The 140857-nt window shown below is 37.5% G+C and overlaps 1 protein-coding gene across 4 annotated transcripts; it reads right to left on the reverse strand.

The window, feature by feature from the left end:
• Window positions 1-9769: 9769 nt before the first annotated feature.
• LOC150078394 (4-hydroxyphenylpyruvate dioxygenase-like protein) lies at window positions 9770-120753 on the reverse strand. Of its 4 annotated transcripts, none has more exons than XM_090384806.1 (6): window positions 120616-120753; window positions 58954-59620; window positions 51180-51355; window positions 32578-32729; window positions 29659-29780; window positions 9770-9992 (listed from the first exon to the last, which is right to left on the reverse strand). In XM_090384806.1, the coding sequence occupies exons 2-6, from the start codon at window positions 59571-59573 to the stop codon at window positions 9830-9832; spliced, it is 1233 nt and encodes a 410-aa protein (XP_090240932.1). In that variant the 5' UTR covers window positions 59574-59620; window positions 120616-120753; the 3' UTR covers window positions 9770-9829. The 4 variants fall into 4 exon arrangements, with proteins under 4 accessions (XP_090240932.1, XP_090240934.1, XP_090240935.1 ...); XM_090384808.1 differs by lacking the exon at window positions 120616-120753 and adding an exon at window positions 109614-109685; XM_090384809.1 differs by lacking the exon at window positions 120616-120753 and adding an exon at window positions 81296-81368.
• Between the last annotated feature and the right edge of the window lie 20104 nt (window positions 120754-140857).

Genomic DNA, 140857 nt, shown 5'->3' on the forward strand with positions numbered 1-140857 from the left:
AGATTCTTGGAGGGGATGGATGGAAGAAGTGTATAGTTTTTTTGGGGTTTTTTGGCTGATGCTATATAAGCTGTCTTTCTTGCATCGTTTGCCATTACTACTAATACCACCAGTTTTTACCTCTCATTTATTACAAAATCATTTAGCTCCATGCTACAGTTTGAAAAACTTCTGGCATCTACTTCCCAAAGAATTCCTCGTGTGTGAATATAGATGCAAAATTATTCAGCTTCTCAGCAACCTGAGCAGGATCAACAACAGTTTACCTAAGTAAAGAAGAAATCTTTGATATTTTTCTTTCCAACTTTTGCTAAAGATCTCATAATCTGCCTTAGCTTGCCTAAATTCCTTAGTGTTGACTAGTTTACATCTATCATAGGCCAGGGGCATATTCATGGGTGGGCAGAAGGAGCATGTGCCCCTCCTTAAACAAAAATTTGAAATTAAAAAAAAAAAAAAAAAAAGAACGCAGGAGGCATTCTAAAAAAAAATCAAAACCCTGATCGCCATCCTCACCTACGATGATCCTTGGACCTGGTCGCCATGCCCCCCTTATGATGACACCTAGATATGTCACTGCCATAAGCTACTATATCACCTGATAATTTATATGCGTTCCATGCATTTTCCTTCTCTGCAACAAGTCTCAATAGTTCATCTAACATCCATTTAGTTCTAAGTGTTGAACAGTATTTCTTAGTTGGTATGTAAAGCCTAGTAGCTTCTATGATTATTTTCCTGAATGCTTCCCATTTAGAATTTGTTGATAATAAACATCATCAGTTGGTTCTAGTGCACAGAATTTAAAAACTGTCTGAGACCACTGTAGTCACTTTACAAAAGCAAAAACCCTTTACCCTCGATGGTACTTATATCTTTAAGTAAATTCCACATCAATAACTGTGATCAGTGCCACCTAGTGGTTCTTTTGTTTGCAGATTTGTAATGCATGAATAATAGTGGTGATAATCAGATCAGTACTCTCTCTTATTGCCTCTCTAACATGCTGCTTTAGAAAACAGTCATCCAATAAATCACAAAAGCCTTGCTAGTATATGAGTAACCAACCCACAAGTTTCACTCAATCTCTGAAATGTTAAAATCCCACATTAAAATACATTCTAATTTATGTCCCATTCTATTTCTCTTTACAGTTAACTGTTATACTCATCAGAGTCATTAAGCCTATAACACACTCTAAATCTTATTTTTGGTTTCTTAATGCTTATGTCACACCACACTAACTCAACATTGCACTGGCCCCCATGTTAACTGGATGCACTGCCTTAGATTTTATGTGGTTTTTAACTAAGAGCATAATCCCCTTCCCCCTCAACCTGTTTGTCCTTTCTATGTACATTGTACTCCTCATATTTCTCATCTAGCAAGCAGAAAATTGACCTCAGAACACAAGCAATTTACAGACAATATACAAAGAGCAATATGGCCATTACTTCAAATTTATTAACTATGTTCCTAGCACTGGCATACATGTAAGTATACATGAACCATTAACACAGCCCATGTATTTACCTGTTTCGTGATAACTCACAGCAGGCCTTGAACTTCCTAGCTTTCCAGGCTGCTGCATGTTCTAATAGTGCAAGAATCACTTTCCCTTCTGCCTGTGGCTATTGTTACTCCATTAGTCTGTGTATCTCACCCAAACTAGCAATCTTTCGACTGACCTGATGCTGCCTTAATAGCATCAGAAAATATTCTTGCACCCTTTCTATTTTAGTGTATCCGATTACTGTAGAAGTAGAAAGGGTGCAAGAAAATTTTCTGATGTAATAGCATCAGAAAATAGCATTTTCTGATGCTATTACATCATTAATGGTGGATTATTACAGTTGTTCAGGATGTGAACTTCCATATTGCATTAGCATTTCAGCTAGTATTGAGGAGAGGAGATTACCCATGTTGAGGCACCCAGTTTGTTGTAAAAATTCTCTATTAAAAGTGAAATATGGATAACCAGTTACAAGTTCAACTCTGAGTCCAGGATGTCTTTGCAGGAAAGTGGTTTTGGAGAGCTGATATGGACGAGTGGATCAAAAGTCCTGCCGAGGATAGGACTCTAGATCTACCTTAAAATTTCTTCCAGGGGAACACTAATAAATACTGACTCAACAAAACGCATCAGAAAATACTCTAAAGAAATGTCAATAGCTTGGATACTAGAGGAGCTGTTGCATATTATGAAGCAATCCTACTTTCCTGAAAAATTCGTATTTTAGTATTAGTAGTAGCAAATGATGCAAAAAAGACAAGCTTATACAATAGGCCCAAAAATAAAAAAAAATCCATCCCCTCTCTGATAGTCAATATTTTGTCTAGTTCTTCCTTGAATTTATTCAAACTATCCACTTCCACAAAACATGTTCCAGAAATCACCTCCTTATCTCTGCTAGCAAAATTCCTGTATATCATTGACAATACTCAATGACCTGCTCTGGCAGCCTGTTTGCACTGCTCAGAAAACTTCATATCTGACTGCACGATTACTCCCAGGTCTTTTTCATTTTCTACCACCCTAAGTGTAGTAGCATACAGTTTGTACATTTCTTTGGGGTTATTTCTACCCATATGCAGTACTTTGCATTTGTCAATGTTAAATTTCATTTGCCATTTCTCAGCCCATCTACCTAATTTTTCTAGATCTTGTTGCAGCAGCATACTTTCATTACTGTCATTAACCACCCTGCCAACCCTTGCATCATATGCAAACTTAGATATTAAGCCTGATATACCTTCATCAGTAGATGATGGAAAAACAGCCACAAGTTCAACTGAGGTCCAGGTGGCTTTGCAGGAAAGTGGTCGTGGAGGGCTGATGTGGATTAGTGGATCTAAAGTCCTACCGGGGATTTGAAGTTTCTTCCAGGGGAATACTAATAAGTATTGACTCATCAGACAATACTCTGAAGAAATGGCAACAGCTTGGATCTACTAGATGAGCTGTTGAGTATTAAGAAACACTCCCACTTTTCTGAACAAGAAAGGTGATGATCAAAAGGTGATGATAATTCCTTTTTCGGGCCCAGAGGCAAAGAACATGTTTGGGCCCCTACTTAATTAATGAAAATTGCAAAAACAGGAGACAGCCAAAGACGTCGGGCCCGGAGGCAATTGCCTTGCCTGCCTACATGGTAGCTACACCACTGGTGATGATACATCTATTAATCATCTGGCCAGCTTCCAACCAGAATGAACTTTGCTGCTAATGACGGGACAGACCGAGAAATCCTCCTTGAGTGCCTTGATATTCCAAAAAAAAAAAAAATAATGGGAATTAGTAGGATTTAAAACTTGTGACAATCTTGAGAAAAGTTGTCCTCTAAGAAGAACATAAATTTATCCTTGATCCATTCCTCAATGTAGGTGGTTGGGTCATTTGTGTATGAATCATCCTTTTCAGGGAGTTGGTTGACCTTAGCAATATAATCTGAACAAGTTGCGAGAGTTGTGGATCCTTTTTTCACTTCAGACATAGCACCATCTCTCTTCAAAGATAAAACACCTATCAACTCATCTTGAGTTGAGCTATGTGTCAACGTATAGTTTATATCAGCATTTCCCAAACTCTTTTAGTCACGGAACACTTTTCATCTCACAATATATTATGGAATACTTACAAAACACAAGTTTACAAGAACTCTTTGCTAATATTTTATTACATAATCCATGGAACAAATAGCATTAAGGGATCGCTGGTATCTGTAGGACTCCTTTTATAATCAGAATTGTGGCAGTCTCAGGATTTTCTAAAGGGTGGCTAAAGTAGTTAAAGCAGTGTTCAGAGAAAAAAAAAAAATCCACATTATTTTGATCATAAGGGGGACTACAGCCCCTGCTTGGGACTGCCACTGATCTCACAGATTTATACTACTAAAAACATCTAGAAAATTTTATATACTTTGTTTATATTGAATTGGCAGTGTTCTGTGTTGCACGTTTCTCAGCTGGAATTATGATGTCACTCTTAGTACAATAACTACATAAAAACAGACCAACCTTGAATATCCTCCAGTCACTCTGAGGATAAAAATATGCAACTATTTCTGAAACTGTTGGCGATAATTAAATTATTGGAATAGTTATGTCAGAACAGTCTATGAAATCTGTAGCTACAACCAACTTTCCTACTACATGCCCATTACTCTAAATCACTATGAAAATCTCAGAGTTCATTAGCTATGTTAGTGACTGCTCCCATAACCACTTTGGAAAATTGCAAAAAAAAATACATTGATTATATATTGGTAGTCTGTTCCATTAGCAATTTCATTGTGCATACATTTCTTCACTGCAGACTTCTTGTTAGCATATTTTTATTACTAATTCCAAGGTTTTTCAAATATCCCTAAGATAAGTTAGAGGAGAGAAGTTTCTGAATTTATTGAATGACTGTTTCTTACACCAGCATGTTAGACAGGTAATGAAAGAAAGAAAGCAACACTCTTGATCTATTATCAGCAGCAACCCTTTCTTGCTTTAAGAATCTGCAGAGAAAAGATCCACTAGGAGGCAGTGATCGCAGTGTACTGATGGAGGATTTAGTGGCAAAGGGAAAGGCTTTTTCTTTCTTCAATGGAACAGTTAATGGCAAAGGGAAAGGCTTTTTCTTTCTTAAAGGAGACTAGAGTGATCTTAGACAATTTTTAAATTCTATGCAGCAGGACAAACTGATGAAGTTACTGCAGTAAATTCTAAATGAGAAGTATTCGGGGATGTAAACGTAGAAACTACTAAGCTTTTTATACAGATTAAGAGACTGTTCAAGGCTTAGGCCTAAATGAAAGTCAGATGTACTGATGAGACTCGTGACAGAGAAAAAGAATGTATGGGATGCATATAAATTACCAAGTGATACAGAAGCCTATAGTAAATATAAATTGGTTGTTGTTGTTATTTGGTTTTTTAGGAGAATTAGCAACTAAGGCCATATTGCTCCGGGGATATGCAGGTCATTCCCTGATCTTTCCGCATCCTCCGTATTTGGTGGTCGCCGGGCTCGAACCCCTGTCTAATCAAGAAGCATGTGATATGCACTGCTGCTCCTGCCCATCTGGCTATGGGGGCACCATATAAATTGGTCTGCAATCAAGTAGCAAGGGAGGTTAGACAAGCTAAAGCAGATTATGCAGTCTCTGGCAAAGAATACAAAGACAAACAGCAAAGACTTCTTTACTTACATAAACACTACAATGAGGGGATGAATCAAATTAGTCCACTAGATATGAATGATTTAACTGTTGATGAATCTGCTCAGGTTGATGACAAATTAAATAGGTATTTTGCATCTACATTCACATATCAGGAATTTTTTAGAGAAGGGGATGCCAAATGCATATCAAATTCTAACACGGAGCTGAATGACTTTGTGATAACTGAGATGAAAGTTGTTGTGAGTGGAGCTTAATGACATAAGGGTTAAGGACTAAATACATCAAGCCTTGATTAGTATGAATAATGAATCCTGCGACACCATCATATTAAATGAATTCCTACTAATTGAAGCTATAATAACACAAAGTATGATAATTGGTTCCACCCCAATGAAAATATGCAATAAAAAATTTTTAAGCACATTTTTTTATCTGTTTATTAACTTATATATATTACCAAAGGATAATAAAAATGTATTTCTGATTCAAGTTTATTATAAACTAAGCAAAGAAAACATTATTACATTCTATTAAAATATTTTAGCAGGCTACATTGAACTGTCTTCTCTTTCTTTAAATCTTCAGACATGAGCTTGTAGTTGTTGAAAACTTTATCCATATCTCGGTGGACTTGCATGCTTCGATCAGCGTTGGAGTCAGCATCTATAACTTGTTGTTTTAAAGCTGCCAGAGCTTGAAATATTTTTTCTTATTCCTTGATGGTGAACTCCTTCATTTGCATATTGTCTACTTCTTCATTTGCATATTGTCTACTTCTTCATTAGCATTGTCAGCTTCTTCAAACGCACACTGTTGATCTAAATTAAGAAGGTCTCCATTAGTCATTTCTTTCGAGTGTGATTCAAGCAAGTCAAGGACATTTGTAGTGTCCAGTTCATCTACACCAAGCCATCTTCCAACTGTTATTTCTTCAACAACAGTTTGCACTTGAAAATTATTTGCACAATGAGAAAAATGTGTTTCCACGCTGCACACATATTGCTTGCAGTTAATTCTTCCCAAGAATAGGAAATATTTTCAATTGCATCTTTGATGCTATATTTTTTACAGAAGTCAATTAAAGAAATTGCATTGTCGCCTGTTGTTTGAGCAATTCCCTGTGCAAAAACTCTTCTTAGGTAGTAAGCTTTAAATGTTGCTTTTATTCCTTGGCCCATGGGCTGCAATAAGGATGTTGTGTTTGCCGTTAAAAAAATGACTTTTACATTCTCACACAATGTACCAAGTGTAGTTGGATGACTAGGTTGATCTAAAAATAATGCTTTAAAAGCAATATTGTTATTCTTGTAAAAATTTTCAACAGCTGAGAAAAAATATGTTGAAAACTAGTCTTCAAAAAGAGCTTTGGTCACCCATGCTTTCTTATTTGAACGCCAAAAAACTGGAAGCGATCACTGATTGTAGCCTCTAAGACTGCAAGGATTCATTGAACAATAAATGAGCATTAGTTTCAATTTGAAATCTCCTTCTGCATTGCCTCCCAATAAAAGTGCTAAATGACCCTTACCCACTTTATATCCAGGTTGACTTTTTTTCTTTTTTGGAAATATAAGTTCTAGAAGGCATTCTTTTCCAAAATAATCCAGTTTCATCAACGTTAAAAATTTGTTGGCCTGTGTACCCACCTCCTTCCACTGTTTTCTTCAAAATATCAGGATATTTAGCTGCAGCTTCTTTATTTGCACTGGCAGAGACTCACCAGTAATTTTAACATTATGCAATTGAATTAGATTTCTAAAACGGTCAAACCAATCACTGCTTGCAATAAAAGTTTCTGCATGAACTCCGTTTTCTTTCACTGCCATAAAGAGACTCAAAGCTTTTGTTTGAATTGCTGCTTTGCTAAGAGGAATACGTTTTTGGTTGCAGTCTTCCACCCACACAGATAAGAGATGCTCCATTTCTATCATTGTAATGCTTCTATTCCTAGTACATGTAGTTGTTTGCAAGCCACAAAAAGCTGATGCAACTTTACACATTTTTCTTTTATTTCATCTGCATGTTTTATATTACTTACTGTAGATTCATGCATTCCAACGTCTTGGCGTATTTTAGAATTGCTATTGCCACGTGCATGTTGTTTTATTACATAAAATTTTTATTCTAATGTAATTAACAAGCCTCCTAATTTTTGCGCTTTCATTATTTGCACTACAATTTCTTCCATTTGTCCTATATTTGATACGGGCAGTTTATCAAAATTTAAAATATAATACAGTACTGTACACATATATAAGATAACAAGCTGCAGCAGGTCTTTACATGACAATACATGTATCTATATGTGGACTGACCAGTGAGTGTTTGGTTGGTACAATGCGGTGCGAGTCATTGATAACTCACATGTAATTTTTGGTGCAATTTGGAATAAAAACTCGTACTAACCAAATTTTGACTCATATTAAATAAGGTCTGGTATCATTTTATAATTCGTACTAAATTGAATTCCATACTATTCAAATTCATACTAATCAAGGCTGTATGTCTCTCTTCGATTCATTTGAAAATTGGATTATGAGCAGCACTTCATGGTTAATTAAATGCAAGAAGAAAGTGTAAGAGAAATTGTTGAAGCTAAATATAAAAAGAGCATCTGGTGTGGATGGAATTTATCCTCTTGATATAATTTATAATAAATTAAATGTATTTATAATTAGGCAGCAAAAGAGGTCAGCAAAACTTTAGCCATAATTATGAGAGCATTCTTGGATTCAGAGGAGGTCCCTACAGACTGGAGATGTGTGAATTTATCCCCATTTCACAAAGGGAGATCAAAGTTTGACATGAGTAATTACAAACCTGTTAGCTTGCATACTACTCCAGAAAAAATAATGGAGTCACTGGTTAAAGAAGTGATGCAGGACCATTTAGAGATGAACACATACTGCAGTCACAGTATGGATTTGTGAAAAGGCAGTCTTAATCTGACAGGACTATGTTATTTTTATATTATAAAACAAATATTATTAACAAATTATTTTATGTTATTTTTGCATTGTTTTCTTAATGCCACAGTGGAGCAGTGTGGCATTAAGAGCAAGTTACTGCTAGAGATAAAGGGATGGAACTTTGCCAGTCTGTAAGAATATTTTTATATGTTTAGATAAATTTCACTTTTAAATAATATTAATACAGTAAACTCCTGATTACACTGTTGCTTAACTGAATATTGTCTGATGCACATTCAACTCAAGGCTACATCTGCAATTGGTCTTTTGTAGACTTTTCTGAAAGTTTCTCTTACAGGTTGCACTGTTTCAGCTGTAATGTGAGGGAAGGAGTGTCACGGACTCTTTTCCTTGCAGATGTAGCCTTAACTTTAAAATTGCTTGCAATAATTGTAAATTGACTTATATTGTGGTTGGTCATTGTAGCACACTAGTAACTGAAGCATGCTGCACACTGGTAACTGAAGTTGTCTTTGTACTAGATGATACAAAATGCTTTTTCCTATGGAGAAGCCATTTTACCAATGTATTCTCTCTGGCTAGCTGGGCGGGTAAAGTGCCTGCCTGGCAACCCAAAGGTCGCAGGTTCGAATCCCGCCTCAGGCTTGGATCAGAGTAGAAAATGCAAAAACCTTCGGAGGTGCAATATGGCCACAGAAGCCGATATGGCAACAACTAACAAAAAAAAAAAAAAAAAAATCTCTCTGGTGGTTTTAAATTGTTTCTGGCAGGAATAAAAAAAAAATTTCAGTTATCATTCAATTCAGTATTTGAAACTTTAATCATATTTTAATGAACATGGGACAAGAACCATCCTAAGACACATGTTTTTAAGTATCTATAAATTCCAAAAACCACAGCTTTTGTAGTTTTTTAACTTGTGGGAGGGTACACTGAACCTAAGGCAGAGCAGGATAGTCAATACAACTGCAATGCACAACATGTGGTACCTTTTAATATAGTCATTCCCAACCTTTTGTCACTTGAGTTAAAAGATGCCATATTTGCAACACACCTAAAGAATGGTTGTCATTGAACTCAGTAGAATTTTTCCTAATCTCACATCGTGCTTGAAGAAGGTTATGACACACAAGTTGGGAATTACTGTTTTAATACAATGGGCACTTAAGAAAGTTTTGAAAAGTACACAGGTCACAGAAAATAAAACATTAAATATGCTAAATAAAAAAAATACAAAATTCTTCCCAAAATAGTGGCAATATTTTATTGCCCAACCTATACTTAATCTACTCAAATTGATTAATCTTTTATTCCAGTATGATAATTTATTAATCTGCTCATTATAATTTATTTACAGTTTATTAAAAGTACTTAAATGTTCAAGCCCAGTTTGATAACTGAAATGTAGTTCCGTTTGCAAAGATCTTTTTTTTTTTTTTATCAAATATATATTTTTGTATATTTTAATTATTATTGTAGCATATTTTATGCAAAGATATCTGATAATACATACAAAGCATCATATAACTTGAAATTAGTCAACAAATCTGAAAGGATTTCTCATAATTTATATTCCACAATAAAATTAAAATTAAGGAACTTTAATATGTGTCTAGAGTTCTTAATACATTATGTATTTCTAAATTTTAGTAAGTGAGTACTGATATTTACTGACATGGATTTAACAATAGGCAAAACATTTTACAAGTACCATCAATAAGACATAGTTCAAGGATGAAGGTGATTATTACTTTCTTCTTCTTCTCTAACAGATCGCACTAGGGCAATAATGTTACCAGCACCTAATCCTTTTGCTCCACATCGCTGAATTACTTCTAGGAAGAATGACTTCTGGTCAAATATAGGATGAGTGAAAATCTGCATCAAGAATCTACAAATAAATAGCATATATTAGAAGTTAGTAAAATTAGTTATAACTGTAGTTTAATACCAGTCAGTTGCCAGCATATGCTGCAATATTATGACAGTTGAAAAGAAATGTTCAAGCTAAAGGGAAAGGAAACCATCAGTTAATGAAACACAGTAATGACACAAATGAAAATAATAGTAAAAGACAATACAAAAATGCCAAAAAAAATTCAATTACCTCTGCATGCTGACAGTCAGCAAACATCTTACTGCTGCCAGCTCTATTTTTTTAGGACAAGCACCCATCAATATGCAAACAAGAGTATTAGTATCAGCTAAGTGGTGCAAGGAAGCCACAGACTTTTGCTGCACCAGCCAAAAAAATAATAATAATAATTAATTAATTAAAAATACAAATAATAATAGATAAATAATAAAATAAATTGCCTATTTGACTCTGTATGCAGTTCATCATTGTATTTTCTCAAGCTCTTTGCCTCATCTGCCACTCATGGAGTTAATTTTTTTTTAACCAGTGATGTAACAAACCAGTCATTAACAACTTGCTGGCAAAAAGAAAATTTCCTGCGATCCAGTCTAACCCACCAGTAATTTGAATTTATGGCCTTTGGTTCTAGAATCATTTATAACAGTAAAAATTCTTATCTCATTCATTTTACTTTCACCTCTCAGAGCCTCAATCAAATCTTCTCCAAGGTAAGGGAAGAGGTACAAAAGTAATGCCTCCTATTTTTTTCCCTCAGAAAATTTAATTCCTACAACTATGCCTTTTACATCAATTAATCTTCAATCATTAATAAACACATTGTTATTTTTCCACCAGGTCATCATCATTTTCTATAAACTTCTGCCATCTCTGAGTCAGATACTATATTCCAATCCTGTAAAAGTCTTTACTCTTGTTCCAGAGGGCTTTGCAAACACTGTGCTTGAGCTGGTCATTGACCACAAAATGAGTTCCACACAGTGCACCCTTCAGTGTGCCGAACAGGTGATAGCTGGAAGGTGCAAGATCTGGCTATTAGAGGGGTGAGGAAGCACAGTGCACCTCAGTTTTGCAATGGCCATCATTGTGCACAGACTGATGTGGGGTTGTGCATTATCATGGAGAAGAACCTCATTAAGATTTTTGTCCAGTTGAACTCTATAGATGCAGGCTTTAAACTTTTTCAACATTTTCACATATCAATCTGAGTTGATTGCGGTGCCACATCCCAAGAAGTCCGAGCAAGACTCCATCTTTGTCCCAAAACACTGTCACCATGACTTTACTGAAGGCCGTCTTTTGAACTACTACTTGCGCAGTGAATTTTTAGTGCCACTCCATCGACTGTCTCTTTGTTTCAGGGTCATAATGGTAGACCCAGGTTTCATCACCTGTGACTATGTGTGAAAGAAAAACCTCTCCTTCACTCTCATAGCACTGGAGAAGTTCCATACAGATGACTTTCCGGGTTTCTCCATGGTCGTGTATCAGCATTTTCAGGACCCACCAGGTGCATACTTTGTTGTAGCTCAGTTTCTTTATGATGGTTATCACAGCAGTTTTCCCTATACCTGCTGCATTGCACAATTAATAAATTAATGTTTTTATGTGGCAGTCCTCTTTGATCAGTGCATTGATCCAGCTCTTGCTGTCTATTGTCATTGACATTACTGGCCAGCTGCTTCAGTGCTTGTCAACAATGTCATTTTCCCCACTCTTAAAGCGTCTTACCCGATGTCTGACTGTACTCACATCTACAGTATTGTCATTTTTGAGATACATATGGATTTTGATAGGCTTCACTTCTTCCTTGGTAAGAAATTCAGTCGGCACTCTTTGCTTGTTACATATATTTGTAATGTCCACCATTCTGAACTATGCATGTGCTGCATTCACGAGACCAATCACAGCACCATTCAGTGTAGTGAAACTAGAGACCTCTAATAACCACTCAGTGACATGCAAAATGATCTACGGCTCCACATTTGAAAGCAAAAAATTAGAAGGCATTACTTTCATACCAGTTCTCATATTTCCAAGCTCTGTATCCCACATATTCAATCTTTCCTCGTATGGACATCCTTTTGCACATTTTTCCAAGCGCATTGCCTACCTGTGGACCCTTTCATAACCTTAACTTCCTTTTGCAGGTACAGTTTCTATACCTGAAGTTTTACAGTTGCCTTATACAGTGGGATTATGACCTCCCTGTCTCTACAAGAAAATGTACAAAAAATCATTGATAGGCCACCATGAGCTTTCCTTGCTGCATGTCTATGCTTCTCAAAGAACTTCATATCCAACTATATCATATAACTCCCAAATCCCTTTCTTCCTGTACTGTTTCTAGTTTAACTCCAACAAGTGTGTAAGTTATTTTGGAGTTATTAATCCTTAAGTTAACTTGATAACTGCAGCTGAGAATTCACAGGCTACCAAATATAAGAAGGAAAAAGTAATCCCCAGCTTATTAAATTTATTTCTAAGACCATATAGCTTCTGCTATATTAAATATTTGACAAAATTCCATTAAGTACATATTTTTCTTACTACCTTAGATTTTATGGTTGGAACACATCTTTTGGACATCAATGTGTAATATGTTTATAGAATTCACAAGAGGTTTAGGCTAAGGTAAAGAAAGCCAACACGAGAACCACTGGAAATGTCGGCTAACTTACCCGAAAAATTAGTTTCCCAATACAGCACTCTAGCGCTGCTCGCTGGGTAAACAGACGGTAGATGTTATCGGTCTGGAGTAGAAGTCGAGAACGATATATTGATTGACAAGTAGGCGTGGCAGACAAGCTACTGTGTAGTCATCAGTTGGCATTATGATGTGTATTTATGAGTAAAGAACGGTGCATAATTAGTTTTGTAATGAACGGTAAACAGGTAATAATAGCGATGAATCTTTTAAAGATAGAAGAAATTTGTAAGGAAAATAAAATGTTGCTTGATTTTTTGATGAAAACTAAATTAATAAGACCAAAATTGTACTGTTTTAAGTGCAATGATTATTTAAATTAATTGAATCACGAACAGTCATGTGGAAAGTTCTGGTATTGTAAAAAATGTTCTGCGCGAGTTTCTTTATTAAAATGTAGTTTTATGAAAAATACAAAACTTCCATTAAAAAAGATAATGTATATCATACACCTTTGGTCAACGTGCACACCAGTAACTATAACAGCATTCTATCTGGAGATTTTGAAAGTAACAGCAATTAAGTTTTATAAGAAACTAAGAGATATTTGCAAATTTCAGTTGTTAAAAAAACCCATTAAGTTGGGTGGATCGGGAAAAACTGTAGAAGCAGATGAAACTGTATTGGTAAAACCAAAACATTACAGAGGACAAAATTTAACTGCTAAGAAGAAATGGGTGTTTGGAGTATTTGAAAGAGAATCAAAATTTGTCTTCAAGAAATTCATAAAAAAATCAGAAAGCAAAAACTCTTTTACGCATTAATAGTAAAGTAATGAAGAAAAATACTACCATCATAACTGATGGCTATAAGCGTATTACAGCCTTAGAAAAAAAGAATTACAAACATTTAATGGTGAAATACAAGGAACATTTTGTAGGAACATATATGAATAACATCGAAGCCCGTGGAAGAGACTAAAAAGTGTAACTAAATAGCAGCTGTAAAGATATGTTGATGGGTCACACGAATGAATATATGTTGCATCAAATTTATGGGAAAAATCATGAAGATGCTTTTCAGAATATTATTACTCAAATTGCGAATAGCTATTGAGCTCCAACTATATGATTTGTATTCGTGATTTTTTTTTTTTTTTTTTTTCTGAAAAAGTTCAGAATTAGGGCAAGTTACCATTGAGGCAAGTGACCATTAGTGCTTCCGAGATTAGGGCAAGTGATACTAAACCGATGTTATCATCTGTTGTGTTCACACACCAATCAGCACATTGTTTGCCACGCCTACCTGTCAATTAATATATCATTCTCGACTTCTGCTCCACACTGACAACACCTACCGTCTGTTTACTGAGTGAGCAACGCTATAATGCGGTATCGGGAAACTAATTTTCTGTTTAAGTTAGCCGACATTTCCTGTTGTTCTCATGTTGGCTTTCTTTACCTTCACTGAGTTTTATTTACAAATGGATATGTGTAGTTTAAATACTTTTTTGTTAGATCATTTACGTTAGTGCTTGTCCCATTCTTAACCTGGAAGTGGCACCCATGTTTAGTGCAGTGGTATCATGCTACTCTTAACAGGTGACCAACATTGTTTTTTATTTATGGAAAAATTTTTTGGATTATTTTGATTCTGCTTGCAGATACCAATATATCATCTTTTCTTAATTTATTTCTGTACTTTAACATATCAATTTTTTTTTAATAAGAAAATTAAATATTTAAAAATTGTGTTTTTTACACATTTTTAAAAAACGAAAAAAAAAATATTAATTCTACCGAAGGTTAAAAAAAATACAGCCACAAAACATAAACATGACATTAATTGTCTCTTCCATTTTTCAGTACAGACAATGGTTAAGAACATGCAATTTCAATTTTATACACACATGCACATATTTCTGTCTTGTAATTATGTTTGCGGGTTTTTTTACCTCTTAGTATTCTGTTTGGACCCCAAAGAATTAGAGGAAAATCTTAATCAGTTATGCAGAGTTAGTAAGGATTTTGGACTAAAGATGAATATGGCTAAAACAAAAGTAATGATGAACAAGTATGCCACAGAAAGGGATATAATCATCGAAGGAGCAGTAATTGAAATGATGGATTCATATACTTATCTGGGGCAAGTCATTAGCTGTAATAATGATAAATGGCTGGAAGTCAAGAGAAGAATAAATTTTGGAAGGGTAACTATATTCAGGAAATATAGTTACATACTGAGGAGCAATATTCCAATTTGTCCGAAATGTAAAATAATGAACCAATGTATACTCCCCACCATGACTTATGGAAGTGAAACTTGGGCACTCACCAAAAGAATGGAAGAGAAGTCGAGAACTACACGGCGAAGTATGAAATGAATTATATTAGGAATCAGACTGTTAGATAAGAAGAGAACCACATGGATTAGGCAGCAAACTCAAGTAAAGGACATTCTTATCAGAACTAAAGAACTAAAATGGTCTTGGGCAGGACACATAGCTTGAAGACATGATAACAGAATGGTACCTGAGGGGAGCTAGAAGAAAACCTGGAAGACAATGACGGAGATGGACAGATGAAGTTCACAATTTAGTGGGTAGTAAATGGATGGCCATTGCACAAAACAGAAGGAAATGGAAAGTTGCTGGAGATGTCTTCATCCTGCAGTGGATTGAAAATGGCTGATGATGATTCTGTTTGGAAGATATTATCCATAATATGTCTCATAAAATAAATAAATGATGAATGAAAACCACTTTATGTAATATTCTATACAGTAAGACCAACTAATAATGTTACCAAAAACAAATTCTAAATGGGAAGATAATATGGTTATCTTCCCATTTAGAATTAACCATAGGGAAATAACCATAGAAGCTACTAGGCTTTTCATACCAACTAAGAAATACTGTTCAAGGCTTAGCACAAAATGGAAGTCAGATGAATTAATGAGATGCATGGCTGAGAAGAAAAATGCAGGGGATCAATATATATTATCAGGTGCTACAGAAGCATATGGTAGATATAAATTAGTCTACAATCAAGTCACAAAGGAAGTTAGATAAGCCAAGGCAGATTACAAGAAGTCTCTGGAAAAGAATGCCAAGAAAACCAGCAAAGATCTCTTTACTTTACTTAACAGTAAAAGGAAGGGGTTGAATCACATTCGTCCACTTGATATCAATGGTTTAGCTGTTGATGATCCTGCTCAGGCTGTTGACAGGCTAAATAGGTATTTGCATCTCTTTTCCCACAAGAGTAATTCTTTAGGGTGGCAGATGCCAGATGTTTATCAAACTCTAACATGGAATTGAATGATTTTGTGATACCTGAGAGGAAAGAGGAAGAGAAATTGTTCAAGTTAAACATAAAAAGGCACCTGGAGTGGATGGGATCTATCCAATTACATTAAGGGATGGAGCAAAGAAGGTAAGAAAACCTTTAGCAATAATTATGAGTGCATCTTTGGATACAGGGGAGGACTCTATGGACTGGAGATGCACTAAAAAAAAAAAAGTAAAGTGCAGCCATTATCAACCCACTGCAGGATGGAAGCCTCCTCAACAATTCATGCTGAGGGAAATGGACCATAATCTGCCACGCTGGTCCAGTGCGGGTTGGCAGATCGACCGTATTCAGCAGTCAGGGGCTTGAACCCCGGTCTACTCAAAGAGCGTATGCTACTGCACTCCCGCTCCTGCCCACTCGGCTACGGAGGAGATGCACTAATATGTCCAATATATAAAGAGGATCAAAGGATGACATAAGTAATTACAGCCCTGTTAGCTTAATTTTTGTTACAGAGGAAATAATGGAATCACTGGTTAAAGAAGTAATGCAGTACTATCTACACAGGAAGGCAGTTATAATTCAATCACATCATGGTTAAGGAGCTGGGCCTAACTTGAAGATATGTGGGCCCCAGGCAAAAGTATTTTTGCCTGGGGCCCCTGTAAAAATGCTTATTATGAAATGACATTTTAATGTTTTTGGATTAACAATAATAATGATAAATGGATAGGTTTTGGTGCCATTTTGAGAAGTCATGGTGCATTCAAGGCAAATACAGTCAGTCCTCATATAACATGATAGTTGTGTTCCTAGAAACCCTCGTGCAATGCAAACTCATGCAATATAAATAACAGGCATTACGGGAAAAATAGGGTTAGGTGCTGACCACCCAAGATTGAACACACACACACATTTGTAACAAAACACAATAAATAATCGTAATAAAACACTTAGTTTAAAAATGTAAAATTAATAATTTAACCATTTAAATTTAGGTTCCTATCTTTTATCTAAATAAATGAAGATAGCTTGAGGGAAAGGGCATGAGAAAGGAATAATGGGGAAAGCAACAGAATAATGGGGAAAGTGGCAACAGGTTGTCATCATTATTGGAACTGGGAGGTGGAAGAGATGCAGATGAGGACACTTTGGACAAAATGCACCAGAACTACAGGCTGTGGCTTATTTTCTGTCTCTTTCTTGGTGTTTTCATAAAAAATACATCTAGTTTCTGTTGTTTTGCTATCATCCTTCTTTCACAAAGCAGCTGTTCATATGGTTCCAAAGCAGATCGAATTGTATGACGCATCTTTCTGCATTGTAATCGTAATCTTATAGCCATTGCATACTTTTCTCAAACAAATTTCTCTGCCATTCCCCTCGCTGAATAACACATGAGGAGTTATTCAGCGAGGGGAATGCCAGAGGTGTATTCAACTCTAGCAGTAAGCTACAGAATCTTGAAATAACTGGGAGTAAAGTAGAGGAGAAACTGTTGAAGATAAACACAAGAAAGGCACCCGGGGTGGATGGGATCTATCCAGTTATATTAAAGGAGGCAGCAAAGGAAGTAAGCAAACCCTTAGCCATAATTATGAGAGCTTCCTTGGACTCAGGGGAGGTACTCGCAGAAAATTTTCAGCAACGGTTGGAGGGTGACTTGATGCACTGTCCAAAACAATTAAAATCGTTAATTCCAAATTTTTGTTTTTGCAGTAGCTTCAAAACACATCCTCAAGCACATCTAGTAGAAGATCAGTGAAGATCTGCCCTGTCATCCACCCTCTTCTGCTGTTCCTAAATTAAACACCCAGGGTAGACCTTATGATCCCTTTTAATGTTTGTGGATTTGCTGCATGATAAACAAAACAGGCTTCAGTTTCACATCTCCAGTTGCATTTGCTCCTAACATAACAGTCAATCTATCCTTAGCACGAGCTCCAGGCTTCAAGGCCTGGAGCTCGTGCTTCCTCTTTCAGTATCGGCAGAAATACCTTTGCTGCTTCTTCATCTGCACTCACAGCTTCACCTGATAATTTCACATTATGGTAAGCAGGACGTTTCCCGAAATTATTAAAACAGCCACTACTGGTAGTAGAGGGAGGCACCTCTTGAGGATTTTCAGCTTTATATCTGAGGTCTTCAAATATTGCTAAAGCTTTTGCTTTTATTGTAAGCAAACTTGTTCCTGATCTCTTCTTTGTTTGATCTTCTATCCAAACAGATAACAGACATGCCATCTCTTCCAATTCTTTGTATCTTGATCTAATGGATATTGTTACACTTTGAGTTGGTCCTGCTATGAAAGTTGTTTTTATTTTCTCTGCATTCTTTCTAATTGTTCTCAGCATTGCCTCATCTACGCCTGTAGTAAGCACAATATAATGTTCTTTCATTCTGCTTAAAGCATTTTACAATTTCGTATTTTTCCTCTATCAATATTGCTTTTCTTTTTCTCTCTCTCTCTGAACCTGTAGTATCTTCACAAGGATGCTTCCTTTTCACACTTTTTTCCAAGTATTTTATTCATTTTAGCATTAGTAAAGGCATATGATGCAAGAAAGCAAGCTTATTCAGCATCAGCCAAAAAAAAAAAAAAAAAACACACACCACTCCCATTTCACCCCTCCGTTCGTTCGAAATACCTGTCCAGTTGAGCTTTAAATTTGTTTAGGCTATCAACTTCAACAACAAGTGATGGAAGTCGGTTCCACCAACCAACCACCCGCTGGCCAAAGGCAAATTTCCGCACATCTATCCGACATCCGTCCTTCCTCAATTTGAATTTATGCCCTCTGAGGTGATTATTATGAGCAAGATGAAGAATCCCATTGGCATTGAGCATGCTCAAACCATTCAAAGCCTTATACACCTCTATCAGATCACCTCGCCAGTGCCCAGTCTCCAGACTCTGTAATTTGCAAAACTTAAGCCTTTCTTCGTAAGAGCAACCCTTTGTTCCATTCACTAATCTTGTTGCCCTTCTCTGTACCCGTTCCAGCAGCTCTACATCCTTCTTGAAATGAGGCCTCCAGACCTGTATACAGTACTCAAGATGTGGCCTAACCATTGCCTTATACAAGGGAATAATCACCTCCTTATCCCTGCTAGAAAAATTCCTGTATATCATTGACAAGACACCATGAGCTACTCTTACAGCTCGTCTGCACTGCTCAGAGAACTTCATATCTGCCTGCACAATTACCCCCGGGTCCTTTTCATTCTCTACCACTGTCAGTGTAGTACCGCAGAGTTGATACGTTGCTCTGGGGGTTACTGTTTCCCATATGTAGTACTTTACATTTGTCAATGTTAAACTTCATTTGCCACCTCTCAGCCCATCTGTTCAACCTTTCCAGATCCTGTTGCAGCAGCATAGCGTCAGTAGTGTCCTTAACAACCCTGCCAACCTTTGTATCATCTGCAAACTTGGACATTAAACTTGATATACCATCATCAATATCATTCATAAACACCGAAAACAACAACGGACCCAACACTGAACCCCGAGGAACTCCACTAATAACATTAGTCCACGTTGAGCAGTGTCCATTGATTACCACTCTCTGTCTTCTGCCACTCAACCATCCCCTTATCCATAGCAGCAATTTGCCTCCAATGCCACACTGCTCCAATTTATGCAGCAGTCTTCCATTTTTAGGGAATAGAGAACAAGGGTCCTTGAGGTTGTCACAGATATTCTCTCAGATAGGCCAGACAAGCCGTACTTGCAACCTGGGAGTCTAAAATGCTGATGGAACTGATATTCGGGTGACACTCAAGTCAAGTGGACCCAATTTCGGCGAAGTCTGGATGGTCTGTGACAACCAAGTCCTCTGCTTGCACCTTCACGATGGTGGGACTGTTAGTAATCCTGGGTATAACCTCCATGCACAAGTACATGGTGGGTGACCACCCAGGTGTGAACCAACGTAAGCAGGGGTTGCGGTGTGGCACCCACACCACATGAAGGAATGCCGCCCCTCTGTATCACCAGGCAGTACTAGGTGGTAGATGACCCTCATCAACTGGTGCAATACCACCACTTTGCTTATTGGAGGCTTGAAGTGGTGGAACCCATGTTTAGTCTCCAGAGCTAAGTTCCGGTCAACCCTTCCCCATCTCTTCCATCATGCAGTATGATTAATGACTTTTGAGGTTATGATGAACACCGTGGCAAGATTCAATCTTCCTTACATTTCGAGGGTACAGCTCTAAAACGGTGTTCACAGGATGGCCGCTAGTTAGTACACCGGACAGGACTGAACCTATTGGTAACTCTCTAGGAGGCTTCCAGATCAGCTAGTGTATAATCTTGCTACCTCTACTTGTACCTCTACGTGTGCGTAGCACACGCTTCTTGATTAGACTGGGGTTCGAGCCTGTCACCACCAAATACGGAGGATGCGGAAAGGTCGGAATGATCACCGCATATCCCGGAGCAATATGGCCTTAGTTGCTAATGCTCCTAAAAACCAAATAACAAACAAACAAGAATACTGGACAATCCCAACCATACAGCCAACACACTTGATCTTTTTCTCACAAACAACCCTTCTAAGTACACGGTCGAAGTGAGTGGTCCTTTAGGTAACTCAGATCATCACAACTTGGTGATTGTCTCTTCCCCAATGGAGCCTTTATCTCATGGCTATTCCCAACTTCGTATTGTTTGGCATTACAAGAGTGCAAAATGGGATGACTTGCGAGATTTCTTTTCTTCTTTTCCTTGGTCGGATTACTGTTTCAAAACTTCTGATGTCAATGCTTGCTCAGATCGTGTCAGTGGAATTATTCTTTATTCCCACACTCCACTTTAAAATCTCGTCCTTTATCTAAACCTTGGTTTTAAAATAAATGTGCTAAGGCTATTCAAGAGAAGAACGTTGCATATTGTAATTGGCTTGTTTCTCATTCTTCAGTTTCATTTTCTGCCTACACCAAAGCTCGCAACAACTGTAAAGCAGTTATTAATCAGTCCAAACTAGAGTTTGAACAGGCTAAGAGTAGAAAACCTGCTTCTTGCCCTAATGGTAGCCAAGCATTCTGGTCTCTTGCCAAAGTTATGGCCACAACTTTTGTCCATCTCTGCTCCCACCTCTGTCAAAACTAGTTGGTTCTGTTGTCACTTCAGTCAAGGATAAAGCTGACCTGCTAGCATCCCATTTTTCTTCCAACTCATGTATTAATGATCTTGGTAAAACACCTCTCACCATTCCCAACACGCTCCATTCAATGCCTCCTGTGGTCTTCCGTCAAAAGGATTTTGACAAATCTTGATGCTAAGAAAGCTCCAGTTCCCGATATTTCTCCACTTGAACTCAAAACCTGTGCTCCTGAACTTACTCCTGTTCTTTGCCGCCTTTTTTCACTTTCTTATTCCAAAGGTGTCTTTCCTTTTGCTTGGAAATTTGCTCATATCCAGTCAGTTCCTAAAAAGGATGACAAATCCCTCCCATCCGATTATCATCCCATTGCAATTACTTCTATCTTTTTAAAGTAATGGAGAAATCAATTAACTGCCAACTCTTAAACTACCTAGAAGCCTTCCACCTGATCAAAGATTGCCAGTATGGATTCCGTCAGTGGCGACCCACTGGTGATATTCTGGCTTATGTTACCCATTTATGGACTAATTCAATGGAAAAGTTTGGTGAAACATAAGCAGTTGCTCTTGACATCTCAAAGGCTTTTGATCATGTTTGGCTTAAAGGTCTTCTAAACTAGCTTCCATCTTATGGTTTGCCAACTGTTTTTTGTAATTGGTTATCCAGTTTTCTCTCTGATCGCTCACTGAGGGTGATGGTAGATGGCTCTCTGTCTTCTAAGTAGTTCTCCACTTATGCTGGTGTCTCCCAAGATTCAGTTCTTTTCTCCACACTTTTTCCTATTGTATATTAATGACCTTCTTCCATTGACTGGAAATCTTATCCATAGTTTTGCCGATGATAGCACATTGCATTTCACTTTCCATTTTGGGAAACCTTGTCCTGCTGAATCAGCTTCAACTTCTCGAAAATCTGCTACCAATTCCTTAAATGACGATCTCCAGGTAATTCTCCAGTGGGGCAAAGACAACTTAGTTGATTTCAATCCTTCTAAAACTCAGTCTTGTCTTATATCTCGCAAAAAGGATTCTTCTGCTCCTATGCTTATCTTTGGTGACACTCCGATTTTTAGGCAAAATGATATATCTCTTTTGAGGATTACCCTGACTTCTAATCTCTCTCGGCACAAGCACATTACAAATATTGCTTCCTCTGCATCTAAAAAACTTGGTTTTCTCTTTTGCTCTCGGCGTTACTTTCCTTCCAAACAGCTGTTCACTCTTTACAAATCACATATCTGCTCTACCATGGAATATTGTTCCTACATCTGGGGTGGTGCTCCCAAAACCTTTCTCAGGCTTCTTGATTCCGTTCGGTGGAGGGCAGTTAGGTTAATTAATGATTCATCTCCACTCGCTGTCTCATAGACATACTGTGATTTTTTTATTTTATTTTTTATTTTTATTTTTTGGCTGATGCTGCATAAGCTCATACAGTTGCTTTCTTGCATCACATGCCACTACTACTACTCTGTTTCTGCTACTGTTTCTTCTGAATTGGCTTCTATAATTCCCGCTATCTCTTTCAAAACAGTGAGAACACTTGCCTCCACCAGCCAACATCCATTTACTGTCCAACTTGGAACTCACAGAACCAACTTTTCATCTTCCTCTTTTATTCATTCATCTGCCGTTTTCTGGAACAACCTTCCTTCATATGTACTTCCTGATAATTACAGTCTATAGAAGTTCAAATCCAATGTCAACAAATATCTTCTTTCATCTTCTCAACCTCCAACCCAAGCAAAAAACTAAGTACTATTGGTTCTAATACGTCTCGTGTTTAGAGTTTACATAAAAAAAAAATTAAAAAAAGTATAAAAAGGAAAAAAAATGAGGAGGCAAGCTTGATACACATAAACAGCACAGCATGCATGTAACAACTGAATAAACAATGCAATGCACTTGTAGTAACTGAATAAACAACACAATGCCCATGTAGCAACTAAATAAACAATGCAGTAAAGGCGAAAACACACTATCACCTCACATGAGCTCATATGCTCACATTTTACTAAAGTACATTTGTGGAGGTCACTATTATATGCTCACATTTTACTAAAGTACATTTGTGGAGGTCACTATTATAAAACAATAAAAACAATTTGCAGTTTCCGGTTTATTGGGGGTTCCTGCTAGTGGAATCTGTTATAAACTGGTAGTAAACTTGATCTAACTGCATTTGTGATAATACCGATAGCTGGAATTTTGTGGATTTTTATGTTATTATGGTGAAATGTGTTTCCGCTTCAATCATATAAAAAAAACAAATAAATTTTCAGAATCTTCTCTTCAAACCTATTGTGTTGCGTTCAGTTGGGGTGATTGTGCTGCATTCTACTGCCATTTCTTGTAAACACAAAGGCGAATCATGAATAAGCGAATTTGGTTCATGTTATATGCGACATTGTTCCCCTATTTATAAATTGTGTATGATTGAATTGGTGTAGTGTAAACATGTGTTATACGAGGACTGACTGTATATGGGGTTGCGTGAGATTGTCATGGATAATTTTGGGGTTGCGGGTAGGAAAAAGTTGGGACCCCTGGGCTAAAATCCAATAACATCACTGGTTTATACAAGTGTTCACACACAAGTAACAATAACTTGGTTCTTGCACTAATCTAGACTCCAGCAGACTCACCAATGCTAAAACAAAATTGTGCGGAATGAATATGAAGGTAACTCTGAAAGTTTCCTGAGGGAGACATTTTGTGTGGCTGTAATCACAGAGGATGAACAGTTGATGTCTCCTTATCCGTAGTTTTAAGGTACTTGTAGCAACAGAGGGCACCATAATTTGTTATGGTAGAATTTTGTGTTATTTTAATTGTAAATAAAAAATTTTATTTTATTTTATCAAGGGGACCGGGCCCCATGATATTACGTGCCATAGGCAATTGCCTTGTTTGCCTATGGGCAAGATAGACCCTGTTAGGGGGAGATCTTGTCTGACTAATTTCATTGGATACTATGATGCAGTTGCAGAGAAATTGTATGCAAAATATAATTTTGATATCGTATACTTGGATTTCGGCGCCTCCGTAGCCAGGTGGGCAGGAGCAGCCGTGCGTAGCACACACTTCTTGATTAGATCAGGGTTCGAGCCTGTGACTACCAAATATGGAGGATGCAGAAAGGTCAGGGAATGACCACCGCATATCCCCGGAGCAATATGGCCTTAGTTGGTAATGCTGCTAAAAACCAAATAACAAACAAACAACAAAAACTTGGATTTCCGGAAAGTTTTTGATATTGTTGCACATAAAAAAACTGCTGTACAAATTGGAGCAGTATGGCATTAAGGGAAAGTTACAGCTATAAATAAAGGGTAGATGGATAAATTAGGCAGATGGACTAAGAAATGGCAATAGAAGTTTAACATTGACAAAGGCAAGGTACTGCATATGGGTAGCAGTAATCCCAATGTATCGTATCAACTGTGAGGTACTAAACTCAGAATAGTAGAAAATGAAAAGGACCTGGGGGAAACACACACTGATATGAAATTCTCTGAGCAGTGCAGAGAGGCTACCAGGACATTTCATGGGGTTTTGTCAATGATATACAGGAATTTTTCTAGCAGAGATAAAGAGGTGATTATCCCAATTGTATAAGACAATGGTCAGGTCCCATCTTTACAATAAACCATCAATGCAAATGTTAATCGTATTTAGCAGTCACGGGCTTGAACCCCGGTCCACTCAAAGAGCATGAGTGCAGTAGCATGTGCTCTTTCAGTGGACCAGGGTTCAAGCCCATGACTGCTAAATACGATTAACATTTGTATTGATGATTTATTGACCTGGTGGTCATGCCAGGGTATAAACAAGAAAATTTTTGATTAAAGAGGCCTGTGCGCTCAGGATTCATTATTACTATTTGGATTACTGTGGACACAGAGCGAAATGGAGACAGAATAAATATGACAAGTTTAATAATAGGAAAAACATATATTAAATTAGATACATACAAAAGCTTTTGGTTAATTTGTTAACCGTCCTGAGTCAAACTGACAGTTAAGAGTGAAACATGAGGGCGTGTACTGCCAGTCATGTAATGAACTGCGTGATTAATTGTTGGATGTTGAAGCCTGTGACTATCCAGTGGATGTTGTGTCCACCCTATCATTGAAGCAACCATTCTGATGAATGACAAACGTTGGCAACATCCACATGCATCACAGCCACAGGCTTCAACATCCAACAGTTAATCACGCAGTTCATGTACATGACTAGCAGTACATGCCCTCGTGTTCCACTCTTAACTGTCAGTTTGACTGAGGAAGGTTAACAAATTAACCGAAAGCTTTTGTATGTATCTAATTTAATATATGTTTTTCCTATTATTAAATTTGTCATATTTATTGTCTCCATTTTGCTCTGTGTCTGCAGTAATCCAATAGTAATAAGAAAATTTATTTATTTATTTATTGCAATCTCTATTATAATTGTGTTGAAATATATCTTACTGTAACTTCTATTATAATTAATTTATTTTAATAATTGAAATAAAACTGAAAATGTACTGTGAGTTGTAAATTGTGTAAATACTGTGAGTTGTAAATTGTGTAAATTGTGTAAATACTGTGAGTTGAAAATGTGTGAGTTTTTTGAATTACCCTGTATAATGTGGTCTTGGTTAGGCCACAACTTGAGTATTGAGTAGGAGACCGGCAGAATTACTTAACGAGTACAGGTCACCGTTGAAAAAAAGCTGTGAATTAGGGTTGAATTTGAAAATGTCTGCAATTCTGCCTAGACACGATAGGAGGGAGTATACGATGAGAGCCATGTCGATCATTTCGGCCCTGGAAATATTGTGCAAGGCTCAAGGGATAGAATTTTTTTCAGCCTGGACTGTACTTGTTAACAGGAGAGACTGTTTCTACAGGGATGGGATACACTTAAATAGAAAGGGTGCAAGAATATTTGCTGATGCTATCGAGGCAGTGTTAAGTGGGTCGGAAAACTGCTAGCTTGGGGGGGGGGGATACAAAGACTAATAGATTAACAGTAGCCACTGGCAGAGGTGAAAGTGATTCTTGCACTGCTTCTATTGGAATCAGCAGAGCAGAAGCCTGAAAAACAAGATGCAGGATATTTCAGAGACTGCTGGGCGTCATTGCGGTACAAGTAAACAGATGGGTTGTGTTAGGGTAGCTAAGAATAGAAACAGGTGCATGTATACTTGCGTGTACACCAATGCTAGGAGTTTGGTAAATAAATTTGATGAATTTGAGGTATTGCTCAAAGCATCAAAGGCGGATATTGTTGGGATATCAGAGATGTGGTGTCACACAGATATAAGGAATGCAGAACTGGAATTTGGGGAGTACAACATCTACAGAAAGGATAGACAGGATAGGAAGGGAGGAGGGGTTATGCTATTAGTTAAGAAACACATAAAATCCAAGGAAGTGAAGCCAGTCGACATCGCTGGACAGTGCAGTGTCGAGTCAGTTTGGTGTGACATAAGCATTGGGAGATCAAAATTGAGAGTAGGAGTGTGCTATAGGCCTAATGACTCTGATGGGTATAATAAGAAACTGTACAGGGAAATAGAGTGGGCCAGTAAATCCAAGAGTCTTATATAATGAGGGATTTTAATTTCCAGGATATTGACTGGAATTTGTGGGTGGGTCACTCACACACTAACAAGACTTTTGTGGATTTACTGGATGATTGTTTTCTACATCAGCATGTTCATGAGGCAACTAGAGTGAGTAACACTCTTGATTTGATTATCAGTAGTGATTCTTCATGCATTAAGAATCTGCAGATAAAGGAACCACTAAGTGGCAGTGATCACAGTGTGCTGAAGTGGGATTTACTCAAATAGGTAACTACCATCAGGGGTAAAGAGAAGGGTTATTGCTTTCGTAAAGGCGACAACGATGGTCTGAGACAGTATTTAAATTCTATACAGTAGGACCAACTGAAGATGTTACCAACAGCAAATTCAAAATGGTAAGCATTCAAAGAACTTATCTTGGAAGCTACTAGGCTTTACATACCATCTAAGAAATATTGTTCAAGGTTTAGGCCTAAATGGATGTTAGATGAACTAATGAGACATATGACAGAGAAGAAAAATGCATGGGATACATATAAATTAACACATCACACAGAAGCCTATGATAGATACAAGTTGATCTGTAACCAAGTTACAAAGGAGGTTAGGCGGGCAAAGACAGATTACGAGAAATCTTTGGCAAGGGATGCAAAGAAAAACAGCAAAGAGTTCTTTACTTATGTAAACTCTAGAAGGAAGGGGATGAATCAGATTGGTCCACTTGATATCGATGTGTCAACTGTTGATGATCCTGCTCAGGTAGCTAACAAACTAAATGAATATTTTGCATCGACATTCACACATTAGTAGTTATTCAGCGAGGGGAATGCCAGAGGTGTATTCAACTCCGGCAGTAAGCTAGAGAATCTTTTAATAACTGAGAATAAAGTGGAGGAGAAATTGTTGAAGATAAACACAAGAAAGGCACCTGGGGTGGATGGGATCTATCCAGTTATATTAAAGGAGGCAGCAAAGGAAGTATGCAAACCCCTAGCCATAATTATGAGAGCTTCCTTGGACTCAGGGGAGGTACCCACAGACTGGAGATGTGCAAATGTGACCCCAATTCACAAATGAGGATCAAAGGCTGACACAAGTAATTATAGACCTGTGAGTTTAACTTCTGTTCCAAGAAAATTAATGGAGGCACTGGTTAAAGAAGCACTGCAGGATCATCTAGACAAGACTTCAGTTATAGCTCGGACACAGCATGGTTTTGTTAAGGGGAAGTCTTGCCTGACCAATCTGATTGGATACTATGATGCAGTCACAAAAGAACTGGATGCAGGGAATAACTTTGATATTATATACTTGGATCTTAGAAAGGCTTTTGATACTGTTGCACATGGAGACTGCTGCACAAATTGGTGCAGTGTGGCATTGGAGGCAAATTACTGCTATGGATAAAGGGGTGGTTCAGGGTGAGAAGACAGAGAGTGGTAATCAATGGACACTGCTCATTGTGTACTCATGTTATTAGTGGAGTCCCTCAGTGTGTTGGGTCCATTATTGTTTTCTGTATTTATAAATGATATTGATGATGGTATATCAAGCTTAATGTCCAAGTTTGCAGACGATACAAAGGTTGGCAGGGTTGTCAAGGACACTACTGACACTGCGCTGCTGCAACAGGATCTGGAAAGGTTGAGCAGATGGGCTGAGAGGTGGCAAATGAAGTTTAACATTGACAAATGTAAAGTACTACACATGGGAAACAGCAACCCCAGAGCAACGTATCAACTCCGTGGTACCACACTGACAGTGGTAGAGAATGAAAAGGACCCGGGGGTAATTGTGCAGGCAGATATGAAGTTCTCTGAGCAGTGCAGACGGGCTGCAAGAGTGGCTCATGGTGTCTTGTCAATGATATACAGGAATTTTTCTAGCAGGGATAAGGAGGTGATTATTTCCTTGTATAAGGAAATGGTCAGGCCACATCTTGAGAATTATATACAGATCTGGAGGCTTCATTTCAAGAAGGATGTAGAGATGCTGGAACGAGTACAGAGAAGGGAAACAAGATTAGTGAATGGAACAAAGGGGTACTCTTATGAAGAACGGCTTAAATTTTGCAAATTAAGTGTCTGGACACTAGGCACCAGCAAGGTGATCTGATAGAGGTGTATAAAGCCTTGAATGGTTTGAGCAAGCTCAATGCTGATGGGATTCTTCCTCTTGCTCAGAATAATCACCTGAGAGGGCATAAATTCAAATTGAGGAAAGACAGATGTTGGATTGATGTGCGGAAATTTGCCTTTAGCCAGCGGGTAGTTGGTTGGTGGAACAGAATTCCATCCCTTGTCGTGGAAGTTGATAGCCTAAATAAATTTAAGGCTCAGCTGGACAGGTATTTTGAACGAACGGAGGTGTGAAGTGGAAGTGGGTTTTTTTTTTTTTTTTGGCTGATGCTGCATAAGCTTGGTATTTGGTAGATGACTTTCATCAACCAGTGAAATACCACCACTTTGCTTATTGGAGGCTTGAAGTGGTGAAACCCATGTTTAGTCTCTAGAGCAAAGTTTCCGGCATACCCCTCCCCCCATACTTCTCCTTCAACCCATGCACGGTACTAAGTACTATAGGTTTTAATACCTTTCGTGTTTGGGGTTTTCATAAAAAAAAAAATAATAATAATAAAAAATAAGCTTGCTTTCTTGCATCATATGCCTCTACTAATGCTAATTGTATACAGTTTTTAGAGCCCTCACTTCAGGAAGATGTGAATCTGTTAGAAAGGTACAGTAAAGAGCAACAAGATAGTTATTGATATTCAGAAGCATTACTACAGTGAGAGAGAGACTTCAGTTTTTTTTTTTTTTTTGTTGGCATAAATTACCATCTATCCTAAGAACTTATATCAATTTAAGAAAGATTTGGACAGATCTGGATGAAACTAAGTGACTTATGTTTTTAAAGCTGATGCTTGAATAAGACTGGCATGAATTTGTCATTATTAATACTAATTCTTTCCTGTGTGTCTAATAACTGTGATTAGACTGAAATTAAAAAAAAAAATTATAAAAATAAAGGAACTTTAAACTATTAATAGCACATACTTAGGATTTGTTAATTTCTCATTTTCTTCTTCTTTGTCAGTTTCACAATCAAGAAGAATTCCCAGCTGACTCAATATGTTCATATCTATTCCTGTATTTTTAATTTGCTGTACCTTGTTAATCTACAAGAAAACAAACTGTATTATCTTTAAAGTTACTAACTCTCAGAATGATGACCCTATATAGAGTGTATTGTATTTATTAATATTATTTCAAAAATTCACTGGCAGTTAATATTATAATGGCAAAACAAAAATTAATAATCAGCTTAAAACCATGTAATAGCTAAGACCTACAAAAGCAAAAATAAATCAGTATGGAATTAGCACAAAGCATTTGCAGTCTTATCAGTTACTAATCAGATGGTGGTAAGATGCTAACCTTTCGATTATGTATGTAGATGATTGAATAAACATACAATGAGATACAATTCATAGAGGAGCAGGTCTATTGCTTTTGATCTTATCATGTATTGCATATACAATGATTTGGACAGGGTCATGCCAAGCTAATTCAGCATCCCAGGCAAAAAAATTCAGACCCCCTACAACTTAAACTTTTATTTCATTCATTTTATTTTTTCCCTCAGCAGAAATGCACCCATGGTGAGCATCAATGCCTCAACACGGCCCTGGGCTTTGGGTAAAAATTTCTGGAGACACTTTCTCTTCAATTAGCAAAAAGTATCTGATATGTTCAAATACAACCATCTCTTATTTTTAAACAACCAGAATCTGCTGCTGTTTTAGGCCCATTAAACAAACAAATTTTCAAGTAAGTAAAAATAGTACTTATTCATATGATTCCTAAAAAAACTTTTCTCTTCTGTTCAGTTTATACATAATGATTTAAGTCCTAAATGAAAAACTAGTCTGGTCACATTTTGCATTGCTGAAATCTCTTTAACATTACACCCATATATCATGATGTAGTTTAGGTAAATTTGCCAGGTAAATAGAATAAAGTATCAAAGTGCTACATAAGTTGTTCTGTAAAGCATTATTTTAGTGTGCCATATCAATTCTCATGGATAGAAGATTATTGTAATACAGTTAAGGATTGAGAATCATTGCAATATTAATTGAACTGGTGAGTAAAACTGGAATATGTGATGCAATCGAGGGTTACCTCAATTGCATCACATATATAAATTCGAGGATGCTGTATAAGCTTGCTTTCTTGCATCATATGCCTCTACTAATTTTGATACAATTAAATGTAAATGATGCTGTGTAATTGCATCATTGTAAATGATGCAATTACACAGCATCAACCAAAAAAAAAAATCTGTCCAGTTCTTCCTTGAATTCATTCAAACTGCTCACTTCTACAGCAGACAGAAGTTTATTCCATATTCAAATAACTGTTGACTGAAGGAAAATTTCTACACATCTATTCCGGAACCATTGTTCCAGTATATACCTTTAATTTGTGTTGTTGAAAAAAGGGGAAGGAGTCCATTAGCATTGCGCTCAATCTATTCAAAGCCTTAAACACCACAATCAGATCTCCTCATACATACCTAGAGTCTGGATGCTGCAATTTATAGAACTGAAGCCCTCCTTGGTAAGAGCACCCTTTTGTCACCCCCCCACACTAATCTCATTGCTCTTCTCTGCACATATTCCAACAGATCAGCATCCTTCCTAAAATGAGGCTTCCAGACATGTTGCAGTATTCAAGGTGTGATCTAACCATTGCTTTACACAGCAGAATAATTATCTTCTTATTTCTGATGCAATATTCCTATATATTATTAACAAAACTGCATAAGCAATTGATCTGTACTGCTCAGAGAACTTCATATCTGGCTGCATACTTACCCCACGGGTCTTTTTCATTCTCCACTATCCTGAGTGTGGTAGCACACAGTTGGTACATTAATCTGGGATTAGTACTAACCATGTGCAGTAACTTGCATTTGTCAATCTTAAACTTCAAGTGCCTATTCTCAAAAAATCTGCCTAATTTTTCTAGATCTTCTTTCAGTAGCATATCTTGATTACTGTCATTAACCATCCTGCCAACCTTTGTATCATTTTCAAACTTAGACAATAAGCCTGATATTCCTTCATCAATTATCATTAATAAATACAAAAAACAAAAATAGGCCCAGACAGTGAACCCTGAGAAAACTCCACTAATAACATTAGTCTAAGAAGATCAGCATCCATTGATAACCACTCTTTGTGGTCTCTCCTACTCAACTATCCCTTTATCCATAGCAGTAACTTGCCCTTAATACCACACTGCTCTAATTTGTATGCCAATCTTTTATGTGGAACAGTATCAATTAATTGTGATTAACTTACAGCATATATCCAATAAACTGATGGCAAAAGATTCCAGTTTATGCTTAAATCATTAGCTTATTACAATTACTAAACTAATAACGATTAATACAAAACTCTTAATCACTTTAATTGTTAGTAGCTTTTAGGTTGCTCATAATTAATTCAGTAAATATAAAAACCGATTATGAATTTAGAATATGTAAGAAATTTCTTTTTCCTTATAGTTCATTGGATATCAGCTGAAAATCAGTGGTCTTCAAAGTGTAGTCCATTTGGGTTTTTCAGGTGGTCCAAAATTGTGAAAAATGCAAGCTACTGACATGCAGAACTGGTAAAAGTAGGTGGCTTTTGTGGAATAAACCTGCCTCTGAAAGTCCCCCCTCTTAAGCAAATAGTGTTTCGAACTCACTAGGTAAGTAATATTAAATCAATATTATATTATTGATTTTAATATTATCAATTATAAAAAAAAAAACATCCTGTATGGCTTTCAGAACACTTCTAAATTACAACTGAAAAATAAAAATTAAATTATCAAAATTAAAAAAAAGGTACAAAAACTGGCCCCCCTCCCAACTCCATAAGAGACAACTATGTGGTTTTTTGTTTTTCATGGAAATTTTACCTGTTTGTAATAGGCAGATGGTGGTTGCCTGAATCTGATTTTTCTAGCTGACAACTCTGCAACACTGTTCAGAATATCTGATGTATATAATGCAACATGTTCTATGCCAGGACCATTGTGCTCTTGTAAAAACCTTTCTATATTGCAATTTACTGAAAGTAAATAAAGAAAAGCAAAGTTATATATATACTTTTAGCATCAATCTTATTTATCTATTTTGGAGGGAAAATGTAATACTGTCATAAGTTTTAAATATGCGCACAGTGTAAACAATATATGCCTATATAATATTTCCACCTTTTGTTTTTTGAATTTGCTGTTATATCACAGAAAGCTATTGCAATTAAATTATGGTAGGAAATATTACGGCATGCTGAAAAGCAATATCTTTTTTTTCCTACAAAACAATTCAACACAGTTGTATAAATCAAAATGCATTCAGTACATTTGTTTATTCTTCCTATCATTGGGTTTGGTGTTCAATGATTTTCAGGTTTCAGTGCTATGTCAGTCAACATGACAACAGTAAAATGTCACTGTGGTTAATGCACTGTACAATTACCAGTTTCTCACTGCAAAACAAATTTCACCTATCAATATTAAATTACAAATTCAGGGTATGAATGCTGAAGCAAAAGGTGATGACATTGCAGGGCAGCTATCATCTTTTAAGGGCAAAAAAAGGCAATACTGTTGTATATGTTGGTACTTATGATACTAAGAATAGGAAATCTGAGGATTTACTAAGCAGTAAATCCTCAGTTACCTAAGGCTTTGAATAGATTGGGTAAGATCAATGCTGATGGAATCCTTCCTCTTGCTCACACTACACACATGCATGGGCATAAATTGAAATGGAGTAGGATGGTTGTAGGATAGATGTGCAGAAGTTTGTCTTCAACCAGCAGGTGATTGACTGTTGGAACAAACTGCCATCTGGTGTTGCAGAAGTGGGTAGTTTGAATAAATTCAAGGAAGAACTAGGCAAACTATTAGAGTGGATGGACAGGTGATATTGGAAGTGATTTTTTTTTTTTTTTGGGCAATGCTGTATTAGCTTGTTTTCTTGCATCGATTGCCACTACTTATACTAACACTAAAGTATAAGGAAAAATTGCAAAAAAAGTTGTGAATTGAAATCACATTTGAAAATGTCTGCAATTCTGTCCGGACACTAATTAATGAGAGCCCTGGAGAGACTATGCAAGCCTCATGGGATAGCATCTTTGTCTGTGTTTAGTCTGTGCTTCTTAAGACGAGAGACTGTTTTTATAGGGCTGGAATACATGTAAACAAAAGGGGGGCATGAAAGTATCTGCTGATGCTTTCAAGACAGTGTTAGGTGGGTCAGAAATCTTCCAATTTGGGGGAATGAGCAGACATACATTAATAGCAGCTGCAGGTTGATAAGCAAATAATTCTTGCACTTCTATTAGAATATGTAGCACTTGGAAGCAAGGTGTTGGAGATTACAAGGCCTCCCATGGGTCCTCATGGTACAAGAAAATATGTGAGTTGTGTTAGCGTTACTAAGAGTAAAAACAGGTGCATGTATACTTGCATATACACAAATGCTAACAGGAAGGGGAATTTAATCATTGATTAAATGCATCTGATGCATTGCATTGATATTTTGCATCTACATTCACACACAAGGAATTTTTTAGCAATGGCGATGCCAGAAGTGGTCAAATTCTAACAGGGAGCTAAATGGTTTTGTGATAACTGAGAAGAAAGTAGAAGAGAAACTACTGAAGCTTAAAGTAAATAAAGCATCTGGGCCAGAAAGGATTTTTCCAATTTTATTCAGAGCAGCAGCAAAAGATGTAAACAAGCCTTTAACATAATTATGAGAGGATCCTTGGATTCAGGCGAGATCCCTACAGATTGTAAATGTGCAAAAAATTGATACAATGGGTATCAAAGAGGTAAGTGAGTAATGACCTATTAGCTTGCCTCGAGTTCCATGGAAAATAATGGAATCATTAGTTAAAGCAGCAGCCTTGTCTGCCCAACCTAATTGGATAGTATGATGCAGTAATAAAGGAACTAGATGCAAAAAATAATTTTGACATTGTATACTTAGATTACAAAAAAGCTTTTGATACCATACCATATAAAAGACTGCTGTACAAATTGCAGCAGTGCGGCATTAGGGGCAAGTTACTGCTATGGATGAAAGAATGGCTAAGTAAGAGAAAACAAAGAGTAGTTGTCAATGGGCATTGCTTTTCCTGGACTAATGTCATTAGTGGAGTCCCCCACAGTTCACTGATAGGCCAATTGTTGTTTGCAATATTTATTAATGATATTGATGAAGGCATATAAGGTTTAACATCTAAATTTGCATATGATACGAAGGTTGGCAAGGCATTTAATGACAATAATCAAGGAATGCTACTGCAACAAGATCTAGAAAAATTAGGCAGATGGTGTGAAAAGTGGCAATTGAAACTTAACATTGAGAAATGTAAGGTACTGCATATGGGTAGGAGTAATCCCAGACAGACATTCTAACTATTAACAGAATAATATCCCAATAATTCCACTACTAAGTGTGTCACACTTAGGGTAGTGAAGAATGAAAAAAATCTGGTGTGGTAATTATTATTATTATTATTAGCGTATGGTGAAACGAAGCCTAAGGCTTATGATGCACCAGCTAAAAAAAAAAAAAAAAAAAAAAATCTGAATTGCCCTGAGAGAGAGAGAGAGAGAGAGAAGCAGAAGGGCATCACCAAGAAAGAGAAGAATAATGATATCCAGCTCAGGACCCTGGGTGTGCCAAGCCCATACTCACCAGAAGTGAGCCCCTGGGGGTCAATATTGTGCAGTGAGACAAAGTTCTTTGAATAGTGGAAACAGGTTGCTATGACTGCTCATGGGATTTTGTCAATGATATACAGGAATTTTGCCAGCACGGATAAGGAGTTGATTATACCATTGTATAAGGCAATGGTCAAGAAACATTTTGAGTACTGCATACGGGTCTGGAGGCTTAATTTTATAAAGGATGTGAATCTGTTTAAATGAGCAAAGAGAAGAGCAACAAGATTACCAAGAGGAACAAAAGGGTATTTACTAAGTAAAATTCCTCCAGTTCTGCAATTTAGAACTGAATTCTTATTTATTAAACACATTTTCTCTGCCAGGGAAATGTAACTGAGGTGTGAAAGACTTTGAATAGATTGAGTAAGTGAAATGTTGCAGCCCTTTACTCTGGCTCAGATGGCAAATGGGGGGACACTTTAAACTGTGATAGGATGGTTGAAGGACAGATGTGCAGAAATTTTCTTTCATCTAGAGGATAACTGATCATTAAACAAACCTCCATCATGATTTTAAGTAAGCAAAATACTGATGGCTTCTTTATTCTGGTTCAGACAATACATTAGGGGAAGGGGGATTCAGCTTTAAATTAATATAGGCTGGTTGAAGAATACATGTGCAGATATTTGCTCTCAACCAGAGGAGAGTTGATTGTTGAACAAATTTCCATCTAGTGTGGAAGTGGGTAGTTTGAATAATTTTTAGGAAGAACTGGACAAATTCTTGGAGTGGATTATATGTGGGAGTATAGATGTGGGAAGTGGTTGCTTTTTTTCCCCCCCCGGCTGATGCTATATAAGCTTTTTTTTTTGCATTATCAGTTACCGCTTCTAATACTAGATTAAGTTCCTTTAAATGCCAATTATATATGAATATATGAATATACCAGCAAAATCTCAAAAAAAAAAAAAAAAAAAAACCTACCTTTGTAACACAAAAATCTTGATTTGTAGTCTATGTAATTCAACAGATACAATTTCAACCACTGAGAATTTGAATTGAAGGGGAAAAACATTAGAATTTAAATGGTGCACAATTCATGTTGGTTGGGTATTTGGTTCAAGAATTAAAGCATCTTCAAATCAACTAATTCACGAATACTTATATAAGATATTTTTTTTTACTTGTAGCTATGAAATGTGGGTATATTTTGTCTGTAATTGCATTTACTTTTGCTCAGTTTGCTTGTTTGCTCAATGAGTCACATGAGTTTAGTGGAAGCAAAGCCATGCAACTCTCATCTGAAACTGATTGAATCAGACAAAATGCAAAAGGCCATAAAAATTCCTTCCCCATTATGATGGGATTCAAACTCAGACCTTTTTCCACAAAATGTGAAAGGATGTAATAGCAGTGATGGTAGATTTTTTGCTAAAACAAGAAATGTTCTCTTTTTTTAAATTTTATATATATATATATCGTTTGATGAGTCATTTTGTGTTAAAAGCAGAGTCCAATAATAATGGACACAGCCACAGAAGCCCCAAATGCATATATACCATTAAAAAAATAGAGTATAAGGAGGATGTCAAGATGAATGAATAATGAGTTGGCCAGTTAAACAAAGCAGAAAAAGGGAAAGTTACAAGGTAATGAAAAGTAGGGAGAGCTAAAACAGCTATAAGTTGATCTGTAATAGTATCACAGTGCTCTCAAGTGAACCAGGATATCAAGCCCTTTTTAAATTATTTGGAATCTGTTTTGATTAAACTTGATGGTAAAAAGGTATTGATTTTGACTGATGCGAATGCTTCTTCGACACTGGAACAGTCCTATATCTAATTCTGGCACCTCCGTAGCCAGGTGGGAAGGAGCATCAGTGCGTAGTACACGCTTCTTGATTAGACCGGGGTTCGAACCCGTCACCACCAAATACGGAGGATGCGGAAAGGTCAGGGAATGACCACCGCATATCCCGGAGCAATATGGCCTTAGTTGCTAATGCTCCTAAAAACCAAATAACATAACAAACAACATATCTAATTCTAAAGGTGAACTGCTTGAAGGGTTCATATTGTCCAAGAACTTGACTCTAGAATTCTCCTGGACATATTCCAACTTTTGTTTCTAATACTGGACAGTCCTTCATTGACATCACCCTTTCTAACAGCACCTTTGGTCTCTGTATCAGTAACTGGTGTGCACACTCTTTGTGGTCTGGTAGCAATCATAACACTATTTCTTTTGACATCGAGGCTTTCTTGGTCGCTGGAAGTCTTGAATTTATTTATGAGTTTTGGCACTATAAAACACATCAGGTTGACTGGGAATCCTTTTACAGGAAAATTGTTGATACCTTTACAACAGAAAATATCACCGTATTGGAAATTTGGCTCTGACTCCAGAACTGAATGAAATTATGAAACTTATCACCAATTTTGTGATATTATGCTCAAAAAGAAACAAAGGAGGAAAAATTCAGTCCCTGACAGATCTTAGGAAAAAATAGAGTTGTGCTAGATGAGATTTAGGAGTGAGAAGTAACAGACCATCAGATGATATAGAACATTTAAATGAAATTTATAAATTAGCTAGAAAGATGTACTTTAATTGTATATATAGAGATAAGAGATTGGTTTTATATTGCCTGGTCAAACAGACTTTAGACAAAGAACCTCAGAGATTAGCTTATATGCTTGTTGTTGAGAAGATCCATCCAGGTGAGATCTTCTCGTCTGTCTTAAAACCTGAAACACTTTAATGGGAGGATTCCACAAATGCCATTCTGGATGATTTGATTAAACAAGATGTTATCATACCTGAGAGTTCTGAGCAAACCCATCACAGAATTGACCACTTAATGAATGAAGGACTTTTGAGAAGGATTTTTTGCTGGATGAAGTCAGTTCTGCCGTGTGTTCAATGAGAGACAGTAAATGTCCTGGTCTTAATCTAATGGAAGTAACTATTTTGAAATGAGTTTGGACAAAGTGTCCCCTAATTGGGGTGAGGGTCTTTGTGTCCTTACATCATCTTATAACTGATTACTTCCAAAATAGGTCTCTTATTGTCTCACATGGATTTAGTTCTGTTATGAGACTGGTGATCCACAGCTGCCCCCAGGGATCCATTCTCGGACCTGTCTGTTGGAACATGGTTCTTGACAAGTGGCTGGCTAACAAATATGACAGAATTATAAAGGTGGCATATGCTGATGACCTTGTTGTCCTTGTTTTTAGAGATTCTAGACTTGAACTTGAAACTCATGCAAATGATTTGCTAAGGGATTTAAATAATTGGGGTCAGACACACAAGCTTGAAATTTCAATTACGAAAACAAAGCACCTCCGTAGCCAGGTGGGCAGGAACAGCAGTGTGTAGGACATGCTTCTTGATTAGACCGGGGTTTGAGCCCATGACCACCAAATACAGAGGATGCGGAAAGGTCAGGGAATGACCACCGCATATCCCCGGAGCAATATGACCTTAGTTGCTAATGCTCCTAAAAACCAAATAACAAACAAAAACAAAACAAATGTTAGTTAAGGGTAGACTGGACCAAAATACACCCAAATGTGAGATTACTTGATCAGCCCATAAAATTGGTAAATACAGTACTCACAAATATTTAGGTGTCATGTCTGACAGTAAATTCCAGTTTATCTCCCATGCAAAGTTTATAACTCTGACTGGCACGTTGATCAAAATTACAAGGGGTTCATGGGATATAAAATCTTCCATGCTTAAACAATATTATAAGGGTATTTTTCTTCCTATAATATGTTATGCTGCAGGTTCATGGTGCCCCAGCATAAGTAGATCTTTGGTAAATAGGTACTTAACTAGATCTTGCAGGACAATATCCACTTTGGCAATTCATGTTTAGTCAGGTAAATTACCAATTAAGTACGAGGTTATCTTCAACTACTTACAGTATTGCAGAAGGAAAAGGCTGCTTGTGGTACTTAATTAGTATTCTATCAATTTAATCTCTGTCTCTACAAAGGATGACATATCTAGAATAAGGAATCAATTTATGGGAGAATGGCAAAATGAATGGTCAAATACCAATACAGGAAGAGTTACATTTTTGTTTATGCCAAATGTGGCCAAATTTAATAAGCACCAATTGTCGTGGTTCAATCCGGGTTTAAACTTGACTTTTTTGTTGTCTGGACATGGCAATTTAAACTCAAAGTTTTTTCCTTTGATTTTGGCTGTCTCTCCAATGTGCAAATACAGCTTTCCGGAGACTGTCCAACATCTAATTTTTCAATGTAATTATTATGTAGATTTAAGATCTGAGTTATTATTGTTGTTATTGTTGTGGTGTTTTTTTGGTGCAAGGGCAACTTAGGCCATATTGCACCTCCCAAATCAATTGACTTTACATACGGGAACTGCTTGTACAGCAGTTAAAAACGATCATACACTTTAATTTGTTTTAAATAGAGAAATAATTCAGAGAGATTTGCTTCTTTGCCTATGATACTATTGAGAGACAAAGGTTGTTGCAGATCTGAGATGGAACTAAAAGCCATTCGTCGGGCGTTGTTAAACAAGCTACATTCGACAAGTATATGTTTTACTGTAAGTGGCTGTGAACAGTTTGCACATTGAGGAGGATCATTCCCTGTAAGCAGATAGAGATGTGTGAGGTAAGTGTGACCTATTCGGATTCTGGCTAAGATTACTTCTTCTTTTCTATTTTTACGAAGGCTAGAAGTCCATAATTGTGGTTCAGATTTTATTTGAAATAGCTTGTTATTTGTTTGCATTTTCCACAGAAGTGTCCATTGTTCCATGCATGTTTTCTGAATTTTGTGTCTGTAATCAGGATATGGGACTAGATCATTTGTTGAGGCTATATTAGGATGCTTTGCAGCATCATCTGCACATTCATTTCCTGGAATAACACTGTGGCCTGGGACCCAAGAAAAGATAACAGTTTGTTTATGCTCATGAAGCTGCATCAGCTTATGTTTTATGAGTTTTAATAAAGGATTGATAGGTGAGGAAATACCTTTCAAAGCTAAAATAGCACTTTGTGAATCGGTATATATCATACTTTTATTTATTGACAGCAGTGAGATATTTTCCAGAGCAAGCTTAATGGCATGAAGCTCAGCGGTATAACTGCTACATTCGACTAGAAGTGAAAATGAGATAGTTGAATTAGGGAAGACAGCAGCTGCACCCACTTGATTGTCAGACTTTGAACCATCAGTATAGACCTTGGTGAATTCGGGGTACTTTTGTGTATGAGCATAATGTAGTTGTTGGATGTTAATATTTGCTATGGAACTTTTACCCCATTGCTCAAGGTATTCATGAGAAGAAAATGTGAGAGTAGACCATGGGGGATCTGGATCTTTTGATTCTATGAGGATATTATCGAATTGGATGTTCCAGCTTTCTGCTAGAATCTGCAGTCTGATACCAGCAGGCTGAATTGTTCTGGGTTTATTTCTATAGTGAGTTTTCCACAGAGGATCATGCAGGAGTGGCCAAACAGGATGAGTAGGCAGGCTTTTAATTTTAGCTGAATAATTCATCAGTAACATTTTTCTTCTGATGTTAAGTGGAAGTTCGTTCTACTGTTCACGAATACTGTTCACGATTGGTATAGGGTGATTGGCCAAGTGCAACTCAGGTTCAGGATGCATTCTGTGCTTTGTGCAGAAATGTATGGCTGTTGATTTGTGGCTTGACAGTCTGTATCCATTTTGTGCCATCCATAATTCGATGTTGTTTATGGATATTTGTAGATGCCTCTCGATATAGTTCATATTCTGGGAATGGCAGGATATGGTAAGGTCATCCGCATAGAGATATGAGTCAACGGTGTTTGGAATGCAGTTTGTAATATTGTTTATTCGTAGTGAGAACAGAGTGGCACTAAGAACAGAGCCCTGTGGGACTCCTTCTTCTTGTATATATGTTTGAGATAAAACCTGCCGGTACTTAACTTGGAAAGACCTGTGTCGAAGAAAGCTTTGAATAAAATATGGTAAGTGCCCTCTCATATGAATAGAATGGAGATCTCTTAGGATGCCGTATCGCCATGTGGTATTGAAAGCCTTCTCTATATCAAGGCATATCATGACGAGATGTTGATTTCTGATGAATGCATTCCTTATGTTGGATTCGGCTTTAGTCATGAGGTCTAGGGATGATCTATTCTTTCGGAAACCAAACTGATTATTACTGATTATGTTTCGGGATTCAAGATACCATGTGAGACGATGGTGAACCATTTTTTCCAAAGTCTTACTCAAGCAGCTGGTAAGAGAAATTGGTCTATAATTGTGCGGAATCGAGTGATCTTTTCCAGGTTTCGGTATAGCTATTATATAAGAATGTTGCCAGGAGGTCGGGAATATATGTTCTGAGAATATCCGATTGTAAAGTTTAAGCAATAAAGATAGTGATTTCTGATTGAGATGTTGAAGCATTATATAGTAAATTACGTCAGGGCCAGGAGCACTGTTTCTTGAGGTATACATAACTTCTTTCAGTTCAGAAATTGTTAATGGTTGGTTGTAGGGTAAATGGCAGTTAGCTTTGAAGTTCAGTTTCCTTTTCTCTATTCCGGCTTTAATTTTTTGGAAAGACTGTTGATATGCACTTGAGGCAGATAATTCACAGAACACAGTTCCTAAGGCATTGGAAATAGGCGCCTCTGTAGCCAGGTGGGAAGGAGCAGCAGTGCATAGCACATGCTTCTTGATTAGACCGGGGTTCGAGCCTGTCACCACCAAATACGGAGGATGCGGAAAAGTCAGGGAATGACCACCGCATATTCCCGGAGCAATATGGCCTTAGTTGCTAATGCTCCTGAAAACCAAATAACAAACAAACAAACAAGCATTGGCAATCTCTCCAGGAGAGGAGATCTCCTTCCCATTCCAGTTAATAATAGGAGAAGGTGGTACATGATATTTTCCACTTAGCTTCTTTATTTTTTCCCAGATTATTCGGGTATCAGTATCTTTGTTGATTGAGGAGGCGAATTTTACCCATGAATCTTTTTTGGCCTTTCGCCGAATGAAACGAGCTTTGGCTCTCAGTTTCTTGTAGTTAATAAGGTTGGCAGTGGTGGGATATTTGCGGAAGGTATTCCATGCTGCATTTTTTTCCTTTTTCGCTTTATTGCAATCACCATTCCACCAGTGATTGGTATGCCGATGGTTTCTTATTTGAGACTTTGGGATAGCTGGTACATGATATTTTCCACTTAGCTTCTTTATTTTTTCCCAGATTATTCGAATTTTACCCATGAATCTTTTTTGGCCTTTCGCCGAATGAAACGAGCTTTGGCTCTCAGTTTCTTGTAGTTAATAAGGTTGGCAGTGGTGGGATATTTGCGGGAGGTATTCCATGCTGCATTTTTTTCCTTTTTCGCTTTATTGCAATCACCATTCCACCAGTGATTGGTATGCCGATGGTTTCTTATTTGAGACTTTGGGATAGCTGCTGTTGCAGCTGTTAGTATCTGCTTTGTAATATATTCGGTGGCAGCGTCAATAGGAAAAGACGTAATGATATCCTCATCAAAAGATACATGATTGGTAAATTTTGTCCAGTTTGCTTTGGAAAATTTCCATTGAGTTTTTGTTTGTGTTTGTTTGAAATGGGTGGATTGAATGCTACAAATCAGCGGAAAGTGATCACTGTTTAGAGGATTGTCATGTACTGTCCACTCTATGGTTGGGAACAGGATCGGAGAGCAGATTGAGAGATCTGCTCTCCGATCCTGTTTCCCACTGGACCCAGTAGGAAAATGGATGTAGGTGGGTAAGCCAGTGTTCAACAGTGTCAGATTCTCTCTATCAAGTAGCATTTCAATAAGTTCGCCACGTCCATCTGAGACCAGTGAACCCCCACAATGGATGATGTCCATTAAAATCGCCTAATAGACAGATCGGAGATGGTAATTGAGAAATAAGGTTTTCCAGATCTTGAAATGTGCATGGATGGTTTGGCGGAAGATATATTGAGACCACTGTCAATGTGATACCGATAACTATACGCGTTGCAACAGCTTCTAATGGTGTTTTCAAAGGAATGTGCCTGGAAGGGACTCTTGATTCCACAAGTACAGCTACTCCCCCATGAGGACTGTTACAGATCGATCTTTTCTGAAGATGGTATAATTTTTGACTGAAACGGAGATTTTTGGTGTTAAATTTGTTTCTTGTAAGCACATAGCAGCGGGTTTGAAATGGTGAATTAATTCATAAATATCGTCAATACTGCTGCGAAAACCTCTGCAATTCCACTGTAAGATCTGTTCCATTATTTAGTTCTGTGGGAGGAAGTTGAGTCTGTCTGTTTTTTGTGGGTGGCTTGTTTACCTCTTTCGAGTTTTGATTTTTCTTTTCTTAAAAAATTAGGGCGTTCTGAGTCATTGCTTTCTTCCATATCTCTATCTGCATGTATTTCAAGCAGATCTTGATTAGTTATATCATCAGTGTCCATGCTTGATATATGAGAGTGCTTTGCCTCAACAGGATCTGATTTCTGTAAATTATCTACTGCTTGACAACGGGGAGGTCTCTGGGATGGAACTGTTAGTGGTGTATTACTGCATTGGTCTACTACATTTGGTGGGGATGGATGTTCAACAGAGAGGACTAACCGAGCCCAGTTGGAGATCGATGTGTCTGGAGGAATGGTCACTTCAGTCTGACATGCTACTGATTGGTGACTGTGAGTAGCAGTAGCATAGGTGTGTTTTGGCATACTTAATTTTACTTGTTTTCTTGCCTCTTGATAGGAAACCTTATTTTCAATTTTATATTTTTGTATTTTTTTCCCAAACTTCCAGAGGTCACAGTCTTTGGAATAAGTGGGATGGTTGCCTTTGCAATTTGGACACTGTGGAGTTGGTGCCTTACATTCTGTTTGTGTATGAGTTTTACATCCACAGTTTGCACAAGTTGCATCTCCACGGCATGCTATCTGGGAATGGCCAAATTTCTGGCATTTAAAACATCTTAGAGGGTTCGGGATGTAGGGCCGAACGCGACAGTTTAAATACCCTGCCTTGACTGAAGATGGTAGATTTGGAGAACTGAATGTTAAAATTATACTCCGGGTAGGGACTAAATTGCCATCTTTTCGGATCATGATCCTTTTTGCTTGAGTGACGTTTTGTTCTTTAAGTTCCTGAACTATTTCATCTTCGGGGACGTTCAATAAATCCCATTCAGTGATCACTCCCTTTGAAGAATTGAGGGTGGTGTGTGGTGTGATTTGAACTGGGATTCCACTCAAGGATGTCAGATGTAGTAGTAGCTCAGAATGTCTAGAATTGGTGGTCTCTATTAACAAATCTCCGGATTGAAGACGTTTCACCATTTTTGGTGAACCTGCAGCATGTTCGAGGCATCTCTGAATGGTGAAGGGGGAGAGCTTGCCGACAGGTTGTGTTGACAGAGAATGTATAATCAGGAAGGCTGGTAATTCCTGTCTGCCACTGTCTTTCTTCATTCTCTTCGAGATAGAGGAGTCATGGTCAGTGTCGTGTGTGTCATTTAATTGAGAGCTCTTCGGCTCTAAGCATGGAAAATCACTTGTTTCCATCTCTGCTCCTTTTAGCCCCGGGGGTTGTCTTATCCCCCAGGTTACCGGCCCCGCCATGTGGAGGCAGGAGCGGTGCCACCAGTGACCAAGCAGTTGTAGAAGTTAGTTGTTTGTTATTAGTAAAATATATATACTAAATAAAGAAAGGTTGTTTTCCTTTCTGTGTTCTTACTTAATACTTTAAGCACAGAACAACTGGAAATAAATGAAATAGAAAAAGACACTAAAAAACAAATAAAACTTTTTCTTTAATAAGAGCACTCTATAAATCACTGAGAAAATCGCTTATCACTATCGCTTGGCACTCGGGGCCTTAAGATCTGAGCTCCAACTGTTGACTATCATTATGATAAATGTGGCCTTCCAAAATTCCTTGAAAATCAGAACTACCTTGCTTTGGCAAGTTTTTCTGACAGGGCTTTTTGATGCAGGAAGAGACTTGTTGACACAATATCTTGAGTTTCCTTTGAAACTGAAGGTGATTGGGACTGTTTTGCAGTTTAAACTTTTCATGTTGGGACAGTTCATAATAACAGTCATGTTATGTTATTATCTCACAGTGTATATAATGTAGATAACTTGATATTTTGGTGTATATGGTTTATGTTTAGTTATATCCCACAGTATATATTGTGTAATGGGTGCTGAATTGCTGGTGTGTGTTGTTGAATAAAGGTGAGGTTGGTCATAAGATCAACAGGTTGGATTTGTTTCCCACTGTGGACCCAGTTCTAGTGTGGCAAGACATATTTTGACTAGCACTATAGGTGTATATGCAGTTAGTTTTAGAACTTGGACTGCAATTATATTTGTGGTTTGACCTTGGACTGTAATTTAGTTAGTTTTATATAATTAGTTAGTTTTGTCCAAGAATTGTATATAGTAATTGTATTAGTAATGTAATTGCATATAGTAATGTATATAATTAATTATTGATTTTGTATTGTCCACTAGTACTATCTCTATCTCTTTACTTCTATTTTCTTCTTTTGAGGATGCCTTTTCCTTTCATCCCCTTGCTTTCTATCCACTTTCCTACCTTACCATTTCCCATATTATTCCTTATATTTTTCTGTTTTTCCTTTCTTTGAAAATTTGGGGCTCCCAGGCTTGCCTGATAGCCCCAGTAAGTGTCTCAAGTTGATAGTGGATCCCAGTGTGCCTACTCATGGCCAAGGTTGGGATTCAGGGAGCAGGGGACCTGGTGTCCCCTGCTTTCTGGCTGCAAAGTCACCAGGTGCCAGCACTCAACACAACAATACACATTACACACCTACATACAAACACTTGCCGGCCTTGTTTCAGATGCTACAGCGGTATATAGGGGGAACCCTGGGGACCTCAAATTAACATACACACCTTGACCTTGTAATAATAGTATTACAGAAAACGTTAGACTGGCAAAAGATGATTGTAAGAAATCAGGCTAGGAGAGGAGAACTAAGAACAGGGTTAAGGAGGTTTCACATTATGTGAATACAAAGAAGAAAAGAGAAAATCAGATTGAATCTGTTTCTACGACCACAGGTAATGGTCGTAGAAACATTTTGATTAACCAAGAGGATATTGCTAGTGAACTGAACAGATACTCTGTATATTGATCTTTACTGACAAAAGACTTTAACGGCAAGGAGAAACTGTGTGAGTCAAGCCAAGTAGTATGAAATTAGCATTATTGCAACTACAAAAGACTGGTTATTAGAAAAACCTTCAAGCCTAAAGGAAAGTAAGATTCCCTAGAGATGATGCATACACCCAGTAAATTTGAGAGAAGCAGTGAGAGAGTGCACTGAACCATTAGGATTAATTATGAGAGCATTATTAGATTTAGGAGAGATTCCTCTGGATTGCAGAAGTACCAATGTATCACAAGTAGGTAAAGGCAGTTCTAAGAGCAAAATGACTAAAATGGATCAGCCAGTCTGTTTCAGTGGCAGAGAAAATCATGAATTATTAAGAATGCAGTGTAGGGACATATAAATAGGATTATTTATAAATAGGACATAAAAATAGGGTTATTTAAAATTCCTGCAACCCAAAATGAAAGAGCTAATTTCTCACATTTTGATAATCATGCATAATTCTTAAAAAAACTTCATCCATGGCAAGTGTATATCTCCATATGCAAAACAGTGGTTGTTGGATAACAATTACACGAAGTTACCATGAATATTTCCTGAACATGTGTTTATAGTCAAACAATATTCATAACTGTATACAAATGTCAAAGCCAAATGTGAACATCAGAATCAAGAAAAAAATCCCAATTCACCAGCAACAAATAAATCAACAATTTCAAGATTAGTAACCTTTTTCATAAAACAGATAATGTATGTACTTTTTTTTGTATATATATATAATTAATAGCTGATGAGGTGTTGATTGACGTTATGATACGTGTGTATCCGCACGAGTGTCTTTAAAAATAAAAGTATGGTAATAAAAAAATAATATTTTGCTAATAAACAATTTATGCACTAGTCCACATGATTCTAAAGAAAAAAGGTTAGGTTACCCCTTCCATTTTGGGAGGGGTTCAAGCTCTCATGGGAAGGTAACCTGACCTTTTTTCACCATTATGGAAAACATTCATTAGGGCAAGTTACCATTAGTGCTACTAAAATGATACTAACCCGATGTTATCGTGTGTTGTGTTCGCACAACAATCAGCACATCGTTTGCCATGCCTACCTGTCAATCAATATATCATTCTCGACTTTGCTCCAGACCAATAACAACTACCATCTGTTTACTGAGCGAGCAGCGCTAGAGTGCCGTATCAGGAAACTAATTTTCTGCATAAGTTATCCGACGTTTCTCGTTGTTCTTGTGTTGGCTTTCTTTACCTTTCTCGTTGTTCTAGTGTTGGCTTTCTTTACCTTCACCAGTGTAACTTTAAAATATTTCGCCCAAAAACTTCACATTTTATTTTTAAGACAGTGTCTTCAAGAGAATATTATACACAAGTTTGCTAAGATAAATTTTAGCCAGAGGATCCATGGTAAAAATCGAATAGTTTTGTCCACTTCATGTAAAATTATTAAACTCACTCTTGAATCTAGGGTTGTGGATAAAAGGATATTCTTCAGACAAATACAACCTTACCACAACAAGATCAAACAATATTTGCATTCCAATGATTGGAATGTTTTGAAATCTTTTATTGATTTTCGCTGAAAGGCTTTAGAGGTTGAATTAAAGACTAGACATTTTAACAAACTACGAGGATTTAGAAATGTTCATTACAATATGATTGTTGCACATAGAAACAACATGACTACTATATATACCAATAAGTGGAACAGGAATTACAATGATTACAATCTGGTACCCTTACAATATAATGTATCAACTCAGGGACATGAACCAAACACGATTCAGTTCAAATACCACCTTCCCATACTCATTATACAGATGACATAAAGGTTTACAAAAATATTATGAATCTTTCTTCATACACATTAATTGAACACCAGGTTGCTCTGTTAGAAAAGGGTTTAAATTATAATTTACCCCCACATATCTACCAAAGAAACAGTTAGTAGTAGACCTTGAATTTAGTCTTAGGGACATGCCTCAAAAAGATATTTTAATCCAACAAGTTAATCAGATCATTAACAATCCTAGAATATCAGGTTTACCGAGATTAAATAGAAATGAAGCTACTGTTTATGGAAATTAAGGGAAAATAATGATATTATAATTCACAAAGCTGATAAGGGGGACACAGTAGTGATTTTAAATAAAACGGATTATATTAACAAATTACAGGTAATTATATCAGATAGTTCCACATACCAAGAAGTAGACTTTTCCGTGTTTAACAATGTGTTCAATCAATACAACAAAATACTTGCATCATATTGCAAGAGGGATTACATTTCAATGGCACAACTAAAAGCTAGAAGAACAAATAATGCACCTATTCTCTTTGGACAAGTAAAACTACACAAACCCAGACACACAATTCAGCCTATAGTATCATACAAAAACTCTGTTTTTTCGGCCTTGGTGACACATTTATATTGGATTATAAAACCTCTTCAGCAGGTATTGAAATATAGTATAAATAATTATGATACCTTATATACTAATTTGAAAGATCGTAAAATTGGGAGAAAAGTTAAATTATTTTCCCTTGATGTAATTTCATTATACAGTAATGTTAATGTAACATATGCGCTGGATGTAATCCAAGATTTATTAAACAATAACACTATTAGCATTAACAGTACGAAGATGCCTAAAAAAAAGAGATATTTGAGTTTATTAAGTTACTGGTTGAGATAATTATATTTTATTTGAAAGTAAGATTTATAGACAGATTTTTGGTTTGCCCATGGGTTTAAACTTGAGTGGCCTAATTATCAGAGTTGTATTTAGATAGATTAGAAAATATACACTTAACACAGTTTTTACCAAAAATCACATTTTATGGAAGATACCTCGATGACATTCTCATTATAATGGATTATAACACTACAAATGAAATTTTGCAAACTTTTAACAATATTCACATTAGGCTAAAATTTACACTTGAGAAAGAACAAGAAGAAACTAAGCCCATAAATTTTTTAAACTTCACGCTTGAAAATATTAACTTCAGTATCTATCATAAGCCCATGAATATGCGAATGCTACACTATAGCAGTCATCGCCCATACTTATACTGTATAAAAGGTTAATCATGTTAAACCAGTTCTTAAATGCGTTCAAATACTCTACCACACAACTTGCCCTACAGATAGAATTAGAAGAATTGACGAATAAGTTTCTAAATAGAGGATACCCTATTACCTGTATCAATAGTATTAAATTAGAAGCAAAAGACAAAATAATCAACAACAAACATAATGACAGGATTAATAAAAAATATTTTATTACAATACCATATGTTGAACACTGGTATAGACAAAGTAACAACCTTTTTAGAGGTACAGAAATGAAAATAGTAGCAAAACTGGGCCATAAATTATATGCGACACTAAAAAATCACTTGGTACTATCGTCCACTGAACAATCACATGACCTAGTCTACCACATTTCATGTAAGGATTGTGATTCTACTTACATTGGATCTACCAGATGTATTTTAAACTCAAGGGTTAAGCAACATGAAGCATCAGTCCGTGCATCATGTGGAAATGCTTCGGAACTAGCATTTCATGCGATAAATGAAAACCACACATTCCTGTTTAATAAAGCCAAAATTTTAAATATTCAACATAGTTATACTAAGTTATTGATGGCCGAAACTTTAGAAATGAAATTACAAATAAACTCGATTAACATTCGTCGTCCATTTCTTATTTCTGATTCGTGGTCATTCGAATGCATGCGTACCAAAGACTAATCTCCTATTTATAAGATTCTGAACATACACAAATTTTGTTAGTTTCATTCCTACCCTGTGAACATGACACTTATCAAAGTTTTGGTCCATTTAAGGAAGAAAATTTTAGTGGATTTTAATTCATTGTTTTTATAGTATTTTTATTGTATTTTAAATTCGCATTCATGACAAAATATCTTCCATCACTAAAGATTGCATGGGGGTTTGATATTTCTGGGGTCAGGTTGGGGTTCACCACTGCGATCCTGGGGTGTTAGACTACCCATGAGTTGATAGTGAGGAATACATTACGAGTTTTAAATTATTTTAACGTATCATTTTATAATTTATTCGCATAAGGAGAGTTGATTAAGAAGAAATCCTACTGACTGAATAAAGGGTAACTCCTTGTTTATTCCTCAAAAATTAAATATTCTAGAATTCTCACCATTACAGAGTTTAAAAACACACTTTTGCTTTTAAAACACTAAGTCAAAGTTTAAAGTCAAACACTAAGTCAAAATTAAAACTAAAAAAAAAACTAAGTCAAACACTAAGTCAAAAAAAAAAAGTTTAAAAACTTTTTTTTTTGTGTTTGACTTAGTTTAAAAAAAACTAAGTCAAACACTAAGTCAAAATTAATTTAATCTAAAATCCAAAGTTACTTAATTAAGTTTTCAATATCTTCAGTTTTGACAATGTACATTTTAAAATAAGGATTCTCTGTCAACATTCTAACTGTGCTATGATTTTAGAAAAGATGCTTTTAAGGAGGTCTTTTGCGCATCAATAACTACATCAAACAAACTTGAAAATGCAACCAACTATTTTCGTAGTACAGTACTTGATTTTCATTAACATTTGCTATTCTTATAAGCAAGCTTAAATAAGCAGTTTAAAATAGCAATATTACCTTGTCCAGGAAGAGACTCGGCTACCACTAACATTAATCTTTTATGATGTGGTTGCTGCTCTGCCAGATTTACTGGAAATATTAGTCCTGTTTCTGCACAGCGCCAATATTCAAGTGCTTTCAAGCGAAGACCAACTCCAGAGTCTAATATAATACCACCATCACGATCTTCATCACTAAAATATGAAAAGTAATTTTCATAAAACAAACTTAAAATTTCAAAAATGGTTTAGACATTAAACCTTATAGTTCAGGCAGTCAAAAATTTAGAATTCTCAAAAAATCTGCCCTTCCTGAAAATTTTACCTTAAAAAATATTAAATAACCCTTCCCAAAGCAGGCAGTGTCTCTAAATGACAATTGAACTCATGATATGATATGATTGGTGGGTTTGTTGATAATGATTCCATATAGGATGTGATAATGGAAATCATTTTGGCAACTTTGCTTGCATTCATTTCTCAACTGAAAGCAATTATAGCATATCCACTCAGGGAAATTTTTCCATTCATCCAAAGTAATGGTTTCTGTAAAGTTTCTTTGAGCATTACATTCTAGCCTTGTATTGGTCACTTTAAAATTAATATGGCTTACAGTTTGTATGACATGACCTGCATGTGTAATTAGGGATAGCTAGTATGAATCAGAGCTGTAATACTCAATATGTTCTACGTTGATAATAATATTAGTAAATTAATAAGAGGAGTTTACCCCAATATAGTACGTGGAACACTTCCGTATGATACCCTCCAGAAATTAAAACGGAAAAAACGAAAAAATCGACAACTTACCGATACATTAAAGTAAAATATAAATAATTAAAGTAAAATATAAAAAATTAAATAATCAATTTAACACAATTCAAAATCAATTCAAAACAATTAAAATTCAAATTAACGCAATTAAAAGAATCTAACGAAAATATTCAAAACGATTTTCCTTCCTGAAGCTGACAATGCTTTTCGACCGACTGTCGTGATCACAGGAATGAAAATTACCGAATCAGGCTAAACCTGCAACTTAAATAGTGATTGTCTTCGCGCATGCGCGTAAAGGTCCACGCATCGGAGATCAAATATGGCCGCCGAACATTAACAGAATTCTCGTGTAATTTAATTTCAACGGTTTCTGCAATTAATAGTCGCGTATAATTACGTTGAACGTTAAGTATTTTGGCCTCGTTAAATAAAAAAGTATGTTTTTCGTTAATGGCATGAAAGGCTAATTCTGACGCTGCTGAACGAGAAGCACGAACTGAGGCTTCGTGTTGATTTACACGGATATTAAGAGAAAACCGCGTCGAACCCTGATAAGACGAGTCGCAATCACCGCAAGAAATGTTGTATACTAGATCATTAATTTGTGTTGCGAACGCCGAAAGAACCGAGCGATTGTTCAGTATAGTGTGTAACTTCCGTATAGGCCTAGCTATAATTTTAAATTCGGTATCTTTAAAGAATCTGTTAAGCTGTTTGTGCCACTGTTCAACATATGGGACAGAAATAAAGTATTTTTTGATATTACTATTGTTGATTGGTGCAGTATTTTGTATCCTATCCTTAGCTTGTACCCTAATTCGATTTATTGTGTTAATGGGATAACCCCTGTTCAAGAATCTGCTAGTTAATATTTGTATTTCTGAGTCTAAAGCAGAATCCGTCGTTGAATATTTATAGGCATTTAGAAATTGATTAAAGATAATCGATCTTTTGTAGGTGAACGGGTGGTAGCTATTATAATGTAGAAGCATACCGGTGTTTGTGGGTTTTCGATAGATGCTAAATTGTATTTTGTTCGAGTCCCGGGTAAGCGTGAAATTTAGAAAGTTTAATGACTTAGTATCCGTATCTTCCTTTTCCAATGTAAATTTGAGTCTAGAATGAATATTATTAAACGAATGTAAAATGTCTTGGATAGTACTACTATCGGTAATAACTAGAACATCGTCTAAATACCTCCCATAGTATGTGATACGGGGACGAAAAGGTGTCAAATGTATCTGCTCAATCGTTGAGAGATAGATCTCTGACATTAAGCCACTCAGGCTCAAACCCATTGGTAATCCAAAAATTTGTTTGTACACCTTGTCTCGAAAGGTGATGTAGTTAGCCTCAACTAATAGTTTAATTAAGTGAAAAATCTCCTTTATAGGCAGCTTCGTATAATTAATCGGTGTCGAGTTTTTATTTAACATATCCCAAATAATATCTAATGTGTATTCAACGTTTACATTCGTATATAATGAGGTAACATCTAATGAGAATAAATTGTCATTGTCGCCGAGTCTACAGTCTTTAAGATTATTAAATAATGTATCGTAATTCTTAATCCCAAATTGTATAACCTGTCTAAAAGGTTTTATAATGCTATATACATGTGTGGCTAAGGCTGAAAATGCCGAGTTCCTGTAGGAAACAATAGGTCGAATCGGAAATCCAGGCTTGTGTAATTTTACCTGACCAAAAAGTGCAGGAATATTGTATGTTCTGGACTTCAATTCCTTCAACTGAACCATAGTAATGTAGTCGTTTTTACGATATGTGGTTAACGTTTTATTGTATTGATTTACCAAATTGGTAAACAGTGTCGGGTCCACTTCACAATAAGTGGAGGTATCAGATACAACTGAATCTAACTTATTAATATAATCATGTTTATCTAGTATTACCACTGTATCTCCTTTATCTGCCCTCTGTATAATAATGTCCTTATTTTCTCGAAGTTCTCGTAAAGCTGAACTGTCATGTGTATTCAATTTAGGAAGTCGCGTTTCTTTTATGTTATTCACTACTTGATTAACTTGTTGAATAAATACATCTTTTTGTGGAACACTACGAAGTCCAAATTCAATATCAATTACGCATTGTTTTTTTGGCAGCTTTCGAGGTGGTAAATTATAATTTAATCCTTTGGATAAAAGTGAAATCTGGTCCTGCGATAGTGTACACGAGGAAAGATTTGTAACCTGTTGATATGTCGGTTCGTTGGATACTGGGTGAGGGGGTGTTCGTGAACTAGCCGACATATTCTGTGGTAGTGCGTTATGTGTCTGTGGGGGGGGATGTCACCCAACTCGTGTGAACTTGGTCGCAAGCTCGCGACAATGTGTTAGAATTCGCATGAACGTGTCTTGAACTATTCGATAATGTTTGCAACTTATTAACGTGTCTGTTTTTTATTTCTGAGGCTTGTGCTTCCCGTCGCAAATCTACGGAGGTCTTCAATACAGACCAATCGTTCGGATGTAGATAATTTTTTAATTTATCGCGAAGCTTCCTAACCTGGGAAAGGTATTTTTGTTTATCCGAATATCGAGATTTTAAGGCAAGCTTAACAATATTACTTCTTAACAATATAACAATATTAATTTTTTTCGTTTTTTCCGTTTTAATTTCTGGAGGGTATCATACGGAAGTGTTCCACGTACTATATTGAGGTAAACTCCTCTTATTAATTTACTAATAATTAGGGATAGCATAATTCCTCTGTAGCCGAGTGGGCAGGAGCAGGAATGCAGTAGCACACACTCTTTGAGTAAACGGAGGTTCAAGCCCCTGAGTGCTAAATATGGTCGATCTGCCAACCCACACTGGACCAGCGTGGCAGAGTATGGTCCATTTCCCTCACCATGAATTGTTGAGGAGGCTTTCATCCTGCAGTGGGTTGATAATGGCTGCAGTTTACCTTTTTTTTTTTTTTTTTTTTTTTTAAGAGATATACATCACTGAGTCTAACTATAAACAAACTGTTCAATCATATCATAAAATGAATTTATGAAATTTGGGAAATGCTGCTTTGGGAAGCTATGGCAATGTTCTTACAGTCAAAATATAATTTATAATTGCTGCTATTAGTTTTTTTGAAATCCTAATATCCCAGATCCTTATGACAGATAAACAGTAAACATACAGGAAGTCTTATGACCGTTATACATAATAAATACATGCCAAGAGTAGAGCTTTCTGGCTACTATTGGTAAACTAGTGTGCACTTTCTAAAGGTTGAGAAACCTGGCCCACTATTATGAAGCATAGTATGTCTTTCTTTATTGATATTTTTAATAGTTTTGTCCAGTGCTACAGACTAATGAATGTACTAAATACAATGATCAGCTACACATGTAACTGGAGTGGACAAGCAAATCAGAATACTAATTATGGGGGGCTTTAACTATATATAGTAAACTGGGACTTCTGTATATGAAACTTGCCTAGTAGCAGTCAGTTCTTGAACCATCCACGTGAATGTTTTTTACATCAGCTTGTTACAGATATCACTAGGGAAATCAATATTCTTCACTTGGTCATTACTAAATATACATTCAAACCTTGGTATTCAGAAGCCACTACTCCTGAGCACCCTTTGTTAATCTGTATATACCTGAGGTAGGTATCTGCAGATTAACATAGGGCCCTTAATTTAGAACAGGGGCTGGCTGAATGATAGAAGAACATAGATGGGCATCCTTCACAGTCAACCAACACAGTAAGTGTAGCAACATTCTAAAAGGGAGGATTTTATTGTAGTCAATTAGGGATTGGTTCTGCAGCCTCCCCCTGCTTTGTTATCTGCTTAATTACACCAATAAGGGAACACAAGGACAGATGCCCAAGTTTGCTGATGATTTGTTGGTTAAGAGAAATCATACTATGTTGCTTCTGAAAAAAAAAAAAAAAAAAAAAAAAAATGGACAAAAGTTAAACACTAGAAAATGTAAAGTCCTGCACCCAGAGATGAGCAAAATGTAATGCACAGAATGCAATGCAGTAGGGCCCAACACAGAAGGGGACCTCAAAACATTTATTATGGTGCAACAACTATATCAAAAGAAAACAGGAAACCAACCCCAAAAGTAACAACACACACACACACACAGAGGCCCCCCCACTACACAGTCTTCCTACACCTGGGTAACAGAACCCAGGAATAACTTACAGACTGAGAGGGGGAGGGTTAAAGGTGACTTGGAATGAAAGAGATTCAAAGGCTATGATACAATCATACATGGGGATTTATCATGCAGTGAAACGAGCTGCTAGGAAGATGTCCTATCAGTGATTTATTCAATCTTTACTAGTATATTATTATTCCTTTCAATAAGACAATAGCACCTGAATACAATGCAGTCCACTTTTATTCAAGTCTAGATGATATCTGAAAAAAAAAAAAAAAAAAAAATTTCAGAGATGGTTAAGAGAAGGGCAACTAGATTAATGAAGAGCAAACTGTTGGTGCATACTAAGTGCAGACAAACAACTGTGGTGGGTCTACACCTTTTAATCAATATGTATGGCTTAGAAGGTGTGGACTACAAAAGTTTTGTAACTAGTAACCTTAGAAAGAACCTACTGGTATAACAGAATCACTACAATAAACGATAAGGGCGCCTCCGTAGCCAGGTGGGAAGGAGCATCAGTGCGTAGCACAAGCTTCTTGATTAGACCGGGGTTCGAGCCCGTCACCACCAAATACGGAGGATGCAGAAAGGTCAGGGAATGACCACCGCATATCCCCGGAGCAATATGGCCTTAGTTGCTAATGCTCCTAAAAACCAAATAACAAATAAACAAAATAAACAACAAAAAATGATAAGAGTGCAGGTACTACTTGTGAAGATTCCTCCAGACTGTTACTTATGAAACAGTGACCTCTGCCACTAACTTTCTTGTGCTGATTCCTGGTTAGCCACAATGCGATTTTTTTTTTTTTTTAAGTGTTAAAATGAAACAATACACTTTCATGCACCTAACCCCAATTTTCTTAAACAATGATATATAATTTTTTGTTTTTGTGTTGTTTTACTATGGTTATAAGAAATTAAATTTTTTTTTGTGACAGCATCTATATTTTTTGGAGTTTACTGGATTGCCAAATGAGGGATGTGTGCACACATCCCTGATTTGGCAACTAATTCATCTACCTGCCCATAATTCATACCCATCTGTCCAACCTTACCTGAAGTGTGAGCAGGTGGTACCAATTATGGGTAATATATCTGCACCAACAACACACTATAATTTGGCTAATTGTATCTAGTCTACCTGGTCCAAATATATATATATTTTTTTTCAAAGATTTTGTAGACAAATGTAACCAAAAATCAAGAGCAATATCAGTAAATTAAATGAAGGTCTGTGAAGAATTTGTGGTGTTAACAATCTATGATGCTCCATCAGTGGTTCCAATAGGATGGCACAACATAATAACACAGCTGCAAAGCATTTTCAAAATTGAATGGTCTCAAGAGGCAGATTTTGCCTACCCATCTCAATCTCCAGACTTAGACTCCTTTATTTCACTGGGTAATGCTAAAAAAAACTGCTTGCAGAAATCTACCACTACTATGCTTCAAATTAATGAAATTATCATATGCATCATTAATCATATTCCTAAGCAAATATTGAATGCTCTCATTCAAAACCTAGTTACAAGATTACAGGTTGATCTGTTCAGAACACAAGGGTGAATACATTATGCATTAATGAGAGACATTAAAAAAATATACGGCTAAAATAAAGAAAGCCTGCACAAGAATGACGAGAAATGTCAGTTAACTTACGTGGAAAATTAGTTTCCCAACACTGGACTTTAACGCTGATCACTCAGTAAACAGACGGTAGGTGTTATCGGTCTGGAGCAGAAATCGAGAAGGATATATTGATTGACACGTAGGCGTGGCAAACAATGAAATGATTGGTGGTGGGTACGACAGACAACAAGCTACTGTGTAGCCATTGGTTGGCATTATGATGTGTATTTACCAGTAAAGAACAGTGCATAATAGTTTTGTAATGAACGGTGAGCAGGTAATAGTAGCGATGAATCTTTTAAGGTGCTGATTGACATTATGATACACGTGTATCCGCACAAGTGTCTTTAAAAATAAAAGTACAGTAATAAAAAATTAATATTTTGTTAATAAACAATTTATGTGCTAGTCCACCCATGATTCTAAAGAAAAAAGGTTAGGTTACCCCCTTCATTTCGGGAGGGGTTGAAGCTCCCAAAAATACAGTCATAAAAAAATTTATTTTTTTATGACTGTATTTTTATTTCTGTATTTCTGAATATGAAGTATTTCTAAAGAAAAAAGGTTAGGTTACCCCCTCCACTTTGGGAGGGGTTCAAGCTCCCATGGGATTCAAGTCGAGGTAACCTGACCTTTTATCACAATTACGAAATACTGTAATGGCAAAAAAAGGTTAGGGTATGTGCGATTAGGACCAGTTACCATTAGTGCTGCTAAAGTGATACTAAATCGATGTTGTCGTGTTCGTGCACCAATCAGCACATCGTTTGCCACGCCTACCTCAATCAATATATCGTTCTCGACTTTGCTCCAGACTGATAACACCTACCGTCTGTTTACCGAGTGAGCAGCGCTAGAGTGCCATATCGGGAAACAAATTTTCTGCGTAAGTTATCCGACGTTTCTCGTCGTTCTCGTGCAAGCTTTCTTTACCTTCGTCAAATATACTTTTTTTCAAGTAGTAAGCAAAACATGCATTTTTTGCGCAATTAGTGCTATAATACATAAATAAAACATAAATAAAGTCTTTGGTGTACTTCATTAATTCACAGCTCTGTATTTCTATCCAGTGTCCCCTCCCCTTTCCCCTTAATTTCTTGAAATTTAGTGTCTTTCCTAACTGAAATATAGGCATTGTATAGTTTGAGAGAGCAACTTAGATAAAGGAACTTTTTTTTGTGAGAAAATGAATCAGAATATTTAAGGCAAACTACACCCCTGTATATATTGCTACAATAAACTTACCTGCTTAGCATCAAACGTTGCATTCCTAAAGCCTTTTCATACCATTCAATGATGGACTGTGATTGGCCAGAATGGCATACTAAAGTAACGTGATCAATGTGGGTAATACCACTGATGCGGTTAAATGATTTATGTAGCTCACTAAACGAAATTACCGGCACAAAGCCAGGTAAGAACCACCCTCTATAGTCATCTTTATTAATTAGCACGTGCACTACATTCTGGCACTTTGATTGAAGAACAGAATAAGTTACGTAACCATACTCATCTTTTACTTGGGAAGGAGCTCTTATAATTGTACCACCACACTGGGAAATCCTCTGTGTTGCAGCTTCAACGTTTTTAACTTGCAATGCAATATTAAAAACAGAGTCAACTCTGTGAACATTTCCTTCACAGCATAATGTTGTCCATTCTTCATTTCTTGAATTATTAGAAGAGTCAGTATTCACTTTTCGTTCAGTAACAACAAACACTGCTAACCCAATTTTCATGACCCACTGATTACAGGTATTAGTTTCACGATAAGCATACAAACAAAAACCAAACCTTTCAAGTAATGCCAATATTTTATTCCTGCTTCCCACACACATCTCAATATGATGAATAACTGGATACATGATAATATCCTCCAGCAACAATAGCTATACAACAATTAGAAAACCACCTGCAGGAAGAAATAACAATATCAATAAGAATAAGAAGTAATAATGTAATACATTTTTTTTTAAAATTTAATGTAAAATGTTATCATATAGATACTTTATTTTTATTATTTAACTTCTTTATGTTAGTATGAAATTTATAGTTTGCAGAATTCCACGGAGCATTCAAGAGATTCACACAGGCCTTTCTATCCAACAGGTGAAAAAATTGCTCCTTATTCTGAAATTCACAAATCCCAACAATTTTATTCAAACTGCATAAAATACATGTGCAGGGCCTCCACAAGTAGGTAGGCGAGGTAAGCATCACTTAAGGGCGGCGAAATTTTTTTCAATATTGTTTTCTGATTGGTTAACGCTTATCAGTATTCAACATTTAGAGCTGCAGATTTTATTTTGCTTACTGGCGGCACATAGGAATGCAGCGTTACTGAACAAGTGTACAAAATTTTACAGGTTTATTTCCTCATTCAAACAATGAGAACCTGTATCATTTTTGAAGAACTAGTGTACGTCATTGAATTGACCAGTAATGCAAGTTTTTGCCATCATAAAAAATAATCACATCTTCAGATCATAAAAAATAATCTATCACATCTACAAGGAAGTTTGAAGGGGGTGAAGCCATCTACACAAGGAGGACAAGATGCACATCTTGTCCTCCAATCAGAGAATGTTGTATGCACTCAATTTTGTACTATACTGGAAAAATTTGACCACACTCCATCCTGTACTTATATGAATTAAGGCATTTTCCTCAGTTATTGTGGATCAATCCTTTAATTTTTCTGGACAATGACAAATTTGTGATGTTCAAACCTCACCCGAAATGTTGCTCATTTGCAGATCATGACAAGTAATACTTCCATGCAAAATTTTAGCTGACAATACCAATTGCAAATATTAAAAAAGAAAAAATATATATAGCTAAAAATTAATTTCTATCAGTGACTACTGAAGAGGTACAAGTAAGCTTGCACATGTCTCAACAAGAGGAGCAAAAGGAAGCAATATGCAGATATCATACTTTGAACTGATTAAAATAAAATTTTAAATATAATAAGGGATTAGATAACACTACACGCCACATAAATTTTAAGGGCAAAAAATGATATACAGTTTATTGAAAGAAGCTGGAAAGAAAACTTTACAGAAAACATTCCAATAATCCAACCATTTAAGAGGTCAATTTTGAAGACGTTTCAAAATCCTTGTGGATATTGTTTTCAAGTCTGAAGTACAGAACCAACCACCCATTATAAGCATCCACATGTTATCAAATAAAATTTTAAAAAATAAAAGCAAGAGGAGGTACTCTTTTCTGGTAACTCCTTTCAGCTGGCTGTGTTTATATTTCTGTGATCATAAAGTATATATTCCTGAGGCTCTTAACACATGGAATCCTGTAAATGTTCTGCAACTTGCAATGCAAGTGTATGAAGACCACAAGCTAAAGGGCACAGACCATAAAAGTTTGGATAACCATCATGTGTGTGACCTGATCATAACTTTTTGACACTTGTGGTAACAATATTGAATGTTTATTGGAAACCACTGACATACCTTTCAGTCCAAAGTAATAGTCCAAAAGATATGTCTCATTTGAGGGAGGGGGAAGGTTGAGAGAAAGAATGTACAATTATCCCTAAGGATAATTAGAGGACTCTTAGAAGCACTAATATTTAAAAACTATTCTTTTAAAACCACTTCTAATTTCTTATACTTGGAACTCATGGTGTACTTTCTTTTCTTATCCAATATGGCCACTGACATCATGCACTTTTTAGGGTCTGTAGTGTAATGAAGGACCTTTATAATGTCACTCAGTTGTATGTCTGTCCATCTGTCTGTCACAGCATTGTATCTCTGGAACCACTCAGCCTACTGACTTGAAATTTTGCATGGGTTTGTACATCGTGTGGGTCAACATAATGTCATATTGATCATTGTTGACAAAAATTTGTCTGAGAAATGGGGGGATATTGTCGACAACCTATAGCTTATTATACATCATTGGAAAGAGCTCAATGAGTAGGTTTAAAATATAATTTTAAAATATTTTGTAAATTAAAAATGGTGGCACCAGACAGGAAAATGTAATTTTTGTGTCCCCCCCTTTATTTCCATCATTTAAAGAGCTAAAAAATTTAAAAACCACATTAGCTATGCGTTATTCGATGCTTATCAAGGGAAAACTATTCCGATTGAAATCTATCATTTACTTTTTGTGTTAAAAAAAATACTAAGTAACTCTCTTTTTGGTGACAAAAAGGTTGCTAAATAGTTAGTTAATAATTCTATAAAAGTCATTGATAAATTTGGCAACGAGAAGTATTTTTTAACAATTTTGAAAGCTGGAGTTGTCCCGGCAAGGAGATACTCAGAGAGCCAGTGTTGATGTGGCGGTGGTGGGGAGGCACCTGCATGGAGTCTTGCACAGCCCTCACCTGCCAGTCATTTCAGAAGTCAGGGTCGCTTCTCCCACCCTTGTCATTCACAACCACTGGAAAGACTCGAATAGACAACATTTTCGTTAGTTCATCAGTTTTGGCCAGGCCGGGGTACTAGAAACTTTTTTTCAGTTACCATAAAGCTCTCTATTTGAGATACTACACTAACAACCATTCGTGACTACGGAGCCTTCAAAACATTTTACATTTATATTTAACAACAAAATTGGCAAACTAAGTTGTTTTGCCAGATCAAAATCAACAGGTTCTGACATGGAAATCCACTCAATCCAAAGTGTGTATTTTTTGTTCAGTGGAAAACGTCCCCCTTTCCCTTTGCTTTTCTATCTTCTGATGTGAAAAGCTTTATTTATAAGAAGACCACAAGTGTCCCTAGTAATGCACCACACAATGTACTTCCACACAAATGCCATTGCCAAAAAAAGGTTAATCTTCCACAGAGGCACTGCTATATGATAACTTGTTTTAATTTAAGAATTTAAAAAAAAAAAAAAAAAAAGTTCAAAATTTCTAAAAAGCATATGACAGAGAATAAAAAGCAAAAAGAATTCATACAGAAGAGTTATATGTGAGACAAGAGACAGCTGACTGAAATAGTGCTAGTTGTCATGGTACTACATTTCTTTCAAACAAATCTTTTGACTAAATGGAAAATTAACCTTTTGGCAATACAATTTGTTTTAAATTAGTGCAACACCTTTGCCTTCAGAATTATTCATTGTGAAGGCAAAGTCTGTTCTGTTAATCGGTGATAACACTTTTACATTAACTATGCAGTTTAAATCCTGCTGGTAAAAAAACACATGAAAGGACAAGTCAGGCCTCCTAACTTCATATAATTTCAATAAGGCCAAATAGCATTAGCTATTTTATAATTTGTAGTTTTAAAATTTTTGGGATTAAATTTCAACAGTAATACAAAAACAAGGGGGCTCAACTTCCTTACGAAATGATCAACACTTATTACACATAGACTATAGATAATGTATTCAATATGGTGAAATAAACATTAGCATAATTAAAAATGCCTAGATTGCCAAATTCAGTTAACATATTCAAAGATTCACATTTATTTTCCTATAAGGAATTACAGGAAAATAAATGTAACCTACATAAAAAGTTATAAATAGCAGGGATGTAAATACTAATAACTTAAATATAGGATTGCACTGTGCTATAAATTTGTCTTGTACAACAAAAATGCAACTCATTACATCTCTGTTGTATGAGAGCAAGATATTAATAGCATTTAATCAATTCAAAAACAAAGCAAAAGAATCTAAAGGCATTTGTTTGAGACTAGATGAGAGCAATGATTCAGGCTATACTACTCAATTATTAATCGTCATTTCAGGTATAACAGATTCTTTTGAAGCAATAGCTATCACAAAGGTTAACATGGCACAACAATAGCTGAAGATTTTTTTTTCAATATATGTAAAACCACAAAGAAACTTGGGTTGCCCTGGATGAAACTAAAGAGAATGAAAAAAAATTGGGCTCCAAGCAGAATGTAAAAAAAAAAAAGCAATTTTGATAGATAGAATGAGGTGGAAAATGGACAAACAAAATTCAAAATTTTACATAAATTTCATTGCATCACCCACCAACAACCACTCTATGGAAAAACTTGAATATGTCAATACTAGTATTAGTAGTGGCAAATGATGCAAGAAAGCAGTTTATACAGCAGCAGCAAAAAAAAAAAAAAAAAACACTTTCCACTTATCCATCCCCCCCCTTATAATTTTCCTAATTTTTCATTAAATTTATTCAAGCCACCTACTTCCACAACACCAGAGAAGGAAGTCTGTTCCAGCAATCAACTACATAGATGGGCAAATATTTGCACATCTATTCTGTAACCACTTTATCTTAATTTAAATTTTACTCCTATGTGTGTTGTGTGAGCAAAAGTAAGAATGCCATCTTTATCACTACCCAGACCCAGGTTTCATTTCCTTTTGAGATCTCATCAGTTGGCAGGTAGGCACAGAAGCATAATTAGGGTATGAATAATGTGGTTCCAGCCATGGGTGTCAATTCATTGAGAGAGAATGAAGTTAGAATAACTTTAATAACTGAATTTTTCATTTATTTTAAAATATGATAATTGTATAAATATAGTGCAAGCGCATCAGAAATACATAGCTATATCTAAATAAATCAGAATATTAGTAAAACGGCATCGTTTTAAGTTATATCTCATATTGTGAATACCTTCACAACGAGTTGCCATAATATTGCATTACTTCAAATACGTAACGCTTCACTTAAGGAGAAAACTAATGTTACTTATTTTCAGATGGATACCACCACCCAGATGACACCGTTTCAGGGCTCTTTGGCCCTTCTTTGGTGGGTGGGTAGGTACCCGAGTGATTCAATATCCATCTGATAATAAGTAACATTAGTCTTCTCCTTAGGTGAAGTGTTACTTATTCTAAGTAGTGCAATATCATGGCAACTCGTTGTGAAGGTATTCACAATATGAGATATAACTTAAAACAATGCTGTTTTACTAATATTCTGATTTATTCAGATATAGCTATGTATTTCTGATGTGCTTGCACTATATTTATACATAGTCTAGCCTCCTTCATAGCTTGAGGCTTATGCCCTAAACACTTTAGAATATGATAATTGTTATTATCGAAATCAATTATTATGAAAGTCTCTTTTTTTTGTAAAGTATCATCTTATGTATACAAATTTAACAGTAATTATGTTTTATAATTTAATTAAAATTATAATTAATTCAAAAATATTCATTAATATTTTATTATTAATTTAATAATTTCATTTAATTATTTTTATGAAAACAAAGGTGCATTTCTGATATTTGACCATGGGCATCAAACTTCCTAGTTATGCACAGTGAAGACCTGAACCACAGAGTAGTAAGATACAGAGTGGACACTTGCTCAATTATTCCCAGCACCACGAGTATCAGGTCCTTGAATTAATGTGGTGATCAAAATCCACAGAGTACTAACACGCATGCCCACTGCTAAAAAAAGCTGTTACTGTATTTGAAAAGATTTAGTGTTTGTTGAGTGCAGCAAGTTCATTTTTCATAGCATTTTTGGTTACTATTATAATTATTTGTGTGTTTTTTTTTTTTTAGTGTGTAATTGTTTGTGATATTATGAACAATAAGAAGTGTTACTTATGTAAGAAATCTGGAGAAAATGTGCAATTGCATAATTGATAGAACCAGGAAATAACCTGTTATATACATTAGAACCTGTATATATATAACCTTTATATATAGCATTTCCTATATATATTTTTTTTTTTTCGTTAATATACTTCTTCTGTTTTCTTAATACTTCTTTTAATATTAACACCTCTTGTATTTGCATTAACACATCATTTCATTCATATAAGTTCCTTCTGACATAATAGGAACCCCCCCCCCCACTAACTTAAATAAACATCCTAAAACCCTCTCAAGGCTATCAGAACATTTGCATTGATAAAAGGGCATACTGCCTACAGCAATTCACCATCACACCATAGTCAATGAAAATCACGGCTGCACACTATCATTTAGTCAGCACACATAAAACAACCAAGAGGCGGGAATTTGATCTCTTTTTCAGTCTGACCACCACAGTACAAGAAGTAAGGACCTATTTTCATTTAATCTGATACGTACCCCATTGGGCTTTGTGTGACCCATCCCAGTTTGCTGATTCTGACACTATTTTTACAAAATTTAAATTTAAATATTACCTATTCTCATTTATTATCACTTTTATACACAATCACCTAAAATTAAACTCGGGCAAAACTGGACTGGTGATAACCGAAACAAGTATGTATGAGACATTCTTTTAGTCTGGCTATCGGTCTGCTCAAAGTCCCTGAAGAAGTAGCAGACGGATGACCAAGTGGAAGAATGTTAGTTTCATTTTTTATTTTTATTTTTTCATTATTCACTATTCTAATTTTATTTTCCTTTACATTCTATTATTAGCCCTTGCCTTTAGTATATAGGCCTTCCAGACTAAAGCTAATTTTCTTTTACTAACTTGTTAGTTTGGTCCATATATAGATAATTCCCTACAGATAGATACCATATAATAAAATTGACTAATATAATTTCATGCACGTATAATGCCTAATTGCCCCTTGTACAATAGCATTAATGTTGCACACCTGACCTTGACTTATTACGGTAAACTTTACTATATATCATTTTTATAGTCTTCAGTAAGAACACATTATATTTGACTCTGTTAATACCCAGACTTGCGCTTCAGCTACTGGGACTACAGTAGTAATAATTATTATTATTATTAATATTTTCCTATTATAAATTTAATTAAGATTATATAAGAAACTTTATAAATTCCTTCGCTAAGGGAAGTAAGGGGTATTAACATGGAATCTGGCCTTATAATTTCTTATAACGCCATGAATAATACTACGTATAGGAACAACATGCTGTATGGATATCACTTAACATAAATTGCACCCCGGGTATAGACATAACCACACAGGATCAGACATTTCCTGAAAACGGTCATATAGTATGCAATGCCACCACACCACAAGTGAATAAATCGAAACCCAACGTTTTTAATTTCTTGCCATACATCGAAGACTATATAGACAGTTTACACTATCAGAGTCTACTAAAATTTTAAAAATGAAACAGTAAACTATGCAAAACATGCCCATACAAGCATAACCAGCACAAACAAACCTCTGGTAATACACCAATTTTTTGCCATACAAAAGACGTTATATACCTCATTACATGTAAAGAATGTGGCATACAATATATAGGGCAAACCAGTACAGAATTGCACAAGATTAAATCTTCACCATTTACAAATAAAGAAATATGGTGAAAATGGGCACCTCCGTAGCCAGGTGGGCAGGAGCAGCAGTGCGTAGCACATGCTTCTTGATTAAACCGGGGTTCGAGCCCGTGACCACCAAATACGGAGAATGCGGAAAGGTCAGGGAATGACCATTGCATATCCCCAGAGCAATATGGCCTCATTACAATCACATCATTACAGGCGACCTTAACATAACACAGGACCATACCCTACGAGAGATTATGGAAAAGGGAACTAAATTCAGACCCAGCACCCATGCCAACTTAAAAAGCACACACAACTCTATTTACATTGTACAAATTGGAGCAGAATGGTATTAAGGGTAAGTTGCTACAATGGATAAGAGGATGGTTAAGTGGGAAAAGATAGAGGGTGGTAATCAATGGGTGCTGCTCTTCTTGGACTAATGTTATTAGTGGAGTCCGACAGGGTTCGGTGTTAGGTCCACTGTTGTTTTGTATATTTATCAATGATATTGATGAAGGTATATCAGGCTTAATGTCAAAGTTTGCAGATGATACAAAAGTTGGCAGGGTTGTTAATGACAGTAATGGCAGTGTGCTACTGCAACAGGATCTAGATAATTTGGGCAGATGGGCTAAGAAGTGGCAACTGAAGTTTAACCTTGACAAATGCAAAGTACTGCATATGGGTAGAAGTAACCCCAGAGAAACGTACCAACTGTGTGGTAATACACTTAAGGTGGTAGAAAATGAAAAAGACCTAGGAGTAATTGTGCAGTCAGATATGAAGTTTTCTGAGCAATGCAGACAGGCTGCCAGGGCAGGTCATGGGGTTTTGTCAATGATATATAGGAATTTTGCTAGCAGGGAGAAGGAGGTGATTGTCCCTCTGTATAAGGCAATGGTCAGGCATGCCTTGAGTACTGCATACAGGTCTGGAGGCCTCATTTTAGGAAGGATGTAGATTTACTTGAGCGTGTACAGAGAATGGCAACAAGATTGGTGAGGGGAATGAAGGGATCCTCTTACCAAGAAAAACTTAAGTTCGGCAAATTGCAATGGCTGGAGACTAGGCACCTGCGCGGTGATCTGATTGAGGTGTATAAGGCCTTGAATGGGTTGAGCACGCTGAATTCTGATGGGATCCTTTCACTTGTTCAGATTACGAACCTAAGGGGGCATAAATTCAAATTAAGAAAAGTCAGATGTAGAATAGATGTGCGGAAATTTGCCTTTAGCCAGCGGGTGGTTAATTGCTGGAACAACCTTCCATCTGTCGTTGTGGAAGTTGATAGGTTGAATAAATTTAAGGAGGAACTGGACAGGCATTTGGAGGGAATGGTGTGATTTTTTTTTTTTTTGTTGGCTGATGCTGCATAAGCTCATACACTTGCTTTCTTGCATCACATGCCACTACTACTACTACATTGATCTTCTACAATTTGCCTTTAAAACAGCCTACAAATATAACACACCAGTAGAAGCATTTCAAAGTTGGATAAATACTTCCACCGAACTTATCTTGGCTAGATTCAAAGAAATCATACAACCCCAATGTTACTTTTTAAACAATACAACCTTAAAAGAATTAATTATAAAATGAAAGAACTACAAAATAAATTCTTCATTACAAGTACAGATAAGGCCAATAACAACTTCAGCATAATATGCAAAAAATTGTACATGGACTACAACTGTAAAGGAAAATTAGTACATCAACATAATAACATAATGCAAATAAAATTGAAATAAAAATGAAAATGTTATAGTTGTCATCAGACATGGGGGGGGGGGGGGAGAACATATTTAGAAAATGGTTGAATATAGATAATGCAAATATGCATGATCTGATGTCAGCAGAAAAAATTATTCAGGTATTTCATCGGAGGACTACACCTGACCAAGTATCAGGAACTGCATTTCTATACTTGTCCATAGTAGTAGTAGAAAAGTAGAAGAAGAAGAAATTAGCACTTTCTAATAAACTATGGACAAGGTAGTCCCAATGCAGTGTAATTTATTGAGGTATAAATAATTTAGTTAAAATAGAAAAATGTTAAAATGAATATGTAGAATTTATTGTAGGATTTAATTTTGTGTAGATAGGAAATCAATTTAGAACAAGCAAATGGTATAAGAGTGAGGTGTTAAATTGAGGAAGGGGAAGGGAAAAAGGAGTATTTTAAATAAATAAAGAAGAAAAATAGCAATAGAAGTAGGATAGTAGGAATGTTTATTTCACCCTTGTATTGCACTAATAGTTCAACGATACAGCTTCTTCCAGCAATACTTCTTTTGGCTTTTTTAATGTCTATTTGATAGACATTAAACTTTTATCACTCCCCAGATTGAATTTTAAAGGAAATGTCTTTATAGATTTTTTTCGTTTATTAATATCTGACAGCTTGTTGGCCAATACCAAATTCTTCAGCATTTTTTTTTTTTTTTTCCCCAGGAACACCATTTTAAAGTTGTTCTATCACTTTGAGCTTGTTAATGATAGTTAAAGTAAAATGTTTTCTTTTTATTTCACTTTTTAATAGTTCAACGAATGGGAAGAAATTAGAAATAGACAGCAGAAAGATAAAAAGCATAGAAAAAGTAATTAAAAGACACTAAGCTTGCTGGGGTTGTGAAGCCTAACCTTATAGTAAGGGCTTTTAATACATTTTATATATATATATATACTTAACTTACTTACTTATACATTATTACTTATTAAATTATGTACTACTTGGGAGCATCAGGTTTGTAGTGACCCCAACCAACCCACTAGTTATATATAAATTTAGCCCTGGTTATATATAACTAGCAGGTTGGTTGGGGTCACTGCAAACCTGTAATGACCCCAAGTAGTACCATGATTTAATAAGTTAAGTACATATATAACCCACGCACGTATAATGTCTAATTGTCACAGGCCAATAGCATTAACGTAGGAGCCAATACCCTCATTTATGTTATTTAATATTTAAATCTAAATGTCATTAGACATAATTCCAATATATATATATAATTCTAATTAAATCCAAATGAATTGAATATTAGACAGCAAAAATAAGCGATAATAAAAAATAAAGATAGTAGAGCAGATATAATAAAGATAATATGCCAGTAGCATGGCAATCCACGCTACTGGCATACTTTTATTTTATTTCATTTCATCATTACATTAAATTATAGTTTTATATATATATATATAAGCTAAAATAGGATTGGAGTTAAGGTCAAATAACTAATAATTTAAAATATAATAGCCAGACATTGGCTAAAATGCGGCCTGGGAGATTAATATGACAGTACTGTGCCAGTTACAATAAACATTAATAAATAAAGATATATATATATTATTATTATTATTATTAGCTATATGGTGCAAGGAAGCCTGAGGCTTATGCTGCATCAGCCAAAAAAAAAATTCCCAAGTTACCCTAAGAGAGAGAGAGAGAGAGACAAGGGAATCACCAAGAAAGAGAAGAATGATGATATCCAGCTCAGGACCCTGGGTGTGCCAAGCCCATACTCACCAGATGTGAGCCCCTGTATATATATAAACTTAAGTGAGAATAATAATTAAAAAAAATAAAATAAATTGCCAGCAGCATGGCAAGACAGAAGAGCGAAAATTGTGAAATTATACGTAACGATCAAACCAACAGGAAGAGAAGAGAATAAAATTATTGCAGCCGAAACTCTCAAAGATAATTTAGAAAGTCTAAATACAAAGATAATAAAATATAATCAATTAAATTTTGAATAGCCAATTAAATTAAATTTAACGGCACCCCTCTGATGGGTACCAGGTCCAAATTTATGTGAAATATCACGAGCAGAGATGTGAACAACTACAATAAAATAAAATAAAACAAAAAACAGAAATAGACTGACCATTATGCCCCATCTCATAAGAGGACCACAAGGCCAATAATGGTCAGGGAATCGCTGCATTTCGATCGCCAGACAAATCGCTGCAAAGGCGAATCGATCGAAAGATCAGTCCACCATCCGATCCCCAGTACTGTAGTAATATCACCACATGAACTGTCCTGTAAGGCGCCTCCGTAGCCAGGTGGGAAGGAGCAGCAGTGCGTAGCACATGCTTCTTGATTAGACCGGGGTTCGAGCCCGTCACCACCAAATACGGAGGATGCGGAAAGGTCAAGAGAATAAACCCGGAGCAATATGGCCTTAGTTGCTAATGCTCCTAAAAACCAAAACAACAACAACTGTCCTGTAATGTGTATATATATTACAGGACAGTTCATGTGGTGATATTACTACAGTATTTCAAATTACAGAAGACTACATGTAATTCAGATATCTTTCATATGTATTTTATGAAAAAAATTCACAAATTAAAGGAATTTGAATTATAAAGTGTGTCTTTCTTTTTTTGTGTGTTGTAATGGCAACGGTTGTGATAGCCATGTGGTAATGCTAAAAGCAGTTGTTTTCTTCTTCCTCAGTTCAAACCTCTTGTTAACCCCGGGGGCTCACATCTGGTGAGTATGAGTATGAGCTTGGCACACCCAGGGTCTCGAGCAGGATATCATCATTCTTCTCTTTCTTGGTGATTCCCTTCTACTTTTGACTCTCTCTCTCTCTCTCTCTCTCAGGGTAACTCGGGAACCTTTTTTTTTTCCTGGTGCAGCATAAGCCTCAGGCTTCCTTGCACCATATAGCTATTAATAATAATAATTGAAATAAGTAGTTGAGATTAGTCAAAGTGACCAGATGTAGATTTATGGAGTTAAGGTCAAATAACTAATAATTTAAAATATAATGGCCAGATATTGGCTAAAATGCAGCCTAGAAGGAGATTAATATGACAGTACTGTGCCAGTTACAATAAACATTAATAAATAAAGAATTTTATATACACACTACTGGGTTCAGGAGGATGATAATAAAATGTTTCAGCACAGTGAGACAGGTGCACTGGTCTTACTGTAATGAAACCTGCTATTATTACTCACCTGAACCCAGCAGGGTGTATATAAAATTCTTTATTTATTAATATTTATTGTAACTGGCACACATGAATGTCATATTAATCTCCTTCTAGGCTGCATTTTAGTCAATGCCTAGCCATTATGTTATTAAAACCATTCAAAATATTTTAAAATAGTTATTGTTTATTGAATTATAATATATATATTATAATTTAATAATAATTTATATATTTAAATGTATATGTTAAAAAATAAACTACCATATGTATACTTTAAAAATGAATTTAAAGTATAAGAAGGGATAAAAAAGGAGGGGGAAAAGAAAAAGGCAAGGAAAAAGTGGATTTGAACTGAGAAAAGGGCTCCATTTAAAACTACCACATAGCTATTATAACGGCCAACTTAAGTTTGCCGTTATCTTTACTTATGTTAATATTTCCTTATTCTTCTGTCTTTCATAGTTTTTTTTGTATTAGAACAATAATTGGTAGATATTCAGAAACGGGTACCCCTTTTAAAATGGCGGCGAGGAGAGGAGGGGGAAAGCAATGATTGACGGGTTGTGACTCCGCCCACTCACTGCGTTCCCCCTCCTCTCCTCTCCTCTCCTCTCCTCGCCCGGTGAATGTCAAGTGACACGCGGACGGCACAGCAACAAACCGCCCCCAGATACCCACACTCCCGGAATTATTCAGCGGAGAACAATACCAATAAACAATAGTTCATTTTTTTTTTTTTTTTTTTTTTAATTTTTCGATTTCGTAACCCAGAAAAACCTCAGCGTGCCTCGTGTTTCCAGTGCCGGTAGGTACGTGACACTGGTGGCACGCAGCGCGTGTCACCCATGCCAGCCGTTTCCGTCTGTTAAGGAGATCACGTGACAATGGGCGGAGTAAGCCCCGTCAATCACGGCCGTATCGTTAGCAGTATGGAAGGAGTACCCGTTTCTGAATCTCGACCCAATAATTAATTGTGAATATATTATACGAATAATCGGTGATTCGATATATTGTCCATTCAATAACAAAACTCGGTAAAGATTCAATATCGGGTACGGCCACCAAAAATGGCGGCGAGGAGAGGAAGGGGGAAAGCGTTGATTGACGGATTTTGACTCCACCCACTCACTGCGTTTCCCCTCCTCTCCTCGCCCGGCGGATGCGAAGTGACACGCAGATGGCACGTGGCGCAGCAACGAATGTGGCGGCTGAAAGCAAAGAATAAATCCGGTAATCAGAAAAATACAAATACCAAAATACACGTTTCTACGGTTTCGCGAAATGTCACGTGACATTTGAATAAGTCTGATTGAGCTAAAAAGAAGATTAAGAAGGAAAGGGGAAAAGGTAATTTAAACCGAAATTTCGCTAAAAGGAAAGGCAAATAAACTGAACAATTTAAAAAACTAACCCTTTTCTCGACCGCAGGTAATACAGCACAACGTAAAATTCGACCGGGAATTGCAAAAAAGACTATTTCGCAAACATCAATTAACCACGAAGTTGAAAATTTCGCAATAAAAATAGGTTAAACACAGAACAAAAAAATTAGAATACATACCTAAAACAAAGGAATACGGCAGAAGCACTACAATTCACACCTGCACCCAGCGTGGCTGAACAAGAAAGAAAATCACAAGGAACCACAGAAATTGGGGATATCAGGAATTACTAATCAGTGATTAGTAATGAGAAGGCTCAGAAGAGGAGGAAAGTGGCCCGTCACTTTCCTCAGTCGACATTTCGAAATTACTTCATTTTTAAGAAAAAAATAATTAATTTTTTTTTTTTCTGGGGGCTCTGCCCCCAGACCCCCGGATTTTTTAACTTTACCTTTAATTTACGAATGAAATTAAGACCGATTATTATACCGCAGCCACGTGACATCAAAACACTATAAATACGTGCGGCACAAGATGACACACACAACTAACACGGCGCGGCACAAGATGACACACACAACTAACACGGCGCGGCACAAGATGACACGCACTGCGTGTCAGTTGTGATCGTCTAGACGTCATTGACTCCGCCCACTGGGTGGAGCCGGCTGCCTTCTTTCACTTCGTTCTCATTGGCTGTACCCGATACCGAATCTCGACCCAAAACTCTACAAAATTCTCCACGAAGATTTCGCAATATTCCGGCCTGTTTCTAGGGGTTTCAATACTGGCGGAGCAACTTTCTATGCGTTTTAACATGTAAAAAAAATTAACATTATCGTCTATGAGAGTGTCCACTCTGTATCTTACTACTCTGTGACCTGAACAACCCAGTGAAGGAAATAGCAAACAAAAAAACTTATGTGATATATGTTACACCACAGAGTAATAAGATCCAGAGTGTCAGCTCGCTCAATTACTCCCAGCGCCACCAATTTCGGACCTATAAACTAACGCGGCCATCAAATTCCACAGTGTGCTAACGCGCATGCCCATTGCTAATAAAATTGGTACTGGTTGGAAAAGATTAATTCGTTGAGGGTATCGAGTTCATTTTCCTTTGCACTTTGGTTACTATTATTTATGTATTATTTTTGGCGTATCATATTATTATTAGCGTAGCGAGTTAATTTTTCATTATATTTCGGTTATTATAATAGTAACCGAAATATAATGAAAAATTAACTCGCCAGCGTAAGTTTTCATTTTTCACTGCATTTTGGTTACTATCATTATAATTATTTTTGTGCATTATTATTATCTTTTTTTTTTTTTTTTGTATTTGTCAGCTGACATTATGAACGAGAAGTGCCTCTCATGCTGACATTATGAAGAGAAGTGCCTCTCATGTAATAAATCTGGAGTGCGATTATACTGATTTCCGAAAGAACATTTAAAGTAATTTATCATAATTGATAAAACCAGGAAATATTTAATGAAATATTAAAAAAAAAAAAAAAAACACTACTGAATAGCTAATTGTTAACTAATTCCAAACTTATTACATTAATTAATATGAATAAGAGGTAAGCAGCAACCATTATAAATCCACTGCAGGCTGGAAGCCTCCTCAAACAATTCATATTGAGGGAAATGGACCATAATCTGCTATGCACTGGTTAACAGATCAACCATATTAGTAGTAGTAGTAGTATTAGCTACATGGTGCAAGGAAGCCTGAGGCTTATGCAGCACCAGCCAAAAAAAAAAAAATTCCTGAGTTACCCTGAGAGAGAGAGAGAGAGAGAGGTAGAAGGGAATTACCAAGAAAGAGAAGAATGATGATATCCAGCTGAGGACCCTGGGTGTGCCAAGCCCATACTCACCAGATGTGAGCCCAGGGGCTTAAACTGCAGTCTACTCAGTGTGTGCTACTGCACTTCCACTTCTGACCACTCAGCTACATTAATAAGAATAGTGTATTTATCAAAGTAATAGTTTATTGAATAATTAAATAATTTGAATTTATAGATGTAAAGGCATAATTGGGTTGGGCAGTTTACTCTTCCCTTATAAAATGCTATTCCTGCTCATATTAACCTTTTTTCTTTTTTTTTAATTATCATCCATGGTTTTGACTTTTTTTTTTTTTTTTTTTTCCCCCTGGGTTACCAACTGGCTGAAAGCAGTTGGTAAATGTGATAGTATTTGACATCAAAATAATTACGCATCATTATTATATAAAAATGCTAGACTATGTGGAGCTCATCTTTATGATTGGTGTTTTACAAGCACTGAAAGGGAGAACCTTATCAAATTTGCTTGGCCAAATACTCAGTTTCTCCTTCAACTGATTGTGAGGTGTTCGGTCCATGTTTTTCAGCCATGCCCAAGACTTTTGCTTTTAATGTTTATTACCCTCAAAGCCCAAGTACTTATAAGCTATTGAGAAGGAAAATCATTTTACCAAGCAGAAAAGCTGAAGCATTTAATGTTGAACATTGCTAATAAACCAGGATTCTGCCCTGTTTTGCTGAATTGTTTAAGGAAGCAAATAACAGCTTTGCAAGAAAAAAACAAACTGTGCATGCAATGAAAAAACAAAGTACATTATCTAATTGTGAAAATGATGCTGCTGTTCTTTTTGGCTTCTTAAACCATACTGATACTTTGATGAATTGGTTCACCAGGATGCTAGTGAGCCAGTAAGTCTCACTGACCAACCAGGTACAGTGAGGATATGGATATTTCTGATGGAAATGTACTGGCATATGTCTCAGGTTACCTAGTCAGAAATATTTTAAAGAGCAACAATTGTGAAACATGTAAAAATTTACTATTAGGCCCAAAGGATCTTGATATTGAAAAAATGTATTTTAATGTGAGGGGTATGGATTGAAATGGCCATCAAAGAAATTGTTGAATACAATGATATGTGTATCAAATATCTTATTTTCTGAAGTTGATTTGGTATTTCATAAGAAAAATTTTGGAAAAAAACATTTGTGATAAAACATCTTTTATTGACCTTGAGTGGATTGGGAACCACAAGCACAAAGATAATATGCAAAAAGTGCTTATTCAGTCTTTCTTGAAAATTATGTTAAAACAAAAAGTGAAAAATGTGAACTTGGCTTACTGGTCTTGTCCAGCATCAAAATCCCTTAAAAGAGAAAAAATTGAAATATGTTAAACACATGTAACTGGGAAATGTTAAACATGTGCTGTGAAAGCTAGAGGGAAAAATTGTGTCATGATTTTTTTATAAGAGATCAGTTGTATCAAGGCAATATTAACTGACTATTCTGAACTACATAAAACATGACAAATCCACAAATAAGGTACAATTTCATTTCAATTGGATGGAATTCTATTGTCTGGTGAACTCCAAACCACTGAGGTGTCTTCTGGTTTTCAGAGACATTCCAAAGTAATCTTCAGAATGTCTCTGAAGATTATTGTAAATATGAAAAATACCTGTTCCTTTTTATTAAAAAAAAAAAAAAAGTTCAGAATTGCCATCATAGTTTAAAAAAAAGATTCTGATATTGTTGAAGATGACAGCTCCCACTTGCTTTAGTCTAGTGAATTGTCCACAAGAAAGTCTTAAGCATGTTTCAGAGTCTTTTATCTGCATCAGTATCTTTCTTACAACTCCAGTATGAAAATTATCTGAATTTTTATGCTCAAGTTGTAAGAAAGATTTTTGTATTTGCAAAGGAAGCAAAGCTTATCTCTCAGTAACAGCATATCATAGCATCTTTACGGTTATGAAATCAAGGATTATATTGAAGACTGTAACACAGTGCTTTATTATTATTAATTTATTTGTCTATGTTGCTTATACTGGGCATATAAGACTTGCTTTTAATTTTATGACAAATCAATATGCTTTTTTATATATATATTACAGGACAGTTCATGTGATGATATTACTGTTTCAATTTACAGAATACAACCTATAATTCAAATCTTTCATACGTAATGAGAAACTTTATAAATTAAAGGAATTTGAATAATAAAGTGTGAAGTTTATCCTTTTTTTTTAGCATTAGCATTAGTAGAGGCATTTGATATTTGATGCAAGAAAGCAAGCTTATGCAGCATCAGCCAAAAAAAAAAAAAAAAAAACCACTTCCACTTCACCCCTCTGTTCGTTCAAAATACCTGCCCAGCTGAGCCTTAAACTTATTTAGGCTATCAACCTCCACCACAAGGGATGGAAGTCTGTTCCACCAACCAACCACCCGCTGGCTAAAGGCAAATTTCCGCACGTCTATCCTACATCTGTCTTTCCTCAATTTGAATTTATGCCCTCTCAGGTGATTTTTCTGAGCTAGAGGAAGAATCCCATAAGCATTGAGCATGCTTAAACCATTCAAGGCTTTATACACCTCTATCAGATCACCTCGCTGATGCCTAGTCTCCAGACACTGTAATTTACAAAACTTAAGCCTTTCTTCTTAAGAGCACCCCTTTGTTCCATTCACTAACCTTGTTGCCCTTCTCTGTACTCGTTCCAGCAGCTCTACATCCTTCTTGAAATGAGGCCTCCAGACCTGTATACAGTACTCTAGGTGTGGCCTGACCATCGCCTTATACAATGGAATAATCACCTCCTTATCCCTGCTGGAAAAATTCCTGTATATCATTGACAATACTCCATGAGCTACTCTTGCAGCCCGTCTGCACTGCTCAGAGAACTTCATATCTGCCTGCACAACCACCCCCAAGTCCCTTTCATTCTCTACCACTGTCAGTGTTGTACCACAGAGTTGATACGTTGCTCTGGGGTTGCTGTTTCCCATGTGTAGTACTTTACATTTGTCAATGTTAAACTTCATTTGCCACCTCTCAGCCCATCTGCTCAACCTTTCCAGATCCTGTTGCAGCAGCATAGTGTCAGTAGTGTCCTTGACAACCCTGCCAACCTTTGTATCGTCTGCAAACTTGGACATTAAGCCCGATATACCATCATCAATATCATTTATAAATACAGAAAACAATAATGGACCCAACACTGAGCCCTGAGGGACTCCACTAATAACATCAGTCCACGATGAGCAGTGTCCATTGATTACCACTCTCTGTCTTCTCCCCCTCAACCACCCCTTTATCCTTAGCAGCAATTTGCCTCCAATGTCACACTGCTCCAATTTGTGTAGCAGTCTTCCATGTGCAACAGTATCAAAAGCCTTTCTAAGATCCAAGTATATAATATCAAAGTTATTCCCTGCATCCAGTTCTTTTGTGACTGCATCATAGTATCCAATCAAGTTGGTCAGGCAAGACTTCCCCTTAACAAAACCATGCTGTGTCTGAGCTATAACTGAAATCTTGTCTAAATGATCCTGCAGTGCTTCTTTAACCAGTGCCTCCATTAATTTTCCTGGAACAGAAGTTAAGCTCACAGGTCTATAATTACTTGTGTCAGCCTTCGATCCTCCTTTGTGAATTGGGGTCACATTTGCACATTTCCAGTCTATGGGTACCTCCCCTGAGTCCAAGGAAGCTCTCATAATTATGGCTAAGAGTTTGCTTACTTCCTTTGCTGCCTCCTTTAATATAACTGGATAGATCCCATCCACCCCAGGTGCCTTTCTTGTGTTTATCTTCAACAGTTTCTCCTCCACTTTACTCCCAGTTATTTCAAGATTCTGTAGCTTACTGCTAGAGTTAAATACACCTCTGGCATTCCCCTCGCTGAATAACTCCTCATGTGTGAATGTCGATGCAAAATATTCATTTAGTTTGTTAGCTACCTGAGCAGGATCATCAACACTTGACCCATCAATATCAAGTGGACCAATCTGATTCATCCCCTTCCTTCTAGAGTTTACATAAGTAAAGAACTCTTTGCTGTTTTTCTTTGCATCCCTTGCCAAGGATTTCTCGTAATCTGCCTTCGCCTGCCTAACCTCCTTTGTAACTTGGTTGCATATCAACTTGTATCTATCATAGGCTTCTGTGTCATGTGTTAATTTGTATGTATCCCATGCATTTTTCTTCTCTGCCATATGCCTCATTAGTTCATCTGACATCCATTTTGGCCTAAACCTTGAACAATATTTCTTAGTTGGTATGTAAAGCCTAGTAGCTTCCAAGATAAGTTCTTTGAATGCTTCCCATTTTGAATTTGCTGTTGGTAACATCATCAGTTGGTCCCACTGTATAGAATTTAAATACTGTCTCAGTCCATCGTAGTCGCCTTTACGGAAGCAATAACCCTTCCCTTTACCCCTAATGGTAGTTACCTCTTTCAGTAAATCCCACTTCAGCACACTGTGATCACTGCCACCTAGTGGTTCATTTATATGCAGATTCTTAATGCATGAAGAATCACTGCTGATAATCAAATCAAGAGTATTACTCCCTCTAGTTGCCTCCCGAACATGCTGATGTAGAAAACAATCATCCAATAAATCCACAAAAGCCCTGCTAGTGTGTGAGTAACCAGCCCCCAAAATCCAGTCAATATCTGGGAAATTAAAATCTCCCATTATAAGACACTCTGATTTACTGGCCCACTCTATTTCCCTGTACAGTTCCTTATTATACTCATCAGAGTCATTAGGCCTATAGCACACTCCTACTCTCAATTTTGATCTCCCAATGTTTATGTCACACCAAACTGACTCCACACTGCACTGTCCAGCGATGTCGACTGGCTTCACTTCCTTGGTTTTTATGTGTTTCTTAACTAATAGCATAACACCCCCCCTTCCTATCCTGTCTATCCTTTCTGTAGACGTTGTACTCCCCAAATTGCAGTTCCGCATCCCTTATATCTGTGTGACACCACGTCTCTGATATCCCAACAATATCTGCCTTCGATGTTTTGAGCAATACCTCAAATTCATCAAATTTATTTACTAAACTCCTAGCATTGGTGTACACGCAAGTATACCTGCACCTGTTTCTATTCTTAGCTACCCTAACACAACCCATGTGTTTACTTGTACCGCAATGGCTCCCAGCAGTCTCTGAAATACCATGCATCTTGTTTTTCAGGCTTCTGCTCATTCTAATAGAAGCAGTGCAAGAATCTCTTTCACCTCTGCCAGTGGCTACTGTCAATCTACTGGTCTTTGTCTCCCCCCAAGCTAGCAGTTTTCCGACCCACCTAACACTGCCTCGATAGCATCAGCAAATATTCTTGCACCCTTTCTATTTAAGTGTATCCCATCCCTGTAGAAGCAATCTCTCCTGTTAACAAGTACAGTCCAGGCTGAAAAAAATTCTACCCCTTGAGCCTTGCACAATCTTTCCAGGGCCGAATTGATCGACAAGGCTCTCATCATATACTCCCTCCTATCGTGTCTGGGCAGAATTGCAGACACTTTCAAATTCAACCCTAATTCTCGGCTTTTGTTCAACAGTGACCTGTACTTGTTAAGTAATTCTGCCGGTCTCCTACTCTTAATATTATTAGTGCCAACGTGTACAACTATATCACCTTTTGTGCCCTTAAAAGATGATATTCGCTCTACAACGTTTTGTTGTAAAGCTAACTCAAATAAATAGTGATCTAAATGAAAGAATGCTAAATTTTGTTAATAAAGAAAATAACTAACTCAGCAATAAAACAGTCAAAATTTAGTCACATAATTGTATTCCAAATTTTTCACTGATTCCAGATTCTTTGTATTTTTGTGTAATATACCAAAAAAAAAAAAAAAAAAATTATTAATGGCTATGGTTAGCAACTATATGATGCAGTGTTCATTTCATAGGATGCCATAGCAAAAGTAATAAATAAAGAAATAAAGGAAAAGTATTAAATTAAAAATCCGAAAACATACGTAAATTACCATGTGTATACTTGAGAAATGAGAAAAAAGGGGGAAAGAAAAAGGTAGTGGGGCGACAAAACAGGTTTGAACTGAGGAGGAAAAAAATACCTGTTTTTAACATTACCACACGGCTATCATCACCACTAATTGAAGCTTGTCGATATTTTTACTTATGTTATTTTTTGTTATCTTCCATCTTTTACACTTTTCTTTTTTTTTTTTTTTGTATTAAAACAATAATTGATTGTGAATATTTCATACCAATAATCGGTGAATTGATATATTGCCCATCGCAATTACAAAGCTGTAGAAAATTCTCCACGAACTCTTCGCAATGTTCCAGCCTGTTTCTTAGGTCGAAATTGGTGGCGCCACTTTCTATGCGTTTTAACGTGTAACCGAATTAACATTATCGTCTATGGGAGCTGACACTGTATCTTACTACTCTGTGTGTTACACGTTACGCGTTTGCATAAATACTGTACAGTATATACATTATACAGGGTGTTTCAGTTAAACGTTTCAGAACTTCTAAGAGGGGTAGGGTACATCCTGACAACTCGAAATCATATAGCAATGTGGGGTCGGAAATGCTTTCCAGAAGCGGTGTTGTACACAGAAGCACCATAAAGAAAAGAGACCGTAAGTGAGAAATCGTTTTAATAATACATGAAAAGAAGGAAAAGGTACATGGATTAAAGTAAGTGTTTACTTTAATCCATGTACCTCGACTGCGTGTCTAGCAAACGCAGTCGGGGTTTCCCATTGCAGCGTCTGGAGGATTCTCCGAGAACAAGACATGCATCCGTTTCACGTGCAGCGTGTCCAGACACAGCATCCGGAGGATTATGCACCTCGTATTGCTTTCGCATAGTGGTACCTTGGAAAATGTGCTACAAATCCCCTTTTTCCTGCTGAAGTGTTGTTTTCCGATGAGGCATCCTTCACAAGGGAAGGAATTTTCAACACGCATAACGACCATATCTGGGCGGTCGAGAACCCGCATGCAATACGACGTCGTGCAGCACAGATTCGATTTTCGGTCAATGTATGGGCCGGTATTATGGGAGATCACCTCATCGGACCTTACCTGTTACCGTGTCGTCTAACCGGACCTATCTACTTGATCTTTCTGCAGCAAGTATTGCCACAACTTTTGAGAGATGAACAGATTTCTGCATCGACGCAACAGACAATGTGGTTCCAACACGATGGAGCCCCTGCCCATTATAGCGGAGATGTTCGTAACTACCTGGATGTCACATTTGGTCAACAGTGGATCGGACGTGGTGGTCCCGTGCGTTGGCCTGCTCGGTCACCCGACCTATCATGTCTTGATTTTTATTTCTGGGGTCATATGAAATCGCTAGTTTATGATACCCCTGTTGACAATGCTGAGGAGCTGGTTGCAAGAATCGCAGTAGCTGCCGAAGAAATTCGAAATTCGCCTGGAGTATTCCAGAATATTCGGATGTCCATGCGTCGGAGATGTGAGGCGTGCATTGTAGCCCGTGGAAGAAACTTCGAACACTTACTTTAATCCATGTACCTTTTGCTTCTTTTCATGTATTATTAAAACGATTTCTCACTTACGGTCTCTTTTCTTTATGGTGCTTCTGTGTACAACACCACTTCAGGAAAGCATTTCCGACCCCACATTGCTATATGATTTCGAGTTGTCAGGATGTACCCTACCCCTCTTAGAAGTTCTGAAACGTTTAACTGAAACACCCTGTATACAGTATATACAGTACAGTACTACTACTACATACGCGCCTATCCTCTTCACCATGTCCGCCCGCATGTAAAAACTCAATTCCAAGTGGTCGGATTTTCACAAAGTTTTATTTTTAGTTAAAATCAACAAATAGAAAGCCAGTAATTATTATTTCATTTTTCCATACAATCTGTATGTAAAAACAAATTCATTGATTAAATGTAGCTTTAATGCAGTATGAGACACCACGTTCACGATTCTTACCTAACAATACACACTTCGCATGTATTGTTAAAAATAAGATTCATGAAGAGATATAGTAAACCCTCCTAATCCGAAGTAATTGGAGGGGAGAGGTCATCCGAATTAGTGAAGCAAAAGATAGCCCTAAAAGACAAAAAAAAAAAATAAAAAATAAAAACTTAAATGGAAAATTTAATGATATAGGTAATGCTGCTGAAAATAAATTTTTAAAAAATCAAAAAAAACCTTTATTTAAAAACTATAAAAAGACAATACATTTATCCATCGACCAGAAATTTATTATTTATTATATGAATAAATGTACATTATTGTGTTTTTATACATTTATCAAGTGGGGCTGACGTCGCACGCCAACGCTACTTCATCGTGCTGTGAACAGGATTACAATACAGCTTCTTCCAGCAATACTTCTTTTGGCTTTTTTTAATGTCTGTGTATTTGATAGACTGCTTTTATTATTCCCCACATCGAATTTTAAAGGAAATGTTTTTATAGATTCTTTTTTAATATCTGACACAGCCTGTTGGCCGATACCACATTCTTTAGCATTTTTTTTTTTTTTTTCCCAGGAACACCATTTTCAAGTTATTATTATTATTATTATTATTAGCAATATAGTACAAGGAAGTCTGAGGCTTATGCTGTACCAGGCAAGAGAGAGAGAGAGAGAGTCAGAAGTAAAAGGGAATCACCAAGAAAGAGAAGAATGATGATATCCTGCTCAGGACCTTGGGTGTGTTCTATCACTTTGAGCTTGTTAATGATAGTTAAAGTAAAATTTTTTCTTTTTATTTCACTTTTTAATTCTTTAGACCTCATAATTATATAAAATATGTTTACATATGTATATACATATAAAGAAGTAAGCAAATGAAGCGATATATGCAATAACATCCATCCGACTCAGAGTCAACAACGATACTGAACAACACGCAGGCAGGACAATGAAATGTATGCTCTCTCTCTCTCTCTCTCTCTCTCTCTCTCTCTCTCTCTCTCTCTCTCTCTCTCTCTCTCTCTCTCTCCAGTCAATCAGCGCGCAGTGAGAGTTATTCATCTGCCTTCCTAAATCCCGTGAGTCTTTCAAAGTACAGTACTCAACTGTGAACAGAATTTTTCATATTTCGATCCGAATTAGCGATGGTGTACTATATCAGTATATACAGTAATAGAGATAAGAGACTCAGGTCAGCGACTCCTAACCCACCTCAACTCACTATCGCCCTTCATAAAATTCACGATTGAGCTGGAGTCGAACAACACTGTTCCATACCTAGATACCCTCGTCCGGCGCGAAGACACATGCTTGAAGACGACAGTTTATCGTAAACCTATGTGTGCTGGCCAATTTACCAACATCCGGTCAGCACACGCGCGGGGCCACCTCCTCTCCACTGCCCGAACCTTGCTAACTCGCGCCTGGACACACACTCCAGCTCCGCAGATGAAAGACGCAAAGAGATCACCAGGGTCAAAGTAGACCTTACGAGGTGTGGCTATCCCATCGACATCCTTGACAGGTGTGATCTACAGGCACGCGACAACGTGACGACCAACAGCAGCGCCAACAGTGACGAGTCATCCACGAGGGCATTTATCCCATACTACCCCAACCTGTCACAACAGATCGGTAGAATCCTAAAATCACATGGGATAAAGTGCATCCAACTCCCAGGCAAGAAACTACGTTCTCTCATTTCCAACGTAAAAACACCCGTCCCCACCCTTCTACAGAGCGGTTTGGTCCATCGCATCTCTTGCCGTGACTGCACTAGCTGCTACTTTGGAGAGACTGGACGTCGACTCGAGAAACGTCTCTCAGAGCATAAAAGGGCGATCCGTTTGGCAGATGTGGAACACTCAGCTATCGCCGAGCACCACGACATTGACCCACACAGCGATGTCGTGGTCGTGGACAGGTCCCACCATTACCTAAGGCGCATCTGGTTGGAATCGTTAAACATAAAATGCTCGGATACCTCTTTGAACAGGAACAGTGGTTGTCAAGTTAACCCCATCACAGAAGCAGTAATTCTGTCCATAGACAAACGCTGGCCACGTCACCACCATACGTCACAGCCACAAACAATTAGCCACGCGCCTCACGCACCATCCTGGCAGTGCACATCTGTATTCCAACTGCCATTCAAAGTATTTTTCTATCTGAAGAAGGCTGTCCACTCAGCCGAAAGCTAATTAATTGTAATTTTAGTTTAGTTTGCTCTGAGAAATAAAAATAAAAATTTTCGTAGAGATAAGAGACTTAAAAAAGTACTGTATACGGGAGAAGAATAATTGTTATACACTTGTAATTAAACTGAATGGTTAAGTTTAGAGAACGTCAAGTATAGAGTAGTAGTAGTAGTAGTAGTAGTGGCACATGATGCAAGAAAGCAAGTGTAGGAGCTTATGCAGCATCAGCCAAAAAAAAAAAAAATCACACCATTCCCTCCAAATGCCTGTCCAGTTCCTTCTTAAATTTATTTAACCTATCAACTTCTACAACGACAGATGGAAGTTTGTTCCAGCAATTAACCACCCGCTGGCTAAAGGCAAATTTCCGCACATCTATTCTACATCTGTCCTTTCTTAATTTGAACTTATGTCCCCGTAGGTTGGTAATCTGAACAAGTGGAAGGATCCCATCAGAATTCAGCGTGCTCAACCCATTCAAGGCCTTATAGACCTCAATCAGATCACCGCGCAGGTGCCTAGTCTCCAGCCACTGCAATTTGCAGAACTTAAGCCTCTCTTGGTAAGAGGATGATCCCTTCACTCCCCTCACCAATCTTGTTGCCCTTCTCTGTACACGCTCAACTAAATCTACATCCTTCCTAAAATGAGGCCTCCAGACCTGTACGCAGTACTCAAGGCGTGCCCTGACCATTGCCTTATACAGAGGGACAATCACCTCCTTTTCCCTGCTAGCAAAATTCCTATATATCATTAACAAAACCCCATGACCCGCCCTAGCAGCCTGTCTGCACTGCTCAGAAAACTTCATATCTGACTGCACAATTACTCCCAGGTCTTTTTCATTTTCTACCACCTTAAGTGTAGTACCACACAGTTGGTACGTTTCTCTGGGGTTACTTCTACCCATATGCAGTACTTTGCATTTGTCAAGGTTGAATTTCAGTTGCCACTTCTTAGCCCATCTGCCCAAATTATCTAGATCCTGTTGCAGTAGCACACTGCCATTACTGTCATTAACAACCCTGCCAACCTTTGTGTCATCTGCAAACTTCGACATTAAGCCTGATATACCTTCATCAATACCATTGATAAATACACAAAACAACAGTGGACCCAACACCGAACCCTGTGGGACTCCACTAATAACATTAGTCCACGAAGAGCAGCACCCATTGATTACCACCCTCTGTCTTCTCCCACTTAACCATCCTTTTATCCATTGTAGCAACTTACCCTTAATACCATTCTGCTCCAATTTGTACAGTAGTCTTCCATGCGCAACAGTGTCAAAAGCTTTCCTGAAATCCAAGTATATGATATCAAAATTATTTTTTGCATCCAGTTCCTTTGTGACCACATCATAATAACCAATCAAATTTGTCAGACAAGACTTTCCCTTAACAAACCCATGCTGTGTTTGAATTATTGCTGCAGTCTTGTCTAGATGATCCTGCAATGCATCTTTAACCAGCGACTCCATTATTTTACCCGGAACAGAAGTTAAACTAACTGGTCTGTAATTACTCGTGTCACCCTTCGATCCACCTTTGTGAATTGGGGACACATTTGCACATCTCCAGTCCGTGGGAACCTCCCCTGAGTCCAAGGATGCTCTCATAATTATGGCTAAGGGTTTGCTTAGTTGCTTTGCCGCCTCCTTTAAAATAACTGGATAGATCCCATCCACCCCAGGTGCCTTTCTTATGTTTAACTTCAACAATTTCTCCTCCACTTTGCTCTCAGTTATTACAAAATCATTAAGCACACTGCTACAATTTGATAACCTTCTTCCATTTTCAAATTGTAATAATTCCTCACGTGTGAATGTAGACGCAAAATACTCATTCAGTTTGTTTGCTATCTGAGCAGGATCATCAACAGTCGAACCATCGATGTCAAGTGGACCAATCATATTCACCCCCTTCCTTTTAGAGTTTATATAAGTAAAGAAATCCTTGCTGTTTTTCTTAGCATCTTTTGCCAAAGATTTCTCGTAATCCGCCTTCGCCTGCCGAACCTCCTTTGTGACCTGATTACAGACTAGCTTATATCTGCCACAGGCTTCTGCGTCACCTGATAATTTATATGCATCCCATGCATTTTTCTTCTCTGTCACGAGTCTCATTAGTTCATTTGATAACCATTTAGGCCTAAACCTTGAACGATATTTCTTTAATCGGTATATAAAGTCTAGTAGCTTCCACGATTAATTCTTTGAATGCTTCCCACTTAGAATTTACTGTTTGTAACATCGTCAGTTGATCCCACTGTACAGAATTTAAAAACTGTCTGAGACCACTGTACTCCCCTTTACGGAAGCAAAAACCCTTTCCTTTACCCCTGACAGTAGTTACCTCTTTGAGTAAATCCCACTTCAGCACACTGTGATCACTGCCACCTAGTGGTTCCTTTATCTGCAAATTCTTAATACACGAATGATCACTGCTGATAACCAGATCAAGAGTGTTACTTTCTCTGGTTGCGTATTATATATATTAAGAGTATTATATATAACCTTAGTAATTAACTGATAAGGCAGACAACTACAGTATATTTATTTTTTACTGCTATTAATTAATCGCAGAAAAGGGAAAAAATAATTAATTTAAGGAAAAAAAATCGAATGCTCCTGAAATGTAATGCACTGCATACACCTAACTTGTACCCATTTATATTATTCATTATGAAATAAAAGGAACTGATATAGGGAGTTAATTAAAACCGGTTATATAGATGAATTTGTTTTTAAGTAACTGTAGAATTCTGTCAGATTGCCTTTGTTTCCTATGAGGTGATTCCGTGTTAATGGTAAGGATAATGTTGACAGAGATTTGAAAATTGAGGTTCTGTCAGTGTGATAAGGAGGGCAGTTTATAAGAATGTATTTTACAGTTAATTGGACGTAGCAGTGAACACGCTGTGGAGGATCTTTCCCTGCTAGTATGAAGAGATACGTCAGATGGGTGTGGTCAATTCGTATCCTAGCAAGAACAACTTCATGTCGATTTTTCTGAAAACTAGAATTCCATAGTTTGATGCATATTTGATTTGTAACAGTTTATTTTCTGAGACTGCCATAGATTCTTCCACTGATTGTGGCATGCCTGTTGGATAAGAGGTTTATAGTCTGAATATGAGACCAGTGCTTTTGTATAATACTGGAATGTTTTATACACAAGCACTAGGTTAGTGGAATGTTTTGCGGCTTCATCTGAGTTTTCACTTCGAGGAATTCCAGTGTGCCCTGGAATCCAACAAAATTTCACTGATTCCGAAGTTGTATCATGCTGAATCAACCAAGATCGGATTTGTTTCATAACAGAATGAGCCTCGAGGTGATTGCTTTGTAGTGCAGTAGTCTGTGTAGATTGTAACCTGCGGAGTAGGAGAAGTGTTGATATAATCAAGCACTAATTTAATTACATACAGTTGGGCAATGTACACGCTGCACTCTAGTGGAGTGACGTAGAGATAGTGAAAGTAGGAAATACCGCTGCCGCACCTACTGTCATTTCTGTGTTCGATCCATCCGTGTATATCTGCATGCAATGGGAGTTTAATGTTACATGTGCCAAGTGAAGTTGTTGGATATTCATAGATGGTATGGACTGTTTTACTCATTTACAAAAATAGTCATCACAAGATAGTGAGTATATAGCCAAGGGAAGATCTGGTTCAGAAGTTTCTTGGAATACATTATCTAGCTAAATATTCCAGTGTTCTGTTAGCTCTTGCAGCCTTATTTCCGCTAGTTTATTTTCTTCAGTTTATTACTATGGTTCATTTTTAACTGTGAGTCAAAGAGATATATGGCCATATGGGATAAGTTCGTTGGCTACGTATTTTTTCTGCATAAGTTGGGAGTAATGATTTTCCCCTAAGATGATGCGGTGGTTTGTTTACTTCTAAGTATAAACATCTCTGAACAGGAGATGTCCGGAATGCTCCAAAAGATATCTGTAAGCCACAGTGATGAACTGGGTTAAGCCACTCCAGTGCAGTCTTTCTAGCAGAATTATATACAGGCGCACCGTAATCGAGTCGAGATCTAATAAGTGTTTGGTACAAGTGAAGTAGGGTATATCTATCGGCATCCCACGTCATTGCGAATATTACTTTATGAATATTAATTTATTTCTGGTACACAGTTCGGACCTTCATTATATGTTTCAGAAAGTTGGGTTTAATGTCTAGAGTTAGGCTTAAGAAGCAGACAATGTCGGAAAGCATGATAGGATGAATTCTCAGTCGTAATTCAGGTTCAGGATATAACTTGCGTTTTTAACATAAAAGGTACCACAATAGCTTTCTGTTCGGAGAGGCGATAGCCATTCTGTGATATCCGCTGCTCTATTTTATTAATTGCCCATTGGAGATGTCGTTCGATACAGTTCATGTTTTGGGCGTGGCAGAAAATAGTAAGGTCATCAGCATATAGGTATGTTTCAACTGTAGCAGGAATATCTTTTGTAATTTGGTTTATTCTGATGGCGGAAAGTGTAGCACTGAGAACAAACTTTCTGTTTATACTCCGGGACGACCAAAAGTCAGAGGAGTTCACAAGATAGACAGAATACAAGAAACAGCACCGTATTCAGCAGTCAGGGCTTGAACCCTGGTCACTCAAGGCACGTGTACTTATGCGCCTGACCACTAGGGTACGGCGGCCTTAAAAAGCCCTGTGGGACTCATTCTTCTTGATTGAAAGACTGTGAGAGGGCATTTTGATAACAAACTTGAGGGTTGTAGTAAGCTCTGCATTAGAAGTGGCAAATTTCCTCGTAGGTCAAGTACGTGTAAATCTCGGAGAATACCAAAACGCCAAGTACTGTCCGATGCCTTTTGGAAATACAGATATACCATTAGCAGTTGTTCGTTTTTAATGAAGTCATTCGGGATATTTGCTTCAACTTTAATCATAGTATCCAGGGAGGACCTGTTTTCTCAAAACTCATACTGGTTTTCACTCATCGGTGATTGTGATTCCAGATACCATTTAAGTCGGTTATGGATAATTTTTTTCCGATGTCTTTCAGAGACAGCTAGTTAGATAACTAGGTCTGGTAATTCTGTGAATGTGTTTGGTGTTTTCCTGGTTTGGGAACAGCCAAAACAATGGAGTGATGCGAAGCGCTTGGGTAGTAATTTTCAGAGAGAATTCGGTTGAAGGAAATCAGCAAGGAATGAAGGGAGTTTTCGTTTATCTTTTGTAGTATGAGATAATATATGTCAAGCCCATGCGCGTTGTTAACTGAGCTAATTAAGGAATTTTTTTAACTCCGACATAGTAAATGGTTGATTATACTGCAATGATTTGTGCTTCTCAGCTATTGATTGCTTTAGCATTTGGAAAGGCTTTATCATATGCACACACTGCCGGATACTTGGGAGAACGTTTCTCCAAAGGCATTTGCAATTTTTTTTGGGAGATGACATGTACTGCCCATTCTAAGTGATGATGGGGAGAGAAATTGACAGCGATTTGTCGAGTTTTTAAATAATTTTCCAGATCAGTCGTGTGTCGGTCTCTTTGGTGGTAGTGCATGCAAACTTAATCCAAGAATTTTTTTTGCTTGTCTTCTTAGGTGACTTGCTTTGGCTCTAAGTTTCTTATAGTTAATAAAATTATTGGTTGTTGGATATTTGTGGAACAAATTCCATGCGAAAAGTGTAGCACTGAGAACAGATTTTCTGTTTATACTCCGGGACGACCAAAGGTCAGAGGAGTTCACAAGATAGACAGAATACAAGAAACAGCACCGTATTCAGCAGTCAGGGCTTGAACCCCGGTCACTCAAGGCACATGTACTTGTGCACTCTGAATTCTACCAGTGATTAGTACGTTTTCGTTTTCCTACAATTAATTGCGGTATTGCTAATTTGGCTTCAGTTAGTATTTGTTGTGTTGTGCTGAGAAGAATCTCAGCACATGACCTTAGTATCAAATACAACGTGAGTGCATACTTATTCCAGTCTGTTTTGGAAATTTTCCACGCATACTATTGGGTAGTGGTCGCTGCTGTAGAGATCATCAGTCACTGACTTTTATTAATGTTTGGAATTAATACCGGCGAACAGATGGAAAGATCAATGACAGAGGTTGATCCTGTGGGAAACGCGACATGAGTATGGAGACAGCTTAAGAACAGCAAGGTTGTGCTTATCAATTGTCTGCGTGGTAGCACAGTGGTATCGTCACCGTCCGTCCCCCACCGGGTGGAAAAGGCCCGGGTTCGAATCCCGTCGATGACGCGAGGAACTTTAATGGCCTTTTTTCAATCCGTGGCTGAGTTAGTTTGTCTCAGGCGTAGATAGCAAGATTCCCCCAGAAACGGGTTTTCTCGTCCAGCAAGTTAACCAGAGAACACACGAATACGGGTTAATGTAATCATTTACGGGTAACCCTAATACAATAATCTGATATTTTTATTTATTTTTTTTTTTGCTTATCAATTATTTTTACAAATAGTTTATCCTACTTTGTCCATTTTATGTGATCCCCAAAGTAAGTGGTGTGCTTTAAAATCACCTAGTAAACCGAGTGAAATTGGTATCTGCATAATGAGGTTGACTAAGTCTGTTTTGGTGTAGGTATGATTTGGTGAGAAGTACAGGGAAACAAGAGTGAAGGAGATGGTGAGCAATGCGGCTGCAACGGAAGTGGTATGTGTTTGGAAGGAATTCTAGATTCCACCCAGGCAACACCTCCGTCAGATGTATATTTAAACCCTGTCTCTTCTGTAGAGATTATAATTTTTAAATGAGGGGGGGAACTTCAGAAGTCAAGTTGGTTTCCTGAAAACATATGCCTACCGGATTATAACGAGAGACAAGTTGGTATACGTCATCAATATTGCTACGTAGTCACTACAATTGCATTGTGGAATGTTCTCTATTATTTAGTTTTGGAAGTGGATCTGCTTGCTTTTTGTTGGCTGTTTGCTTATACCGATCACTTTTGAATCTATCTTTCCTTTTCCGCTCTCTCAACACAATAATTTTGTGTTGGGGAAGAAGAGTTTTTTACTTTTACTCTATTTACTTTTTTTCTGGTTTTGCGCAGTTTTAGTAACTTAAAAATCAGAAGTGGATGGTACTAGATTCGGAGTATTAATAGCCTGTTTTGACAACAATTTTTGAGAAGATTGCTGACAATAGATATTTTTTTCCCATTCAACAAATGATATATTCGGAGGAACAGTTATCTTTGTCTGTGCTGCTATTGTTTCATATTTTTGGGTAACTGCCGCATAAGTACATTTTGGAGTGTCAAGGACTTGTTTTCTTGCTTTCTGCTATGTAACTTCATGTTCTATCTTATACTTTTGGATTTTATTTTACCTAATTTCCACATCTTACAGGCTTTGGAGTATGCTGGATGAGAGCCTTTGCAGTTTGCACAGCAAGGCGATTCTGTATTACAGTCATCTTGTGTGTATGGTCCTTGTACCGAGCAGTTGCAGCAAGTTGAGTTTCCCTGGAATGTTTGTGAATAGCTAAATTTTTGACGCTTATAGCATCTTATCAGGTTTGGTACATACGGACGAATTAGACACAAGAGGTATCCTGGTTTTACTGTTGTTGGTAAAATTGAGGTATTGAAGGTAAGTATGATGCTATGAGTAGGTACAAGTTCGCAATATTTTTTTAGTCATTGTTCCTTTTGTATGTATGACTTTTTGACCTTGCAGTTCTTGTACTATTTCTTCTTCCAATACGTTTAGTAAATCATAATCTGCTATGACTCCCTTTGAGGGAGAGTTGAATGAGGGGTTATCTAAATGAGAATTTTCCATTCCAGCAGAAATGAGAATGCTAAAGTGGAGTTTGGGAACAACCCTGAGAGATAGAAGGCGGAATGATGTGAGACAGGATGATGAAAAGTGCACCCATGAACTTGAAGATGAGGGAGAACAGACTTAGATGGTAGGGCACGTACAGCGTCATATTTGAAGCAGTCTAGTCTCGTTCGTCAAAAGTGCGATACTCGCTGGAATAGTAGAACTGACATCATCTATGAATCTATTAATAATAAAAAAAAAGTGGTCTTGTTTATACTTCGGCACGATCACCAGTTCAGTGGAATTTACAATAAATCAATCAATACAAATTGTTAATCGTATTTAGCAGTCACAGGCTTGAACCGCGGTCCATTCAAAGAGCATGTGCTACTGCACTCGCGCTCCTGACCACTAGGCTACGTCAAGCCGATGTCAAATATGACGACATTACAAGTATTCTCATCGAACGTCGGGAAGAAGAGAAAATGGTCTGTATCCAACAGGACAGCCTGAATATGCTGATTAGTTTCCTAAAACCGTTTAAAGGCTAGCCAGGTGGGTAAAGTGCCTGCCTGCCTGGCAACCCAAAGGTCGCGGGTTCGAATCCCGCCTCGGGCTTGGATCAAAGAACTGCAAAAACCTTGGGAGGTGCATTATGGCCACAGAAGCCGATGCGCCAACAACTACTAAAAAAAAAAAAACAAAAAAAAACCGTTTAAAGAAGCTTCAATGCAACTTGAAGGTGATGCGTATCCAACTTGCAGCTTATTTTGCCAATAAGATTTAGCCTGTTGAATCACCTGACAATTTCGGTTTCTGACCCTACTGATCTGATTGAACTAAAAAATAAAGCTCGTAAACCGTTAAATGAAATTTTTACCATACTTAATTACATAGAATCGCGTCGCTCCTATGGCCAAATATCCAGTTAAAGATGGTGTCAGATCAAGAAAAACGAGAAAGAATAGAAGACGTACGAGATTTAATAATATAATATAATATATAAATGTGACGAACAGTCACTGTCCTCAATTATAACAATGCCAAAAAACAACACCAGTACATTTAGACAGGTGTAACAACGACAAGGAGGAACCTGTTACAAAGAAAGCGAAAATACTAGACTTTAGTATGTTTCAAGATACTGTTGAAGCATCGATAAGTGAAGATGACGAAGTTGATAAATACTGTATATGCATGTTGATGTGATGGGCCATGTTCGACCCAATGATCTATTACCAGTCGGATTAGCAGCGTCGATCCACTTTAAGTGGCGACAGTGTTGACTCTATTTTATTTCTACACAACACTTTGCAATAAAAAGCTTGTGAAGAGAAGTAGGCTGGTAGAGGTGGATATCGATATTTGTTTTGGAATTACAGTATATTAAATATGGTAAGTTGAAAATTTATTACATTTCCTTTTATTATACTTAACAGTGATAATTATTATTGTTATATAATTATTAATATGGAATTTTGAAAGTTTATTTTTTTATTATTATGAAACTTCAGAAACTAATACCAGCGACTTTACTTATATAAAAACGTCACGTGACATCCGCCTGTAACATGCAGTCGAAGAGAAGAGGGGGAAAGAAATGAGTGGGCGGAGTCACTACCCCTCAATCACTGCTTACCTCTTCTTCTCCTCGCCGCCATTTTGGAGACTGCACCCTTAACTGAATTTTTACCAAAGTTTCAGTCGGGCTGGGATTAAAATCGGTTCGGGGTTGGATAATGAATTTCGGGCAGGGCCGGGTATAAATAAAAAATGTAGGTCTATGCAGACCTGTAGCTACGATTATCTCTTGCTCCATTATGACTGGCCCCCAGCTGTCTTCATCCACCATTTCTACATTACCAAAACCATCCTCTTTCTGCCTCTTGTCTGACCCATATAACTCTGTTATGTATTCCACCCATCTCCCTTCTCATCTCCTCTGGTTTTCTTACTACCTTCTCATTCCTTCCCTGATCCCGCTATACCTCTGGTTAACCTGGTACTATCTTTGATTATTAGTATTTATCTTTGATTATATATATCTGACCATCCCTTTCCAATTATATTCTTTCCCTTAATTTTACTTACCTCCATAATATATTTTCTTGCTGTTTTTATTTTTATCATGTTCCGTCCTTTATTTTTATTTGCTTCTTTAATCCAGTGTTTCAGTACTAACGCGTATCAAAACTAAATTTAATCGAAGGCCGTTTAAATTAATTATTGTTATTTAATTTCATTTTTGTTTCATTTTAGCTTATTGTACATTTTCTGTGCGTTTCTTGAGGTTTTTATTTTTGTTTTACATAAAAATAAATAGCATAGAAAGAATAATCATATAATTTTATTTTTATTTTGTTCCTTTTTATAAACAAAAAAAAAAAAAAAACTGATTTCATTAATCAAAACTGTTTTAAACTAGCGATTTTATAGCAAAGCATTTTAACATTTTTAGAAAAGCTAAGAATTGCGGGAAGGCGGTGTCGAATAATTTGTAGCTTAGGATCGCACTAAGCCATAATCTGGCCCTGCATTATCGGTCAAATGAGCTTGAACTATTATTATTATTATTATTATTATTATTATTATTATTATTATTATTATTAGCAGCAGCCATATGGTGAAGGAAACCTGAGGCTTATGCTGCACCAGCCAAAAAAAAAAAAAAAATTTCTAAGTTACCCTGAGAGAAAGAGAAAGAGAAGAATGATGATATCCAGCTCGGGCCCCTGGGTTTACCAAGCCCATACTCACCAGATGTGAGCCCCTGGGGTTAATTAACTGCAAAGCGTGTACTACTTCCTGTTAACCACTCAGCTAAGTAGGTCTTCTTACTTTGCAAACTGGGCTGTATTTTATTTCTATAATCCTGAATAAATCTTCATTTCGTCTGCATATTTAAATATAAGAATATTCCCTGATGATAAGCAAGTTTTGCATAATTATTCTCCAAATTAATACTGTTTCAAACTGCCTCAAATAATTTGATTATAAGCTTTATATTAATAATTAAAAAAGTATAATGGCCACCTGTTTCAAATTTTGAAGCAGTAGTAGTAGTAATAGTAGTGACAAATGATGCAAGAAAACTACTCAGTTCACCCATCCATACCCTCTCCCAAGAATATGTCTGGTTCTTCCTTGAATTTATTCAACCCATCCACTTCCACAACAGATGGAAGCCTATTCCAACAAGCAAGCACCCGCTCGCTGGGTAAAATTCCTGACCAGGAATTTTACTGAAATGTGTAATCATAAAATTACATTTGCGATGTATATGACTGATGGACTTCAGGCTTAACATTTCTGTAGGTAGAGCAACAAAATAGAGGTTATTGAACCCGACGTGCACGAACTTTAATCTTTTAGAATTATTTTAAAAACGGCGCGCTGAGTGAAAATGATTTTACCTACGCATTTCACTGCAGTAATCTGGTGTAACAGGTTTCTGTTTCCTGTCTGTCGACTTGTGTGAATCACATAGCTTATGCTTACAATCACGCGCTCCTCGGAACGATTCTTTGGAACGCATGACATCTTTTTACAGTATCGTTGATGCATTCTTTGTTTAAATGCATACGTTTAACTTTCTTTCATATATAACCTAATACTTTACAGCAGTGTTTTATTACCCTGCTTACGTTGGTTCACACCTGGGTGGTCACCCACCATGTACTTATGCATGGAGGTTATACTCAGGATTACTAACAGTCCCACCATCGTGAAGGTGCAAGCAGAGGATCTGGCTGTCACAGACCGTCCGGACTTCGCCGAAATTGGGTCCACTTGACTTGAGTGTCACCCGAATATCAGTTCCATCAGCGTTTTAGACTCCCAGGTAGCAAGTACAGCTTGTCTGGCATATCTGAGAGAATGTCAGTGACAACCTCAAGGACCAATCTCTAGAGACTGGTCCTTGAGTGTTTAGTCTCTAGAGCAAAGTTTCTTTGGAACGCATGACATCTTTTTACAGTATCGTTGATGCATTCTTTGTTTAAATGCATACGTTTAACTTTCTTTCATATATAACCTAATACTTTACAGCAGTGTTTTATTACCCTGCTTACGTTGGTTCACACCTGGGTGGTCACCCACCATGTACTTATGCATGGAGGTTATACTCAGGATTACTAACAGTCCCACCATCGTGAAGGTGCAAGCAGAGGATCTGGCTGTCACAGACCGTCCGGACTTCGCCGAAATTGGGTCCACTTGACTTGAGTGTCACCCGAATATCAGTTCCATCAGCGTTTTAGACTCCCAGGTAGCAAGTACAGCTTGTCTGGCATATCTGAGAGAATGTCAGTGACAACCTCAAGGACCAATCTCTAGAGACTGGTCCTTGAGTGTTTAGTCTCTAGAGCAAAGTTCCCCCCCCCCCCCACACTTCTCCTTCAACCCATGCACGGTATTTTTAACCCAAGCACGGTACTAAGTACTATAGGTTCTAATACCTTTCGTGTTTGGGGTTCACATAAAAAAAAAATAAAAAATAAAAAAGGTGTACAGCATCCACTGTATCGTATCATTTTAGTTTTGTGGCGATCTATAATTGATCTTTAATTAGTACCTCTATATAAAGAATAAAATTATTATTAATAATAAAAGGTCGCAAACCACTGTATAGGAATTAAATTACTGGGACACTAAGTGAACCGAGAAAGTTTGGGAACCTCTGGTTTAGCTCAACAACTACCAGATTACCTCAACAACAACGAAGTAACACGAGAAGCCATCCTCACAACCATTTACTGTGCCGCTCTAGCAGCGACCAGGATGAACGGAAGAGAAACCAGAGACCAACAGGAAACAAAATGCAAAGACAAGGAACCACCAACTTTGGAAAGAAGACTACAGAAGAAAATATAGAACAGATGAGTGAAGATTACCGACTAAATTGGCTGATGCTGTATAAGCTTGCTTTCTTGCATCATTTGCCTCTACTAACGTTAATCCAAAATCAATGGGGTAATTTTTTTTTTAAAAAATATATATATAATATTAAATTTTTTCGAGGTAGTGCAATATCATGGCAAGTCGTCGTGAAGGCGGAGCACAATATGAGAAAGAGCAAATGATGCCTACAACAACTACTTTGTAGTTTCTTAAGAGTTGTCTATGGTGTATCTACACACCGATATTATAAAAGTATATATATTAATATTAAATATATATATTTTATATGATATTTTACAATAATATAATTATAAAAATTACATTTCATATATATATACAGTATATAATTTTATTCTTTATACAGAGGTACTAAGTAAACATCAATTATAGATCACCACAAAATTAAAAAGATACTGTACACTTTTTTATAATGAAATAAACATATAAATTAAAAAATAATAAGTTAAAGTAACTTAAACCCAAATTACGTGGCACCCCTGTAATGTTGTGGCATCCTGGTTGAAAACCACTGCTCTCGAGGACAACATAAACCCGGAAATTTGATGAAAACTAGAGAGCTGTTTACAGAAGTATTGGACAAGATGAGAAGGGGAGAAACGGACCATCCTTGACAGAGAAGACACTCCAGGAGTTCTGGGGAAACCTGTGGAGCAGCAAAGTTAGCCATAACGGCTGTGCTTCTTGGAGAGACCTAGAACATAGGAAAACCAAGGACATAGAAGAGATGACAGAATGGAAGAATCCAGAGGAAGAAATACAACAGCCCATCAGAAAGTTCCCCAATGACGAACCTCAGGGACAGATAACATCCACAAAACGTTCAGATGCACATAATGAGCAGTCAACCGGATGATAAGGCACCATGACACAGTCCCAGAGCCTCTAACTGAAGGAATTATCTATCTGAAGTCTAAGGACAAAGATGCCACAAACCCGACGAAATACAGACCTGTCACTTGCCTCCCAATGTACAAGGTCCTGACCAGCTGCATAACCAAGAAGATATCAGAACATTGGAAGAGCCAGAACCATGGCCAAGCAGCCGAAGGGACATATGCAGATGGGCAAAGGAAGAAAGCAGCAATGGTCAATTGCTTCTTTCATCCAGTACACGGTCTACATCGACTAGTCGATGTAGATCGTGTCATATCAGTCATATCTCTATCAGTCATATAGTCAGAAGTGTGACTATATGACTTCTGACTATCAGTCAGAAGCGTGTCAATCCGACACTGACACGCTTCCAGGAAGATTATCATGAAGGTTGAGAACGTCACAACCAGAACGATCCCCATCAGAGGAGGAATCTTCCAGAGATTCCCTGGGTCCACTATGGCTCTGTCTAGCACCAACATGCTCGACAATGGCAAGTATGGAGACACCCTGAAAGAAGAGAGGTAGAAACTGTACGCCCTCTCTCATCTGATGTACATGGATGACATCAAACTCTACGTGGCAACAGAAAATCAACTTCAACAGCTACTCCAGATCAAAGAAGAGCTCGACATCATGACTCAATTTGAACTAAACAGATACAAGACCCATGGATTTCATCAGGGAATCCAGTTGGCCGAAATTACCAGATGAAAAGCAGTGAAGACATTGAAACCATGTCAGAGAGAGATACCTACAAATATCTGGGGACAATACAGGCTCAACAGTTAGAACACAAGGTGATCAAGGCTCGCCTAACTGAGAAATACCGTCAGAGACACGAGCCTGCTAAACACAAAGCTGAATGGTGCAAATATGGACAGAGCCATAAACACATATTCAGTCCCAGTACTAACATAGTCATTTGGGACCATAGATAGGACCAACACCGAGCTAGAGGAGATTACGTGATCGACCAGAATAATGAAGACCAAGAGCCGCCAACATCACCAGAAGTCGGCTATCGAGAAACTGACCAGAGCCCAGAAAGAAGGAGGGAGTGGTTTGACAGACCTCATTTAACAGAAGAAGGCGATTAAGTTCCTGAGGGATTACTTCCAGGAAAACACAGTGCCTATCTATCGAGCCACATGAAAGACAGACAAACTGCACACATCTTCCAATGCATAGCTCATGAGCAGGATGCTCTTTCCCGAGACCGAAGCAGTCATGCTCGTCATCCGAGACCAGATAATCAACACAAAGTAAATACTCTGTCAAGGACTCCAGAATGACAGATGGCATATGTCGACAATGCCACCCGGCCTCAGAAACAATGTAGTACATCCCCGCGTGATGGAGAGTGATAACCCAGACGGAGTACACTTATAGACACTGTAAAATCCAAATCTTACATAAATTTGATTGTTTTGGAAGAAAGGATATATATAAAGTGGCAGAAGAAAGATTAGGTTTGGTTAAGGGGAAGCAATCAGTGGAGCCCTTGTAATTTCGAAGAAGTAAGGAAAAACAGAAGAAAATGTGTTTATTTCTGGTTGTTCAGGAATGCTATCGGTAGAACAGGTAACAGGGGCGTTATAAAAAAGAGGGAAAGAAAATAAGCGCTTTGAGAGTAAATCGCGTTGTACGTAGTAAACATTAAAATTATAACTGTTGGCCCAAGTGGTACCATGAGAGGACCTTCAAGCAAGGAAGTGGGAGGCAATATTGGAAAAATAATAAAAACCAAGATGAAAGAGACCGAGCAATTCCGGATCATAACGTAAAGACGCGAAAAACAGAAGAAAATGTGTTTTCCTACACTATGAGAGGTGGGAATGTGGTAGATGGAGATGTCTCCAGTGGTGAACCTTAGTTTTAGAGTTGTGGAGGACGGTGTTGATACGTCGAAATGGCAGATGAAAGGTGACGCTGACGAGTTCGCCCAGCATAGAGGGGATAGAAAACACCCGGTATTTCCGTGGGAGAAGGGTTCCGGAAAGAGAGGGTAAGTGCAAATTGAGAAAATAGAGCTAGAAAATGAAAGAAAGAAAATGAAAAAAAAAAAAAAAAAAAAATAGTAAGAATGTTCTACTGTATTGGTCAAAATGTGGCCGAGGGAGAAGTTATGGAAATAAACAGAGTTTCGGGTGAAATACAGAAAAAAGAGAAGTGGGGATGACCGGGGGTCGAGATAGGCGACAGTGTGGTACGGAGTGATGGAGAGAAGTAAAAGAGTGAAGTTTTGATGAAAAATCGCATGAGCCGCAAATGCGCACTGTAAGAGGTAGAAGGGAGACATACAGTACACCAAGAAAATTTGGTGTAAGATGGACGAGTTGAATGCATAGTGGCATAGTATTTAGGTTCAGGCGCCAGCGGTGGTTTCCCACATCAACGCCATGTGTATTCTGTGATGAAACGCAAAACTGCTGCACAGACAGTAAAAAAGTGTAATGTCTGGTTAATGTAGTATTGTGCTTTGTTCTGTTGTTGTGTCTGGCTGCTTGGTCGCGGGGCCCCTAAGTTGCCCACCACAACCACTGGGAGGTGAACCAGGCTGCCCATTATACTCTGGCTGCCTCTGCTAGGGTTGCCTGAGCTTCCTAACAGAGGCCATTAAAAAAAAAAAAAAAAAAAAAGAAAGAAAGAAAAAAAAAGTTGAGCTATAAAAAAAATAAAATAAAAAGATAAAAGGTTGTTTTTTTTTTTTTTCCCTGAAGAGAGCATATGTGGGAGTAAGAAAAGAGGTCAGAATGTGGGGAACAGTAGTTGGAGTGCACCAATAGGGAAGGCAGTCCACTCTAAGGTAGAGGATGGAGAAAGAAGTTGAAAATCACAGGAGCAGGTGCTCCTGTGTGAATCCTGCACCCAGGGTGCTTGCATTATCCTACCTCAGTTGGGGGTCACAGGAGTGGCACGTTATTCTATTCTGCCCTGAGTTCCGCAAGTCTTGCTCTTCTACAATTGAAAACAGCCTGGGCGTAGCGTGTTAAGGCTAGATAATGTGGCCTCTTCTTGAAGTAAAATTGACTCCTGATTGCGGGGGTTTCCTTGAATCTCTGTGAGGAATTGAAGTCTGGCGTTGTCGTAAGTGAGACACTCGTACATAAAGTGTTCCCAGGACTCCTCTTCACCACAGTGGCAATGTGGGTTATTTTCTATTCCCATGGCTGTTAATTTTTGCTGGAACGGTCCATGGCCTGTAAGCAAGAAGGTGACTTGCAATCCAGGCGAGTACCAGGGAGGAGGCTTTGGGGAAGTCCGACTTATTGAGGGAATAAACCTTTTGGTGATTGCTCCTTTCGGCGTTGTGTCCCATGTTTCTTGCCAGAGGTTTTGTAGGTGGTCTGCAATTTTTCTTCTTTCCTTTTTAGGGTCATTTTCATGGTTCAACTGCAGATTTAACAATTGCGTTGGGATTCCCTTCTTCAGGCGTTGGAAGAAACCCCTCTTGACAACTTACAGATAGAGGGGTAAGTATCCTACTAAGGCCATATTGCTCGGGGGATATGCGGTGGTCATTCCCTGACCTTTCTGCACGGTGATTGATTAAACCGGTGGTCACAGGCTCGAACCCCGGTTTAATCAAGAAGCATGTGCTACGCACTGCCGCTCCTGCCCACCTGGCAAGGTAACTGATAGTAACATAAATCTTTGAATGGAATCAAGCTTGCGCTTGTTCCTTTCCAGGATTGCCTTTTCACACCAGATGGACGATCCATAGCACATAATTCGGACATATACTGCCTTATATATTAATGATAGAGCTTTATTGTTTAGGCCCGAATCCGCTCTACTAATCCGCCTTAACATTGCAGTGTATTTTCGGATTTTAGTTGACAGGTATTTTAAGCGGAGGCAGAAGGATAAGTTGGCGTCTAGATACATGCCCAGATACTTGATTTCTGTGTAGAGACGGATCGGGGTATTGTTAATTTTCATCACTGGCGGCAGTCAGATTTGGAGCTTTCCTTTTAGAAGGACTGACTTTGTTTTTTCACCGGAGATTGTTAATTTGTGCATGGCAGCCCAGTCTTGAAGTTTTCCCAGTGCAAAGTTGGCTTCTACTTCCAATGTGGCTCTTGTACCGGAATAAACAACCAGTACAAGATCATCAGCAAAGGCCAGGGGCTTGACTTCGCCGAGATCAAGACCCCAGGAACTCGTCCAAGACAATAGACCAAAGAAATGGCCCAAGAAGCCCTGAGGATAGCCTCGCAGTATATTCCTGGTGACTCTTTGGTATTTGTTGGTTACCTGCACTGTTCTATTGCTGAGGTAGGACTTTATACTGTTATATAGACTGCTGGACGTCTTGGCCTGCCGAAGTCTTTGAATTATGCTGGGCCACCATAGTCGATCGAAGGCCCCCGCAAAGTCCACCATTATGGCTAGAGAGTACTTAGATTCTGTCTGGGTAGCTAGAGAGATTAATCTGTGGATAGCGTCTTCTGTACTGCAGATTTTAAATCCAAATTGATGAGGAGATGGTAATTGTTGCTCTGTGTAGTAATCTGTGAGACGGGAGAGCAAAAGACGTTCTTGGAGTTTGGTCAAAACAGAAAGCAGGGCTATTGGTCTGTAAGAAGTCGGTAAGGTGGTTTTTTCGGATGTTTTAGGATTAACTTGAGTGTTGAAATTTTTCAGAAGTCAGGAAATGTTGCTTCAGCAAGGCATTTGTTAAATAAACTTAAGAGAGTTATAGGATAGTGTTCTGCGAACTTTTTTACTACGTCGACTTCCAGCAAGGCCAAGCCTGGGGTTTTACCCTCCTTCGTTTTGGCCAGGGCCAAATTCATTTCCAGGGATGTGAAGAGCGGTTCACTAGTATCTGATATGCATGGCCTGTTTCTGTCAATGATTTCTTGTTGCTCAAGTGTCGGTGCCAAGTCATCAGTTGGGTAGATATTGTCCAGTATGTTGTGGAGAGAATCAGACCAAGAGTATGTCGAGGTTCCATCCGGCCTGAGTGTGGTTTCCAAAACTTCACCTCTGGTAGCCTGTTCGTAATGATCCGAAATACAATGCCCCATGGATCTCCATTTCCCACTGTGAAAACTAGAGTTTTCCATGACTCCTTACATCTGCGTATTTCTTTGGAGTATGCATTTCTTATAACACGGTAAGCCTCCCGTGCCGCAGCTACTTCTTTGGGGGGAAGGTGTACACGAGCTTGTGGAAATGTCTTCCTGGCTAGGTGGACTCTTATTCTGAGATCTCGCAAATTCGTATTGCACCAGGGGACCGCATACCTGTATTGTCTTCTACGCGGGATGGAAGCACAGGCACTCCTGATGGCAGTTGTTACCTTGGTAACGCTTTCTTCAGGTATAAGTGTAATAAGTAGTGGAATGTCTTCCGGGAGAAACTTGACCAATTCCTCTTGGAATCGGCCCCAATCTACTTTTTCGGTATTGTTTCTCACTATGTCTCTAGGAATTGGTGGTGCACGTTCCACAGAACGAACGAGAGAGAAGGTAATCGCTCTGTGGTCTGACGTTGTCCATGACTCCTGAACAGCCCAGTTGATCAATTTACTTTCAATTGTCAGGTGTTGCTATAGTGACATCAATTGTGCTCTCCCAGAGGGAACTGCTGAAGGTGGAGAGGTGACCTGGACGATTCAGGATCCGCAGACCAGACGAAATTTTGTAATTTTCAAGTCTTGTACCATTTCTGGTTGATGTTCTGTCTGGAGTTAGGCTATGCCAGCGGCAGTTAGCATCCATGCCTATCAGCAACCGCCCACCTGGGAGGAGATGGAGTGCTTCCTGGATGATGAAGATTGCAGTAGTAAAATCCTCACCCGGGTGAGAATATAGTGAGAGAAGATATAGGGACCCGAGAGCAGTCATAATCTGCACACAGGCGCTGATGGAGGTGCATAATGACGTGATTTTAGTCAACGTTATTTCTGGACTGCTCACAACAACAACAGCTGCCCATGGATGGTCTTCAGTGCAGTGAATGATTTTATATGAAGTGGGATATCCTATGACGTTCCCAGAGTGGACGTAGGATTCCTACAACATCATGGCATCGATTTGGTTTTCCTCAGCTTTGATCTTTAGCTGGTCTGCGACTACTTTCGCTCTCTGAGCATTTAGTTACAGTAACTTGATCTCTTGTCGTCTGTCTCTTGTGGGGCATCTATCCATAATTTACCCTTGGTAAAGGCTGTTCACTTTTTTGTATACTGGGCAGTTTGTGTCACGAATCGAATGATCGTGTGGTGCCCTAGCAGCCTTACAGTTTGCACAGGTTGGCGACTGTTCCTTGTTGGGGCAGTCCTTAAAAACATGGCTCTTTTGAGCACAGTGGCCGCAAGTGGTCTCACGCTGGTTGCAGTTATGGGACGTATGTCCAAAGCGGAGACACCTACACACTTAGGAACCGATATGTGCTCTTTAAACCTATGGCTGCCCCAGCCAATATAAATTCTATTTTGGGTTTCAACAAGCTGCCACACTCTTGGGGATAGTTCAATTATCCAATTAACCCTTGTCGGTGATTTCGTTTTAGCTCTGTATTTTGGTTTGATGTCTTCTATCACAGTCTCGTCCAGTAGATACATACTCAAGTTTTTATGGTAGATCTCTTCTTTCAGTTCCTCTGGGGTCATATTCTGGTCTATATCGAAAAGTATAATCGACGGCCCATTTTGGGGGGGGGGGGTTTCGGCTCTTAATCCATAGTTAGTCATTTCTGTGTTATTTAAAATAGTTATGTTTAAAATGCCTCTTTCCTGGTACCAGTTTCAATTATGACTCTGGGGTGTCTGGTTTTCCTGATGCTCTTAATTCTGGCGGTTTTCATCTGGTTCTTCATATTTTTTGTTAAGGCATCGCTTTAACTGCATCGCTAGTTTCCAGTTGTGCATCTTCAGCTGGTTTAATTATGATTACATGCGACTCAGGCTTCTTGGCTATCCTTTTATCTTGTACTTTTTCAGGTAAACTGGTGGTTGATTGTGTTGCACCATTCCTCAACGCATCTGCGAAGGAGCGGGAGCGTTGTTGCATTTATTTCCTCGGTCCTGTGTAAGGACGTCAATTTTGGCTTCTAATCTTTCATGTTCTACATGGAGATTTAAAACCACTGTCTCCATTTTGCTGAAAATACCAATTAAATCAGACCTGATGGCAGCAGTGATCCTGCTCGATTGATTTGCCATATTGCAGGCAGAGTAGTTTAAGAATATGACAAGCATAAGTATGATACGCGCGAGTTGTATGAAAGAAAGCTCAGCTGACGCAGAAGAGCTCCGAGAAATCTTTTGCAGAGTGACGACGTTTTAGAGAGGCAAGTTTTATGAAGACCAACAGAAGTCAAGCAGACCACAAAAAGGAGGTAGCCTTATGTGAGTACGCCGTATCCAATACGCTCCAGAATCTAGAGACATTCCTCGAAACAGTACACATTCTCGGGAGAGTTCCAGCTAAGAGAGAAAGAAAGATTGTCTGCAATGACGGTGAGAAGAAACAGAGGAAAAGAAAGAGAGACTTTTGGCACAATCAGCTATACCTTTTAACTGGACAAAAGTAAGTCCCTAAGTAGAGTTGCCGATTAAGTTATCACTCCTAATGGTCCATGTAAGTCTAAAAAGTAGGGCTGTAGAAGAAGTAAGGGAAAAGGGGGTGATTGATTGATTGACTTAGCTGACGTGAAGTTAGGGCTAATTTTACTCAGAGAAGGCGAGAGCGAAGGCGTAGAGAGAGAGAGAGAGAGAGAGAGAGAAAGCAAAAAGAGAGTTTCTGTGAGGTACAGGCATTGGTATTAGATATGGTTTTGACATACTGTAGTGGTTAACTGTAATTCTGATTTGCTAAACAAAAATAAGAAAATTATTGTAATTGGGAAAGGGAATTTTTTTTTGGATGTTAGTTGCAGATACTGAGATTGTTTAAACCCTGTTATATATAAATATAAAGTATGATGATTTGTAAAATTTCTTCGGAAAAGAGAGAGTAGAGAAATACTGTTAATGTATAATTGGGTTAAGAGTCTGTATGATATTGTGATTGATTCATCTGAGGACTGAGAATATGAGTAAGTGATAAATATAATCATAGATAGTAAGGATAGTTGGAAATATTCGGGATTATGCAGTTGTAATAAGACTATCTGAAAATTTCAAAAGAAAGTGTTATGTTTATTCTTCATATTCTTTGTATTAGTCATGTAAATAGAGTATATGTAATAAATGTCATGTTTAAAAGTTATAATGATAATGTCCTGATTCAGGAAAACATGCACTGCCTATTTTGAGAACTCAGGTAAATCTCAGGGGCAAAAGAAAATAATCCTCCTTATCTGAAAGAATTCTGATATTAACCGAAGTCAGTTGGCCGGGAAGTGACCATGAAGGGGCTGAGGAAACCTGTTGTAAAGAAAAGGGTTTTACAATAGCTACATTTCGTAGTTCCGAGGTAAACGTGTTTTATAAATAATAAATTTTCTGTTTGTACTCCGGCACGACAACCAAGTCAGTAGAGTTTACAATAAATCGTCAATACAAATATTTATCGTATTTAGTAGTCACGGGCTTGAACCCCGGTCCACTCAATGAACGTGTACTATGCATTCTCGCTCCTGACCACTGGGCTACGTCAGGCCTAATAGTAGTTTTTATATTTGTAAAATAATAAGAGAAGTTTACCTCAATAAGATATATATTTCTGAAATTGCAGTTCGGGAGTGGAGTAGCACACGCTCTTTGAGTAGACCGGGGTTCAAGCTCCTGACTGCTGAATACGGTCGATCTGCCAACCCGCACTGGACCAGCGTGGCAGATTATGGTCCATTTCCCTCACCATGAATTGTTGAGGAGGCTTCCATCCTGCAGTGGGTTGATAATGGCTGCAGTTTACCTTTTCCTTATCGCTACCGTGATACGCTGGGGGTAGCCGCGGAAAAAAAAAATACATATAGACTGTTGAAATATATATAACTACTATATATAGATATAAAGCATGTCCCTCACAACACGACCAAGTAGCCAGTCTAATACATCAGAAGCCAGCACAAAAATACCATTTTTTAATTCATTTATTGTATTTAAGTAGTTGCTGCTTAAAATTTGGCAACACCACTGTTTTTGCTCAGTTGCAAGGTAGGAAAATACCAGTTAATCAAAGATATTATAACGTATTGCAAATAGGAACCTCAGGTCGTACTAGAGACCACCTTTTACAAACTATACTGGGACCGCGCCATAACAACGGACAAGGCGTTCTTGTACAACAGACCAGACATAACCCTCATCCGCACCAACATCAGCAACCTCCAGAAAATCTAGGAGGAAAAGTTCAGGAAGTGCACAGAATTAAGACAAGAAGTCAAAGAAACGTGTCACATGGAATACGTAATGACTATCCCGATCACCGTGTCAACTAGAGGTACGGCGCCAAGGAGTCAACATAAGAACCTAGCAGAAATAGGCATCCCAGAGAACACTTACATGGAACTCTAAAGCGCCGTGATTCTGAACACCTGTAAGTCAGTCAGAGAGTACCTCGATCAACAGTAATAGCAACTGGATACAACCAACCGCCTCATGTACTTGGTACGTCACGGGGTGGAAAAATTCCCATAAGGAGGAAAAGTCATAATAATAATAATAAATACATTGCCAAGGAACCCAGAGTGTTTGATGACACATGTCCACGATGCCACCTTGCCTCAGAAACGATCCAACACATCACCGCGGGGTGCAAGGTGATCACGACTGAGTACACTCATAGACACGACCAGGTAGCCAGGATAATACATCAGAAGCTAGCGAGGAAATACCAGTTGACCAAAGAAAGTGTACCATACTACAAGTACGAACCCCAGGCAATACTAAAGATCCGAACCCACAAGTTGTACCGGGACCGCGCCATAATAACGGAGAGGACAATCCCGCAAAACAGACGGGACATAACCCTTGTGGACAAGAATGAAAAGGCTACCTATCTGATTGACATAGCGTTACCCAACACTGGCAACCTGCAGAAAATCCATGGGGAAAAGATCAGGAAGTACACGAACCTAAGATAGAAGATCAAAGAGATGTGGCATATGCAACAAGTAGCGACCACTCCGATCATCGTGTCAACCACAGGTATGATGCCAAAGACCCTACATAACAGCCTAGCAGCAATAGGTCTCCCAGCGAACACCTGCAAGGAACTCCAGAAAGTCGCAATCCTGAACACCTGTAGGATAGTCAGAGTTCCTCGACCAACAGTAACACCAGACATAACAACAACCACCCTGTGTACTTGGAAACCCCAATCAGGGAGAAATAATATATAATAATAATAATAAATATCTATAAATATTTTATATCACAGATGCAGGAGAACTGTGTTTGATAGCACTATTCTGCTGGCAAACAAAGTTATCCTGAAATATATTCTGTCTTCCAACAATGTTATATCTAATTTTTTTTCTGAATTTCTTTCAGCTAAAATCTGTATAGTAAAACTGGTTAATTAACACTCTGTGGAAAAGTATTCTGTGCTGAATAGTCATGTAAAATAAAAAAATAAATAAAATTTCTATTTACACTCAGGAACAACCCCAGGATCAGAAGAGTTCACAAGATGGTGTTAAATACTGCATCGTATTTAGCAATCTCGCGAGATTGAACCACGGTTACTGTTCAAAAGTGCGTGTATTTATTTATGCATTATTCGATCCTGACCACTCATGAGAGCCTTTAGTCTAATGATATTTTGTATTAGCCGATTTATAATGAACCACAGCTCATAGAATCAAATGATACAATTAATAAGTAAAAGAAAGGCAAAAGCACAAGTTCATTTGAAGCGTTACTTACCTTTCGTGGTTTATCTTTTGGTTTCCTCTTTTCAACTGTCCTAAGAAGTCAGCATACACGAAGAAAGAAGCCACATAAGTCGGTCAATCGTCCCCCACGTCTACCGGACTGAAAACTAATTGATCAAAGTAGCACCTAGCATGCTGGGGAGGGGGAGGGGGATTAATATGAAGAAGCGCTACTTTCTTCGTCCCCATTTCAATTTGACCTAGTGACTGCAGTTTTTCGATTCACAAGATACGTCAAGACTACTTCGTTTCACATAAGCTCATCGATGAACATGCAATAAACACTTTTAGTATGCGAATATCGTGTATTAGCACACTTCGAAGAAGGCCAAGGAACTGGATGCAAGACTAGGACAAGGAAAACAAAAAAGTTGCACTATTGTTTTCCTTGTCCTTTTCACTTGTGCAATTCATAAATTGCGTAATAAATGTGATCTTGGCTGTAATGATTTAATTATGCCTATTAGGCATTTCGATCTACGCTAACAGGCTTTATGTAATACGTTTAGAATAAAATTTTCTTTAGAACAAATGACTTCATCCATCAATTACCACCATAGCTACAATTTTCATCCATACAGTTTACTTGCTTGTATAGTAATATTCATTTTCACAGCAGTTATACCCCAATATCGAGACTTCTTTCACCTACCCATTCCATTACCCATTACCCGTTCGATTACCCATTCCCAGGGTTTTATACGCATGCGCGTCAATATAAATAACTTGAAATATACAATAAAATACTAAAACCCACAAAATTACAAAAAGAGTAATTTTACATGTTAAATTTTTCGTGCTTTAGTTATTTCAAATTCTTTAATTTATGCCATCCTTATTTCCGAAATATATCTCTTTCTGTTGCTAATATTGAAAGATCACCAAATGATCTTTCAATATTAGATTATAGATTTATTTCAATTATAGATGTTAAATATTTCTTAATTAATTTTCTGAAAAAGACCTTTCTCCAGTTATAACAGAAACAAGAAGAATAAAAAAAAAAAAAATCGAAATACAGTTGCAATATGTTTTAACATTTATTACATTATGTTCACATAATGTAACAACTCTTTTGGATAAGAATGACGCAAAATCACTTCCACTTGGATAAGCAAGTAATATTTTTAATGATATCATTAAAAATATGATATATTAAAATATGATATTTTAATAAAATATTAAAAATATTTTTAATGATATCATTCAATTTAAAGACGCATCTATTATTTTGTATGCTAATTAATGATACAATTAATGAATGATACTATTCAATTCAAGAACTTCTTCAAATGTAACTATAAGTGATTAAAAGTATATTTTATTTTGATAAACTTGTATTACGATTTCAATAATGAAAATTAAAAAATGAAAATATTAAAATATTCATTTTGTCGCCCTTGTGGCTTGCCACCTCGATTACTCAGTCCCGCTCATTTGAATGGCTAGCAAAAATCATAACGAATAAAAGCAACTTTAGTAAATCAGTGGGGATGGAAGTCACTGCAACTACTCTTGTGATTTCCATCATATAATTAAATTATGGCAATTTGGTCGTATTTCTATGGCCATACCTAAGAAAATTAAAGGTGATTATTTTTAGAATCCAATTTTTAAAAATGGCAAATAAGTTTACGTAGAACAGATTGCCAGTATAGATTCGTTTCTTACAGTAGTACTTGCCTTTCGCTACTAGCAAATTTAGTTTTTAACATTAAATTATACCAGGCCTTTTCTAAATTTTCCATTAAAAACTCCATTAATTAACTTTCATCAAAAATTACAGACAGTAATATTAGAACCCCAACCGCCGTTTTTCTCTTGATGTGGTGTCACTTTATACTGTCTTTGCAGACTCCGAAATATCAAATCATTATCTAGGAATTGACGCTAAACTTAATCGAGAAAACTAGGTTGCCTTGAGAACGTCCAAGATTTTGTTAGTATTTTCCTCTCTCTCTCTCTCTCTCTCTCTCTCTCTCTCCAAGCCGTGTTAAATGAATTGTAGCTTTTATTAAGGCTACGTTGAAATTCAAACCACAGTTCCTGACAGAGGATAATTTATAGTTGTCAGTTCAGTATCCGATACAGTTTATTTTCTTGTCAGAAATACAACGACCACCATCAAAAACAGTCATGCGAGAGTCTCCAACACGTCTATCTGCAATTCACAGTTTTCGATCTCAAAAAGCTATCCAATACAACCATTATGTCCTGCCTCAATGGTTATTGCGTGTGAGCTGTATTAAAATCATTCTAAAAATGAAATAACATTAATATAATTAAAATGAAACATCCTGGTTGATTTTTGTTGAAGAATCGTCGAACAGTAGTACGTACATAGGGACGTAGCTGTAGCTTACAAGGGAAAAACATAGTTCAACTGCTGTGTGATATTATAGTCTCCTTCCGGCAGAACGAATTCTTTGTTTCTTTTTGATTGGAATTGAGGATGAACTTAGGTCTAAACTAGGGCTTTACAAAATGGGTGTCGCCAAACTGTCGTATCATATCAGCATTGCTTCCACTGCTTCTTCTGATTCCTTTCACAGCATATGACATTACATTTATGTAATCAATTGAAATTATTGAATCTCTCGATACATTAAAAATGTTTTCCTCCTAGTAATACATTAAAAATTTAATTTATGACATTTATTCACGTGCTTAATATTCAGCGGCTTTGAAAGCTAGTAACTGACGTCGATTTCAAACAGTCTTGTCATGTTTGTGCTTAGTACTTCACATCATCCCTCCTTAGTTTTATTTTTATATTTTTGACCAAAAAAAAAAAAAAAGAAAGAAAGCTGAGTACCGCTGCATTTATTATCGACTTAAAAATAAGAAAAAAAAAAAAAAAGAAAGAAAGCTGAGTACCGCTGCATTTATTATCGACTTAAAAATAAGAAAAAAAAAAAAAAAAAAGGGTGGTGCGAATTATTTTTGATGCATACGCAGTCCGTCGGCATCAAAAAAGTGGAAAGCCCTTGTCTAAGGAAACTGTCTATACTTCTTGGCGGTTGAATGAAGAAAGTAACCCACACATCTTCAAGCGACAAAATGCATACAATCGATATAAGATCTCTCTTCTAAACATTTTAGGAGTGAAGAAGGCATTGAAAGGTTGAAATTATATCCGTGATGCTTGCCGACATTTACAAAGCCAGAAAAAAGAAATTCAGCAACTTCAGCGAGCTTAAAAATGCTCTTTAATTAATGATAATAGGCTACTGTCAAAGCTAACAGAAATAAAGTCATGTTTTTTTTTTTTTGTATATCAGTCACAGTTTTAGCATACTTACAAAGACTAAAACCTTATTTACGGTAAAACGTCTATCTGCAATTCACAGCTTCCGATCTCAAAAAGCTATCCAATACAACCATTATGTCCTGCCTCAATGGTTATTGCGTGTGAGCTGTATTAAAATCATTCTAAAAATGATTTTAATACAACTGAACCACGTTGCTATAATTATAGTTGCGTTTTAGGAGCATCAGCGACTAAGACCATATTGCTTCGTGTGTATTGTCTGTATTCTGAGGTCGATTTTCTGTTTGCTGGCGAAAAACCCAAGTTTCCAGGAGAAAAAAACCACACTAACCTCGCCTGAGACCGACTAACTCAGCCACGTTGTGGGCCTATAAAAATTCCTCATCATCGACGGGACTCGAATTCAGGTCTGTTCCACCCGGTGTGGAAAGCCTTGTGAACATATTATAAATAAATTCTGAACGTCGCAAACACCTTCATACTCGTAAATTATGTTATCCGTAATTTGGAGAAACAGATGAAGAATTAATATTGTGTAAGTACAGTTGATCATACACTTTTTTCCCCCTTTTTAGCAATTAAATTTATTGTGAAGTTCAGTAGTTGTAAGTTATATTTACAGGCGGTTAACTCATATAGGACATAAATACACGATTAGTATACGATACAGCTAAATACACAATTAACCTGGAAAAAAATACTCGTAATAATACCATTAAGGATAACATAACGCCTTGGACCTCTCCAAAATTAGTAGAAACTACGCAAGATCACATATTATATCGGAATATTGGTAATGTTATAAAAAAAAAACAAAATTAGGACAGGACAGAAATGTCGTTTATGTCAGGTTCCTCAACATGCACATCATTTCCCCCCCCTCCCCCACCGTAATAGTCACTTCCTGTAAATAAGAGAAAACCGGTAGTTAAGCCTTCCAAGTGGCTTACATATATTTAAGTAAGGTGCGCCTTTCAATTAATGGAAATTGATTCCCGGTTTCATTTTTTGACCATTTTTCTTTCTGAATTTATTGTATTAACTCCATTTCTTTAGTGAATATTTACGAATATTGCTTTTACTCGGCATCCAAGACATAACGCAAGGCAGGTACAGTACGCATAACTTTTAAATGTTGATGAAATAACCACATATTGTATAATTAAGTCATGACTGGATTTAAGCTTTTAGATCCTAAAATAATCATCCTAATGATCCCTAAATCACCCACCGATGAGGAGACAGTAATCTCTGAAACAAAGTTGCTCTTTTGGAAAAGTGCTGCTTATTCGAGCGTTTTAAGACTTGGAAAGATAATGGGCAATATGCTGTATAATGATGCCCTTTGTAGAAAATTTTGTTTATCTTTATATACACAGCTACGTAAAAAATTATGCTTTGCAATACTTGTACAAATGCTAAGAATTTCATTGGAGGATCAACCAAATTGTGCCAGTATTGTTAGCATTGATCCTCAAGTTATAGATTTTCGATCATTGTTACTCTGATTGTCTCCGTGATCAGTTTGGATCTTGTAGATCTCTTCCCATCCATTAGGTTAGTGATGAGCAACTGGAGAAGGAGAGCGAGAGTTTATTTATGTGAGACGTTTAAGTGAATTTCTTAGTAATATGATAGTACCAGAATCCCTTAATACTATGTTTCCATCGTTGGAAACAGTATTAAGGGATTCTGAAGCTGGGAACTATACATGGCTATGCTGATGATAGTAACATTATAAAACAATAGCTTATTTGAGAGTTAATATTTTCTTTTTATGTCAAACCAATAATGACGGGCGATCTAAAAACCAACAGAACCGAGCCATTTTAATTCGACCACTCGAGTCGATTCCAGGTGATTAGCATTAATTGTTATATCATATTATTATATTAGGGTTACACGTAATTTAATACATAAATCCGTATTTGTTCTGTACAATGCGTGTGTTCGCGGGTCGATTTTCCTGTTTTGCTGGACGAACAAACCCCAGTTTCTGAGGGGTAAATCTTGCTATCTATGCCTGAGACAGACTAACTCAGCCACGGAGTGAAAAAAGGCCATTAAAGTTCCTCGCGTCATCGACGGGATTCGAACCTAGGCCTCTTCCACCCGGTGTGGGGAGGATGGTGACGATACCACTGTGCAACACGCGCAGACAGGTGATTTGCATTAGTATTACTAGTGGCAAATAAAGCAAGAAAGCAAGATTAAGTATCAACCAAAAAAACCACCCTTACCCACATCTCGCCTGCCCTTCCCTTCCAGTAGTTTGTATAGTCCTTACTTGAATTTACTCAAACTACCTACTTCCACAAAAACAGGTGGAGGTTTGTTCCAACAATCAACCGCCTGTTTTCTGAAGGAAAACTTTTGCACATCTATCCTGCAACCATCCGATCCCCCTCATCCTGTACATAAATTAAGTTAATCCTTCAGCTTACTAAACTTAAACCTAGAAATATCAAGCATATGAAAATTAATAACGAATATGTAAAAGTGAAGGGGAAAAATAATTTCCTAATCAAAAGTGGCAGGAAGATGTATTCCTAATATAACTTGTCTGCACTATAAGATAGATACGTTTTGCAATTCCAATTGATCAGGTCATCCAAAAGAATCTGAAGAATATGTAACTACTCAGCATTACGGGAATTTTGTTTCAGAGGTTTACGGGTCAAAGCATTACCCATTGCATCTAATGCATGATTAATACGATTAAATTCAGGGGGTAAAAAAGGCTAATCCACGCGCTTAATATCAGCATAATTTCAGCGTATCGTCACCCAGCCATGCATTGCGAAGTAAATCTAGCAAGGAAGTGGTAACGCAAGGATGCGATAGCAACAAACATAACATCCAAATATACAAAGCTTCAGTTACAATATACAATACAACTACATAATATCCAAAGGTTTCAGCTACAATATAACTACATAATATCCAAAGGTTTCAGCTACAATATAACTACATAATATCCAAAGGTTTCAGCTACAATATACAATACAACTACATAACATCCAAAGCTTCAGGTAGAATATACGGTATATAGACATACAGAAAAATAAATAATAATTGCCGTATTTTTATTGGCCCAATTTTAATTAAATTTGGGACAAAATTCAGCCCGTACACAACTTGGCTGTTGTACAGCAACATTTTAGGAGCATTAACGACTAAGGCCTATTTTAGCGTTCAGGGCTAAAGCCTCAGGCCATATTGATCCGTGTACACTCTCTGTAAATTGCGTGTATTCTGAGGTCGATTTCTATTTGCTGGACGAAAAACACTAGTTTCCGGGAGGAAAAAACCAAGCTACCCTCACCTGAGGCCGACTAACTCAGCCACGTTGTGAAAAAGGTCAGTAAAAATTCCTCCGGTCATCGACGGGACTCGAACACAGGTAAAAATATATGACGAATAACTGTTATTGTCCAAACATCCCTTCCATTCTATAATCATCATTTCTGTGAATACAACGATTCTGTTCGTTTCACCAATCATCTGATTCAGATTGTCAATGCTGATTGTACCGCTTCCCTACATAGGACCAATACGGTTCGCTTATTTCCTTTTTCTTTTCACATATGCAAATAGTTGTTTAGTACCTTCCATGAATGTCCTTGCCAAATATTTCTCATAATCGGCCTTAGCCTGTCTCGCCTCCTGTGTAATTTGATCACAGCTTATAGAATTTTTTTTGCACGTTACTAAGAAAGCGGCAGAGGTTTTGTCTGGTTTTGTTAGTTATCGTAGAGTTAGGGTATGTATCAAATATCATTAAAGTAGTTAAAGTAGGGAACTTAGTCTTCTTAAATACACGCGTTTACTCTCATTCTACCATTGCCAACTGAAGACGTGTAAAACGAAAGCCACTTGTTATGGCTATTGGCCTTCTGTTTCCAACCGTATAACTTAAATCGTTTCAACATTGACAACCAAGGACGAAGACGTGCACTTCTACTTCCTTGAGCACATTTTAATTCTGTTTTTAAATCCTAACTCATTCATGCTAACTTAAATTTAAAATTATCATCCAATTTATTTCAACATCAATGCAGATTATAAAAAGTTGAGTATCATAATAAATAAATTAAGCTACGCTATTATATTTTGTCAGTTATAAATGGTACTTTAAGAGATCTATAATTTTCGAACAGTAGTTAACTCTAAACAGAAAGAGCTTGCAATAAAATGAGTCATTTGAAGTCAGTGATTTAGGGAAACAGATTATACATTGTATATTAAACAGGGTCTGCTCATACATGATCTACAGACATACCAAGTAACCATTTTTTGATAGTAATTTCATCAATTCATTTTCGTTTCAACCTTAAGCCATATCTTTTTAAAGGTATCAAACGGTATATATAGTGTCTAGAATTATTTCCTGAAATTATTTTTGGTAAAATCTGTTATGAAATTACTCAGTAAATTTTCCAAAATTTGTTCTAATTCTGGACTTACCTTATTAATTATCTAATAATTTGATTAATCATATCACTGAGCATAAGAAAAATTGAGCAAAATGATTAAAATTAACTTAAATCATTAAAGGCGCTATTTCAATACATTTAATATTGCGAACCCCTTCACAATAACAACTCTTATACCTCGAATAAGTAAAACCTCCTAAAATAGAAAAGTATATTTTTACTTTTCAATTGAGTGCTACCACTCAGACAGTACCAATTCAGAGATTATTGTCCCTTGATCGGTGGGTGGGAAGTATTCAAAGTAAGATTAACAACCCAGTTAAGACTTTCCCCCATACTATGACACAGGGGAATATTCAATGGGTGGAGGGTAGATGCCCCCCTTAACCATACGCATAAGTGTTCCTAGACCTATCTAAAAAAAAAAACATTCAAAAACCTGGTCGTCATGCCTTCCCCTTACGAATGGATACGATATCCCTGATATAAAAATAAATTTTCTGTTTATACTCCGGGACGACCAAACGGTCAGAGGAGTTTACAAGATAGACAGAATACAAGAAACAGCACCGTATTTAGTAGTCACGTGCCTTGAGTGACCGGGCTTGAACCCCGGTCACTCAAGGCACGTGTACTTATGCACCCGCACGCCTGACCATTAGGCTACGGCTTGCCTATATATGAGAAATACCATACCAAAGTTTCAAACTCGTAGAATTCTAGGGCTATAAGACTTCAAGTTTGAGGTCTTATAGCAAGACCTAGAATTCTACACGTTTTAAGCCTAGCTTGTTTTCAATTTGTAGTAAGAGATATGTATTTTTAAATGTAGAAACTCAGAAATGTGTGTATTTCCTGGCAGTGCGGTAACAGGGAATCTTCGCACCGAGGCAAAACCAATTTTTTTTTTCTAAACTATAAAGATTCCAGGATCTTAGAGTATCAAAAGGTGTTTTTATTTTAATTTTAACTGACAATTGCCCTTGCCTTCTTTGCCACTTCGCTGCTCCTAGTTACAGCATCCAACTATAGGAGGGGGGAAAGGAACAGTTTCCCATGACCCAACTGAAAAGGAAAATTATCTCATTGGAAACAAAACCTAACAATTAACATTCTTCGAGGGGATTCACATGACTTTGTACTTGGGTCCATAAATTCATGGTTGGGAACTATTAGTCAAACAACGCCTGTAACATGAGAGTAAATACCACTAAGGGAAGCATAATCGATAATATAATAAAAACATCTTTCGTTATAATTTAACCCAAGTCAAGATTCCAAGAGAAAAAATAAGAAAGAATATAACAAAACAACATAATAAAATAACAGTTACTGATGAGTGTCATGACACACACATCATTTCAGTTTCAAGAACAGTTTATCACAAATTGCTCTTGAAACTAGTACACATATTTAACAAAATTATGCAATATAATACAAGCAGGTTTTAACTTCAGTACACTATGAGATTAAGCAATGTTTTATAATCGTCTATCTACACTCGATCGTTTCTTGATAATGGTACCCCCATATGGTAAAGATCCCATAGAACCATCGAAAGTACTCGCATTAGGCTTTTTCTTTGTTTTATATGTTAGAATGCGATTCTTTCCCACTGGGACCCGCTCATAACTGATTGTTAATTTTGCTCTTGTTTTTCTGTTCCTCCAAGTTAAACGCGGGCGAGCACACGTACACTATATAAATAAATCCACTTTGGTATATATGCACTTCCCTTTCGTTTCTCTGCATTTCTTTCCAGCTGGGCTGCCGTTGCTATTTCTGTAAAAGGTAACCATATATATATATATTTTTTTTATCATAAATTAACATTCGTTTTAGAAACTTTTAAGAGATTCTTTAAGTTATAAGCTGAGTATGGTAATTAAATTCCTCAATAAACGCTCTTCTTTTTTTTCTTTCTTTAGTATTTGCACAATTCTGAATGAAAAATGTGAAGAACGTCGCTATTAAGGGATAACCGTTGTTAATATAAACTAATTAACTATTGTTAATATAAGCTACAACTGGTAAATCTTTTTTTTAATTCGTTTAAGAAAATTTGTCAAATTACGTGGGATTTTTAAATATTACCATACATGGTTACATAGCATTCATTATTTAATATAAACAATTCAATGTAGTAGCATCAAAAATTAAGGCCAGCAGAGTCGTGCTCGTTTTGCTGATAAATTTTCTCCAATATTTTTATAAAAGAATAAATATCATATTTGTGGGCTTATAAGACGCTGAGGCGTGGAAGATGCACCCTAATTTTGGAACAGTATATTTAAGAAAAAAACTTTTGAAAAAAATGTATTGTTAATACAATGGAAATTTAAATTTCAATATAAATAAAACCCAAAAGCCAATAAAAAACGGTATAGGATTATTACTCTTATTATTTTAGTATTATTCAACTTCAGAAACTTCCTGCATTGTCGAATCATCTTCCAGTAGGGGGTGGTCCGAAATTTCGTTCTGCTGTTCTGTTCCCGTGTTCTTTGGCATATTGTACTACTTTCAGCTTAAATCCAATAGTATAATTTTGCTTTCTTGATGCGCCTGCCATTGATTAGGGCTTAAATGTATAACTGGGATTCACTTATTACTCCAACAACAGCCTGATAATTACTGAAAAGTGTACTGACCGTGATCGCCATGTAAATTGCGCATGCGCTGTATTGCCACTTTCAGCTTCTAAGACGCACGGCGATTTTTTAAGGTACTGTATTTATAAGGAAAAAAAGTGCGTGTTATAAGCTGACAAGTACGGTTATTAAATTCCTCAATAAACGCTCTTTTTTTTTTCCTTTAGTATTTGCACAATTCTGAATGAAAAATGTGAAGAACGTCGCTATTAGGGATAACCGTTGTTAATATAAACTAATTAACTATTGTTAATATAAGCTACAACTGGTAAATCTTCAAACAACAAAGCAAACATAGCTTTGTTTAAATAAATAAATTTTCTATACACATATTTCCAGGATGACCACACGGTCAAAGGAGTTCACAAGATAGAAAGAGAGTACAAGAAACAGTACTCTATTTAGCAGTCACGGGTTTGAACAGCGGTCACTCAAGACACGTGTACTTATGCACTTCGCATTGACCACTCGCCTACGGCGGCCCCTAAATGAAGTACTGTAGAAGGATGATCTTTCACTAATGGCAGAGAGAGAGAGAGAGAGAGAGAGAGAGAGAGAGAGAGAGATAAAACTTCGAGACCTAATAGTTATTACTACAATGTATTAGAAAAAAGAAATAAATCATACATTGGTTACCTGTTCTTTCTGTGGGATCCTTATTAGCTTCTTTGTTGTTGAATTCTTTCGTCCCTTAGAACTTTGGACTTTGTAACTTGTTAAGGACTATATAAGGCCTGCTGCACACGAGTGAACTTCACTGCGAGAAGTCTTTTACTGAAGGACCATAAAAGGACAATAAAGCCAAGTGGAAGGTATTGTTTGTCTGAAAGCCCTGCCAATGCAAAATAGGGGTTTCAGACTAATGACTACTTTAGTCTGACTACTGACTACTTAGCCCACTTTTATGCATATGCATTTTGTGTCGCGCAACAACCGATGTCAAAATGTCGTCCGTTCTATAAATCACCGGGAACAAATGGATCATTTTATGCTCTGTCGTCTGTTTGCTTTGTCGTCGCGTCCTGAAATATATACGGTCGTGTCCTAGAGAACGCCAGCGGAAAAAATTCGCACGAATCTACCCCGGGGGCTCACCATCTTGTGAGTATGGGCTTGGCACACTCAGGGTCCTAAGCTCTGGATATCATCATTCTTCTCTTTCTTGGTGATTCCTTTCTACTTCTGACTCATGTTTTCTCTCTCTCAAGGTAATTCAGAATTTTTTTTTTTTTTTGGTGCAGCATAGGACTCAGGCTTCATTGCACCATATGTATAATAATAATAATAATAATAATTTTCTAAGTACATGGTGTCTAATTGGTCCTTTTATGCAAACGCACCACTTGTCTGTCGTGCGCTGTCTACACATCAGTGCTGCCAACCGCTCTGTCGGATTTAAATTACTCTTATAAAGAGTATTTTACAGACTTACCTGAGAGTTTTTTTTTGTTTTGTTTTTTATTAATCACAAAAAACAGCAAAGAGCCTTACATTTGTGAAAAACAGTTTGAAATATAATGATAACATATAAACATAAAAGTAATACAAATAAACTTCAGTAAAGTTAAAATATAGAGAATTAATCTGTCTATCTTGTGAACTCCTCTGACCGTTTGATCGTCCCGGAGTATAAACAGAAAATTTATTTATTTATTTATTTAATACAAAACATGAATGGGCTAAAACAACAGTTTTTGATATTGCCAACATTTCCTGTGGAGAAAATGACAAGCATTGCACCAAATCTTGCCTAGCTTGAATCGTTCCTTGGAATTTGACCACCAGCTCATCAAACAATGCTACAGACATTCCAAAATAATTAAAAAACTTTTCCCTGTCGTCCCTTAATTTTCCGTAGAGGTTACGAAATTCCCTATCTACAAATCTAGCACTGTTGATGGGATGAACAGCCCGTTCAGAATGTCTTTGTTCATCTGTAGAATAACTGAAAATCCCTGGATCGGATCACTCTGCAGTAGTATGAAATGCACAGACGACAGTATTTTTGGAACAGTTTGTACTTTCTAATTGCCATTGATTCCTCCCAACAGTTCATGGAAATTTCCTTTGTGATCACAGGTGTTGGTTACTACTTAATGTAATTTTAGTGTCATGGAATAATAAAATGTATTACTGCATCAACCTTAATGGTATATCAAGGATATGAAGCTTTTAGATGTATATAAACTACTTGGATTGTTTTAGGTGCCAAAGGAATGTGAATGAGGAGGGGGGGGGGGGTTGTTTATTCAATGAAATATGTTTGGTATCCTGTTTCCATCGTCAGTATGCCAAATGTGTTTTCATTATTGTCTAATTATCCAAAGTAACTCTTTGGGGCGCAATATGGCCTTAGTTGCCAATGCTCCTAAAAACCAAATAACAAACAAACAAACATTTGTTCCCGGTGATTTAAGGAACGGACGACATTTTGCCGTCGGCTGTTGCGCGACACAAAACGCATGCATAAAAGCGGGCTAATTAGGGATGATGAGACATCGATAATTGGGAGGGTGAAGCATAATAAGGTGTCGGAAGTAGGGATCCAGTACCTCAGTATCTTCTAAGCTTAAACTGACGCATACGGTTGTGCTAATTTCAATTATTTTTGAGCTGTTTCAGATGGCAGCAACCGGGACAGAGCGATCGCATCGCGCACAAATTTATTAATTAAGAAAGTATAGAGGCAATAACAGAAGCATAGTTTACAATTAAATAGATTTTTTTCAGAAGCAGACCGGGGGTTTTCGTTTTCTTCAGATCTTGTTAGTTAATAATCCCTTTGTCAAACTAAATGGGTAACTCAAATATGAATGAGAATAAGACCTGGATGAGGCGAGACGAAAAGTGCTCGGGGAGGGCGCTGAGCATTTAATGTGTAATTATAAATAATATATATATATATATTTAGATTATAACTAATATATATATATATATATATATTTAGATCATATTCATATCTCGCTTCCGGCAGCAAAATAGCTAGGCATAGCTCTGTATGAGAATTATTTTTATAAAATTATGTCAACATTAAATCTCATACAAAAATATCATTAATACGTGTTTCTTCTCGATATAGTTCTGCTGTCACTTCTGCCATCTTTCTGCTAACTTCTGAATGGCTTTTTTCAAGGAAGTTTTGGAGTGTCAAAAAGAATTGCACAGATCCGATGACTTCGTTATTATTATGAAAATCTTTTACCGTTTCAGAATTCTTTTAATGGTCTAAAGAGTCTAAATAAATGCTAATCAGAAGGAACTCAGTTGTGGAAGGACAGCACTTCCCATTACAGGGGGAATATCCCCCTCCCCATTTCAGATTAATCAGAAGCGAAACTACACATTTCATTCTGCCCTCCTCTGCTCTTAAATAGAGCAGAGGAGGATGGAATCGAAACTCCTACAACTATACGGAACCAACCCTATCATTTTTAAGCCACCCGAATAATTAACTTCATCTGCCGTGCTGTGTGTCTTATGTCTGTTAATTGCGTGTATTCTATGATCGATTTGTCTGTTTTGCTGGAAGAAAAACCCCAGTTTCTGGAGAAAAGAAACCTTGCTATCTACGCCTAAGACCGACTAACTCAGCCACGGAGTGAAAAAAGTCCATTAAAGTTCCTCGCGTCATCGACGGGATTCGAATCCGGGCCTTTTCCACCCGGTGTGGGCAGGACGGTGACGATACCACTGTGCTACCTCGCAGACTATACGGAACCAACCATTGGGTTCACCGACTCTCGCCTCCCTTATATACAGCCGCCCCCGAGGGGTACAGAACTGGTATATACTGTATACAGTTCAAACCGCCTATTGTGATTACGGATACTTTTATAAACGGATACTTTTATAAAGTGATAACATTACACGTATACTAATATATAGAAAAGATGCAGTTTATTGTAATCAGCGTTTTGGTTCATGTAATCGCATGTGATGCAAGAAAGCAAGTGTATGAGCTTATGCAGCATCAGCCAACAAAAAAAAAAAAAAAAAAAAAAAATCACACCATTCCCTCAAAATGCCTGTCCAGTTCCTCCTTAAATTTATTCAACCTATCAACTTCCACCAACGACAGATGCAAGTTTGTTCCAGCAATTAACCACCCGCTGGCTAAAGGCAAATTTCCGCGCATCTATTCTACATCTGTCCTTTCTTAATTTGAATTTATACCCTCTTAGGTTCGTAATCTGAACAAGTGGAAGGATCCCATCAGAATTGAGCGTGCTCAATCCATTCAAGGCCTTATACACCTCAATCAGATCACCGCACATGTGCCTAGTCTCCAGCTGCTGCAATTTGCAGACCTTAAGCCTCTCTTAGTAAGAGGATCCCTTCATTCCCCTTACCAATCTTGTTGCCCTTCTCTGTACACGCTCAAGCAAATCTACAACCTTCCTAAAATTAGGCCTCCGGACCTGTACGCAGTACTCAAGGCGTGGCCTGACCATTGCCTTATACAGAGGGACAATCACCTCCTTTTCCCTGCTAGCAAAATTCCTATATATCATTGACAAAACCCCATGACCTGCCCTTGCAGCCTGTCTGCATTGCTCAGAAAACTTCATATCTGACTGCACAATTACTCCCAGGTCTTTTTCATTTTCTACCACCTTAAGTGTAGTACCACACAGTTGGTACGTTTTTCTGGGGTTACTTCTACCCATATGCAGTACTTTGCATTTGTCAATGTTAAATTTCAGTTGCACTTCTCAGTCCATCTACCCAAATTTTCTAGATCCTGTTGCAATAGCACACTGCCATTACTGTTATTAACAACCCTGCCAACCTTTGTATGATCTGCAAACTTCGACACTAAGCCTGATATACCTTCATCAATATCATTGATAAATATACAAAATAATAGTGGACCCAATACCAAACCCTGTGGGACTCCACTCATAACATTAGTCCACGAAGAGCAGCACCTATTGATTACCACCCTCTGTCTTCTCCCACTCAACCATCCATTTATTCATTGTAGCAACTTACCCTTAATACCATTCTGCTCCAATTTTTACAGTAGTCTTCCATGCGCAACAGTGTCAAAAGCTTTCCTGAAATCCAAATATATGATATCAAAATTATTTTTTGCATCCAGTTCCTTTGTAACTACATAATAATATGCAATCAAATTTGTCACACAAGACTTTCCCTTAACAAACCCATGCTGTGTGTGAATTATTGCTGCAGTCTTGTCTAGATGATCCTGCAATGCATCTTTAACCAGTGACTCCATTATTTTACCCGGAACAGAAGTTAAACTAACTGGTCTGTAATTACTCGTGTCACCCTTCGATCCCCCTTTGTGAATTGGGGACACATTTGCACATCTCCAGTCCGTGGGGACCTCCCCTGAATCCAAAGCTGCTCTCATAATTATGGCTAAGGGTTTGCTTACTTCCTTTGCCGCCTCCTTTAATATAACTGAATATATCCCATCCACCCCAGGTGCCTTTCTTATGTTTAACTTCAACAATTTCTCCTCCGCTTTGCTCCCAGTTATTACAAAACCATTAAGCACCCTGCTACAATTTGATAACCTTCTGCCATTTTCAAACCTTAATAACTCCTCATGTGTGAATGTAGATGCAAAATACTCATTCAGTTTGTTTGCTATCATCAACAGTCGAACCATCGATATCAAGTGGACCAATCAGATTCATCCCTTTCCTTTTACACTTTATATAAGTAAAGAAATCCTTGTTGTTTTTCTTAGCATCCTTTGCCAAAGATTTCTATTAATCTGCCTTCGCCTGCCTAACTTCCTTTGTGACTTGATTACAGACTAGCTTATATCTGCCATAGGCTTCTGTGTCGCCGGATAATTTATATGCATTCCATGCATTTTTCTTCTCTGCCACAAGCCTCATTAGTTCATTTGACAACTATTTAGGCCTAAACCTTGAACAATATTTCTTAGTAGGTATGAAACTTTTAGTAGCTTCCACGATTAATTCCTTGAATGCTTCCCACTTAGAATCTGCTGTTGGTAACATCATCAGTTGATCCCACTGTACAGATTTCAAAAACTGTCTGAGACCATTGTAGTCACCTTTACGGAAGCAAAAACCCTTTCCTTTACCCCTGATTGTAATTATACCTTTAAGTAAATCCCATATCAGTATACGCTGTGATCACTGCCACCTAGTGGTTCCTTTATCTGCAAATTCTTAATACACGAATGATCACCGCTGATAACCAGATCAAGAGTATTATATGTTGGGAATGGAATAAAGTCTCCGTCCAAATTAGCCATTAACCCTATGCATGTGTAGAGTAATAGAAAATGACTTAAGCTTCTGGTACATACAATGAAACTGACCCTAGAATGCATTTGGGAAACAGAAGGGCATCTGTTTCTGACTACGAGGGGAACGAATCGGATTAAGGGAAAGTACAGTTAGGAGAAAGTCCAGAGGGAAGTGGATCCGCAACCCTTGTACTTAAGGGGGGAAAGATGCCCAGCCATACAGCACATGGAGAAAACAGATTTTAGATGAAGGTCGAATTACAGTGGATATGCTGGAAGAGAAGATGATTGTGATTGGTTAATAAGAAGGCGAGAGAATGGAAACAAAAAGCAGGAGCGCAAGGAGAAAGGGGGTCGTCGGAAAAAAATTTTTGGTTTGGAAATGTCTGAAAAATAGTGTTGTAACGTCGTGTCCGAAGAATGGTCAAGTGGAAATGCCTGTGTTTGATGTAAAGGTGGGAGGAGTGAAGATAGTCGCCAAAAATGAGAAGTGTGTTGTGATGAATGCTTAAGAAGTCCAATCCTCATTATAATAAGCAAATAAATGGATGCAGACCATCGCCCATCGATTTCTCGAAAGGAGAATCGAGGAAAGAAATGCCTGAAAAATCTGTAAGTCAGGTACAAGGAAGACGGCTGCGTAAAAAAGATCAGAAGTGGAAGATCAATCTACTGGTGGCTGCGGAATAAAGAAAGGGCAAGAAAAAGTAAGTCCCCAACAATTATATAGGGTAATTATTAGAATCCGCTCAGGACTGATAATTGTTACTTTATTATTATTTTGGATTATTGCGTGACACAGATCGAAATGGAGACAAAATAAATAATGACAAGTTTAATATTTATTGGAAAACACACATATATTAAATTAAATACATACAAAAGCTTTCGGTTAGTTTGTAAACCTTCATCAGTCAAACTGAAAGTTAAGAGTGTGGAACATGAGGGCGTGTACTGCCAGTCATGTATATATTTATTATGTATATATACATGATATTGTATACTGGCAGTCATGTATATATACATGACTGCCAGTCATGTATATAATTAACCATCACATCACACTGCGTGATGCGATGGTTAATTGTTGGATGTTGAAGCTTGTGGCTGTGACGCGTGTGAACGTTGCCAACGTTTGTCATTCATCAAAATGGTTGCTTCAATGATAGGGTGAACACGACATCCATTGCTCCTGTTGACTGAGGTATTAGAGCATGTGATGTTCAACGACTCCAACCTATCTACAATCACGACATCGCGGTGTGGGTCAATGTTGTGGTGGGTTGACCAGAAGCGTTCGGCAATGGCCGAGTGTTCTATGTCCGATAAGCGGATGGCTTTTTCGTGTTCCGAAAGATGTTTTCCGAGTCGTCTCCCAGTTTCCCCAATGCAGCAGCTAGTGCAGTCACGGCAAGAGATGCGGTAGACTACACCACTTTGTAGTAAGGTGGGAAACGGTGTTTTCACTTTAAAGATGAGGGATCATAACTTTCTGCCTGGGAGTTGTACGCATTTTATCCCATGTGATTTTAGGACCCTAGAAACTGGTTGTGATAGGTTTGGGTAGTATGGGATAAAGGCTTCCCAGTTGAGTCATTACCTTGGATGTTCCTGTTGGTCGCTACGTGGTCATGTGTCTGTAGATCACACCTGTCAAGGATACTGGTGGGATAGCCACACCTCGCAGTATCCGCCTTGACTTTAGCAATCTCGGTACGCCTCTCATGTACAGAACTAGAGTGGGTTCAGACACGGGTTAACAAGGTTCGTGCAGTGGCAAGATGATGGCTGCCTGCGTGTGCTGACCGGAAGTTGGTAAATTGGCCAGCACACATTCGTTCACGACAGACAGTTGTCTTCAAGCGCGTGCCCTCGCGTTGGACAAAGGTGTCTAAGTATGGTTTGGTATTGTCCGATTCTAGCTCGATGGTAAATTTTATGAAAGGTGACAGAGAATTGAGGTGGTCTAAGAGTCGGTCACCCGAATTTCTGGGGATAACCACAAACACATCATCCACGTAGCGACACCAAAAGGTATGGGATCTGGTACATTCGTAAATGCACGACCCTCTAATTCTTCCATTGCGATATTTGCCGTGACTTAACTAACTGGGAACCCATGGCTGTGCCGTGCACCTGTTAAATGGAGTCGTTGAACATAATTGCGTCACCTGTAAAGAACAGTCTGAGGGCGGTGGAGATAAAGCCTGGTGTTAGTTCGGTCCTGCTGCCAAGGGTTTGGTCGTTATCCAAGAGTTCCTTTGCACATGTGATGGCAAGTTCCACACTCTTAACTGTCAGGTTGACTGATGAAGGTTAACAAACTAACCGAAAGCTTTTGTATGTATTTAATTATATATATGTGTGTGTTTTCCAATTAATATTAAACTTGTCGTTATTTATTCTGTCCACATTTCGCTCTGTGTCACGCAATAATTGCATTATAGCCATAGTAGCTTATGTGCCATTAAACTCCCATAACAATGCAATAATCCACTATAATAATAATGAATCCAGGGCACACAGGCCTCTTTAACCAAATTGTTACTTTGTCGACGGATAGCTTGAGATAGGCCTAGAACACATAAATAGCAAGAAACTGGGTTAGGTGGGAAGATAAAGAGAGAGAGAGAGAGAGAGAGAGAGAGAGAGAGAGAGAGAGAGAGAGAGAGAGAGAGAGAGAATACTATCTATCTCTGATTTAATGGCATTGTGTAGAAACTATGTTATATGCTCAGGGTTATGTTGTATAAGTGCTCTAGGGAGAATATATGTATCCAAAAGTTGTATATAGTATTTGTGAAAGGGAAAAAAAAACAAAAAAACAAAGGGGTAGATATTTTATTGATAATTGGCTAGAGGAGTAGTATTTTGTAAGGGTAAAAGGATTGTTTTCAGAGAGTTGTATAGTCTGATATTGTTAGAGGAAAGGTGTTGTGTGTACAAAAAGATTTGAAAGAAAATTTTAGATTAATTGAAAAAAATGTATGATGAATATGTATAAAGGAGGAGAAGGAAAGTTTTTATTGTTCCTGTAGTTAACTTTGATTTAAAGTAGTGTCGTACAATTTACAGAAGGAGAGGGTGACTATAACTTTTAACTAAATGGTATAATTAGAGATATGTACGGAAAAAAATGTAAACAGAAGGTAGATGGAAGTTTTGTTGATCCTGTAGTTAATTTTAATTAAAAGTAGAGTTGTACAGATTTCAAAAAGAAGATGGAGATACTATTTCTTAACATTAAATGAGGTAATACTGTGTAAATTTTGATATGGAAATAAACCTTTGTTATGTTTAGAAATTTAAATAAGTGATTCATTATTCTAAGAGAAATATACACTGCCCTAAAAAAAAACTTGCACTAAGTCCAAACCTGTACAAGGAGAATAAATATATCCTCAGTGCCCAGAATCTTCTGTGACAAAAAATAAATAAATATATATAAAACAGTCAGGTAGCTTGTGAGCTTTGGAAGGAAGTGAGGACCCCCAGTTGCGAATTTAACTTGCAGCAACAGCCCATTGAGGTTCCAAGGTAAGCTGGGGGTATTATAAAGCCATAGAACTAAGATAAAATTAAGAAAACTCTAGTTCTCACACATAAATGTATGACTCGCCATGAACAGAAGAGTAAGTCGGCAGCTTTTCTGGATCATTCACCACTCCCCACCCCGAGGAAGATAGGAACTCTTCGAGAAGAAGTCCCCCCAGAGCGTAGAGCCGGCGTTTGAATCCATACCAACTACCACTGGCCCAGAACCCAACACCTGCGACACCCTTTCAAGGTACTCTACGTAGGGGTCGAGATAATCGCCAAACTTACAGTAAAGCGACCCCAAGTACACAGGACCTGTGGGAGTCGCCACCTCACAACACACCCCAGTCTGGGATGCGAGAGAAGTAAGCAACCTCTGCCTACAGTAGGTCCTGTTTACTGGACAACTGGAAAAGAGTTGCCTGATCTGATGAATTAAGGTTCCCGCTTTGTCGTGCCAACGAACGGGTGCATATTTGATGACATGCAGGTGAACAGCTGCAACTAGACTACACAATTGGAGGAAAACGGCCAGAGGTGGTGGTATCATGGTTTGGGGAATATTTTCACAAACATCACTGGGTGCCCTCATCCTCACTGAATACACCCTCACTGCCAGATCCTACCTCGGCATTGTTTCAGATCAAGTTTTGTCCTAGATGGTGATCGTGTATCCAGAATAATGGACTCTTTCAACAAGACAGCTCCCCATGTCACAAGATCTGCATTGTGCAGGAATGGTTCAATGGTTTGGCAGCCAGGGGAGCACATGAAATGTCAGCATTTCAGGTGCGCCCCTGGCTGCTAAATTACCCCGATATCAGTACCATCAGACATTTGTGGGATGTGGTGGAAGGCAGCATTCACCAGTCCATGCCAATGCCTCGCTCTGTTGCAGAATTCGGGGACATTATTATTATTATTATTATTATTATTATTATTATTATTATTAGCCATTATGGTGCAAGGAAGCCTGAGGCTTATGCTGCCAGCCAAAAAAAAAAATTTGAGTTACCCTGAGAGAGAGAGAGAGAGAGAGAGAGAGAGAGAGAGAGAGAGAGAGAGAGAGAGAGAGAGAGAGAGAAGGGAAACACCAAGAAAGAGAGGAGAAGAATGATGATATCCAGCTCAGGACCCTGGGTGTGCCAAGCTCATACTCACCAGATGTGAGCCCCTGGGGTAAATCTGTCCAGCTGATTCAGGATACCAAAGGACACCCTGCTGCAGTCTCATGAAGTCGATGCTACACTGGGTACAAGTGGTTATCACGGAAAAAAAGCAGTCCAATATGCTATTAGGTAGGTGGTAATAACGTTTTGGCTGATGAGTGCATGAATATGTATGTGCACGCATATGTGTGTGTGTGTACATTTTTTGTCAATTTTCCGTGGGCTACCAGATATCCATGGCTTAAAGGGACAGTTCGTGGAAATCATTTGTCCCCAGAAGAACTCCCGATTTTTAGAATGTTTTCCTGGAAGCGTTCTAAAATTTAGAACATGAGTCTGATTCTCACAAGAGTTGAATTTTATGATGTACTGGAGACTACTTTCTGTACAGGTGAGTATATGTATTCTGTACATTAAGTAAGGAGCCCTCTCGCTCTCTCTTGAAATGGTCAAGGAAATATCCATTTAATATCCACTAAAGCTGCAATATGGTGAATTACTGGTGTGCAAAACTTAAGGAACAGTCAGGTTTCCGCCTGTAGCTTCTCATAGGAGTGGCCTGGATATGGAAAAAGCAAAAAAAAAGGAACCTCATGAGGTACAGAAATGATGAAGGAAACAACACCGACACAACAACGGAAACAAAATGATACAGAGGGATTTTATTCAAAAAATGGCAACATAGCACTGGCTGCCATGATACAGATGCATCACTGCCAAAGATGGAACAAAGGTTAGAGGTGGTTCTCAGTAGGAGATATGGCCACCCCCCCCCTAATGTCGATGCAGGCTTTGCACTGCTTGTCCATACTTAGAACAATGCCTCTGCCAGCGCCATCTTCAGCTGGTGAACATTTTCTGGTGGGTGTGGACGTGCCGCTAGGCGTCTCCCCAGAGCGTCCCATATGTGTTCGATGGGATTTAGATCGGAAAACGGGCAGGCCAATCCATACGAACAATGTTCTCATTTTCCAAAAGCATATCAACAGCTGCAGTGCGCTGGGGTGTGGCGTTATCATCCATAAACACGAACTCGGGGCCAATGGCACCTCGGAACAGACGCACATGAGGAAGGATTACCTCAGTACAGTGGCGTCCACCGGTTACAGTACCGCCTTCCAGTATCTGGAGTTGTGTACGTCCATCCAAGATAACGCCTCCCCAGACGAGAACACCTCGACCGCCATATCGATCCCTTTCAGTGATGTTTGCGGGGTGATACTGTGTGCCAACCTCTCGCCAGATTAGCTGATGTCCAGAATCGGCACCGAGACTTAATCTACTCTCATCAGTAAAGAGTACCTTACCCCATTGCGCTGCTGTCCAGTCCTTGTGTTCGATGCACCACTGTAAACGATGTCTCCGATGGGCAGGTGTTAAAGGGACACAGCGTACTGGCCGTCGGGCAAACAGTCCACCTTTGTGGAGTCGCCTGGCCACAGTAAACGGCGATATCCTGCGTCCTGTGCAGCTGATTTGCAATGGATTCCGCTGTCTGGTGTCGGTCTCTCTTGGCCTATAGGAGTATATAGCGTTGTATAGGAGTATATAGGAATAGATATACAGGCAGCCAGAGCAGCTCATGGGATCTTAATAATATACAGGAATTTTATTAGCAGGGATAAGGAGATGATTGTCCCCTTGTATAAGACAATGGTTAGGCCACACCTTGAGTACTGCACACAGGCCTGAAAGCCTCATTTTAGGAAAGATGTAGAGCTGCTGGAATGAGCACAGAGAAGGGCAACGAGGTTGGTGAGCAAAACAAAGGGTTGCTCTTACCAAGAAAGGTTTATGCTGTGCAAATTGCAGCATCTGGAGACTAGGCACCTGCGAGGTGATCTGATTGAGGTGTATAAGGCCTTGAATGGTTTTGGCAAACTCAATTCTGATGAGATTCTTCCTCTTGCTCAGATTATGTACCTGAGGGAGCATAAATTAAAATTGAAGAAAGCCAGTTGTAGAATAAATGTGCGGAAATATGTCTTTTGCCAGCGGGTAGTCGATTGGTGTAACAAACTTCCATCTATCGTTGCGAAAGTTGACAGCTTAAATAAATTCAAGGCAGAACTAGACAAACTTTTGGAATGAATGGATGGGTGAAATGGTAAGAGGTTGTTTTTTTTTTTTTTTGGCTGAGTCTGTATAATCCTCTACTATCTACATCATATGCCTCTACTAATTATAATTTGTTTATAATAAAGGTTTATTGATCAGGAGCAAAATTTATGAACTGGAATAAAGTTGAACAACTAATAAAACTAGACAAAGAAGTTCTTACAAACTTCAGTCTGTTGGTGGCAAAGTCTAAAGAAATAATTTTAAAAATCCAATGCAATATCTGATAAAAATATTGATTTCCTAGATAAAAATATTTTGTCGCATGAAAAAACTTATTCCCATTCCCACCTACTATGATTAAGATTATTACGATTGCCATTATGATTATTTCTACTTACAAATCACAATTTTTACTAATATATATTAACAGAAGCAATTACATTACCTTTTGTGGCAAAATTCATTATTTTTAAGGAACACAGTTGCAACGTGATTAAAAAAACAATAAGAAGTAGTGTTCAAATTTGTTTGTTTATGTACATCTAAATAACAGATACTTGTACTTGATCTAATTTACTTTTAATTTTTTTTTTCAGAAAAATGAATTACTTCATTCTTACAATGGGAATAGTTGTTCTGAGTGCTTTCAGGTTAGTAATTTTACTTTCAAGTACACATTTTTGAAAACCACAAAGTAAATTAGTATTAGTATTTAGTATTAGTAACGGCCGTATGGTGCAAGAAAGCCTATGGCTTATGCTGCACCAGCCAAAAAAAAAAAAAAAAAATCCGAACAAAACAATGATAAAAACAAAAATTAAATAAATAAATAAATAATAATAATTAATAAATAAATAAAAATAATAAAATGAAATAAAAAATAAATAAAAAGGAAATTAATCCTATCATCCTATGCGCTTCCCTTACCCGAAAGTACTATCCAGATGACCTTTGAATTTCCCCAAACTGTCGGCCTCCACCACCCATGAAGGCAACTTATTCCAGTAATTTATAACTCACTGGCTAAAATAAAACTTCCTGCAGTCCAATCTAAACATTTCCCCCCGTAACTTGAATTTATGTCCCCTAGTTCTAGCATCATGTATAATCTTGAAAATTTTGTCCTCATTCATTTTACTGATGCCTCTCAGAGCCTTAAACACCTCAATCGGCAAAAGGGCGTCCTTATGAAGAAAGACTTCGAATATGTGGGTTGCAGAGTTTGGAAACTAGACACCTTAGAGGAGATTTGATTGAGGTGTTTAAGGCTCTGAGAGGCATCAGTAAACTGAATGAGGACAAAATTTTCAAGATTATAAATGATGCTAGAACTAGGGGACATAAATTCAAGTTACGCGGGGAAATGTTTAGATTGGACTGCAGGAAGTTTTATTTTAGCCAGCGAGTTATAAATTACTGGAATAAGTTGCCTTCATGGGTGGTAGAGACCGACAGTTTGGGGAAATTCAAAGGTCATCTGGATAGTACTTTCGGGTAAGGGAAGCGCATAGGATGATAGGATTAATTTCCTTTTTATTTAATTTTTAATTTCATTTTATTATTTTTATTTCTTTATTAATTATTATTATTTATTTATTTAATTTTTGTTTTTATCATTGTTTTGTTCGGATTTTTTTTTTTTTTTTTTTTTTGGCTGGTGCAGCATAAGCCATAGGCTTTCTTGCACCATACGGCCGTTACTAATACTAATCAAATCTCCTCTAAGGTGTCTAGTTTCCAAACTCTGCAACCCACATATTCGAAGTCTTTCTTCATAAGGACGCCCTTTTGCCGATCTCACCAAGCGAGTTACCCTTCTTTGCACCTTTTCAAGAAGCTCGATGTCTTTCTTTAGGTGCGGTCTCCATACTTGAACACAGTATTCCAAGTGTGGTCTAACATAAGCCTTATATAATGGGATTATCACGTCCCTATCTCTACTTGCAAAAGTTCGATAGATCATCGATAGGACACCATGGGCCTTTCTTGCAACCTGTTTACAATGCTCAGAGAATTTCATGTCTGACCGTATCGTAACACCCAAGTCCCTTTCCTCCAGTACTGGGTTTAGTTGAACTCCACCAAGTGAATAAGTTATTTTGGGATTACTGTTTCCCAGGTGTAATACCTTACACTTTGTTGGATTAAAGCACAGCTGCCAATTTTCTGACCATTCTTGAAGTCTATCTAGGTCTCTCTGAAGAAGCTCAGCTTGACAGTGATCATTAACTACTCTACCAATTTTAACATCATCTGCAAATTTAGACAAAACGCCCTCTATCCCTTCATCAATGTCGTTTATGAAAATTAAAAACAACAGTGGTCCTAATACTGATCCTTGGGAAACCCCACTTCTTACATCAACCCAATCTGAGGAATAGCCATTTATCACAACCCTCTGCCTCCTGCCCTGAAGCCATCCTTCTATCCATCTAAGGATTTTCCCAGTGATTCCAACCTGTTCCAGCTTATAAAGCAACCGCTCATGTGGGACTGAGTCAAAAGCTTTGCTGAAATCTAAATAAACAATGTTGAAATTATTCCCTAAATCCAGCTCGTGAGTGACCCTTTCGAAATAGCGAACCAGATTTGTTAAACATGATTTTCCCTTTACAAAACCATGTTGAGTATCCTTGAGAATTTCAATTCGATCCAAATGATCCTGAATTCCACCCTTGATCATTGCCTCCATGATTTTCCCTACTACTGAAGTCAGACTGACAGGTCGATAATTTCCAACTTCACTTTTAGAGCCACCCTTATGTATGGTAGATACATTTGCACTTTTCCAATCCAAGGGAATCTCCCCAGAGTCAATGCACTCGCTTGCCGCCTCTCTTAAGATTATAGGGTATATTCCATCAACTCCAGGAGCCTTACTGGTCTGTAGGCTTGAAAGTTTTTTCATTAAATAATCTTGCGAAATTTCAATATCATTAATTACATATTTTTTAACTTCGCTCCCACAATTTCCCATTGCCACAAAAGGCTTTTCATTTGTAAATATCGATGCAAAATAACTGTTGAGTTCATCTGCAACGGCAGCTGGTGTATTTATTACTATCCCCTTTCCCTTACGTAAAGGTCCGATCTGGTTTGTCCTGCTCTTCTTGGCATTTATATATGTGAAGAATTCTTTATCCCCCCTCTTTGCTCTGTTTGCTAGTGATTTCTCATAAACTGCCTTTGCCTGTCGAACCTTTTCTGTGGCTCTATTACACATCACCTTGTAGTTGTTATAGGCTTCAGTACTTTTTATTGCTCTGTAACTTTTCCATGCCACCTTTTTCTGCTCAAGTAATGTGGCAACTTCACTATTCATCCAACTTGGAACCCTTCTCGTGGAGTATTTTTTTAATGGTATATACGCATTCAAGGCATCTGTGATTAATGTTTTAAAAGCGTACCACAGTTCAATTGTATTCATTCTCTGCGCGATATCTACCCAGTTAATAGAGGCCATGTAGTACCTTAAGGCATCGTAATTTCCTTTTCTGAAATTAAAACCCATTCCTTTGCCTTTTACTTCTGCTACCTCTCTCGTCATCATCCACCGTAGAACTCCATGATCACTTCCTAAACTGACACACAAAGGAATCACTTCCTCACATGTGATGTGTCTGTATGTCTTAGTTGCAGGGAGAGCAAAGATATTAAGCATTAACTCAAAAGCAATGAGTTAAATTAAAGAAGTACCTAACTGCCGAAAGAAAGAGAGAGAGAGAGAGAGAGAGAGAGAGAGAGGAATGGTCTTAGCTGTAAGTTGTGAAATGATAGATTTAAAAAATGGAAAAAACATATAAATAGAATGGATAATGACAGGTGGGCAAAAATAGTAAAGAATTGGAGACCCATAGCAAACAAAGAGGAGTAAAGCCAAGAAGATGGGAGGATGATCTACCCTAACCTAATAGTAGGGAGAAGAAGAAGAAGAAGAAGAAGAAGAAGAAGAAGGGAGGTTTTGCACATTCACATCAATTATTTCAAAGTATTTAGGTTGGCCAGATTATTTCCACACATAAGGGGGGGAATCTACTGAACGTTGGGTAGATTACAGACAGATGTTACTAAGCTAAAACAAAATGGAACTAAATTGAAACTTTGTTCAAAATAATAATCTGCAACTTATAATTTAATGTAAGTAAAATGATTCAAAATCTTAAAATTTGGGAAAATTAAGAATCATTAATTTTGGGAAATTTATGTTAAAGCAAAAATTATTTGATTGTTTTCTGTTACTATCCTATTATAATTTATGTAGTAATGTAATCATACGATAAACATTCTGATAAAATCCATTTTTTTGTTTGAAAGTATTAGAATATAATTGTAGTTTTTTTGTTTGTTTTTTTTTTTCAAATTCCCAAAATGTATTTTGTTATGTATTTATTGATCATTATGAAATATATTAAAACAGCTGTCTACTATTATTTCTTAGTCTTTTCTTTGGTGGGGAGGAGGGATTCTTTGCACAAAAGGTCCCTCATAGGCACGCTAGAACCTGACAAGAATCAGGCTGCAGGCTGCACCTCGATTCATGTGAAAACACATGAATCGAGGACGTGTAACAGGAAAGACTGCTTCTACAGGGATGGGATTCACCTAAATAGAAAGCGTGCAAGAATATTTGCTGATGCAGTGTTAGGTAGGTGGAAAAACTGCTAGCTGGGGGGGGGGGATTTACAGACTAATAGATTAACAGTAGCTACAGGTAGGGTGAAAGTGATTGTTGCACTGTTATTAGAATGAGCAGCAGCCTGGAAAGCAAGATGCTGGAGATTTCAAGAACTGCTGGGAGCCATCACGGATCAAGTAAATTCATGGGCTGTGTTAGGTAACTAAGAGTAAGAACAGTTGCATGTACACCAATGCTACGAGTATAAATCAATTTGATGAATTTGAAGTGATGGTCAAGACATCAAAGGCGGATATTGCTGGGATATCAGACACATGGTGTCACAGAGACATAAAGAATGCAAAATTGGAATTCTGGGAGTACAATGTGTGCAGAAAGGATAGGCACAATGATCACAGTGTACTAATGTGGGATTTACTTAAAAACTGTCTGAGACCACTGTAGTCGCCTTTTGTAAAGGCGCTACAGTGGTCTCAGACAGTTTTTAAATTCTATACAGTGGTTTGTTTGTTGTTATTTGGTTTTTAGGAGCATTAGCAACTAAGGCCATATTGCTCCGGGATATGCGGTGGTCATTCCCTGACTTTTTTGCATCCTCCGTATTTGGTGGTGACGGGCTCGAACCCCGGTCTAATCAAGAAGCGTGTGTTACGCACTGCTGCTTCTTCCCACCTGGGTACGGAGGCGCCTTTATACAGTGGAACGAAAAGATGAAGTTACCAAGAGCAAATTCTAAATGGGAAGCATTCAAGGAATTAATCATGGAAGCTACTAGGCTTTTCATACCAACAAAGAAAACTGTTCAAGTCATAGACCTAAATGGATGTGAGATGATTTAATATACACAGAGAAGAAAAATGGATGGAATGCATATAAATTATCAGGTGACACAGAATCCTATGTTAAATATAAGCTAGTCTGTAATCAAGTCGCAAAGGAGTTCAAGCGAAGGAAGATTACTAGAAATCTTTGGAAAAGGATGTAAAGAAAGGCAGCAAAGAATTCTTTATTTATGTAAACTCTAGAAGAAAGCGGATGAATCAAATTGGAACACTTGATATCGGTGGTTCGACTGTTGATGATCCTGCTCAGATAGCTCACAAACTGAATAAGTATTTTGCATCTACATTCACACATAAGGAATTCTGTAGGGAAGCCGACGCCACAAGCTTATCAGACTCTAACAGGGAGCTAAAGGATTTTGTAATAACTGAGAGAAAAGTGGAGGAAAAATTGTTGAAGTTAAATATAAGAAAGGCACCTGGGGTGGTAGGGTTCTGTCCAACTATATTAAAGGAGGCAGCAAAGGAAGTAAGCAAACCCTTAGCCATAATTATGAAAGCATCCTGGGATTCAGGGGATGTGCAAATGTATCCCCAATTCACAAAGGGGATCAAAAGGTGACACGGGTAATTACAGACCTGTTAGTTTAACTCTTGTTCTAGGGAAAATAATAGAGTCACTGAAGGATCATCCAGAGAAGACTGCAGTTACAGTTTAAACACAGCATGGGTCGGGAAGTCTTGTCTGACCAGTTTGATTGGATACTACGATGTGGTCACAAAGCAACTGGATGAAAAAAAAAAAAAAATTTCTTGGATTTTAGGACAGCTTTTGATACTGTTGCACATGGAAGGCTGCTGTACAATATGGAGCAGTATGGCATTTTAGGCAAAATGCTATGGATAAATGGATGGTTGAGTGGGAGAAGAAAGAGAGTGGTATTCAATGGACACTGCTCATCATGGACTAATGTTATTAGTTTGTTCCCCAGGGCTTTTGTGTTCTATATTTATCAGTGATATTGATGAAGGTATATCAGGATTAATGTCCAAGTTTGCTGACGATACGACGGTTGGCCGGGTTGTTAATGGCAGTAATGACAGTACGCTACTGCAACAGCATCTAGAAAAGTTGGGTAGATGGGCTGAGAAGTGGCAACTGAAGTTTACATTGACAAATGCAAAGTACTGCATATGGGTAGCAGTAATCCCAGAGTAACATACCAACTGTGTGGTACTACTCTCAGGGTAGTGAAGAATGAAAAAACTTGGGGGTAATTGTGCAGTCAGATGTGAAGTTTTCTGAGCAGTGCAGAAAGGCTGCCAGAACAGCTCATGAGGTCTTGTCCATGATATACAGGAATTTTTCTAGCAGGGATAACTGCTAGGTGATTATCCCCTTGTATAAGGCAATGGTCAGGCCACACCTTGAGTACTGCATACAGGTCCAGAGGCTTCATTTTAGAAAGGATGTAGAACTGCTGTAACGGATAAAGAGAAGGGCAATGGGATTGATGAGGAGAACAAAAGTTCTGCAAATTACAGGCATCTGGAGACTAGGCACTGTGAGGTGATTTGATTGAGGTGTATAAGGCCTTGAATGGTTTGAGCAAGCTCAATGCTGATAGGATTCTTCCTCTTGCTCAGATTACGCACTTAAAAATAAATTCTAATTGAGGAAAGACAGTTGTCGAATTCATGTGTAGAAATTTGTCTTTAGCAGTCGGGTAGTTTATTACTGGAACAAACTTCCATCTGTTGTTGTGAAAGTTGATAGCCTAAATAAATTCAAGGAAGAACTGGACAAATGTCTGGAGCAAATGGACGGGTGAAATGTGAAGGGTTTTTTTTTTTTTTTTTTTGGCTGATGCTGTATAAGCTTGTTTCTTGCATCATATGCCTCTAGTAATGCTAATGCTAGCATACGGAAATGTTCCTCGTCATTCAAATTACTATGTTGGAACATCCGCATTCTCTTGCGTCGATATTACTGATTTTTTTAAATTTATTTATTTGTTCAATTAAACAACGTTATTGATAGTCTACAACCCTGACCTGGACATCTACAAATGGTTTGGGTTTCTTGGAATAGATTCCATAACTTGCTGATGACTGCCGCACATCAAGCCGTGCTGCAACTTGATGTTGTGATTGTCTCGCCATTAATCTCCCAATGACTCAGCAATCGGTAGACTGGGGTTAAATCCGCATGAAATGGAATTTTAAGATGATTCTCTATGATGATAAAAGGGTTGACTGCAGTTGTCTGTGTCTGTATTGCCATATCGATGGACCTGACCAGGTGAAAATGCTTCAAGCGACATGCCGCTGTGTCAGTGCACAGTCCATAAAAAATCTTTATGAATAAGAACGTGATTTGTAAAATCCAACATAGCTACAGTTTCCCATACTCTAGTTCTATTAAATATTTCATTGGTAG

The sequence above is a fragment of the Mastigoproctus giganteus genome, chromosome 11, assembly GCF_048544385.1.
Source record: "Mastigoproctus giganteus isolate SK-2022 chromosome 11, ASM4854438v1, whole genome shotgun sequence".
Taxonomy (NCBI): Eukaryota; Metazoa; Arthropoda; class Arachnida; order Uropygi; family Thelyphonidae; genus Mastigoproctus; species Mastigoproctus giganteus.

Excerpts from the sequence above, each read along its gene's own strand:
- LOC150078394 (XM_090384806.1), bottom strand. The coding sequence starts at position 59,573 with ATGTATCCAGTTATTCATCATATTGAGATGTGTGTGGGAAGCAGGAAT. Across the intron at positions 51,356-58,953 it reads CAACGTTTGATGCTAAGCAG|TGATGAAGATCGTGATGGTG; the intron begins GTAAGTTTATTG and ends TTCATATTTTAG. Across the intron at positions 9,993-29,658 it reads GAGAAATTAACAAATCCTAA|ATTCTTGATGCAGATTTTCA; the intron begins GTATGTGCTATT and ends ATTTATTTGTAG.